Raw genomic sequence first — 144179 nt, forward strand, 5'->3', positions numbered from 1 at the left:
GATGGGTTTTTGTCCATATTTCCTCCACGAGTACTCGTCCGAAGGAATGTCTGACAACTTGAGACTAATAGCCGGGACTCTCACCGTCCTCTTCACCCTTGATTTCCTACAAACCAACGGTCAAGATTCAGCGACTCTGACTCAAAAACAAAGACAAAAAAGGATGAATTAACGAGTGGGAAATTTTTTTATAGTACCTTCGTTTGGAACAATGGCACCTCGAAGCAGATCCACTCTTAGCACAAAGATCTTCAGATTTAGAGTGGCACTTCTTCTTGGAAGAGGAAGAAGACAGAGGAGGCCTACCTGAGGCTACAGAGGAAGGGTGGTGCTTCTCTTTGGAAACGGTGGGCTCCCCACTAAAGGAGCTAGTGGTAGAGAGAGACTGTGAGTGGTGGAAGTGGTGGTGGCGGGGAGGTGGTGGTGGTGCGAGGGAGGGCGGCAGCCTGTGGATTGGCGTCGGGCAATAGACCTTTGGTGGCGGAGGTGGGGAGTCTGAGGAGGTGGGGGAGGAGTAAGAGGCGGAGGAGGGCGGAGCCCGCCGGAACCGAGCGTGGCCCGTCCGGCTCAGCAGGGAGATCACCTTCTTGAACTTAGAGACCGCTAGATCCGCCACCGCCCCGCAGTCCGATTCCATCGCAGCCGTTGGTTGCTGCGAGAAGATGCGGATCAGCTGCTCCATGCTCTCCATCCCGGCCGTCGCCGCCTCCTTAACCGCCCGCTCTTCTCTCTCGGCGGCAGCAGGGAAATTATTCTGGTAGCCCATCAGCTGGACGGCCATGTTTTCCGGCGGGTATAGAGGGAGGAAATGAGAAGTGAGAAGAGGGAGCGCCTTTATAGAAACGAAGGACGTAGTGGTTAGAGAGAGAGAGAAAGAGAACAAATTATAAGAACAAAAAAATTTAAAAAAGTGAATTCAATTGGGAAGATAAGGAAGAAGGTTGTGGACTTGTGTCTCTGCAGCTTTACGTCCATAATGACTTTTCTATCCTTTTGTTTGGCCAAATAACATCTGAGTACTTGGATGGTTTTTTATGCATGTCAAGGTCACACACGACGACACGGATACGACACTTTCTCAATAACTTTAGTTAACATTCCTGTAAAAAGTGCATTTCATGTATTGAAATATCAAAAAACGGCGCTTATATTTAATAATTAGAAAAACCGCTGTCCTCAATTTTCTTTCTCTAATTCACGAACCTGCGGATCGTACTCGCTTCTCGTGTGGGTTCGTTCTCGTGTCTTTGCGACAGAGGTTTTGACGGTAAGACCCTGGACGACCTTGTTTTGTAGAGGGACCGGTTGCTATCAAAAATAAAGTGGGGTTAAAAACGTCACAAGAAAATTGTATAAGGGCAATAAGGATATTTTGGATGCAGGATAGAGGAAATCGAGTCAAACCCGCTTTCTCGAGATACAAGACAATGGGCGACGGAGGGGTCAGCTTTCCTTCGGGTGGGGACCACAAGAAGGCGGGCCCCGCCAAACGGCTGGATCGAGGGCGCTTTAATTATGACGAGAGAGTGTCATAGTGTTGACTGTGGGCGCTCCGGTCGAGGTGGATGGTCACGGGCGACAGCCGGTGGCCAGGATGTGACGATCAATTCTGGCCGTCCGATGCGTGATTGAACCGGTACGAGGTGGGGGCTGCTTAGCTGGCGCCAGAGAGGAGGAGTTGACTTCAACGCAAACAGGGTCTTTTCTGGGCCCCACCTTTCACGTACGCGAACGGGCATCATGCACATTAAGGTCGCAGACTCACATGGGACAGACCATTGCTCTTCGGCCAATGGATTTACGTACAGGAAATATACGTATCAATTTATGGTATACCGTATCTTATCCGTATTTTTATTCTATTCACGAACACATCTGCTACAACCGATTGTGAAACTAAAAAAGAAGAAGAAAAAACCATTGAAGATATGGAAAAAGCACTCACAGGATTCAATGGACAAATGCCACCTGACACACCAGGTGGTGTTTGTCCAGGACTTGTAAAACGAGCGAGAAGCAAGCGATCACAGTTGGGGCCGCTTGGTGATACGCAGGACAGTACCCGGGCAGGGACAGGTCTGTCTGTCCAGGCTCGGGTGCATCCCGCAATTCAAACACACCCAGAATGATTGTAAAGTGACTGAAAATATAGCTTTAGATAGACATGAATAGAAGCCGAACCCATCTAGTTGGGATAAAGTTTAATGACAGTAATGATGATGGTAATATGAGTGTAAATGAGTTAGTAATGGTAATAAATACAAAATAATTGAGAGAGAAAATGAAAAACCTGTTTTAGCATCGTAGAGCAACTCAAGGCATTCGTATATACCAAATTATCATGGTTTTTCTTTTGTTAATTAATTAAAAAAAAAAAAAAGGAAAGAGCGAAATTAGAGCAGAAGTGGACGGATGTGACCTGCCTGCCATCATTAGTACGAAAGTCAAACGAGTGAGCTACTTCTTGATGAAGGCTCTTATTTTATCTTTTTATTGCTTTGTGCTCTAAACTTTTATTTTTTTGCTTTTCTCGGGTCGGCTATGGGCGAGTAATCTCTGGTTAGGCAGACCCCTACCCTACCCATTGTTGTCAGTATCGGTATCGGCTCTGAATCGTTGGGCCACCAATTCAGGTGTATCGGCCGATACTGATACTCAAGTAAATCGTTCTGTATCGGCTAGAAAAATTTTTTTATTATGTGTCAATCATATCGTGACATGTGTTAAAATCATTTAATTAATAATAAATTTTTATGTTTTGCATTTATTTAAAAAATAGCGGATTCAGGGTGAAGCCTATCGATTTTCAGACGATACGATGTGTATCGGCCGTGATACACGCACCATACTGTAACAATGCCACTACCAATTATATAACTATACTATTGCGTTTTGAACCTGCAACATCCCAACCAGGGGTGGTAACGAGTCAGGTTTGGTTCGGACCCAAACCAGACTTGGACCAGATTTTTGGGTATGGTATCCAGACTCTGGCTTAATCGGGTCTTCTATAAGAGAAACCATACCCGGATGTGATAAGAACTACATGAATCATACCTGGTAAAATTTATTTTTTATCATTTTTACATTGAAAATTTCTGTGTCTTCAATCAGAAACTATACCCGGGTTCATGTATTAACCGGACCTTCGGATCTGGACATGGGTCTTCTTATTTGTCACCATACCCGGACCCTATAGGGTTTAGTCCGGTTAAACCAGACCCGTTGACATGGTAACGTGCATTAGCTGTTCCTACCAGGCAAGCGGAACCCCCATTGGTACCCCATCTCAAACTTAACAGACCCACGAAGACCAGATCTTTTCAGATCCAAATCTGAATATGAAATGTAAAATACAAGTCCATATCTGAATATGGATTTGAATAAAATCCGATAAGGTACAGTTGAATCCGGATCAGAACCATGTGTGGTAACGCTGGATCTGGTAAAAACAATAAAAACTAAGCTCTTTACATGTAAAAGAATGAATTTGGATTGGATTGTAGTTCCGGCCAGGGACACGCATAACAATCCGGGTTTTAGAGAAAACCGAATTGGCTCTGAATCTGGTTTTTCAAAAAAACCAAAGCTTTTTTCTGCTTAAATTGTAAGCCGAGATGAGACCGGGAATGGAGCATGTAAACGTGTCGGGACCCTTGTGGGCCCGAAGCTGAGAAGGGTTCCCACGTGTACCTAGCCATCAATGCTTTCGCAACCTGACCTGACTCGGTCAGGTCTCACTCATATCACCTAAAAATTAGGTCAGGTTTGACCAGTTGAGAAGAGCCGACCTAGGTCAAGTTTGGGGTCCACCAACTCCCCATATTTCTTGTGGGTCAGGAATTTCTATGGGTTTTATAGGGCTTTATCTCTTTTGTTGCTTTGTAGGCTAGGCTCAGAGAATGGTCAACAGCATGGGCTTGTAGCTTTTGACTTTTGGTAACCTGGGTTTTGTCCTCAGCGAGACAGATCGGGCACTTGACAAAACCTTTCTTGGGCTTTGGACAAGAATCGGCGCACCCAAAGACATTTCTTTGGGGCTAAGTTTTTTCTTTTTTGTGACAAAAGAACCCAGAAAAAAAGCTCGAGTGGAGCCTCACAACCTGTGCGCACCAGCAGGGTTTGATCTCTTGCCTTCATCTCAGTGTTCTTACAATCACCCTGCTAGCCATGCAGGCGACACCGTGGTGGTACTTATGATTATGGCCCAATGTTGTCGAAATGTATCGGCTATCGAATCGTTTGACCAACTGTTAAGGTGAATCAGCCGATACCGATTCTCAAGTGAATGATTTTGAATTGGATAAAAAAAATACATTGTGTCAATCAGAACGTGGTGAGTGTTAAAACCATTAAAATAATATTAAAATATATATAATTTTAATCAGTTTTTACATTTATTATAAAACAACCAATTCAGGTTAGTATCGTATCGATTTTCTGCCAATACTATACGAATCGGTCGATTGGCACCGATACAACAATGATATGGTCCACAAGGGCGCCACTCACCTAGCTACGAGAGTCGGTTTATTGGGTTTAAATTGAAGGACATTGCCAGTTCGATACACGAGGTGGCGCGTTTCTTGCTGGACAATAAGAAACTATTATTAAGTTCTATACTATAAATACAGTGACAAGGTTACGGTCAATGTGGCACCTCTTAACCTATAATGAAACGTGTGAATCATATCGATGGTTTCTCTTTGTTATTTATAAAACTAAAGAAAAATGCTAAAATAATATATAGCATGATGAAAATTTGTTGGTTTCTATCTCATTGAATCATTGAGAAGGATCAATGGGTCTTAGGGTGGAGACAACCTTCAATAAAAAAATATTTATTTTATTATGCAATCTTTATTGGATTCAAATATCTTTTCTTTTATTGTAGATTCGGTTAGACCAGAGATGAACTCAGTACCAGCACCTTAAATTAGATTTGGGTTTGGATCCAAGTTTTGAAGTTTGAATCAGATCCAATCGGTTGACATCTCTACTTGTGGTTATGGGATCTCTTTCTCTCTCTCTCTCTCTTACAATGAGTTCAATGGGCCTTTGGTGCCCAATATTGTGATGAAGGGGGAGCAAACCAACATTGAGTGGTGAAGGTTGGACTAATCAATACGTCGTTGTCGAGTGAGTTTATGCTTTCTAGTTTCTATGTCATTAATCCAGTAAATTTTGTCTGGTTTAAAGCTCGTTGTGGCATGCCAACTAAGTCTTCCATTTGCCACTTTTAATAGCTTTAATGAGCAATTTAAATAAAATCAATCTTCTATCTTTGCGACAGAGAAAGGTGAATATGAGATTCATGGGAGCATATCCAGTAATCGAACAGAGTACTTAACAAAGCACTTGGCCTAACTCGGAGAACAGGCCTCAGGACCAGCTGACTACAGTCAGAGGGAAGAAGAGGAGATCCAGTGGTCGGGGTCCAACACTTAGCAAAGTACTCGGGTCACACAAAATCACTGTGTTTACGTGTTTTGTATAGCCTAAGTACTTTGTAAAGTAGGCACCGATCACTGGATCATGCCTCGTGGGTAGGGGTGTCAATGAGTTGGATCTAGTTCGGACCCAGGTGGGCATGAACCCAGATCTGACTAAAGGTGCAGGTACCAAGTCTAGAACAGGGTCTGCCATGTGGAAAACCATACCCAGTTCATACTCTGTAAAAATAAATTTTTTACATTTTTTATATTGAAAAATCATGGGTTTAAATCAAAATTTGGATCGAGCTCGAGTCAAGTAGGAATTTCACAAACCATTCTCACACTACAAGAAAATAGGTGATTAGCGATAGAATTATTATGCCGCTAGTTAGCGACGGATTAACGAGAGCAACACATCTGTCACTATAATCAATGAAATTTACGAAAATAGCGACGGAATATATCTCGTCGCTAATTAGCGACGGATTTGGCAAGGGAATATTTTGTCGTAATGGATACACCATTTAGCGACGTCTTTTGCGACGGAAAATATTCCGTCGCTATTTAGCGACGAAATATATTCTGTCGCCATTTTCGTGTTTTGATTTACGGTGGCTTAGCGACAGAATTAATTCATCGCTAAATGTCGCATAACCCCTAATCCCAACCCTCTTTTTCTTTTCTTCTTTCGCTGCTTCAGCTCCCGCCCGCCGCCCTCTCCCTCCCGTCAGACTCTCTCTAGCCCCCACCGTCCACCGTCGCCGGCTGACGATCCAAGTCAGCCTTCCGCCGCCGCCCGAAGACGCGCAAGTAAATTTTAAAACTCCGGCAGGGGGTCGACCCCCTGCGTGTTCCGACAGAAGGTTGACCTCCTGCTGTTCCGGCAGGGGGTCGACCCCCTGCCGGAAACGCAGGGGGTCAACCTCCTACGTTCCGGCAGGGGGGTTGACCCCCTGCGGTTTCCGACAGGGGGTCGAGCTTCTGCTGTTCCGGCAGGGGGTCGACCCCCTGCTGTTCCGACAGGGAGTCAACCCCCTGCGTTCCTGCAGGGGGTCAACCCCATGCATTTTGGTAGGTCATTGGGTGTTGGGCTTCTCAAGGATTATGCAAGATGTTTTCATTTGCCTCAGATTTTTTTTTCGGCAGGTGGTGACTTAATTTTAAAACAGTGTTTTTTGCAGATTTCTCAACGGAACCCGCTTATGCTCAGCCACCCGTGGTAAGTAAGTGACAAAAATAATACAAATCGGGTAAATACACGTGGTGAGTAAGTGATGTAATTGCATCACATGTTATTTAATTTATTAGATGTAACACTTTATTGTTCACACACTCACTTAGTTGTTGATATCTAGGGTTATTTTGTTGGAGTTCGGAGATCATGCTGAGCATGATTTTAATGTATGAGAATAGAAGTGTTCTTATTTTTGGAGTACGGATTTTATGCTAGGCATGGTAGTAGTTAGTGAAATATTGAAGTGTTTTTGCTGCAGGTACATGTTTGACATTTGTTTGATATGAATGATTTTGATGTATTGCAATGTTTGATGTAATTGTATTCATGCTTGCATGCAGTTACTTTCAATTTGATTATGGCTTCCATGTGAAATTGTATAATGAAAGCATGCTTCAAATGAATGTATCGTGTCATTAATAGTTTGCACATGAAAATATTAAGTTATCAATGCATGCATCATAATTCTTGTTATTGTATGACATCATATATTACATGATAAATTTGATATTTTCTTCATCAAAGCATTCTAATGGTTCTCTTTTAACTGGTTAGGTTATTATTCGTAACATCATACGAAAATGACTACAAATCGTGAATGTATGTAAAGTAGGATAGTGGACAATGAGTTATCGCATGAATATATGGATGATGTTGAAAGTTTTATTGAATTTGCAACGGCAAGTGTCAGTACAGTGGATCCCACAGGTCGGATTAGGTGTCCCTGCAATGAACAAGAAGATGCACAAAATCTTGCCGATGATTAGATTAATGTGTTGAATTTGTTCTTTTTTTTGTTTCGAAAATGTAATTGTTGATTTGTAAATAATTAAACTTGTTAATTTTAAAGTGGAATGATTAATTGTTTTAGTTTCTTTTTATATAAAATTTTATGTGTACTTTGTTTTTTATTTACAAGAAATATAAATTGTACAGGAAATATAAATTGTAGCGTTCTCGATATTTAATTTTTAAATAATTTTTTTTATTTATTTTCTTGTTTGCGACGGATATATCCGTCGCTATACATATAATTTAGCGACGGCTGTAATTTCATCGCCAAGCCGAGGTTGTCGCTTAGTATCGGCGGATTTGCGACGGAATCTGTCTTTCGTTATTCTGTCGCAATTAGCAACAGAACGGGCGACGAATTTATTTTGTCGCCAGTTAGCATCAATAAATTTGTGACGTAAGCTATCTGTCCCTACTTCGTCGCTAATCCATCGCTAAGCCGGTTAGCGACGGAATAGCGATGGAATGAGGTCGTCGCTAATCCATTGCTTTGTTGTAGTGTCAGCTCGCATACTAATTGGACTCTTTAGATTTGACCTGAATTTTAATTGGACCTCATTTTTTATCACCGAACCCTGACCTTATAAGGTATGTTTGATGGTTTGTCCAAGGTTAGACCAAATGAACCAAAAAGGCAAAACAAAACATTGGTTATGTTCGTTCAATAACAATTGTTCTAAGTTCAATGTTTGTTTAAACCATACTCAGAGATGACGATGTGCGAAAAACCGCCTTGAGGGTTGAGATCTAGAGGGTCGATACGGAAAAGTCTGATCGAAGGAGGAGGAGCTCCCCACCGCTCACCTTGCAATGATAGAGCTTCTCGTGCAGGTGTTGATCAACATCACCAAGGTATTGTTCGATGCCAAGGACTTCAACATCGTCAGCTCAATGCTGGCAGCTTCCAACATCATGAAGGAGTTCGAGGTCGACAAGCAAGGTGTTGGGATCACCGCCTTCCTCTCGACGGACAACGCCTTCACCTCGCTCATGGCGCAACGCTTCCAAAGCCTTGCCAGGTGGTGGTGCTCAAGTACCACATCCTTCACTCCTACTACCCGCTCGACTCGCCTAAATCGATCATCAACCTCGTGCAATCGACCCTCGCAATGGAAGAGCGTGGCACCAGAAGCTTCACCCTCAACATCACAAGTGCCAACAGATCTGTCGCCATTGACATCAAAATTGTTCTTGTGACAATCACGCAAATGGTCTTCGACCAAAATCCGGTGGTGATCTTTGACATCTCAAAGGTACTCCTCCCCGGCTCCGGGAGGATCTACCAGAGCACACCGGAGATCAGCCCCCTGATTACTTGTTGTCGTCGGAGATCCCCATCGTATTGCCAGTTTTCGGCATTTCTCCGTCGAGCATCGTGTCTGTGCCCGGGATCAATGGTGGTGGATTGAGTACAGGCGGCGGCGGCGATGGTGATGGAGGACTGTGGGGTCATGTTCTCTCTAGTGTCACTGGCCACTCAGCCTGTCAATATGGAGGCAGTTTTTTTTTAATGTCATTCTCTTCATTCCTGTTTTTTTGTAAGAGGGAGTAGGTGGATCGAAAATAACATCCAATAATGAATGTGGCGGATGTGTGGACACCAACGCATCCAATGTTTGTTAAAAAAGTTGTTCTCAATGTCTTTTTTGTCCCGTGCGACGCACTGGACAAGCCATCAAACATACTCATAGGGTCAATGGGTTAAACCTGACCCATTGACACCCTTACTCATGGGAAGGGACAGCACCCAATTGGGCTAAGTAGTTGGTCCGAGAACTAGATCTGCTTTTCAGATGAATGTATCTCTAACCTGACTTAGTGAACCTAGGTCTTGTCTCATATTCAACAATCCCATGTCCCGTGTTTGCTGAAACCTGTAGGTTTGGCATTGGGCCCACTGCAAATTAATCAGACACATCCTAACACATCAAAGTTTATTCCAATCAAAATTCCCCCAGCAATGTCGAAGCTGGGTGTACTCCCCGGTGGGCATTTGACCGGGTTTACCAACCCGAGGCCAGCCAAAGTTCCGTCGGTGATAGGGTTTTTTTCTCTTGAATTATCCAAAAAAAAATCCACAAGCAAAACCAACGAGGGCTCTGCTTATCTGGTAAGAGCCGCTAGTGCACGACACCTTTATCTTGGGACGTTGTAGGTTCAAAACCCAATGATATAGTTATTTAACTGGTAGGTGTCTGCCTAACCGCTGCTTGCTTATAAAAAAAAAATATCCTCCAGGAAGGCTCACTACGCCTCACAACAGTATGGATGCTCTCGACAAACTATAGTGGCATAGATAAAGGCCCTGCATTGTGCACATCTGTCGGATATAATATAATGCAATTCCTTAGTGGTGATCCAGTGCATATCCACTACCACTAAGGGATGGTTTTTGACCCTCATTGATTTGTCAACGACACTCATCTCTAAGCTTTCAAAACTTTACTCGAGACACTTGCAAAAGTACAATTCAACTGCTTTTGATCCTCTTTGACTTAGCGTAGTGGGTGGTGCCTTAGTTGCTAGACGGGCACTCAAGGTTCGATTTTCATGGGTGTCTCTTCTCTGCACAAGCAAACGCCCAGCAAAGGCATTGGGGATAGAGAGTCCTATGCTGGCATGACGACCGTAAGTATGGCTGGCTTAGCCAACATGACAAAGTCTTCATGTCGAATACAGTTTCTTCCGGTTATAAATTTAAAAAAAAAAAATATGTCAAGAGTAAAACTAAAGCAGCAGGTTCCCTAATAGGCAAGGGGCACGGACCAAGGGTTTGAAACTTTGTATCACTTGAGGGCTGGCCATACGACAGAGCATCTATCAAAATTAAGGGTGTCAACGGGTCGGGTTTGGTTCAGACCCAAGTGCAACGAGTGCTGGACCTGATTTTTGGGTATGGTACCAGGTTTGGATTCAGGTCTAATCTGACTCATCATAAGAGAAACCATACTGGGACCCAATAAGAATTACATGAAGCAGAAAATAATATTTGTTATCATTTTTACATTAAAATTTGTGGGTCTTAATGAGAACTTGAGTCGAGCCTGGGTCTGGTATAAAATTTCACAAACTATACCTGGCTCAATGTTTTAATCGAACCCTTTGAGTCCGGACCTGGGTCTTAATCAGGTCTTCATATTTATTACCGTACTCAGACCCTATAAGATTTGGTATGGGTCAAGTCCCGACCTGTAGTGTGGACACCCTCTCAACAAATTATATTATGCAACAATTGAGGTTCACCAACTTTCCTTTGACATGACCCCGTGGTTGGTAGGAGCTGTCAGTGCACGTCTTGTGATTGACCGTTACAGGTTCAAAATCCAGTAGTACGTTGAATAATAATTGGTGGAGGTCTGCCTAACTTGCCTTTAAAAAAGACTTCTCTTTGAAGTCAGTCTTGCAGCTTTATCTACGTTCACGTAACCTTTGACTAACAATCTTCATAATTGTAATTTAGCCAAGCGGGGTTTTCCTGTTGAATTCGGATATGCATGCATCAATACTCTCTCTCTCTCCCTCTAAAAAAAGAAATATGCAGGAATCAACGCCTTTTAGTGTGGCTCACCGTTCAAAGTGGACAGGTGGTGATGGGCCCCCACAATGTACAAATCACTTTTAGGCTTTGTTTTGATACACAGGATAATTATACGCGGCGTTTGTCTGGTACTCACCAGTTGGACCCCGACGGGAGCATCCCACGCTGATGAGTTGTAACGCTTTGTGTGGGACACCATTTGTGCTGTCCAAACAGCTGCGTGGCAGCATATCAAACGCGTATCAGCTCTCGGGCAGCGTCCCTGCCCAGTTACGTCCAGCGAGTCAAACCCCTCCTTAAGTTCAAGCTTGTATAAATTAGAGAGCCACCCACCATGTCTAATGGCTCCTACAAAATGAAAACAACAAATTTACATATTTTTCTCACACCGTTGCTAATACCATTTTATCCATTAGTTCTTCATTGAACTTTCGAGGCACTAGTTACTATGCCCATTTAGGTCTTGACCCTACCATACATTACTTAGACTAGATCTAAACCTCAATAACCGTGGAATTCTTTCTAGTTCATGCTTAATCAATCATAGTATGACCGGCTTGTCTGGCAGGAGCAGTTAGTTCATGTCACCTTGTGTTGGGATGTTGCATGTTCGAATCCCAACGGTATGGTTGTATAACTGGTAGGTGTCTAAGTAACCCCAGCTTTCTCTGTTGAAAAAAAAAAACTATAATATAACCTGCTCACAAGGTTCCCACCTTTCTGGCTATTAGGCTATAGTCTATGGGGGTGTCATCTATCATAGAACGACTATGGTTCAAAATTCAAAGAGGATCCCTTGACACAAGGTTGAAAATAGGGTGTACTCTCCGGGAGTAGGGACTACCAACATAGGGTTGGTGATGGGGCACGATATACATAAAAGGTGGTTACCTAACGTGATACCATATGGTGGTACACACTCTTGTTTATATCTAATTATATTTTCGTTAACTTTAACACATGTAAATAGTAAATTAAATATGTTAAACATGATTCAAAGGTTGATCTATGTAAATCAAGTGTGTACCACCCATGATAGAAGCACCCATATATATATAACTCATACTATAATCTATGCAGAAGAATGAAATTGATTTTAGATATGCCAAGCTACCTTATGTGCTTATTAGAAAATTAAACATCCAGGAAAATTTGCAATATTAGTGGCACCAATTCATTAGGGTTGTTAACACATACACATTGGCATTAGAAGCAAAGATTGATCAAGTTTATGGCCCAATAGATCGCGCCCCATGTAATTGGGATAAGTGACGATGACTGAATGATGGCCAAGGTAGCAAGCTCCAACATGATCTTCTAATATTGGTAGATAAAGCAGCCACCTAAATTATGAATGAATCTCCAATTAGTAGTTTAGGTAGTTCTGCTATAGAAAATGGAAGGCCCTACCAAGGGGGGGGAGTGCTCCTGTTGTCTGGCAGGAGCAGTTAGGGTATGTTTGATCCCTTGTCCAGGGTTGGACGAAATGAACAAAAAGAACGGAACAGAGCATTGGTTCTGTTCGTTCTGTTCTTTTTGTTCCAGGTTCAACAAATGACCTTTGTTTGATGGGGGAAGAATGAAGGAGAAGAAGAAACCCTAATTAGTTCCCGAGTCTTTCCTCTCAATCAACCTTTTCTGCAGTGTGTGGATGGGCGTCGCTGGTGCTTTCTCTTCCTCAATTTCATTGAATTCAGAACTGAGAGAGAAGTGTTTCATTCTTTCCTCCATCTTCTGAATCACAATGTCTCAGATGCATTGCAGCCATCAACTTCATCCATGTTTGATTCTTTTGCTTGTTCTAGCCCTGTTATTTGGAAAACAAGATCAAATTTTCATCTTTCAAAAAGTGAAAAAAGAAAATAGTTGGTAGTGCAGAATCTGCATATACTGTGAAACTTTGCAAACAACATCCTTTTGTGCATCATCCTTGTCATCATCAACGGTTGATTTTTTTTCTTTGTTCTAGCCCTGTTTATTTGGTATTTGGAAAACTGGGTGAGATTTTCATCTTTCAGAAGGGGACACAAGAAAATAGTTTGTAGAGCAGAAGCCAATGTACCTTGAGCAAAACAGCTTATTTACAAGAGTGGGGAGGACAGAGACGAAAGAGAAAGAAGAGGGAAGGCGCTATTCACTCTCTTTTCTCTCCATCATGAGTGAGAGAGAGACGACGCATCGACGGGCACGATGTGCCCCTCGATGCTTTTTTTTTTGTTCCATCCGTCCCTGTTATTTTTGTTACAGGGGAGTATGTGGAACAAAAAAGACACTGAATAATAGACGCGGGGGACGGGCGGAACACCATCCACCGCGTCCCATGTTTGTTAAAAAGTGTGATTTTTTTGTGCTTTTTGTCCCGCACATGACGCGTAAAGCGTGCTATCAAACATACCCTTAGGGCACATCACCTTGTGTTGGCACGTTGCAAGCTCGAATCCCAATGGTATGATTGTATAACGGGTAGAGAAAGGAACAACCTAGTTATTAGAGGAGTATTGATTTTTATTCGAACCCATAGGTGTAAAGGGAAACTAGTTCATGTGAACCAACTTAGTGTGATGTCCCGTATGAACTAAGAATTTCTAGCACATTTTTTGCAGATTCAACCATGTAGAAGTGTTTGGTATTGTTCATTTTGTTAACAATCGACTGTTGAATTGCATAAATAAAACAATCTTACAAACAAATATTTACAGAAATTCTGAGTTATTGATTTTCAAGCTCCCAAAAAACTGTTCACCTATCATAAGCAGACAACCCAAAGAGTCGGTCCAATCCATACACGCAGATTATAGGGCCTGAACCCTGCGAGGTAAACCCCGGTGGGGTCACAGACACCCAAACCCTAACGAAGCCCACCAGTATGATTAAACTTAAAGTTAGAAAAAAGTGTCCAAAATGTTCAGTTCACACCAAACTGATTCACATGAAACAGTATCTGTTTGTCCACAATCTCTAGTGTTCTTGGTCAATGCCTAAACCACATGCGTTGTGGGTCATATGCAGGCAAGTATATCTATCTATCGTTGTTTTTGTCTCGTAAACATAAATAATATATAATGTTTCTTCAGAAAAAAATATAATAAATCATTCATAAAAACATAAACTGTCCTGTACAAAATAAGCGAAAAAAAATCAATGTTCATGAACTGAGTAACCCAAGATCATATATATTACCCTAGCGACTTACGAAGCGGCTAATGGGTGAGCATACATCTATCAAAACCCACAACTGATGATGATTTGGCACATCATCACCATCCATCGTGGTGATGAACGGCTATTGACCTCTCTCTCACAGTGCCTTCAGTAGTGGGCATGGATCACCAAGATGAACGGTAATGATGCCACATGACCTTTAGTCGGTGATTTGGCAGATCACCTGATCTATTCTCCAAACGGGTCAAATATAGGGTGGATGATGGATGTTGTAGCCAAAATTTTGAGGGGCAGGTCCAATTCTCTGAACAATATCTGATGTAGTAAAGTTGAATTTGGATCCAAATTTTATATGGAAAATACTGGATCCAGTAAAAATTGTTGGAAACAAGGGTTTTACATGCATAAGTGAAAGTGGATTAGAACCACCGAGGTGGTATCCCATGTGATAAGTGGGGTCCTGTGTCAAGCTGAAGGCCCAGAATCGAACCCCGCTGTCACATTGGGCTGCTGTTGCTTTTACACGGTTGGGGCACGTAAGGCTAGGTGGTCGTGTCCACCACCTGGAGTTTTACCTTGCAGGGAGGTGGGCCGGTTAGTGACCTGGTTCTCGATGAGGGTTCCTTCATCATCACAAAAAAAAAGTGTATTAGATTTAAAATTATTCTGAGAAAAAATTCAATAAAAAATAATAACCTAAATAGAAAGAAAATTTCTAAAAAAATCTAATCATGTAAGTCCGGAATAAATACTTGAATTTTATTTTAAAATCCACATCTATTAAAATAATGTCCTTTGAATCACAAATACTTGGCCTAGATTTGTCGTGCTTGTTAAGGCTTTTCTCTATGTGAGGCCTGACCACATGTTAGACTACAACCAGCAATGATGAATAGTTGATTGGATCTTAGATTGGTAAATCTATATCATCAACTGAATCTGAGGGCGTGTTTTCCACCATCACACCTGAGAAAGTAGTTGAGAATTGTTTCAGGTATGTTTGGGAGGTGGCATTATAGGTACAACTTTCATATGGTTTTCTTTGCCCATGAAATGTATGCATCCTTTTGGTTATTTTGCCACAAGAAAATGAAATATACACTCCAAACTTATGACACTCACCCAGAAAAAAATGACCTGCTTTAAGTGCTTCATAGATCTGCAAAGTGCAAAGGTACCTAACTTACTTTTTACCTTTTTTGTTTGATATTTATTGAAGAAATAACTTGTTGTTTGGCTCAAAATTTATAGCTTTTTGGAAGGAACTCTTTAGCTAAATAACCCTTTATTTGCCTAGTTTGATGAGAAATAGATTTTGGAAGGAAAGTTCATTTTATGAAATATATTTAGTCATACATCCAATATTTTTTGAGAAACTCATTGGGTTTAAAATGTGTAGAGTTAACTCATAGGGCAAAGCCTTCAAGGGGCTTGTCAAATGAACTTTGGACTTAGACTGGTTCGGTTTGACTTTGACCAATCTTTTTATCGCTCTTTTGGATAATTTTGTACCTCGTAAAATCTTTAAAACTTTTAATTTTACCAAACTGTTTTGGAGGTTGATCAAAGCATTCAAAGGTCATTTTGGCCTACCTAAGGAGCTGCACCTAGTCGTAAAGGTTAGCCTCATCGTATTTGACATGTTGGGAGGCGAGTGGGTGCATGAGGCCCATTTGGGTGGCCATTTGAGTCCTTAAATGGGTATATGCTACACTTTTGATCATTAATTAGTGCATGCTACTCGTTTGGCCTTTATAGACCCATGCAAAACGGTCTTTCAAATGCTCCTGCTAAGGCCTATATAAACCCCAAGTGCCTCATGTCAAAATAGCAACAAGCTTATGTTCTTCTCATTTAATTTTCTTCTTCATGCTATCTCTTCCCACTTTCTCTATTTCTATGCATTATCTTCAAAGTTGTTCAGGGTAGACATGCCATGGTGATTTGTTTACTCAGTGCTAGGAGCGGTTGGTATTGCACATGAGGTGTAAACTTGGTTGTATCTCATAAATGAGGTTGTGTTCAATCCTACTTCACTCGAATGCAACCCTGATAGAGCAATTGTTGATTTTAAGAAAGTGTTATTGTTGTGTGCCTTCAATGTTTGATCCCACATTTAACAAGGGGATTTCTAACAAACCATGCTCAAAGAATTTACAGGGGAAGAAGAGGTTTGAAAACCACAAGAACCATAAGTTATACGAAAATTGTCCTAGGTTGTGCAAAAAAGATTTTAAGAAACAAAACATTGCATTTAATGCTTGCATAATTCTCATGCTGAAAAGGAATTTTGCATCACCTAATGCAAAACTTTTCGATTTTCACAAACCTTTCAAGATTTTTGCAAATATTTTAAAATTTTTGCAACCACAAATGTGAAACTTGATGACGTTTGCACTTTAATCATCTATATATACATGTAAATTCCCACACTAAAACTGAATCTTACATTACTTAAAGTCAACAACATACGAAAGTCTATAAATTCCACAAACTTCTCATGAATTCTACATTGAAAGTAGACTTTCGCAACAATTAACGTGAAACTCTTGACAAAATTCACACTCTAATCGTCTATATATACACGTAAATTCACATGTTAAAACAGAACTTTGCATGTGAAAGTCTGTGAATATTGCAAAAGACAAATTTTGCATTGACATACAGTCTTTCGAACCACCAACGAAAAACTCTTGACAAAATTCGCAAGGGATTTTTGCAAGAAGTATCACGCTTTTCGTACTATTTGTGTGAAATACATTATTTATGTGAAAATATTACATGAATTTTATTTTTAATGAGATTTAGCAAGATGAAGAGAGCATTGCGATGTAACACACGAAAATCGGGGACTTCCTTGAGTGCTATTGGTAAAAAAGTCTTAAAAAAGTCAAGAATCTACATAATTGGTCATAAGGCGTATTTTGGCATATTGTAAAGTTTTTTGAGAAACATGTCAAATTTGTTGTTCAATAGGTTCATTTTCCGTTCTTTAAAAAACCATTCTCTTTTCCCTTTTCCCTATTTCCTATTACCTTCTTGCTATTGTTATTTTTCTATAATTAATTTAATTTCATATTTTATAGTGCGGTCATAATATAGATTTTTTGTCCAATATCATATTTGCAGCAATTTTGTATGTAAATGAGTCGACTTAAGCTTCACTCCATATGTTTAAAGTTCAAACCCTAATATTTTCAATTTTAAAATAATGCATAGTTTCTAACGAGCCAAATCTGATTCTTGCAAGACGATGAGCTTTGCTCCGCCGTCGGCCCCATTGATCTATCGATTCATGGTCACGATCATCTTCACTGTTGTTGTCATCGCCGAATTGTCTGTGTCGGAGCAGGGCGAACATAGTGGCAGTGGGCTCATTGGGGGAAATTGAGCAACCCCAAGCTGATTGTTGCTCCCATGGTTGACAACTTTGAGCTCCAATTCTCGTTCCTCTACTGGAATTATGGAGTCGAAGCTGCCTACGCACTGATACTTACTCTGGCAAGAACCCCAATTACCTTTCCACTGGGTGTACGATATACAAAGCAAGCATCGCTGGCTCAAATCCTCCCTCCTCCTCCCTTTCCCTTCTTTTATCGAAGTATTCACTTCTAAGTTTGATGTCATAAGTTGTGTGCAAATTATGGAACTACGGACACCAGGAGAATGTTTCCATTGTAAGGATCAACATTCGAAACCCTGGGTTTGTTGATTTCTTGAAATCACAACAGTAATCAAGTTTTTTTCATTATCATGTTTTATGCACAATTATTGTTGAATTAATTTTCAATTCTGAAAATTAGATCAAATTATGTGGCAATTAATATTGAAAATCGAGTGTTAGGGTCTTTAAAACTAAGGGATGTGTATGTATGCACTCATTTGCCATGTTTTTCTAGATATGTGGGATAAACTTAGGGAATTAAGAGTAGCATAAGTTGGGAAGTTGCATTCTGGAATAAAATGTCATCTCCAAGCATTCTTTTTAATTTTCTCGATAAGTTGGTTCATCCAAACGCCCACCAATGATTTCTTTTTAACATTTAGCTTTTTCATTGTTCATGAAAAACAATTCTTTTTCTGGCCACATTAATTTACCATTTATTGAGTTGTATGATGTTGAGATGTTTTAGTTTTACTTGATGATGTTATAAACTTATAAAGCTGAGTTGCCATCCTTTAAATTTGTTGTTTGGTTCCTGAAGTTTTAGTTTTGAAGATGTGATTAAATGATTGTATTTTCTTAAATCGATATTACATGAGTTTTATCGAATTTGATGGCATATGAAGGAAGACCATCAATTATTTGTTCAGGTCTATGAAAATGGCCCTGATTTGTTATTGGAAGCGGTAAGTACTATATTCTTTACGCTAATTTCAGCTGAACTAGTGTATATTCATCAACTGCTTTCAGCCAATCTAATAATTTAGTTGAACTACTTTATACTTGTTACATGGTGATTTGAAGATATGCGAGAAGCAATTGTGAAGACATACTATTTGATTGACCTTCAACTTACAAAAATCACATACCTCTTTTTCAGTAGTTTCTTTCAATATAACATACAATTGTGAGGACATACATCGATTATTTTCATATTTGAGACCAAAATTTTCAATTCTTGTTTTTATGTTATGAAAAAACTTTGGCAATTGTACACCTTCAGGGAATGTCTCTTGCAATAAGTCGAGCAACGTATCAAATGATTTATTACTCTATTTATTAAGATATTTTATATGAAACAGGCAAACAATGAATGATAACTTTATAAATCTAGTCATTCGGGATATAGTTCTTGTTCAACATTAATTAACAAATTGAAGTATGCATCAATTTCTGAACTCTAACTTTCAATAGGCTTTTCTGTTCTATCACCATGAGAATTATGCATTCCAAATGCATCATGTATCAATTCATCCATGCCATCTACGTTATCTTTATATGCATCAACATGATGTCTTGTTGGTGGGATCACCGGTTCACCATGACAATGCCATAGTGTGTAGTTTTGGACAAAACCAAAACATACCATGTGATCAACATCTTTGACTAATTGAAATAAACAATGGTTACATCTTACGCCCGAGCACCTTATCTTTCTCTCATTAATTGCATTATTCTCTTGAACAAAGTTGATAAAGCTACAAACTCCATTCACTCAGCACTCGATCTATCAATGGGATAGGTAATCCAAATTATTTGCATGTATCATGGATCTTATTTGTTGGCATAAATAGCTATCATTTTGAATCCAACTTCTATCATCCATGGTGACTACCGGCTTCCTTATTTCAATCACTAGCTTAAAAATTATTCAAACAAAAGTCAATATCAAAGTTAATAATATCTTATTATACATATGTATACTATTAATATATTATAATATATATAATTTATATATATTATACGAAGCACCTACTTGAGAGAGTCGTTAGGCTCCCACTTTACATAAAGGGCTTATGGTGTGACTCTCCTGCTTGTTGAACAGATTAAGTACTCTAATTTGCAGCTGATTTCCTTGAATGAGTTCTTAAACCACTGATGTTAAGATGGAAAAGTGTATCATTCACTTACATTTTGTGCCACATAAATGTCGCTGCATTTTTTATGCCACATTTGCATGCACGCACGCCCATTTATGCATGTACGCCCATTTGTGCACGTCTTAAATATTTGTTCTTTTTTTTCTGCTGACAAGTTACACATGTACGCTAACCATGATGCTTGTTGTTGAAGTATTTTGAGTTCATGATGTGGAGCACAGACAATGGTGGTAGAGTGAGTGAGTTTATTCTGTTGCTTGAGTATGATTAATCTATTGATCTATCATACTGCCCTCACAAACCTTGTATACCTTACACAAACAAGCATCTAAACTCATATAATTTCCAAGTGCCAACCTCTATAAATTCAAGAATTCTTCATAAGATCTGTTTGGTTCTGAATGGCTGATAAGATTAGAACTGCTTGGACATCTGCTGTCCAAGATGCCTTACATGAGCGAGTCGTGTAGTTTTTACTCCCAGAAAAGGATTTGATTTGCTTGTATGATTTCCGGGTTAATATCTTACCACATGTTTATTGTGTGATGCCACCGGAACAACCAACCTTTGAAGGATTTGTCATTTTACTACTACAGGCCATCAACGTGCTGCTTGAAATGCAACTTATAACATGACCACAATTGGTTTTGACTCTTGCTGAGGACAAATTCAATGGTGTGTGCCATACACATTTCACCTTGTTGTATTCATTGAATTTTGAATGCCAACATTACCTGACCAATGTTAAAAGCAAAATAGTTCATGCATATAATCACAACATTTTTCTTTTCAATTTTCACCAAGCATCCATGATTGATCGCATGATTATGTAAATGTATCTCCACCTAATTATGTTGTTTAATCCTATGAACGTTGTGTTTAGTCTCAACCATCAGCACATATACACATGAGCTAGCGTGCACACACACATACACGCACACTTTAATTTAGATGTAGCAAACATAATTGAGTTAAATTCCTGAGATATTCTTGAGATGGTATTTTGAAAAATTATAGTTACTTTTAGTGTTAAAAAATTCACTTTTATTTTCAAACTATAATTAATAAACTACCCTTTTTTGGCCCCTGATGGTTTTTGGTAGTTTACATCACTTGACAGTCTCTAGGAATGTGTGTGTGTGTGTGTGTGTGTGCGCGCGCGTGCTTGCAAATAATTCACGTCTATTTACTTGTCCCACAGCGCATTGCCAGGCAACTAAGGAGCCTTCCTGATGGATTTATCAAATCCCTTGTTCAAGAATCAAAAGTTGGCATAGAATCTGCTTGTGCATGTCTCCTGCAAGATCCATATTTTTCCCGTCCTCAAGGATGTGGGAAGAAGCTGGCTACTCCCTTTGCAGTACATGTTAGAACTTAGAACCAGAGATCAGAAGGATGGAAAAACCTTTAGAGCAGGTTGGAATGCCATCAAAGCTGTTAAACATGTTTATGTGTGTCACCTGCTAATGCACATGCTTGTTTTGAGGCAATGGTGGCAAGCTCTCAGCAGAATCAGGTGAAGGTGAACTGAACCAGGCAGAGCTGGCGGTGGAGTATCTGAAGATGTGCAATAAGCATCCAGTGCCATGGCACTGATTCAGACATATGTGCGTAAAATAACTGGTCAGTGGTTCAGGAGTCATCCGGATATTCGAGAAGAGTTGAATGCACAGTCGAAGCTTACCTCTGAATTCCTATATGACATGAAGCACCTACTTGAGAGTGATGCTAGGCTCCCACTTTAGGTTAAGGGTTATGGTTGGATTCCTGCTTGTTGAACTTGTTGAACAGGTTAAGTACTCTAATTTGCAGCTAATTTCCTTGAACGAGTTCTTTTACCTTTTACCCTTTGAAGTTAAGATGAAAAAGTGTATGATTCGCTTACATTACGCAGTGCATAAATGTTCTGCATCTTAAATGCCACATTTGCATGCATGCCCATTTGTGCGTATGTTTTAGTTGTTTGTTCTTGCTTGTGTTGGTAAGTTACAGATGCACGCTAACCATGATGCTTGTTGTTGAAGCACTTTGAGTTCATGATGTGGAGCACAAGCAATGGTGGTAAAGTGATTTTATTCTGTTGCTTGAGTAGCTTTCTGCTTATGATGAACACGTTGTGTTTAAGATGGTTGTCTTGTGTCATTGCTGTGCACATGGGACGTGCATGGGAATCTTGTTGGCTAATGGTCGAACACTATTTCTCGTCCTCAATGTGATTCACAAGTTTTTTTATGAAGGAAAACTCTCATCGAGAACCGGGTCACTTAATGAGCTCACCTCCCTCCAAGGCAAAACTTGGGATTAAGGACAGGACCAACCCAGCCTTACAGCCCTAACCATGATAAGGCAACGGCAGTATGTTAAAATAGATTTCTAGAATTTAGGGTTATTATTAGGGGTGTCAACGGTTCGGGTTTACCCGGACTCGATCTGAACCAAACCCTATAGGGTTCAGGTATGGTGATAAATAATAAGACCCGGGTCTGGACCCAAAGGTCTGATTAATACATGGACCTGGGTATTGTTTGTGAAATTTTATACCAGACCCAGACCCGACCCAAGTTCTGATTAAGACCCACAATTTGTCAATGTAAAAATGATAAAAAATATGGTTTTGCCAGGTCTGGTTAATGTAGTTTTTTTGTATATGTTTTTCATATAATGGGTCTGATTAAACCTGGATCCAGACCCAATACCATACCCAAAAACTGAGTCCAAGTCTGATACCACCTGGGTCCGAACCAAACCCAACCCGTTGACACCCTTAGTTATTATGCTACTTTTTTTTATATTTATATATATGGAGAAACCATCCCAAGTTCAGAGACCGTCTCTGTCCAGACATTAAAAGTCTGTGTAGATTCAAATTTGGGCATTTGAGAAAGGTATAATATGGAATTCAGACAATTTAGTGATAAAATTGGCACTTTGCGATGCAGACTCTTTATAGCAGACCAAATCCAATGATAGGTTAGTTGAAATCTTCAAACCTCTCATGCGATTGGAGCACCATGGCATTTACCTTTCTTGCAATTTTAAGTAGGCAAACAACTAGAGATCCTGTGATCCGAGGAATTGGTTCCTCCTACCATCCATACGGTGTAGACAGTGTTTATTTTCAATGTTCTAAGGCACATTTTGCAAATCAAACCTCATAGATGTGTTCAGCATATTTTATTTGCTAGGAATCAATTTTGTATCACTTTTTTTTTATAAAAAAAAACTATTATTTTATAAAATTTAAAATTTAAGAAAATTTTTTATTTTTGATTTTAAACCTTATAAAAATTTGCTCACTTATTCAGATGATCCAAAAGCTGATTCCTAACAAACAAACCATGTAGATTACATCCGCATGGTTAGATTAAAAAAAAAAGAACAAAAAAAGGGAAAGGAACATCAAAACCGTTCACTCCTCCCTTCTACCCAAGTAGGAGGAACCAATCACTCCCCCTGTGATTTTATGTGAACTTAAGTGGTGGCTTAGGCTCTTGTCCATCTTAGAAAACTTGAATAGCAACGCTACCATTTTGCTGAACGAGCCGCATCCTATGCTTGACCTACAATTGAAGCAAAGTTTTAATGATTTTCACTTGTTCAAAAGAGCACAATTATTATTGTTTGTTGTGGATGTTCACAGGAAACCACCGCTTACGAATGATGACCTACAATTGAAGCCTCTCTCTCTCTCTCTCTCTCTCTCTCTCTCTCTCTCTCTCTCTCTCTCTCTCTCTATATATATATATATATATATATATATATATATATATATATATATATATATATATATATATATATATATATATATATATATATATATATATATCAACCCAATAATTGCATAATACTTTTTTGCCACTTTGTCACGAAATTCTCCAATACAAGGCAAGCATTTTCTCTTCTTAAGAACCAACAAGAACATATGCCACGGCGGGGATTTTTTCAACTGCTATTACCATGTCCTTCAAAATTTCATGATCTTTTATGCATAGAGAACTTAGTTGAAAGGCTACAAGCTGAATATATTCCCCTTTCTTTAAATTTTTATACAAGTAATCATCAAAAAACCTTTCTTTGTGTTAAACGGAAACTTCTTAGGCCTCTATAGATCACAGTTAACATTTACCTTATTAACATTAAAGAAACTTCTATCCGAAATACATTTACACCTTTATTTAGCAGCAGTACGTAGTCTTATAGTGAGCCTGTTTCCACAGACTTAGCAATAAGCAAATGGCCCCACATGCAAATACTATTTCTCTTGGTTGTCCTTCTTCAAAGTTCAAGTTGTTCCCTCCCTTTGTCTATTTATGGCATACATTAGTAAAAGGGCTTTGTATGAACTTACTCTAGAAAATCCATGTAACTAGAGGGGAAAAAATGGATAAGCATATAAAAAAGAAAAAGAAAAAATAAAGAGCGATGAAAGAATGAGACTTCATTAACTTGCCACATAGTAACAAATCTCAATTTCGGGATTTTCTCGGCCAAGGGATAAACTCATGATCTTTCGAATTTTTTTCTGAGTTAAACAGTGGCATTTTTAAAATTTTAAAATATATAAAATTGACTGAAAAGACATTAAAAACAAAAATATATGAAAATATTAATATACGTTATAAAGTCATGGCATTTCCAAAATGGGTAGAAAATATCACGAACTTATCGGAATTATAGCAGGTTTTGAAAAAATCGCGATAAAATCGCCGATATTTGTTGCTATGATTTATCTAAGCCATATAAACATGCCTGTTTAGTCATATATATAGCAGCACCGCCGGCTCCCTGAGTTCTGCTGCATGTCGAGTAACTCTCCTTTACCACATTAGAAAAGCAAATATCCAAATTGGATTTCCCCCTCTCCTCCCTTGCTTTTTCTCCTAAAAATCTTTCGACGATACCATCGTATAACCATCTATGCCTCTCTGTTGTGGAACCTAGAAACAGTATATCTCTTATGTGGTACTCCGGAGGCCTATTCAGACTAGGAGTTCCATAATCTCTCCATCTCTCTCTGCCTCGTTTTGAAGGCACCCACCTTCCTGTTTTTCTTCGTATGGGTATTCCTCGTGCATGGTTGGCGCATTTGTGAAGATGGCGGGATTCAACATCAAGAAAGCCATGACTTCTCTGTTTGGCACGGAAGCACGGAAGTTCCTCAAAAGAAAAGATAGCGATGCCGGAGAGACCGGTATGGCTTCGATTTCTCGGTGCCCGAGCATTCTGTGGTGTTTCTTTTCTTTGGCATTGTTTGTTTACTCGAGTTTTTTTGTTTGTGTTTCGGTATTTGGTTTGGTTGGTATTCCGCATCTTCCCATTGTTTCCCGAGTTTTTCTGTTTGTGTTTTGTTTTTGCTTTGGTTGGTATTCCACATTTCCCCCTTTTCAATTAAACGAAACCTGGATAGTTTCATGGATATGTTTTTGCCTGTGAAGGAGTGAAGCATATGAGGTATTTGTGAGAAAAAAAATTGTTTGTTGGTATTGGATATCTCAAGAGAAAATCTGTTTCTAGCGAATGCCATGCAATTATTCACCTGTGATTCTGTGGAGTCTGCATATGCCTTGTTGAGGTGAAACCCGTTTGTTGGTATTGTAGAATCTCACGCATTTTCTTGTTTATACTGGTGAATGAGTTAATGTATGCGTGACTGTGCCCAAAACATTTTCACAAAAAATGGGAAAAAAATTGCGTACTGAAGGGTAGAGGATCTTTTAAGAGAGTTCTTGTGTAATTCTCATTTGCAATTGTGAAGGACTGCACTGATTCATTGCCCACTGAACCGCACCTCACAATGTCGATCAGTTGGAATTTGTTATTTGAGATTTTGAAGGCAAAAACGTAATGGCGTTGCATATATTTAGAATTTTTCGATGGCTAATTCGATTTTATTGACGCCTTAGAAAGAGTGTCAGTAGTACTTGGTTCACAGGTTCATGTATATGATTGGGATTTTGATATTTAATCATTGATTAGGTCGTGCATTGGAGGAGATTCGGGCGTCTATGTTTAATGAACTTCGAACTTCAGAAGGAGCTAGGCGTCAGCAGCAACGATTCTGTGGTCCTTTTGTGGCCATGACATTTAATTTTTTGGTGGGAGTTAGCATCATCATGGTGAATAAATTGGTGGGTCTGTGTTCATCTGTTGAATAACAAAGAGTTCAGATGTTGGATTGATATCAGATATTTGGTTTGTTTGTTTGATTCTTTAAAATAGTTTTTCTTTTTCTGGTTTGATCATGGAACTGAGTTTTGTTGTCGATTCAGGTCTTGGGGGAAGTCGGATTTAACTTCCCCATTTTCCTCACATTTATTCATTATTTAGTGGCCTGGTTATTACTCGTTCTCTTTAGAGTAACGTCGTTGCTGCCTGTCTCTCCTCCATCAAAATCGACTCCGTTCTCTTCCTTGTTTGCTCTGGGTACAGTGATGGCTCTTTCTAATGGTCTCGCTAATGTCAGCTTAAAATACAACAGGTGAGGCTCTGTCTGTTTTTCAAGTCATAAGCTGTAGGACTTCATGCTTAATGCAGTCTCTCAATGGGATTAATTGATTGAGTAGACTGACAAAGCCTTCTTTACTATCTTTTCTTATTTTTCAAATGCAGTGTTGGGTTTTATCAAATGGCCAAAATTGCTGTCACACCAACCATAGTTCTAGCAGAATTCATATTGTTAGGGAAGACAGTTACTTTGAATAAGGTATGCTTGTTGGCAATATTCAATTACCTCTCAATGGAATGTTTCTTCTTGATATCCTAAAAAAAAATCATTTTGGGAATCACTTTGTTTGGAATTTAAATCAATTATGACCTTTCATTCACGAAATGTTAAAAGAGAATTTGGTTCTATTGTGACATAGATTACTGTCTTTCCTTCATGAAGCACGAGAAGAGTCTTTTTTCCCATACTGTTAACTACACAATTGTGGACTCAATGGAGATAACTAGTGCTACTCTATATGATTGTACAGGTGTTGGCATTAACTGTGGTATCCTTAGGTGTTGCTGTGGCAACAGTTACAGATTTGCAATTTAACTATTTTGGTGCTCTTGTGGCGTTAACATGGATAATTCCCAGTGCTGTCAACAAAATTCTATGGTCGAATTTGCAACAGAAGGAGAACTGGACGGCACTTGCGTAAGTGTGTGTGTGTTCTTAAACAGATGACTGTTTTTATGTCTTCAAACTTGTATTTGAATCTGTGAACCCTTTATTTCCATCACGTGATCCTCTAATTGTCTTCTATATGACCTTTTCTTGAGCAGCTTGATGTGGAAGACCACTCCCGTGACCCTTCTCTTTTTAGCTGCTTTGATGCCATGGTTAGATCCTCCTGGTGTATTATTATTCGATTGGAATTTACACAACACCATCGCTGTACTTATTTCAGCAGCTCTTGGTTTTCTACTCCAGTTGTCAGGGGCATTGGCACTTGGGTGAGAATTTGATCAAATTTATTTAACCATCAATTTTCAGATTTTGGTTTCAAAGACATTAGCCTGTATTTATCATCTCCAGGGCAACTTCTGCTACTAGCCATGTTATTCTAGGACAGTTCAAGACGTGCGTGATTGTACTGGGAGGTTCTATGTATTTCCACACTAATCCAGGATTAGTTAGCACATGTGGGGCAGCTGTAGCTTTGTGTGCAATGTCTGTCTACACCTCCCTTAGCTTGAGACAGGCTGAGTCAGAGAATAAGCAACCTCCAAAGTCTGCCCCTCTCCCTCCAAAGCCCAGAACAAAAGAAGAAACAATCATCAATTCCAAAGATGTAAATATCACAGTGGAGTCTGTTTGAGAAGATAAAGAAGAGACTTCAAAGGCATTGCATTAACCTATTCTTTTTATAGTTGTCTATTAATAACTGAGGGTAATAATTCACCCTTGAGTTCTCCCCTCATGATTTTTCAACTAGAGTACAGAAATTGACAATGGAAGTTTTAAATCTGACTGCTATGGTGTGAGTTATTTGATTTTATAAGCCCGTTGTTGATACCTAACTGATGAGTTTCTTGATTCTGATCCTTTGTGCACCCATAATGTTTAGTTCCTTCATAATTTTGGCACCATATACATGTGGCAGTGCCTGACAAATCTGGTCTGGTAATTCCCATTTGACTCAAACGACAAGCTCTGAAGCTGCCTTTCTTTCTGTGGCATGCTTAGAACTGTTGAAAAGAAAATCATGACTCGTGTTCTTAATGCTTTACTATCCACTTCAGTTAGCAAATTAACTGACGACAGGTCAAGGTTGAAGCTGCAGTTTACATTTCATGAACAGTGGATCCAAAGACAGAACTGTATGTATTGTACATCAGAACTAATAAGATGGTTCCTGCTGGTAAATAAGATTACAATTGCTTGGAAGGTAATCTTAATCATACTTACTAGTGTAAGAAGCAAGTGCAAGCAGTGATGTCGAAGCGTGAAGCAAGAAGCGAGTGCTTAAAAATGCTTAATGCATGAAATGTGAAGTGTTTAAAAAGCATATGGGAAAGCAAATAAGAAGTTAAGTGTGCAGAACATGTGCTTCGACGCATCTTTTATTATTTTTTTCCTAGAAATGCCACCACATAGTAAGTTTTTAATGAAAGCATAACTTTTGTGAAAAAAAAAGTACAATTCTGTTGACATAAAAGCCACAGTTCTAGCATCAACGAATTTTGATTATACATCAGGAAAAGCAGTCTCTCTATGGTCTACGTTTAAAAATGAGCTTCTCATAAAGTCTTAGAAGCAAGAAAGAAATGTGTGGTTTCATGCTATGGAAGCGAGCTGCTGAAAAGTGAATTCCCGAGGATGTAGCAAGATTCGTGACTGTGCTCTGAATTCTTTCATTTGGGCCTGACCTGAGGGGAAAGAGACTTGAACGATGAAAGGCGAAGAGAAAACACTGTTACGCAACATTTCTATGGAAAGCCAGTTTGCTGAACTGAAGTGATGACACTGAAAATACTAGAACACAGAGGTTCAGCATAGTAATTCTGCAAAAATATGCTTCTCTGGTTCAAATCTATCCATTTATTAATATAACTTCATGACAAAAGCTGCCATTTTTTGAACTTGAGTCTAGGCCAATGAGAAAATGATTTTGGTAACAAACCATCTTTTCCTAGAAAAGCCACTAAAATTCTAGCTTGCTAACACCTTTCATGGTCTAGATTGTAGAAGAATCAAATCGATCAAGGGTAGCAAAAAGAGGAGAAAATTATAGCAGAAGCCGTTGAAGTAACAACACCATTTAGGCACGCACTTGAAAGATGCAAAGAACCAAGTTAACATACATAAACACATGGTCGCAATATGAAACCAACAAATGAATTGGTTTTCAATAGCGGCATATGCGAGCAGTGGGATTGGTTACACAAACTTGAGCATACAGCTTCTTAGCCTCAGGGCTCCCCCTCTTGGGCTCTCCTTCTGCTGCGTTTGCCTCTCTGGTTGCCGGCACCGCTGACCAGAACACGGCAGCCATGGCAGCACCGAACACGACATCCCTCCTGCTGCTGCTGCTCTTCTTTTCCACTTCCCCTGCTTGTGCCCTAACCACCACCACTCCTTCCTTGGGCTGCTGGCTCAAGGCCAACCCCACTCTCTGTGCTGCTCCTGTTGTAGACTTGGACAGCTTTGCACCTCCAAAGGTCGATGCTGGGCATGAGGCAGTCACTGTTACTGACGCCATTTCTGAGTCTCACAAACCCTTTGAAGAATCTCTCTCTCTCTCTCTCTCTCTCTCTCTCTCTCTCTCTCTCTCTCTCTTCACTGTGTGTATCTTGGTGTCTCTAAGTAGGGGTAGGGGTGCTGGTTTATGTGGAAATGTTTTTTCTCATCCTTGTGTTTCTCTCGAGGCTTGTGATCCTTGTTGTTCCATTGCATTATCCTGATGCGAATATAGCCAATAGACTGCGTCCACGTGTCATGTTATCTAATTTGAGTACTGCTGGTGTGGCACGTCCTTGTGTAAGCACTCGTGTTGTGGAATCTTTTCTGTGGCAGTTGTTAACTTGGCTCTATTTTGGTGGTAATGTGCTGGAATCAGTATTGTACTATGAAGCTGAAGGTGCTACAGTATAGTAGCTGAACATATAGGAAATAACAGAATCTGGGTCTGATCAGTTCTTAGCATAAACGGATTTGGACTTGATTTACTTGGAGATCAGTAAACAGAACCAAATATGATTGTCTTCTATCTTTAAGAAATCTAAAATGTGTAGTACAACGACCACTGGATTTGGACATCTCAGATTTATAATTATTTTGGGATTTTTTGTTGAATTTGGATCTGAATGAATACCTGATAGTGAACTGAGCCATTTATCTAAGTGGGTTTGGAAGGTCTAACCAACTATCTGAAGAAATGGTTTTGTACCCAAACCCATGGCAATCACATCCCTGAACTAAGGGAGCCATCAAATTCACAACATGCATGATATTGAATTGAATGGACTGAGTTTCATTACAGTCTGTGTCATGCTTATGTGACCTTGTGACGGATCGAGCATCTAGAATCATCAGTCGTTTCATGTGATCGCAGCTTGATGTTTATCTGTCACGATTATCCTCTGATATAACTATTTTTCTATTTTTTATTATTGATTTTTTTTCCCATGTAATACCTATTATTGATTTCCGTATTCAATTCATGTTCAGAGTAAAAACATATAACCTAAAACACAAACGCTATGTTAACTAAGATTTAACCCCATATGATATATCAGTTACTGTTAGAATGATTTTATTTTGATAAGCAAGCTAGGGATAAGTTAAAGGCTGTCAACAGGTTACGTATCCGGTCCATCAGAGTTCACCCAAACCCGCCGAAATAGCAACCAGTTGGGATTGGTTTATGTCAGAAAATAGAATCCCAAACCAATGTTGTCACTATCGGTATCGCCCCTGAACCGTTTGGCCAACCATTCGGGTGAATTGGCCGATACCGATTCTCAAGTGAATCGTTCTGAATCAGCTAAAAAATAATTAAAAAATATTGTGTGACAATCAAAACATGACACGTGTTCAAATCATTACAATATATTAAAACAATATTAAAATTTATTTTTAAGCAATTTTAACATTTATTAAAAATAGCCAATTCAGGTTAGTATGGTATCGATTTTCTACTACTGCCAACATTGTCCCAAACCCTACTCTTATAGTTTTAAGGTTATTTTATATCATATATTTACAGTTAAAAAAATCCATACATAATACTCGGGTCAGCCAGGTCTAATTCAATATCTAACAAAAATCATATCCCAAATCCTCGGCTCAACCCGAATAATAGTTGAGTCAGCATTTTTCATTTCCACACCTCGATATTCTGATTTCAGACCATTAACAGTCTTTGGCCTTGTGGGATTAGAACCTAAGACCCCTTAGTTATGATAGTGCAACTTGACTATTTAGTCGTCCAATTTGACTCTATACTGCTAGAATGCTAGCACCTGCCAAATATTAATTTTCAGGTGCTGCTGCTCCAACTTGAAAGCATTATCATTAGGGATGGCAGGGGACCGGGGGCGGGGGACAAGGTCTCCACCTCCGCCCCGTCTCAAATTTTTGCCCTCCAGCCTCGCCTTCATCCCGACACAGGTTTTGATTTTAACCTTCATCCTTAGTTCATTCTCCGTTTCATGTTCTCCAACATCGATCCAAAGGGGGCGAGGTGGGGTAGGGCCCCGTCTCTCCAGTCCTTCCACTGTTAGAGGAAGGAGAGGAAGAAGAAGAGAGAAATAAGAGCTTGCGTAGCTCGTTAGAGGAAGTTGAAAGGAGAGATTCAAGAAAGAGTTTTATGATAGGGTTAGGTATATATATATATAGGATTTTATAATATGTATAAGGGTATACTAGTATTTTTTAACGAGGCTCGAGGATGGGGTAGGGAAAAAAGTCCATCCCCACCTCCATCCTCGCACGGGTTTTGATTTTAACCTCCATCCCTGGTACATTCTCCATTTCATGTCTTCCATCTCCAATCCAAACGGCGAGGTAGGGGCCCATTTCCCCGGTCCACTGCATCCCTAATTATCATGCTAGATTTTAACGAGATGACATTAGGTCAGTGTGTATTCCGTCATAGCACTTTTGGACACCGTAAATCTCAAGATGAATGCCATATAAAACTTGTATGAATGATATGCCCATTACTTGGATGGGATGTTCCGGATGCATGGCATTGAAATGATCTAGAATGAACGGCTCACAATGAACTTATTCACTATTTTGATTTGATGAGTGTTGTTCATTTTCAAGATGAACGCCATCTAAAACTTGTACAAATGATATGCCCATCACTTGAAAGGGATGTTCCGAATGCATGGCATCGAAATGATCTAGAATGAACGGCTCACAATGAGCTTATTCACTATTTTGATTTGATGAGTGTCTTTCATTTTTAAGATGAACGCCATCCAATTCAAGGCGTCTTTGACATGATCCTCTTTTGATTTTAACCTATGTCATAGGGACACGTGGAAATGGTCGGGTATCATGCATGACACAAGATATGACACGGTTATCTCTACCACACGTTATGGACATGCGGTTGATCGAATCAAACGCGGTCAACTGTGTAACATGGATTTTAAAGTTATTTTCGTCCCAAAGTTATTTTCATCCCATTTTTAACCTAATGTATATGAAAAAAAATTTGTTAAGGGTTTCAAACAAAACCCTCGAGCCCCCATCCCTTTGGAACCCTTTATTTTCACTGCCAAGGTGCCAACACCTTTGCTCCGCCTTTTTGAGCTTGATCGGTCTCTCTCTCTCTTTCTTGCACACCGAAAGACTAAGAAGAGGTACATACCCACTTCTCTCGTCTAGTCTATTCTTCTTTTGTTTTTCTCCTTTCTCTTCTTCTTCCCTTCTTCGTTCTTATTTTTCTTATTCTTCAGCTTCTTCTTCTTCCATCCTTCTTTTTTTTTTTTCCTTCTTCTTAATAACTACATTTTTTGCAATTAATTTATTGTCTATAAAAATTATATATGTCAATTTTGTTAGTTTGTTTATATAAAAATCATATATGTAAATTGTTACTTTAAGTTTGTATAATTATTTGCAGATATGCATATGATTATGTAAGATCATGGAAATTAAAAATAATTTCTTTGTTAAATGAAAATATTTGTTTTTTGTTTGTGAGACTAAGTGTAGATATGGATTATTAAGTGTGATTTAAGTAGTTTGATAGAGCTAGCTTTTCAAACAAACATGCATAAAAAATCAACTTACTTCTTGTTTAGAACTTTAGATGAATTTGTGTGCATTATATGATTATGTTGAGCAATTTGATTGTTACTTGTTTTGTTAAATTTTCATTGAATGTTCATATTTTATTTGTTAGATACTTAGATAGATCAAGTTGTTGTGTTAATGTTACTTTCATTGTTTTATTCTCATATTTTTTTATTTATTTGATATTTTTTATTTTATATTGGTTGCTGCTTCATAAAGAAAATATTTTTATTTATTTGTATTTTTAGATATTTTTTTAACTTTTAAAAATACTTTTTTAGGCTTATGCTTTACACCTTGAGGCTTTTGTCTTCACTATGCCTCCACGCTTTTCACAGCCGTGATATATATATATATATATATATATATATATATATATATATATATAGAGAGAGAGAGAGAGAGAGAGAGAGAGAGAGAGAGAGAGATCATATTAGGTCCCATTTATTGTTTTACTCCATTTTGCCCTGTAGTTTTAGAGTATTTTATGAAAGATCTAAACTGTTAGATGTGTTTAGCATGTTTGATTTAGTGGGAATCGACTCATTGTACTTGAGGATATCTCCTAGACGTAAATTTGACCATCATAATAACATTAAACTAAATTTTATCTTTCTTTTCCTTAAATCATCAACTGTTTAAACCAGATAAATGGGACAAGAAACAAAATCTAAAACTAATTTCATTGATTTGTTCTTAGATCATGTTTTTTTAATGAAAAAACATGCCTTTATGAGTCAGGGAAAACTAGTACCTTCATAGCCATTGATTTTGGATCACCAGAAAAACCTATATACAGGTCAAATTCCGATGATCCAAAAGTCGGTTCCCACTAAATAAAACTTATGGATCACATCTATGGTGTTAGATGTGAGAAAAATGCCACAAATGATGCTTTTTGAGGGGGCAGAACGAGAAGGTGGGCAAAAGGATCACATTACTATATATATAGTCCCTGAAATATGAAAGCTAGAAATATGAGCATTTTCAACACTTTTTTGCAAATCCAACGGTGTGGATCACTGGATGTACTTGGCATGGTGAATTTTATAAGAATCAACCATTGGATCTTGTATTTTCAATGAAAAATGTGATTTTTGAATGCTTGAATATTTACGAAGATTATGAACCATGATTATAAAGCCCTAAAAAAATATCATTTATGCATCAAAATCGGATGATTCAAGAGCGGATTCTTATAAAACTAAGACTATAGGTCACATCCACACAATTACATTTAAGAGAAATGAAAAAAAAATCATGAAAAATGCGATTCATACATTAGTTTTCATATTTTCAGTTTTCATATTCTAGTGATTATATATATATATATATCAAAAGAGGTATTATCGAACCCTCTTTCATTGGGTGCAAGTGTTTTAAATTAACCGTAGCTAAAAACAGCTTTTTACAAAAAAAAATTGTGCCACTTAAATTCATCCTATTTACGCCGGACTTTTGGGTGTTGGATGATAAACCCTGCTCATTATATATATATACAGAGAGAGAGAGAGAGAGAGAGAGAGAGAGAGAGAGAGAGAGAGCTGCCTATGTAGTAAAAGCGCCGATTACGCATTTAGCCGGTCTAGTCGAATGGAAAACTAAGATTTTTTTTTTAACGACTACGCGGGGCGGGGGTTTATAAACCTAGGGCCGAGGGTGCATAAACCCTCTCTCTCTCACAGGCTCCATCGAGGCTCATCGCAACCCTCCGAGGCTCCGCCTTTGCGCCCGCCGCCTTGACGCCGTCGTTCCAGCCAGCCTCCAGGTACGCCTCCGATTCTTCTTCTTCTTCTTCTCCTCCTCCTCTCTCCCATCCTCTGCCTCTTCTTCTTCTTCTCCCCCCCTTCGTCGGCCTCTTCTTCTTCTTCTCCCCCCCTTCGTCGGCCTCTTCTTCTTCTCTCCCCCTTCGTCGGCCTCTTCTTCTTCTTCTCTCCCCCTTCGTCGGCCTCTTCTTCTTCTTTCGTCTGTCTGTTAGTCTTTCTCTGTCTCGGATCACCTCCTCCTCTTCTTCTTTTTCTTCTCCTCAGCCCTCTTCTTGCCCCTTGCTATTTCTAATGTTTTGAAGTTCCTCATTTGATTGCAGAAATGTGCATCTTCATCTCCACTTTCTGCTTTTACCAATAATACGAACATGCACATTTTCTTAGTTTCTTCTGATTTCTTTGAGGATGCTAATTGGATTTTTGTCCAACACTTAACTCTATTAGTAGTTGTTTAAGTTCTTTATTTGATTTTGAAAATTATAATATTGTTGTTCTTATCATCTGCTGTTGCCGACTTATGATTTTGAGAAGTTCTAATTTGGATTTGTCAACAAATCCTTTTAATTTGCTGTAATTCTTTCATTAGAATAAAAAGTTCCTTGAAATATATTAGCCTCATTGGGTAGATCTCATGGCAAAATATTTCCATTTCCATTTTCATCTGATATAACTATAAGATCTTTTGTACTCTGAAGTTGATGAAATATATATATATATATATATATATATATATATATATATATATGAATTTTCTGTTTTTTTTTAATCATGTTTCTCTAAATCTGAATGCATGTTTCAGTAAAATTGTAAAAGCATGAATCTGTTAAGGCATTTTATGAATTTTGTGTAAGCATGTCTATATTCTGATTTTTTTTTTATATATCATGTTTCTCTGAGTACATGTTTCATTAAAAGCATGATTCTAGATTGCGATCAAGGCATGAATTTGTTTGTCAATACATTATACATAATATGCTAATACATTATATACATTTTATTCTTTTGTTCATTTATTTATATACATTTGATTGCTTTTTATTCTTTGGTTCATTTTAAAATTTGATTTTTTGTGTGATAAAATAACCAATGGAGGAGGGGCCATCTTCAGCTAGTGCAAGTGCTTCTATTTGCATATTTTTTTATATATTTTATTTTTTTAATTAAGCTACCGACTAGTCTGCTGACTAGGCACCACCCAGCGCTTTTGACTACATAGGTCACTGCTTACGGGGCTTTTGAAGGGTCCATTTCCATGTTTTTCTTGAATATGACCCTACAGATGCGTTCTGCCCTTTTGATTTTATAAGAATGGACTCTTGCATCATTTGATTTCGATGCACAGGGTTTTTTTTTAAAAGGTTTGAAAATCAATAGTGTAAAATTTTTATACAACAACAACAACTACGCCTTCATCCCAAAACAATTGGGGTCGGCGATATGAACCAACAAAGAAAATCATTCTGGGTCTTCCACATGAATCCTTCTCCTCCAATCATTTCTATCCAATGCCATGTCCTCGGTGAGGTTCAAAGCATGCATATCCTTTCCTATCATCTCCATCAAAGTCTTCCTAGGCCTACCCCGACCTCTTTTAACTAATATATTTTTTCATTTCTCCATCCTTCTAACTGGAGCATCATTAGGCCTTCGCCGAATATGTCCAAACCGTCGTAAACGATTCTCTTTCATCTTATTTTCAATGGGTGCAACACCTACCTTCTTACGTATCTCCTCGTTCCGAATCTTATCTTTTATGGTATTCCCACACATCCATCTAAGCATACACATCTCAACTACACTCATTTTTTGAATATGATGTCTCTTGGCAGCCCAACATTCCGTACCATATAGTAAAGCCGGCCTAATAGTCGTCCTATAAAACTTTCCCTTCAACCGCAATGACATTCTACGATCGCACAACACTCAAGTTGCACTTTTCCATTTTATCCACCCAACTTTTATCCTATGATTTACATCTCCATCAATTTCTCCATACTTTTGAATGATAGATCCCAAATATTTGAAACAATCATCCATCGGTATTTCTTGCTCACCAAGCTTCACTACACTCCCATCACTACTTCATTGCTTACTAAACCGACATTCCATATATTCTGTCTTACTCTTACTCAACTTAAAACCTCTTGCTTCCAATGTCTGTCTCCATAATTCTAACTTAGCATTAACCCCAACTTTAGACTCATCAATCAAAACAATATCATCAACAAACAACATACACCACGACAAATTTTCTTGAATTGATCTCGTAAGCTCATCCATCACTATAGCAAATAGGAAATGGCTTAAAGCAGATCCTTGATGTAACCCAACCGTTATAGGAAAATTGGTTGTCACCCCTCCACACGTGCGGACATTGGTTACTACTCCTTCATACATATCCTTAATTATACTAATGTACTTAAGAGAAACACCTTTCTTCATCATTGTCCACCAGAGAACGTCTCTAGGTACTCTATCATATGCCTTCTCCAAATCAATAAAAACCATATGCAAATATTTGTTCCTCTCTCTATTTCTCTCAATAAGTTGTCTAAGAAGATGTATAGCTTCCATAGTTGATCTTCCAGGAATAAAACCAAATTGATTCTCCGATATCATGACAATCTTCCTCAACCTAGACTCAATCACCCTCTCCCAAAGTTTCATAGTATGACTCATGAGTTTTATACCACGATAGTTTGTGCAATCTTGTATATCACCCTTATTCTTATATAGAGGCACCAAAGTACTATTCCTCCACTCATTAGGCATCTTATTTGTCCGCCAAATCTTGTTAAAAAAATTTGTCAACCATTCTAAACCTTTCTCTCCCAAACCTCGATAGGTATACCATCTGAGCCAACTGCCCTTCTTGATTTCATTTTCTTCAAAGCCTCTGCAATTTCTTTCTTTTGAATCTTGCGTATGAAGTCACGATTCATCTCATGAAAAGGAATGGACAAGTCTGCAAGATCCTGAGCATGACTTCCATTAAATAACTTATCAAAATAATCTTTCCATCTCTCCTTAATCTCCTCATCTTTGACTAAAACCCTTTGTGTTTCATCTTTGATATATCTAACCATACCCAGATCCTTCGATTTTCTATCTCTCCTCTTTGCAAGCCTATAAATATCCTTCTCACTCTCTTTGGTATCCAACTTGTCATAAACCTCCTTATATACCTTATCCCTTGCGTTTCAAACTACTTTTTTAGCTTTCTTCTTTGCTATCATATACTTCTCCAAAATTTCATTATCACGACTCTTACTTAGATTTTTATAACACTCTCTTCTAACCTTAATAGCTAATTTGACATCCTCGTTCCACCATGATGTATCCTTACCTAGCGGTGCACCGCCTTTATACTCACCCAATACCTCCTTAGCCACCTTTCTCATACCACCCGCTATCTTATTCCACATCGATTCTGAATCCTCCTCGAGACACCAATCAACTTCCTTAATTACCTGCTCTACAAACATTTCTTGTTTAGCCCCTTTCAGTGCCCACTACTTAATTCTAGGATCTATCCTATGTCTATCCCTTTTGCGACATTGTCTAATTCTAAGATCTAAAATTAAGAGTTTATGTTGTGTAGCTACACTTTCTCCCGGTATAACCTTACAATCGATGCAACAACCCCTATCTCTCTTTCTAAGTAGGAAAAAATCTATCTGACTCGTATTAACCCCACTTTTAAATGTTACTAGGTGAGACTCCCTCTTCCTAAACCAAGTGTTTGGTAAGATCATATCATAGGACAAATCAAAATCTAAAATCCTTTCTGCACTTTCGTTTCTTTCTCCTATATCATAGGCTCCATGGATACTCTCAAATCCATCCCTACTAATGTCTACATGTCCATTAAGGTCACCGCCGATGAAAAGCTTTTCTCCATAAGATATCCTTTGTACTACTCCATCTAAATCTTCTCAAAATTGACGCTTAATGGAATCATCTAAACCTACTTGAGGTGCGTAAACACTAATAATATTAATAATATCCGTACCTAATACTAATTTAATAAGTAAAATCCTATCACCCTTCCTATGAACCTCAACTACATTATCTATAAACTCACGACTCATAACAATCCCTACTCCATTCCTATTTCTATTTATTCCTGTATACCAAATCTTATATCCCCAAGGTTCTATCACTTTTGCCTTCTCACCTATCCATTTGGTCTCTTGTAGACATAACATATTAATCTTTCTCCTACACATAACATCTACTAACTCTACCAACTTACCAGTTAAAGACCCTATGTTCCAAGTGGCTAACCTAATTTTATGGTCTTGGACTAACTTCTTTACCCCCACCCGTCCAACAAAGTGAGGGAACCCTTGCCTATTTGACACCACACCCGGGCGCCGGTGTGACGTGTTGCTTCCGGGCGACGACCTAGCAACCCTTGCCCATTTATCACTGCCTCCGGGCCTATAGAGTACAGTGCGTCGCTCAGTAGGGAACGCCCCAACGAAATTCTCATATTGGTTCATATTCATAGGGTATGACTAAGTTTTTATGCTGGCTATCACTGGCCTACCGCAACCCTCCTCCTTTATCCGGGCTTGGGACCGACAGTGTATAACTAAACAGTAAAATTTTTATAAATATCATAAATATTGAAGGCTTAAAAAAATCATGTTTTTTTATATAAAAAAACATTATCCAAGTGTCTTTTCCTAACAAATCGACCATGTCGAATGCATCTGCATGGTCAGATTTTTGAAAAAGTTAAACAACTCAGACCCCCTCTTCGCTTGTGGTAGGCTGTCGTAGGCAACTGCTCCCTTCTCTCTCTCTCTATATATATATGCATGTCCTCGTGTCTTGTTTTTAAAAAGTTTCTCAAATCCATGTCACGTGTCCAAACCATGCATGTGTATCCTCTCGTGTCTTTGTGACAGATTTTAACCTTGCTAACATGACCATAGTGGTCCCCAAGGGGTTTGGCGTAGTGGTAAGTGACCTTGGCGCTAGACGGGCAGTCAAGGTTCAAATCCCACGGGCGTCAACCCCTTGCGCAAGCCAAAGCAAGGCGACTACCTGGGGGATGAAGAATGCACTAAGAGTTTTACGCTACCAGGATGACGACCATAAGTACGGCAGGCTAAACCAATGCGACTAGGTCTCCTATCCAAGGGCAGTTTCTCCGTGTCATTTAAGAAACAAAAATAATCATAGTACCAGGCAATAAAAATATTCAATGCTCATCATTATATCCATATGATTTGGCTAAAGTTTTAGGGCTGTTTGTCACTGTCATCAACCTTCCTCTTTTATTTAAACTTGGGACCTATGTAACACGGACTCTTCTAATAGGGCACCGCATCTGCGTCGCACCCGCACCCATGCGGGTGTGACACTTGGACATGGATTCCTTTGTGTCAGGTAAGGTCAACCACACTGAGGTCCATTTCTGTCCAAAAGTAGATTCGGTTAACCCTAACCAAGTCCAGTTTTATCTATATTATATATAAATACATAAATGCACACACATACACATAGTGTTAACTTAAAACTGTTAAAAATTATATATATATATATATATATATATATATATATATATATATATATATATATATATATATATATATATATATATATATATACCATCCCTGCACCCACACCTATGTGACATAGCTTGGGACTTAATAACTTGACTTTTGCCAAGATGAAGAACATAACAAAATGCAATTCTTGGTGTGAAGGTATTCAATTCTAAGACTTGAAAAAATTAAGATTGTTCAGCCCCGTTCATCTTAGGCACACTAAACTAATTCACCTTAGTGTATGATTCAAACACCAAATTGATTTGAGTAGTGTCCAGATTAAAGCACCAAAATGATTTTTTATTATAGTTGATGCAACTCGTAGTGTTTGTAAATGAACTGAGCACGGGCTGTTCATGCTTGGCCCATAAAGATTGAACCTTACCTTGAGGTCATGGTGAACCAAGCTCACACTGCCTCATTCATGCATGCATACACACACACACACAAAGATATGGATGGTATAAAAATCATTTTTAATTATGATATCGTTTTAACTATTTATTTTGTTTAAAATAAGTAGGGGTGCTAAATTTGATGTTCTGCCCAGCTTGTGGTGTTAACTGGGTCAGTCCCAGCCAGTGAAATGATCACGGTCTGGATAATCAGCCTGAACTGGTCAGCCTGGTCAAACATAGTCAAAGGCAATTTGCGAACTGCTTGTGGCCGTCCGTGTGAGCCGGGCACGGACCAGGATTGTCCAGCCAAATGTATGCATTTGAGAGAGAGAGAGAGAGAGAGAGAGAGAGAGAGAGAGAGAGAGAGAGAGAGAGAGAGAGAGAGAGAGAGAGAGAGAGAGAGAGTTTCGATGGATTGGGTCCAAATTTAAAATCATTCACAATATGGGCCACTTCTTTAGGCCTAAAACCGTTTGTACTGGACTCCTTTAGATCCAAAACCATTTCAACGGGTCAGACTTCTACAAGAAGTCAGTGGATTTATTCGGATCCAATTAGAAGGTGCTGGTTTTAAATCTGAATCAAGATTTGACTGGATCTACCATAAGAAAGGCCATACTCCAGTCCAATGAGGATTACATAAAGCATACCCAATTCATACTTTGTAAAATAATATTTTTATGTTTTTTTACATTTAAAAATACAAATCTTAATAGTAACTCTGGTCTGACCTGGGTTTGGTATGAAATTTCATGAACTACACCTGTATGCTAATCGGATGTGTCAGGTGTAACCTAGATAGTTAATAGGACCCCTTCCTTTGTTACCAAACCGTGACCTTATTGATCCGGTATGGGTTAGGATCAAGTCATACCTGACCATCTGACACCCCTAATTGCAATTAGTGCTGGAAAATGAGCTGAACGAGCCAAACAGGTCATGTTTGGGCTCAACTCATTTACCAGTGGATTGAGCTCGTGGCTCGGCTGTGCTCATGTTTAACCGAGTTGGGCTCGAGCTTGACTCATCCTTGCATGACACGAGCTGAACACAAGCTGGCTCATATAAAAACATTCCATGTTATTTACATATGAAATATATATTTTTTATATATTACACTTAATATACATATATATATATATATTACACTTAATACTTCATATTTTATGTATATATTTTCATTTATCCTTCTCTTTGTCTATATATTTTATGCATTTTTTTCATATATTACACTTAGAAAATATATATTTTATCTAAATTACCTCACTTGAGTAGAGTCAAGCCGAACACACCCTGTGTTTGAGCTCGATTCATTTAAGCTAAATGATCTGCTCATGGCTTGTTAGCACCAATCGTGAACATGAACAAGTTTGTGTTGAACCCTAACACTACCATTGCATACCCTTGATCCAGTGGCCGCCTCTCGCTTCTTTGGCACCTGAAGAAAAAGGAACTCTCTCTATCTCTCATCATGATCATCTGGAGTTGGATTCGGTTCTTTGTGATTTTTTCATTGATCTTAGGGTTTCATTTCAACTATTTGTAGCACGTTTCTCTTTGATGTTTGGCATTTACAGAGTTTGTCAAATTTCATCTATCTGGTTGAACATAAGTCGAGTAAACCATCTCGAGTTAAGTATGTTAGTTTGTGCTTGAATTGGATGAATCCCCATCAGTTTTACTTGTGACTTTTTTCTTGATGTTCTCTTATTCACAATTTTAGTTTGGTTTCGTTGTGATATGAGATATATCAGAGAACCCTAAACATACAAGAAATGGAAGGAAGAAGAGGAATAAGGAAAGCTTCATCCTTTAGCTATCAAAGAAATAATACATGATATATGGGGGTTGACCCCTCAAAGCACAAAAAGACTAAAAATGTTGACTCTCTACAAGGACAAAAGTACTCGTATAAATAAAGGCATGTACATAAGAGAGGGGTAGACCAAGAATAAAAATAAAAACTCATATAACGTAATACATCTCAACACTCCCCCTCAAACTTGAGATGATGCCAACAAAATCATTCAAAGTTTGGAAAGAAAAGTTCTAAAGTGTATTGGAGGAAGACTTATTGTGAATACATCGTCTATTTGATCCTTGGATCCCACATGCATGAGAGAGATAATTCCATCTTCATAAGCTCGTTTTGTGAAGTGACAATCAATCTCAATATGCTTCGTTTTCTCATGAAATTCAGGATTCTTTACAATGTGAATTGCACTCAATTATCACAGAAAAGAAGGGTTCGATCTTGAATAAGTACACCAAGATATTTTAGCAACCATCGAATCCATATGAGTTCAGCTGTAACTTGAGCCATAGCCTTGTACTCCGCCTTTACTGTGGATAGTGCTACTCATTGTTTCTTGCTCTTCCACGAAATCAATGAGCTCCCAAGGAACACACAAAATCCGGTATTTGACAATCAATCTCTTGTAGAGCCTCCAAAATCTGCATCACAATAAGTTCACAATAGGTTCTAAGGTCACACAAGGTGAATGAGGAGAAGAACATCTCATACTTCATGGTATTTCTAACATATTTAATTATTCTCGGTACAACTTAGTGCACTCATAAATTGACTAACTGCATGAACAACATGGAAAATATCCGGCTTGGATATAGTTAAGTATTTCAAGCTTCCAACTAGTTGCTTGTATAAAACAGGGTCATCTAACTCTTCCTTCTCCATCCATAGCTCTTAACTTTGCATTCGCTTCCATATGTGAGTCCACCTTCTTAGTATCATCCACCAATCTTTCTTTTGATACTAGTTCAATAGCATATTTGTGTTGTGCCAAATAGATTCCTCGTGTTGAATACGCCACCTCAAGACCCAGGAAATACTTTAGAATTCTTAGCCAGATGGATCCACACATAAATGTTTAGCAGTTCTTGATGTATCAAGTTTTTTGTCTTCCATCATCTTATGCTTACCCTAAGATGTCAAAGCATGAACACCATTTGCCGTCATGGGTGAGCAAATGAAAAAAAATGATTTGACCACTTCTCCTATGGCTCAGTCTAGATTTCCTTTCTCTAGATAATAACTATATTGGTTTAAGAACACCATTTTTGTTACTGTTAAATCTTCTCAGACCCAATAGGTTGCACTTCAAAGATTTCACAACTTAACAAGGGGAATTTGAATTTTGTAACAGTAATGAAAGATAATAAGTTATAAATATCAAATTTGAATCACAAGTATCTGTATGTTTACTCCTTATCTGTATATATAACCATTAAATTGAAGGTGTAATGGCAGTATAAGCATATGTATCATATTGTTTTTGTAAGAAAACATGATCCTCCAAATTGTATTCACCAAAACAACAAGGTGGACACTCAAAGAGTTTCACCAAAACACCAAAAGAACATTCACAAGCCACAAAATAGGCTCACACACAAACACCCACTAAAGGGGCAAACACAAGGAATAAAAATAATATTTTATTGATCAAGACCATGCAAGAAAGATACATTTGAGGGGGGGTTTCAACCCTATTTATACACACAAGAGGAGTCTCCTTAGAGAGATGTTGGGAAGATCCCAACGGCTCCAATAGAGCCGTTGGGCTCTCTATCCAAGGCTCTCTAGCTACAAAGTAGCTGAAAAAGTAAACAAAAAGTAAAAATAAAAAGTAAAAAGAAACTAACCTAGTTAGGCACTAACCTAGTTACTATTTACTAGTTAGGTACTAACCTAACATGTATATATATACATATATATGTATATACACAAATTTGTATATGTACACATACATTGTATATACATTTACATTTTTAACACTCCCACTCAAACTTACGATGAATAATTGAAAGTTTGTCCAAGAGAAAGTAAAATCTAGGAGCAACGAGAGGTTTGGTAAAGAAGTCCACCAATTGATATTTTAAAGTAATGTAGGGAAGATCAATAGTGCTATGTAGATATTCCTCTCGTATATAGTGACAGTCCATCTCAATGTGTTTGGTTCGTTTGTGAAATGCCCGGTTGTTGGCAAGGTAGATGAAACTTTTGTTGTCACAACACAATTGTGATGCTCTTGTACTTGAAACACTCATGTCCTTAGCCAAACCACCTCCATGGTGGTTGTAGCCATGGTTCGATATTCTGCTTCGGTTGAGGAGAAAAAAGCTTTTTGCTCCTTTTTGCACCTTCATGTGATCAACGAGTCACTTAAAAACACAAAAAAATCAGTGGTTAAATGTCAGTTATTTGGATCACCTTCCTATTCGGCATCAATATAAGCAACTAAATCTAAAGAGGAAGACAAACAAGAAAAGTCCTCGAAAAATAGAAGTTTTGATATATTTAATGATACGCAAAACTGCTCTCATATGAACAATGATGGGAGCATGCTGAAACTAGCTTGCTGTGTGAACTGCGTGTGCAATACCAAGTCTCGTAATTAAGAGATATGACAAAGCCCCGACAAGTTGTTTATATGGTGTTGGATTTTCTAGTGGTTTTTCATCATCAATCTTCATTTGAACATTTACAACTTCGGGAGTGTCAATCTTCTTATCATCCGAAATACCTAACTTGACAACAATATCTAAAGCAAATTTAGAATGAGTTAGTAAATAACCTCTAAAGAAATAAGCAACTTCTATACCAAGAAAATTCTTTAAAAACCCCAAACCAGTCATTTCAAAATGTGTTTTGAAAAGTCTTTTAATGTTTTCAACTCACATTTTGTCACCTCTTGTGATGATCATATCTTTCAAATAAATAAGAAGAATAATAATACCTGCATCAGAAATCTTAACAAACAAAGTTGTGTCAGTTAAACAAAATTGAAATCCAACATCAAATATAACTTGACTAAACCTATCATACCAAGCCTTTGGAGCTTGCTTAAGGCCAAGCCTTATCTAAACGAAGAGTCTTTCTTTTAGGAATAATTATACCAGGCGGTGCTTTCATATAAACTTCTTCAACCAATTTACCATTAAGAAATACATTCTTAACATCCATTTGGTATATAAGTCATTTCTTCACAGAGGCAAGGGCTACTACAATTCTAACTATGGTCATCCTAGCAAAAAGTGCAAATGTTTCTTTATAATCTATTTCATATTCTTGGGAGTATCTGATGCAGAGCAAGATAAACCCGGGTCCATACAACGTGACCCAAGCAGGGGCCCGAATTTACACTCTAGGGATCAGACCCAGGCAACGGATCCAACCCAGATATTGGTTCCCAGACATGGGGAAGAGGTCTCACTGCGTACCAATTTTAGACAAGCACAGAGGGTACGTGACAGACGACTCCAGATCCAGCATCACACCGGAGGGGTATCGGGTCTGGGGCCGGACCTGATACCCGAATCCAGCCAAAGCCTTTAAAAACCCCTGTAGGGTTGATAGAAAAATCGCATCAGCTTTGCCTTTCATTGTTTTCTCTTTTGTTCCTTTTCCAGTAGACTTTTGCCTTTGATTATTCCTTTTTTTTCTGTTGCTTTCGTTGTTGCTTTTCACGCCCTGTCAGATCTTGCATTTCCAATTATTCATCGTTGTTTAGTGGAAGTTCCATTGAAAATAAAAAAGAAACAATACAACACCACGTTTTGGGTGGCTGTTTTCCTCTTATCACTGCATATCATACGTTCGTGAGCAGCGTGCCAACCATCTCAGCAAACAGGAGCATTGCAACCGACTTTCCACACGACATTAGTTGGTAGGTCTGCCCATTGACAGCCCCTTAACATGGTTGTTTGGGGATTCTCACGTGACAACAAAGAGCAACCACATCAGATTCAAAATACCGTGAAGGCTTCATCGTGCCCTCCCTGCATCAAATGGTATCAGAGCCCCAAGCATCCTCCACCGCCGATAGCATGCCACCAAACGTGAGGAACGATCCGACGAAGGGAAGGGAGCAGGAGGACACCGACAGCCAAATGTCATGTATGATGGAAATGATGACTCGAATGGACGAAAATCTGTTGCGTGTCAGCTGGGACGTGGACAACATGTCGAAACGACTCGATGGGGTCGAAAATTAGATCGCGGTCATCGAGTCGCGGATAAAGCCGCACACGGTGACTACATGTCAAAGGGGTTTGGGAGTGGCCGACGATGCTGTTGTCCTCAATGAAGCTGCGGCAGTCGACCCAGATCAACTGATGCACGTTCAGCCTGTACAATACAAAGGTCCGAATTCGGCTCTCCCTCCCCAATCCGATCTACCTCCTCCGCTCCAGACGAACCAGAGGATCCACGCAGGTATGCCGCCCCCCTCGGGTTTACCCCTTTCACTGCAGCAAGCTCCTGCGGCTGCACCGCTGGCCGGACCTGCTCTACAGGACCCCAGCTTCATGCTGGGTCCTGCCGAGGGTCCAGGCTCGTGGCCGCGAGCCGCTAGGATGACACCTCTGATTGGGTCGTGCCAACAGCAGGGTCCCAGCATCACGTTGGGTCGGGCTGCTGATCCAGGGGTGTCGACCCGACTTGGGAAGGCGATTGTTTTTTATGATTCCGTGCGTGGGAGCAAGAAAGCAACAAATCAATAGCCGGGTCCGGACCCGAGAGGGTCTAGACCCGAGTTCGCGAATACCGGGGCCCGGGTTTCGGGGACCACCTTTTGGGTCCCCGTGAGCGGGTCCGAGTGTCAAAACCTCTAACCCGACTTACCCAGTTGGGTTTGGTTCGCGGGTTGCCCCAAACCTAACCCAACCCATTAATTTTGAACCTCAAAATGGACCCTTTACCGACCCAAACCCATATCGGGCCCGGAAAGAGCTCCAGTTTGGATTTGAGTCGGGTCAGGACCAGACCCATACTCATCTAGATTGTGGATTGCATTCAAACTAGGCTTTAACCATCACAACTCGATCCCCGATCCGACCTATCCATATCTGGGTCCGACGCGTAGCTTAGGATTAGACCCGATCCAGATCCAATCGGGTAATTCATCCCAGTACTACACTACCCAAACCCAATACCCTTACCAGGCCCAAGCCTTTGACCCAACCCAGATCCAGAATCCCGTACCAAACCCAATCCACTGCTTCTACCCTAATCCAACCCATAACCCAGACCTGTACCATCCTGTTCCTACCCACCTAGAGCCCGAGACCCGACAACCCCATCCCCCTTACTTTGGACCTCCTGTCATACCGGTGCTACAACGCCGACCACAGATGGCTCCCGCCCACGGGCCTGCCAGATCGAGGCAGATTCAGCAGGGACCGACGCGACCATAGCGGCGACAACAGGTCGTCAGAATTCGTCAACCTCAGCAGCTAGGCGAACAGGACCACAGAGATGAAACAATGTGGGATGATGACACCTTCTGGAACGAGCATCCTGCAGGAATGGTGGAGGCCCGACAACAGAGAGCACCAGAGTGCCCCTCTACGTATGGGGTGAAGTTGGAGCTTTTAGAGTTCGCAGGTTGGTTTGATGCGGAGCAGTTCTTCGATTGGTCATATGCTGTGCAGTTCTTCTTCGACTACCACGATGTCGCTGAGCACCGCCGTGTCTCTCTAGCCTCTACTCGATTGAGAGGCCTAGCACAGACATGGTGGGTTGAGCTACAGATGTCGAGAGAGCGGCAGGGATTAGTGCGCGTACAAATTTGGGAAGAGATGCAGCGGTTGATGCAGTTTAAGTTCGTGCCGTCAGATCACGCCGAGAGAGCCTACAAGGAGTACCTGACCTTGCGTCAAGGCACCAATACTGTGGTAGATTACACTGCTGAGTTCCATCGTCTTTCCCTACGAGTGCAGATCGAGGAGACCGCCCGCCAGCAGGTCACGAGGTATATTTCTGGTCTTCGTCTTACTATTTCTGACGACTTCAGTTGTATCACAATTGAGTCATTGGATCAGACAAGTAGTTATGCTATGAATGTGGAGGAGAAACTGAAAAGGAGGTAGGAACATAGGACATCCCGTAGTGATCAGTCCAGTCAACCCAAGTCTAGTTTCCCAACCAGGGGAGTGAGCTCCCCTAGAAAAGAGGACTCAAAGTCCATCCTTGGAGTCGACCCTAACAAACCCAATCAGTCTGGACCCGCGTACCATACCAGATCCAAAGGTAAGCCCAGTGAGTCCACCGTTCGATGTTTTAGGTGTCAAGAGTTAGGTCATATTGTGTTCAAGTGTCCCACCATGAGTAAGAACACCCATCTCGCAGATGTCATTGTTGAGTCTGCGTCCGATAGTGATAACGAGGGTGAGTCGCCTGTTGAGGGAAACAAAGAGATGAAAGTCATAGAGTTCGATGACAGCCTTGAAAAATTGTTAACCATCCGTCATGTTTTGACCACATCCCGAGAGTCGATCCCGACAAAATGATTGCGGAATAATATTTTTAGAACCCGGTGCAACTGTGAAGGGCGCATACCGAAGCATGTGAGAATATGGTGTCAGAGAGTATCGTGTCCACCTCGAACTTGAAAATGAAAAAATTGTCCCAACCCTATAAAATGGCATGGTTCAAGAAAGGGAACGAGGTACCTATCACCTTGCGTTGCCTAGTTCGATTCTCCATGGGGGAGCATTACCACGATGAAGTGTGGTGTGATGTGGCCCCTATGAGTGCGTGTCACATCCTTTTGGGACGCCTTTGGCAGTTTGACTGTAAGACGGTCCATGATGGCCGTAGGAACACGTACACATTTGTCTTTGAGGGTCATAAGATAGTTCTTTTTCCCACCAAGGAGACCGAGTTTCCCCGACTCACGGGTCTAGTAGACCAATCTTTCCTCGTTGAGCTGCCCGAAAATTGGCACCTTTCTCCGACATTTAATGTGTATGATCTAAATGTTTATTGTGAGGATAACAAGTCGTCAGAGTCGACTTCTTCCCAACCAGGGGAGAATGATGCAGAGCAAGATGAACCCGGGTCCATACAACGTGACCCAAGCAGGGGCCCAGATTTACACTCTGGGGATCGGACCCAGACAGCGGATCCAACCCAGATATTGGTTCCCAGACTTGGGGAAGAGGTCTCGCTGCGTACCAATTCTAGACGAGCATAGAGGGTATGGGACGGACGACTCCAGATCCAGCAACACACCGGAGGGGTATCGGGTTCGGGGCCGAACTCGATACTTGGATTCAGCTAAAGCCTTTAAAAACCCCTCTAGGGTTGCGTGCGCAGGAGATAGAAAAATCGCAGCAACTTTGCTTTTCGTTGTTTTCTCTTTTGTTCCTTTTTCAGTAGACTTTTGCCTTTGACTATTCCTTTTTTTTTTCTGTTGCTTTCGTTGTTGCTTTTCACGCCCTGTCAGTTCTTGCATTTCCAATTATTCATTGTTGTTTAGTGGAAGTTCCATTGAAAATAAAAAAAGAAACAATATAGCACCACATTTTGGGTGGTTGTTTTCCTCTTATCACTGCACATCGTACGTTCGTGAGCAACGTGCCAACCATCTCAGCAAACAGGAGCATTGCAACCGACCTTCCACACGACATCAGTTGGTAGGTCTGCCCAGTGACAGTCCCGTAACGTGTCTGTTTAGGGATTCTCACGTGACAGCAAAGAGCAGCCACATCAGATTCAAAATACCGTGAAGGCTTCATCGTGCCCTCCCTACATCAGTATCCCTTGGCATCTAACCTAGCTTTGTGCCTTTTAAGGGTTTTCATCACTCTTGGTTTTTATCTTGTAAACTTTTCGACAACCTATGGGTTTCTTTCCTAAGGGAATATCTTGGATAGTCCAAGTATTCACCTTTTCTAAAACATCGAATTCTACCCTCATGGCTTCTATCCATTCTGAGTGTTTTTTTGCTTCAACATAATTGAAGGGTTCTACGTAGGAATCTATCAATGCAATATAAGCTTGATACTTCGGTGAAAAGGACTCATAGGATACACATTTTTCAGGGAGTTTTGATATGCCTGTAATATTGAATACAGTTCTGATTTTGAGATTATTCTTCACTTATCTCATTGTCAAGAGATTGTTCTTCACTCACCATATCATTTCTGATATCCTGATCTTCATCAAGATCAACATCACAATTACCAAACTTTAGAATTAGATCCAACAGGAAAGAGTACTCAGTTATGTTCTTAGGATTCTCAAATTCATTTTTTTTTCTAAGAAAGACACATTTCTTGCAACATATAGTTTCTTATTTTTAAAATCAAAGCATCTATATCCTTTTTGGTTACTTGCATACCCCCAAAAGGCATAAGGAATAACACTTGGAGAAAGTTTATCATTTTTATCATTGAATACAAAACATTTGCATCCAAAAACCCTTAGTCTAGAATAATTAGGAGTAGGTTTAAATATTTTTTCAACTGGTGATATATTTTTTAAGATAAGTGATGACATTCTGTTAGTAAGATAAACTGCGGTCAAAGTGGCTTTGGCCCAAAATTCTTTAAGTACTTGATTTGAGATAAGCAAAGTTCTTGTGGTTTCTATGATGTGCTTATGTTTTCTTTCAGCTAAGTCATTTTGTTATGCAATATAGTGACAAAATTTTTGCTCTGTAATACCATTTGATTCTAGGTAATCTTTAAAATTTTTTGATAAAAATTCTTCTCCTGAATCAGTGCGAAAGATAGAGACATGCTTTTGAAATTTATTTTTGACCAAATTGTGAAATATTTGAAAATATGAAAAAACTTTAGATTTATTTTTGAGAAAATAAATCCATGTGTGTCTAGTAAAATCAACAAAGATTATATAATATGCAAACCCACCTTTAGATATAACAGGTGTTGGGACCTAAACACCCGAATGCACTAACTCAAGTGGTCGTTTAGAGACAAAAGTTCTTTCTTGGAATGAAAATCTTTTCATCTTGCCAAAAATACAAGCTTCACATGTAAATTTTTTAAAATTGTAGCTTTGAGCTCACTTGACTCTTGTGCAACCGATGATACCTTCTTCTCATAGGGTCTCTTTAATATAGGACAATATCTCTTGACATGTCTCGGTTTACGATAATAATAACAAATAATTTTTTTCTTCTCAAACTCGTTACCTTGGTTTTCATAGTTGTCATTGTTTGGTCTCCCATAATATGGTGGTTTGTAAGCATGAACATGGTTTCTCGGTCTAGACACGGTTAGGACCGAATCATCATCTTCTTTAGATGTCTTCTTTTTTAGTCTATTTTCCTCCATACTTAGCTCTTCAATAGTATATTTAATAGAAAGAACTTTTTCTTTGTGAAGAAGAACCGATTTGGTAGACTCAAACTCCGGTCTTAGACCATTGATGAATTAATAGAAATGCTCTACATCAATTTGTCTTTGACGGAGTTCTATGTCTTTTAGATAATAACATTGTGGCTCAAGAAGAACCAATTCATTTTTAAGGTAAGACAACTCACCAAAGTATTCTCTAATACTTTTTCTCTTTGAGTCATGGTGCATACTTTGTCTTGTAAGTTGCAAATTTGAGCAATATCTTTAAGAGAATACATTCTCTTGAGATATTCTCATACTTTATTTGCATATTTAAACTTAGCTAGACTCGAGCACTTCTTGATATCAACACTACTAATGAGTCAAGACATAATCTTGACATCCTTCGTTATCCATTATTTCCATTTTTTCTCATGCGTGGCCATAGCCTTGGTTTTTTTCGCCTCCGTAAGAGGTACCATTTTTTCTCCTTCTATCTTGGTAAGAATTAGTTTGGGTTCCAAATCCGACCCATCTACAAATCCCCACAACCTTTTTCCTCATATGAAGTGCTTCATGATTGAAGTCCATGTTACAAAGTTTGTATCATTGAGTTTGATGGGTCTTAAGGTGACATTATCATTGTCATCCATGTTTACAAGGGCTAAGAAAAAGTAGATAGAGAGGTGGAAGACTGAGAAGAGATAAACAAAAGTATCACGAGTATTCTACCACCAAGAGATAATCTCCAATGAAGAACACGAGCACAGGAGCACTCTACCACCAAGAGAGCACTACGAACACACGAGTACTTGAGTAACTTTTGCAAAAGAGACATTATCTCTTCAAAATCTTGAGTGGCACACTTTCCAATGCACCAAAAAATCAGCATGATCATTCAAATTGTATCCACCAAAACAACAAGGCGGACACTAAAGAGTTCCACCAAAATACCAAAAAAATATTCACAAGTTACAAAATAGGCTCACACACAAACACCCACTAAAGAGGCAATGATCAAGACCATGCAAGAAAGATACATTTGAGGGGGGTTTCACCCCCTATTTATACACACAAGCGGGGTCTCCTTAGAGAGATGTTGGGAGAGATCCCAATGTCTCCAATAGAGCCGTTGGGCTCTCTATCCAAGGCTCTCTAGCCACAAAGTAGCTGAAAAAGTAAACAAAAAGTAAAAATAAAAAGTAAAAAGAAACTAACCTAGTTAGACACTAACCTAGTTACTATTTACTAGTTAGGTACTAACCTAACATGTATATATATACATATGTGTATATACACAAATATGTATATGTATATGTACATTGTATATACATTTACATTTTTAACAGTTTTGGTATCTTGAGCCAGTATAAAATATCACCTTCTCTCTCTCTACACATACAGACAAATGCATATAGGTGATGACTGTGTGAGCACATAGAAAGTTCTCATTTTTCTCATGTTCTAGCATTGTCTTTCTAACAAGAAATAATTTGTGGTTTGATATTTATTAGTTGAGCTTATTATTCTTAAGATTTATGTTTTTCTCATTTGTGCACATTATCAGATCTTAAGTGATTATTTCTAAATGATATCTAATGATTTTGACAGGCCAAAGTTATTTAGCCATGTATCTTCAATTTTATATAAATGAGAATGGTGACAAAGTTTACACAGTCAAGGTACTAATTTCATTCTTGCATAAGCAATTTGTTGTTGTGGAAACTGATAATATTACATCATATTGGCATCCTGTTTTCTTAAAATTATGTTCATCTGCCAAATATAAGACTGGATGTTTTCCCTAATTATTTTCATTTCTAGATATTTCTTATATTCAGTTGAAAACGTTTAGAACTTTGTCCTTTATAGATTTTGAAAGATAATTCAAGTATTATTGTCCTTTTGCTCTTTTTTAAGCAATACCTTATATTAATCAAGAACCATTGATGCAATAATGAAAAGAAATGGAAACTGCAATAATCAAGAGGTGACATTCTCCAGATTCGAGATCAAGGCCCATTCCTGGCTGGAAGCAGATCAGGTCATGCTGAACATGAGCGTCTTTTGCTCATGCCGACATTGTGTCCGTCTGTTTGCATTTTGGATGAATGCCACGTGGTTTTGTTGACTTTTGAGCTTTTTAAAATGCAAATCGGATGGCCACGATGTCAGCATGAGAAAAAACGCTCATGTTCAGCATGACCTGATCTGCTTCCCTGGAAGATCCATAAATTGAGCATTCCTGGAGATCTTTCTCAGTGAGGTTGCAGTTGGTTTGAATCAAAGCCTTGATCCAGGAAGGCTTGCTTTGTTGGATGCATTTCTAATCAAGAATAAAGGTTTATTTAATTGGAATTGGGAAAAAGGGGTCTTAAATTCTTAATAAAATTTTAAACCCTTTTTACAACGTTTATCACTTTCCAAGACCTCCTTTTTTGAATATTTATTTTAAAGTAACCTGAAAACTTTTTTCAAGACCTAGTCTTCATAACTTAATAGTTGCTGTTTAGGATTCATCCAAATGGCTCCCAACACTCATACATTTGTGTAAATTCAAAATTTGTAAAAATAATTATGTCATAGTAGGGTAATCCTACGTTAAAATTAAAATCAAATTAAGTAAACAACTTTTTTGGTGTTTCAACAACTAGAAGTAGATTGCAAGGAAAAACAAACTTAAGAATGATTTGTATTCTAGAACATGCACCTGTTAAGTCACAGTTTTACATCAAAGTCTCTAAAAGCACTTTCAAGACCTGCAGAACTTAGTGGAAGCAACCTTTCTTGCCATTTAAAGTTGCAATAAGCTAGGTTTGGCCCACATATATCTATGTATATATATAATGTGTGTGTGCAACTTTGTTCTGGAAGCAATTGGGATGTCTTAGAATTAGCTATCCAATCATTACTAACCATGGTTTGGATTTGCAAGACTATTAACAAAAGGACAGAAATTAGTATGCAAGGTTATTAATAAAAAACAGGAAAAAAATTATTTGCTTTCATCCAAAGCCATGTTGAAGATATAGTCTCTTCTGTTATATCTTATTGGGGCATGTTCAAAATGTAAACCATGATTTTCTCCTTTGGTCTACAGAAAGAATCACCTTTGGGAAAGGCGACAGAGTCTGCTCATCCAGGTAGAGCGCATTTTCATCGTTTCAGATTGTCATTTTAGAGAGGAACCGTGTGTGTGTGTGTTCAATTCCCACTGCCCGTTCGATATGTGGCCGTGTGCCCTTTGTAATGGTACTAAACTGCAATATTTTATTGTGGTGTACTTTTGGTCTGCATAGATACCAATCATCAAAAGCTAGAACTAATTTTTTGATGTGACATTAATGGTTGTTTATGAATTTCATATGCTAAGGCTATATCCTATGTTACCTAGACATGAAAATAGGTATGAGACACAAAACAGACACACCTGGTATGACATGAGCTGTGTACAACTGTGTGTTGCAACTGTACCTGCAAGAAAAAAATAAAGAAAGAGTAGAAGGGAAGAATGAACAACAGATGAAGAGGGAAGAAAAACACGATAAATAGAGGGAAGAAGTTGGGTTATGCTAGTTAACCGTCCATTTTATTCATAATGCACATTAGGGAACAAGGGAACATTTAAAACCTATGTCACATGGGTGGGGGGGTGAGGCACTTTCAAAAAACTTGGGTGCAGGGGTGCGGCAAAAAAAAAAAATATATCATTTTTAAGTTTTAACAGTTAACAACATTAACACTAATGAAATAAAAAAACAATTATCACAATATCATCAAATCAATTCATCATCATGCATGCAATAAATGTTAACAATCTACAATTCTATTCTACATCATAAAAACCAACACCACAATTATAAAAACAATCAAACAAGTAAAGCAGAAAAGAAGTAAATTATATAGTATACTAACAAAAGAAACAAAAAATGCATAGTTACATACCAAAAATATATTATCCTATACAACGTATATGACGAAGCGATAATGAATCATAATAATTTTCTTCTTCATCATCAAATGTATCATAAGAAGAAAGACTGAGCTCAGATAAATCCATGTTTATAATGTTGAAATCATGCTCTCCCTCTAAGTTACACTCTTTTGGGTTTACATCTCAAAATTTGGATGATCCTTGTCTGCATTACAAACTCAATTTGAAAATGTTAAATACAAGTATATTTAAATGAAAAAACTAAGAAATAGTTAAATAACTAAGAGAGCAAATTAGTACCGGTATTCATCATTGGTTCTCAAAATTAGTCGAAGATTTGAATGAACATATACTAAATCCTCTGCACGCTTGTTGATGAGTTTGTTTCTCTTCATGTTGTGGATTTGAGAATATGTGCTCCAATTTCTTTCACAACATGATGAACTAGCAGTATGAGATAACAATCTCAATGCAAGACGTTGGAGAAGAGGTGTTTCTGATTCAAATGTTGACCACCATGTAATAGGATCTATATTATCTTCCTCTCTTGCGTGCTTGTTCATATAATCTCGAAGATGCAAAATTTTCAAACTCTTGTGTGACTTGATTTAGGCTATGTGATTATGGATAAAGTCTTGTCATACACATATTTCTATGCATTGATAGCTCTGGGTCTAAATTTGGAGGGACACGACCAATACCACCTTCCTGCCACTTTTTTGCATAATATTTTGGATTAAGAGAATGTGCCGTCAATACAAGTGAGTGTTGCTCTTATTCCATCTTGTGGCTAAAACTGAATGAATATGGTTAAAAAATTCTGAATCAGCCTATATTTTTTCAATCATATTATCCCACATTTCATAAACTTTGTGAAGCATGAGTTCAACCTTATCAACTTCTATCAACATTTCCCAAATAGGTTGAGTAAATTGAAGAAAATATATGACCCTGTCCCAAAACTCATCATCAACACGATAGAATGTCCAATTCTCACCAGTCACCATGCTAACAAAAGCATTCTTCACTTCCTTAATCCTCTTCATCATCACAATGATGGACGCAAAACGTGTTTCAGCGATCTTCAACAATTTCAGGTCAGAATGTCTATTAAATATAGCATTAGCATGATGATGGTTGACAACAAAATTATTAATGCTTTTGACATTTTTTTCTAATTCTTCAATCCATGAACATAAAGCATATGTTGGTGAATTTTCTTCTTCTTTGGGGTTGTAGATACTCTTGAGGGCCAAATTCAAGATGTGTGCTACAGAGGGAGTCTAAAAAATATGAGGATACTCACTCTCCAAACTCAATGCTGCACTTTTACAAACTTGAGCATTGTCTGTGATGATTTGTATTACTTTTTGATCACTCATTTTTTTTATTACTTCTATAAAAATCCCTTCAAATACTCATCATTTTTATATTTTTCCGATGCATCAACTACCTTGAAGAATACTGGGCCACTAAGCGAAGAAACAATGAAATTGATTAGTGGACGCCTTTGAATATCTGTCCACCCATCAGAAATAATGGAAACTCTATTTTGCTCCCATTAATATTTTTTAATTTCTAGCAATCTCTCAATATTTGCCCTCTCTTCTGTAAGAAGTGTGGTTCATATTTTTTCTGAGCTTGGATGTACATAGCCACTCAAATTACAATTTGCCAAAGAAGTAACTAAATCCTTCCAATAAGGATTTTTAGCTATATTAAATGAGAGTGAATTAAAATAAAAATAGCTCGTTACTTTTCTATCTATCTCCTCCCTTCCATATGTATTGAATAATGTTTGTATTGTTCATCTTCCTCTACTTTCTACATTCACTTTTCTTTTTTTTTAGCATCTTCTTGGTGGCTTAAAAATGACACACTAATTGCACAAGAATCACTCATTGTCTTCCTTTTATCATATTCTTTTTGTATTTTCTTGTATTGTTTTCGTATTGCCTCATCAAATCTTCTGCATCCTGAAATGCCATGTCGTGGTATCTTCAACAAATGAGCCTTAACTCTTGTGTAAGACCCAATAAAATCTTTTTCACATAGCTTGCATCGAAATCTCTTGTTTCCACCACCTCTTCCTCTAATTTTTGCAAGCTTATCTACATGTACCCATAGTGGCCTCGCATCATCACTCCCACTACAACTATCAACAACACTAGCAACAAAACTCACATGTGGGCATGGGGATGATGAAAGTCCTTTCCCTTTATCCATCATTTTTGTCCTAAAAACACAAAAAAAATATAATCCGTTGTTCGGTGAAAGCAACGGCGAAACTAGTGACAAAAGAAATATAATTAATTTTTTCGAAGGAGGTGGTGGCTTCGGTGCCAAACCCGAAATGAGGTTGGGTCGACGAGATCAAGTTGGGCTTGGCTTGGCCGAGCCGTGCTAAGCTCGATTGAGTTGAATCGAGCTGGGATCAGTTAGGAATGAAGTGAGCCAAGCTTGGTAAGAATGAAACGAGCTGTGCTCAGTTAGGCTTAACCGAGTTGGGCTTGGCTCGATTGAACCGAGCTGGGCTCGACTCAACTGAACCAAGCTAAGCTCGATTGGGTTAATCGAGTTGAGCTCTACTCGACTGAACCGAGCTGCACTCGGCCAGGGTTTAATCGAGTCAAGCTCAGCTTGACTGAACCAAGCTGGCTTGATTAGAGTCTTAACCAAGCCGGGCTCAGCTTGATTGAACCAAGCTGGCTTAGTTGGCGTCTTAACCAAGCTAGGCTTGTCTCGACTGAACTGAGACTGACTCAGTTGAGTTGAAACCCACAAAGAATGGCGAGCAACAAAGCTGTTAGTGGCTCGCCGAAAGGAAGTAGAAGGCGGGCCTCCAACCTGCCCTGTTTTCAAAAAAATGTGCAAAGAGAGAGTGGGGGTGTCAGTGGTTGGAGGGCTCGACTAAGTTGAGCTTAGTCCCAGTCGAACCGGGGGCACCTTGGGCATAGGGTGGCCTTCGACAATGCGTACAAGACACAGAGACACAATGAGGTTGGTGGCGGGTTGTGAGAAAGAGAGCGACTGAGAGTGAGAGAGAGACAGAGAGAGAGAGAGAGAGAGAGAGAGAGAGAGAGAGAGAGAGAGAGAGAGAGAGAGAGAGAGAGAGACCTGATAACTGAGGAGCGGCCGGAAGGAATCGGCGAAGGCGGGGCCTCGGCTAGAGGAAGCAAACTCGGGAGGATTAGGGCAAAAAAAATTTGCCCTAATCCTCCTCCCCTCAGGCCTTCTCATCGGGCATATTTTTTGGTCCAAAAATTGGACTGCACTGTGTGCCGCACTCGCGTTGCGTCACGTCGACGCGGGTACGACACCCGGTTGGCCGAATCCATGTGACTTAGTTTAAAACTGTCACCTGGGTGTGGGTGTGGCACAACAATTCAAAAAAATGTGGGTACGGGGACACGACTATATATATATATATATAAAATCACATAAATACAAAATAAATTCAAACTAAACTGAATATAATCTAAATATATATGCTATATCTAAAATATATATTACATACTGAAAATATAAAGTTATAAACTGAAAATATAATTATAAATTGAATAAAAACTTGTATGTATGGAGGGTAAAATGGCATGTCCAGGTGTCGACGCGTGGTAACATGGGTACGGAGGGCAAAATGAAGTGTTCGTTTGACATAGATTTAAAAGAAAAAAAAACTTACAAATTATAGTATGAATGCCCTATAGGTTTTGGACCAGTCAATCTCATGTTACCTGGTCAAACCGAGATTGGCCAAAAATTTACTTGCAACTCATGACTATATATATAATTATGTACATTCAAAATTCTTGATCTAAAGCAGAAAAACATATCTTATGCACAAATTCTTTGAAATGATTCAAGATTTATTTTATAAACATTGAATAAAAATTTCATATTTCAAATTGAAGTGTAATGTAACCAATGACAAATCTTTCTATAAGAAGAAATATATGAAGTTAGGTACACAATGTTGAATGTGATACAAGTTTCGTTGTATCCATGAAGTATGTGTCTAGTGTTGATCTAGTGTCTTGTCATGTCGACACGGTGTGCAAAAGTGAAAAGTGTGTGCAACATAGATTTTATCCAGATAAAATTTTGCCAATTTATTGGCCAAGGGAATCCTACTCTTTTTAAAGCTGATATTATAACTTCTTAGCTATGGCTGAAAGTAGGGAATTAATAGACACTGCCAAGCATATCTGAAAGACTAGATATATAATTTTTGATGATTGTCTCTACTGCAAGTTGGAAGTTGTCTTAGTTTGGTACCATGATAGATCTCATGTAGTCAAAGTAATAGTGGATGGGGGATTGGAAGCTAAAATCCCTTAGGTAACATGAGCAGTGTTCTGACACATTTCTTGGTCCAGTAGCCAGCATGCTTGAGCTGGTGATCGTAAGCTACACTTGAGCTTTTATGCTTCTGAAGCGGGTGGTGAAATCCGGAGCATTATTGGTGTACTTGGGGGCTTGATATAGCATTGAGTCAGGCCAATTTCATTATTATCGTTATTTTTTTTAAAACATTTTGGGTTCTTTGATTTTTCTTTTTAATAGAGTGGATGATTAACATTAGTCCTTCCCCTGTTTCAGCTCGTTTCTCCCCTGATGATAAATATTCGAGGCAGAGAATCATGTTGAAGAAGCGGTTTCATTTGCTTCCAACCCAGCATCCTCCACCAAAGTACTGAGAAGATATCTTCGTGAACTAGCGCATCGTCCTTTTTCTAGTATATACTTCCAAGATATGCTGGTTGGATGTGATATCATACTGCTATTTTTTAACCCTATGATGACCTCAGAAACAAGGACGGGACGTTTGGTTAATGAATGGAAGTAATCCTTATGTTTGCTTATTACTAGTTTGTAATTGTATCGAGGCGTTGCTCATCTGGCGCTCTGGTTCAATGGCTGTTTGGTTAAAAAGATGGTGGAAACTTCTCTGAGTTCAATGGCTGTTTGGTTAAAAAATCCAACATTGTTGGATCGGCTGAAACAATGCAGCATGCTTGATGTGGTGAGGTTTGAGGGCTTTGCTTCTGGCGATTCCGATTTTCACTGCATTGTTCCAGCCCTTGCCTAGCTGTAACGCTGTTCTGCCCGCCAACCCAGCCAACCAAACCAAACCCACCACACAACCCTAATCCCTCAACACACAAAAAGTGAAAAAAAGAATATTAATCCTGTAAATCTCAGGATCAAAGTTGCGTTGAGCCTTCTATCAGTTTGCTCGTCAAAACCATTTCGAGTCCATATTGTACAGTGGTTTCTAGTTGAATTGAGGGTTAAACTTAAAGTGCAATTTGTGCATGCAAGGGATTTCTGTCAGACTTTGGGAAAAGGAAGTGCGTAAAATACCATGATTTTGTTTTAGGGGGGGGGGGGGGAATGTTTGCTACCCTCACGGGTAAGAAACCCTCTACGTAAAAACTGTTTTTCTTTTTGGGTACGCCTGATTCTCCAGATGTGACTTATATGTTCGGTTTATTAGAAACCGGCGCTTGGATAATGTTTTTCTGACTTGTATATTAGATATTTTTTGAAGGCTGAATTAATACCTTACAATTTACCAAATTCTCAACCTTCAAAAAATTCTATTTTTACGTTGAACAGATACGAACGAAGTGCGATTCCTACTATTTTGACCATGCTAAACACATTCATGAGGCCAAAATTGGTCAAAAACCTCCACCTATAAGTTCCTTACCCAAGAGGGTAGCAAATACTTTCCCATATTTTCGCAGGTCAATTTGGCCTTTCCTGCGATTGATGAGGAAAATAGTCAAGTGAAAAATATCTTTTAAAGATTTCAATGTAGATTGAAGCCCAATGTACAAGAGGGTAGCAAATACTTTCCCATATTTTCGCAGGTCAATTTGGCCTTTCCTATGATTAAAGAGGAAAATAGTCAAATAACGTTCCTTTGGAAAATCTTTTAAAGAAAGACTGACGCTCAATGTACAAGAGACACCAAAAAACAAGCACTGATGTTATGGTCCGATGTATACAACAGCAACAAGGTACAACATTCCTAACCTCTACCTTCACCTTTGGGAAGAACTGCCCAATACGAGGGCCACTTATTCATCTAGGCCTACACCTACCCACCCTGAGAGAGCACCATCCATTTCTCAAAGAGCTGCAGCAGCAGCACCAGCATAATTTGCGTTTACAAAGGAATTACCACATACAATCTCAGTCCTCCATCACAAAGTGTGTAAGAACCTTACTGACTAGATGCTCCCCATACATGCCAGGCTCAAATTTTGAAACGCCCCCAATATTTTCTTTGCAGAAGTCAAAAGGCTCCACAATAGTGTCAAAGTTTGGCTGAACATGCAAACGAGAAAAACAAATTTCAAAGCTCATGAGCAAATAAGAACATCTACTAATAACAGAGAACCCTTCCAAAAATGTAAGAATGAACCAACCCTACGGCTTGAATAAGACGGGTTTAGCTCCATGTTTCTATGGGAAGTTCACCTACTTCGCAAGGCCTAATTCAGAATACTGGGGATTTTTTACTTGATAGGCAAGTTCTAGTTTTATCAATGCGACACATTGGACAGAAACTGCTGAAGATTGAATAGACACACATAGTACTGACCTCGTAAAAAAATGGTATGGAAACCCGGTATTTAGAGTTATTAATCACCCTATGTAACGTAGTCTCGTACAAACCATTTGAATAAACCTGCACAGCAAAAGAGTTTCGGATAAACAAGAAGCCAGGACAAGTGCATTACTAAATGATTGAGCAGGTAGACCGAGGCAAACCTTTAGCATGTCTCCTATATTGCAGACAAATGTTCCAGGGATTGGAACAGCCCATATCCATTCACCAGATCTGTTCCTTACCTACAAGGGCAGAGAATCCCACCACAAATTTGAAATATCACTTCTCCAGAACTAGAGCAGTACAAGACAAGAGTGATTCATGGACAATTTCAATACATTGGGTTGAACTTTTCTTCTCTTTAAAGTTTAATTCTAGGCTTCTAGCTTTATATGTGGGGTCACACCAAAACACTGTAATCTTCCTCTAAATATGCAGTAGAAGAAAAAGAAAAAGATATAAAGACCTTTGCTTTAATAATTTTGCAACCGTAACCTCCCACTAATATACATCTTTTGTTTCATTGATAACAAATCCTTTCAGAAGTATTGTTTTCATTTCAGATTCCATGGAAAGGGATCACTTGAAGGGCTGAAGTTTATCTTTCAAATCAATATATTAAATTTTAACCTCCTACAGAGTGGACGATCCTGTAGCATAGCAGTAGATATCCATATCTAATAGATGCAATGATTCCTTATGAATAACCGAAACTACTAGTTGTCAGAAATGTCTTCAAAATCAAGCTATGGAATTTACCTGGAGTGCAGTTATATCATCATCTTGATTTACCAAAGTCAATAGACCTGATATCCATAAAGATGATTTGATAAGTACATTCTTTGCACTATACATGAAAAGCAAATTTATTATTAGCAATTAAGGAAAATAAAATCTGTCCAATTTGATGAAACAAGGATAACTACCATAGTCAGTGTGTTCTCCGCTGAATTCAGTGAAAGAGCAAAACAGAACATTAGTCAGAATGAAAAACTTGAAATAGTAGTCCAAAACCAAAACATGTATACACGATAAATCTTTAACAGATTACCATCCAACAGTGTCATCTTGCACTTCATGGAGTCTGGTTTCAGCAGAGCCAGGATAACCAATTAGACGCATTGCCCAAAAAGTGTCTCCAGCTCTTTCACCTTCAAATTCATACGGTGATCCACCCAACGCCAAAGCTATCCCCCGAAGAACATTTTTGGAAAGTTCTATATGTCGCAGAGAATAGAAAATGTTACATAGTAAAAGGACTCCAAAAATCTAAAGAAGTTACAAAGCAGATCACTTCAGTGACCCTACACAACATGAATCTACTAAATATAGAAAGCTTGCCTTTTACGGCACTAATATAATCTTCAATCAATGGTGTGAAGTTTGAAGGGCTCTCAGGCCTGCAAGCAAAGCTCATAAGGCATGAAGGTCTCCAAAGTTCATTATCATATAAAACATTCCCATGCATGAAACATTCCTAAGCTGGATTTGGATAAAGTTGCCCCTGGATCCAGATCCAGATCTGACATACAAGAAATACTCTGACAATAGAAGGAATGAAACGTCGTTGCCAGAGGAGGAAGCACACATGGGACCAATTTGATACTGATAGCAGGAAGTAAGGGTGTCAACAGGTCGGGTTTACCCACACCCAACCTGAACCAAACCCTATAGGGTCCGGGTATGGTGATAAATAATAAGACCCAGGTCCGGACCCAAAGGTCTGATTAATACATGGATCCGGGTATAGTTTGTAAAATTTTATACCAGACCCGGGCCCGACCCGAGTTCCGATTAAGACATGCAATTTTTCAATGTAAAAATGATAAAAAATGTTATTTTACCGGGTATGGTTCATGTCGTTCTTATCGGATCCGGGTATGGTTTCTGTTGTATTAGACCAGATTAGACCCAGGTACGGACCTGATCCCATACCCAGAAATCTGGTCCAAGTCTGGTTGCACCTGGGTCTGCACCAAACCTGACCAGTTGACACCCCTACTGATAAGCAGCATTAAAAAGCATCTAGGACATCAGAATGGATTAATTTAGCAGCATTTGCATGGCACAGGTGTCTTTTCTGAAAAAGGGACACATTTTTTGTGCGGCTAGTGGAACATTTGCATGCTCAGTGCAAACAATTTCCAACCACCACCACCATAACATAAGATCCATGCCATTCGTTTCAGCAAAAGCAAAATTCAAGTAAAGAGTATCACAGACACGTTTTCATAGAAAGAACCTGATAGATAATGATGGCCACAGCACACAAATTCTCCAAAACATCAATGAATCAAAATGAAAGTAGGACCAATACCCTACTATGATTTCGTATAGCAACCTGTTGGCTAATAAAAAAACATTTAAAGGTAGATCAATGACCATAACAATGATGAGAAGACAAGATAGTTTTGCACCCCATTGAGGATGAGCAAGATTCATAATAACCATATCAACTTGTCAATTTTTAATACTGATAATCTATAGAATTACTACCATAGATTTGTCCCTGCTAAGACAGCACCAAGAGCTCCATAAGTACCAGGTTCAACAACCTTGTAATACTGTTAAAATGAAACATGTCAGCAGAGAGATTTCTGCCAATTATGAGTTTAATGGTTTCTAGTAGCTAGAACAGGAAAAAAGTTGACTACATACATCAATAGCTTCTTGCATATCAGGCTTTCCCTGTGTTATGTTTTCCCCAAATCTCTGATATCCTCTGCTCCAAGGGGAAAAGAAAAACACAAAGTAAAAATATTGTTCTCATTACTAGAATGGAAAAGAACTTTGAAACATTTTAATCCAAATCATGCCAAACTTCAACAATGAACTTTGCAAATATAACAAGATGCAAGAAATCATAACCTAAATCCAGTTGAAGATGACATTTTGATCTTAAGTTTCTCTTCATAAGGAAGCTCAAAGAACCTTCGTGTTACATCTCTAACCCCTTCGCAGATGGATTCCGGAATGCCATGACCTTTCTAGACAGGAAGAATCACAAAGCTCAGAACTAAAAATGATTTCTGCATAAAATTACTGGCATGAAGGTCTGAAATTCTTCCATTGTACTTGTTAAAATATGTAATCTCATATAATATCTCATATGTAATCTCATAGACATGTAATGTTTTATCTCCTTTCTAGTTAGGATTTTTCGTTTAATTAATTCTAATTAAAATACAACTAGAATTAGCCAAACCAGTCCATCATTGGACTGATTTGGCCTTTACCTTTTTGACTAGTCAAAAAGGTAAATCCAAAAAGAGCTGTTGGACTCCCCAACAGATCTATTAGAGCCTGTGGAGAGTCCAACAACTCTCTTAAGGATTCTCTCTACCTCTCTATAAATATGGGGCTATTCCCCTTGTAAATACTTACTCTTGTTTTGGGTTTTTATCTCAAATCAATAAAATTGTTTATTTTTCATTTTTATACCCGTTTCGGGTTGTGTGTATTCTTAAGTTCTCTTTGTGAACCTTTGTGGTTCTTATGATGTATTTGTGAGAACTTGTTGAGAGACATTTGTTGTAGCGTATTTTTCACTTTCTTACATGGTATCAAAGCAAGGTCGGTGGACGTGTATTGGGAAGCGTGCCATGCAACTACTCTTCAAGAAAGTGAAGTCTCTTTGAAGGAGTGCTCGTGTGTAGCCTTGAAGGGCGTGGAAGGCTACTTATTTTCGATCTTTGTGGTTAAAATATTCCTCTTCCCACTTGCTTTTCTTCTTCCCCTCTCATTCCCAAGCTTGTAAAATGGATGATAATGATAATGTCACCATTAAGTCCATAAAACTCAACGATTCAAACTATGTAACATGGGCTTCAATCATGAAGCATCTTATTTGGGGAAAGGGTCTATGGGGCTTAGTTGATGGAACCGATAAGGAACCTAAACTAACGCTCACTAAAGAAGAAGGTGGAAGAGAAGTACCTCTTTCGGAGGTGGAAAAAACTAAGATCATCTCCACATATGAAAAGGAATGGAAAGAATGGAGAATGGGTCACGCCAAGATCATGTCTTGGCTAATTTCTAGTGTAGACATAAAGAAGTGTTCAAGTCTCGCAAAATTTGAACATGCTAATGATGCGTGGGAATATCTTAAGAGAATGTATTCTCTTAAAGATATTGCTCATATATGTAACTTACAAGAAAAGGTTCGGAATATGGTTCAAGGAGAGAAAAGTATTAGAGAATACTGAAAAGAAGTCATCATTATGTATCTGCAGGACCCGACCCGCTTTATATATTGGATCGGGTCCAGACCCAATCTATGTATAATGTAAATCAGCATGTCATTAAGGGGTATTTCTGTACCCTAGTAATTTTATACTCAACATATTAAATAGAATGAAAGGCGCAGCCACAAGGGGTCTGACGCACTTTTTCTGGAATCTCTCTCTCTCTCTCTTTTCTTTTGGGTGATAGATCTGGGTAGAAAGCTGCTCCTTTCTCACATGGTATCAGAGCAGTGACGTATCTGAGAGTAAGAAAGTTGCTCCATCTGCAAAAGCTGTACCCAACCAGTCTGCAAAAGCAGGTCTCGTGAACAGTATCCTGCCAGTCTGCAAAAGCTGCTCCAACAGTCTGCAAAAGCTGCTCCATCAGGTCTTGTGCTGAAGCTGTACCCTGCCAGTCTGCAAACTCTGTCATGCTCCATCTGCAAAAGTTGCTCCAACAGTCTGCAAAAGCTGCTCCATCAGGTCTTGTGTTGAAGCTGCTCCATCAGGTCTTGTGCGAAGAACCCTTTTCTTCTATTCCTTCTTGTCGCACGCAATATAAATCCCTTTTCTTCCATTTACCGAACCCCTATCATTTGTTCAGCCACAAGGGATATAAATTCCTTTATTTCATTTACTGAACCCCGAGATTCCTTTCTTTATTTCATCCTACAAAACCCTTTTCTTCTATTCCTTATTGTCGCACGCAATATAAGTCCCTTCTCTTCACATTTACCGAACCCCTATCATTTGTTCAGCCACAAGGGATATAAATTCAACTTCTACATCTCTTCTCTTCACATTTACCGAACCCCTATCATTTGTTCAGCCACAAGGGATATAAATTCAATTTCTACCGTAAGGTTGTTTTCTAGCATAAATATGCAAATGGATAATACTCATGCGCAGTCATGCTTGTCCTCAAGCTTTCTCGGTCAATTAGTCTCTGAAAAACTGAATAACTCAAATTTCTTAACCTGGAAAAGACAGATCATCCCATTTATAAAGAGTCAAGACCTCTCTGGTTATCTGGATGGATCGGTTCTTCCGCCTCTAGAATTCATTTCGCAAGAAAAAGCGGACGATAAAGGAGAACAGTCTATTGTTCTTCACAAGAATCCAGAATATGTTGCTTGGATGAAGAGGGATCAATCGCTAGTGGCATACATCACTTCAACTCTCTCACAGGAGGTCTTTGTTGCACTTCCTGATGATTGTTCGGCTAAGGAACTGTGGGATAAGTTGGTTCAGACATATTCGCAGATCTCTGAGACGAGAATCATGTTTCTCAAGCGAGAATTTCAAATGCTGAAGAAAGATTTCATGTCTATTATGGAATACCTGAACAAAATGAAAGGCATCACAGACCAGCTGGCTCTTGTTGGGTGTCTTGTGTGAAAAAGATAAGGTGCAACAAACCTTGAGCGGATTGGGGCCAGAATATCATGTTATGACGACAACCTTACTATGTTTACCAGAACTTCCAAAGTTTGAAGATCTTCGTGCAAAATTACTGCAATATGAAATGACTCTGAAAGGATCTACTGAAGATTTTCATGGACATTCAGGAACTCAAGATGTTCTAGCTACAGGAATGAGTTATGGTCGAGGACGAGGAAGTTCTTTTCGAGGAAAAGGAGGTCAAGGAAGAAATACCTATGGAGGTCATGGTATACTTCCAACACCCAATATACAAGGACAGAGACCCATCCCCACCTGTTTTCTATGCAACAAGAAAGGGCACATTAAAGCAAATTGTTGGTTTAATCCTCAAAACAAAGGGAAAGCCCCACAAGCAAAGGCTAGGAATGATGGGGAAGTAAAGGACTTGTTGTTGGCAGCCTTGGCAGGATTGAATATGAAGCAAAATGACAAAAGCATTTGATATGTTGACTCCGGAGCAGCTGCTCATGTCACGGGTGATGCAGGTAAACTCTTGACTCTTACCCCTTATGTTGGTAAAAATAGCATAGTCACAGGAGATGGATCTCATCACTCAATCTCACATACTGGAAATGCCATTATACCCATGTCAAAGTCCTCTCTTAAACTTCCAAGTGTCATTCATGTACCTAATATTCAAAAGAACATTGTTTCTGTCTCAAAACTCGTTGATGATGCTAATGCTTCAGTTGAATTTACTCCCTCTTCTGTTTATGTCAAGGATCTTCGCACGAGGAAGACATTAGCTGAAGGAAAACGATGGGGCAACATGTACATCTTTCAAGAAGATCCTTCCTCCATTCATTCCGATTATTCATCCTTGAAGCCTCACCAACGTCAATTTTTTGATCCTGATTTTATATTTACTATTTCTGAATGTAATAAGCCAAGACTTTGGCATAGTCGTCTTGACCATTGTGGTCACCATTTTATTGAAAAACTTGTCTTGAATAATCTCATTCCTAAGTCCAGTCTGAGTTCAGAGGTCGTTGATACTAAGTGTTCTAGTTGTCATTTATGTAAGAGTCATGTTTTACCATTCGCTTCCATTAATAAAAGAGCTTCAAGGCCATTTGATGTCATTTGTTCGGATGTCTGGGGTCCTGCCCCAATTACTTCTCTTTCTGGTAGTAAATACTATCTTATTCTCATCGATAGTTACTCGCGCTATACTTGGATATTTTTTATGAAGCATAAATCAGAAGTCTTTGGATTGTTCCAGAGATTTCATTCTTTTGTTCAAAATCATTTCTCTACCAAGATTCTCAATTTCCAATGTGATGGAGGAGGTGAATTCTCCTCAAGTGACTTTGTTAGTTTCCTTCAACACAATGGGATTAAGAGAAGAGTGTCTTGCCCGCATACACCTCAACAAAATGGGATTGCTGAGAGGAAGCATCGACATATTGTTGAGACTGCAATGAGCATGATGCACGAGAGCAATCTCCCTGTATCATTATGGATTGAAGCTTTTCACTCTACAGTTCATGTGATAAATCGACTACCCATGAGTATCTTAGAGAATAAGTCACCATATTTTTCTCTATTCGGCACACAACCTGATTATCATGAATTACGTGTGTTTGGGTCTGTTTGCTATGTTCACATTGACAACTCACTAAGGCACAAGTTCCAAGATAAAGCCTTAAAATGCAGGTTTATAGGATATGCAGAAGACTACAAAGGTTATAGGTGCTATGATCCCCTGAGTAAGCGTGTCAAAATATCAAGGAATGTAGTTTTCGATGAAATGAATTTTGATGATCAGAGTGCTAGTTCAACTCTTCATGCTGACAACTCAAGCCCCACCATTGAGATATACTACCCATGGTTAAATTCAGAACTCTTTTCCAATGGTAAAGTAGACTGTCCAGCAAATTGCAATCAGAAGGAGACACATGAGGCATCAACCAATGAAACTCAAACGGAAGAGACTATTACACATGACTTGGAGCCAACAAGGTATAAGGGTGTTGTGTACACCCGGCGAGAGAAAGAGCCTTCATCCATTTCTTGTACAAGTACGGAACCATCTGATCCCACTTCACAGATGATGGATATCAGACGATCCTCACGGATTCGACATCCGCTTGATAGGTGAGTAAGTTATAAAAAAATTTCAATGGATTTTCAGTTGTTCTTGACATCCATAAGTAAAGAGGATGAGCCTCTCATGTTCTATCAAGCTGCGAGTTCTAGAAGATGGGTAGAAGCAATGAATAAAGAAATGGAAGCCTTATATGAATGTGGGACATGGGAGATTGTACCTAGACCACTAAACAGAAATGTTGTTGGGTCAAAATGGGTGTACAAGATAAAGTATAAGCCAGATGGGAGCATCGAAAGGTACAAGGCTAGACTTGTAGCCAAGGGATTCACACAAGAGGAAGGACAAGACTTCGATGAAACCTTTAGTCCTGTAGTTAAAATGGGGACTATTCGCATTGTGTTGAGTCTAGCCATTGAACATGGATGGACATTGAGCCAGCTGGATGTAAAAAATGCATTTCTACACGGGGATTTAAAAGAGGAGGTCTACATGGAACAACCCACTGGATATGCAGAACGAGACACCAAAAAATATGTATGTAAGTTAAAGAGAGCACTCTATGGTTTGAAACAAGCCTCTCGTTCCTGGTTCGACAACTTTTCTCTAGAGATACAAAGGCATGGCTTCTCTCGGTCCCTTCTAGATCACTCATTATTTATTCACAATGAACAAGGTGTCACTACTCTCTTTTGATATATGTAGATGACATCATCATCACAGGGAACTGTAAAAGTCACATTGAGCGGGTGAAGAAGTTATTAAATCAGAGATTTAAGATGAAAGATTTGGGAGAGTTGCGATATTTTCTTGGGGTAGAAGTTGATAAAAGAAGTGATTCACTCACCCTTACTCAACACAAATACACGTTGGACATTCTCAGCAGAGCGAGCATGACAGATTGTAAGCCGTTAACAACTCCAAGTGTCATCCATCAGAAACTGAGTTCAAAGGAAGGAGATATATATGGAGATCCCACTAAGTATCGCAACTTAGTTGGCATGTTACAATACCTGACTTTTACTAGACCTGATATAGTATACTCGGTTAATCAAATATCTCAGTTTATGCATGAACCTCGTATGTCACATATGGAGGCAGTCAAACGTATACTTCGTTACCTGAAGGGTACAGTTGGTGATGGGTTGGTATACAAGAAAAGAGAATTAGATCCAGGCGGGGGCCATGAGATCGTCATTTATGCTGATGCTGATTGGGCAGGTGATCCAGATGAACGACGATCAGTATCCGGTTATTGCAATTTCATTGGACCAAACTTGGTATCTTGGACCAGTAGAAAGCAAAAGGCGGTTGCTAGGTCAAGCATTGAGGCTGAATACAGATCGATGGCTGCTGCTACGACTGAGGCTACATGGATAAGACATCTCCTGACAGAAATGGGAGAACCGATTGCTCGGTCATTAATACTGTGTGACAATCAAAGTGCCATCAACATGTCCTTCAATCCCATCCACCATAGTCGAGCAAAGCATATTGAAATAGATCAACATTTTATTAGGAAAAAGGTTGAAGATAAAGAGATTGAGCCCATGTATGTGCCGACTGAAGAACAAGTTGCTGACATTCTTACTAAAGGGTTGACAAAGGACAGATTTTGGTTTCTGAAAGGCAAGTTGTGCATGGTTCAGGACCATGCACAACTTGAGGGAGGCTGAAAAGAAGTCATCATTATGTATATGCAGGACCCGACCCGCTTTATATATTGGATCGGGTCCAGACCCAATCTATGTATAATGTAAATCAGCATGTCATTAAGGGGTATTTCTGTACCCTAGTAATTTTATACTCAACATATTAAATAGAATGAAAGGCACAGCCACAAGGGGTCTGACGCACTTTTTCTGGAATCTCTCTCTCTCTCTCTCTCTCTTTTCTTCTGGGTGATAGATCTGGGTAGAAAGCTGTTCCTTTCTCACAAATACTACAATAGCTTATCCGAACTATGGGAAGAGTTGGCTCTTCTTGAACCAAAGTGGCATTGTCCACAAGACATTGAGCTTCGCCAAAATCAAGTAAATGCGGAGCATTTTTTTCAATTTATAAATGGGTTGAGATCCGAATTTGAATCAACCAAGTCCGCTCTTCTACATCGGGGAAATGTTCCCTCTATTGAAGATACCATTGAAGAGCTAAGCATGGAAGAAAATAGACTCAAGAAACAAGTCGACAAAAGCGATGATGATACAGTTTTAGCTGTATCTAGACCAGGTAATCACATTCGCACATACAAACCTCCACATATTGGGAGAATAAACAATGAAAAGCAAGGAGGCGATTTTGAAAGGAGAAAAGTTATTTGTTATTACTGTCATGAACCCGGACATGTTAAAACTTACTGTCCAAAGTTGAAAAAATCTTATGAGAAGAAGGTAGCTGTTGTTGAATCAAAAGAATCAAATTAGACATCCATTGGAAACATGTCCCTGTCTCAGCTGGTGGAGGCACTACAACCTCTTCTTAAAGGAACTTCTCCCTCAGCTGGAGTTGCGATCTCTTCTGTTGGCACCTCCGATCCAGGTAAACCCCTATGGCTTCTTGACTCTGGTGCTTCTTTTCACATGACACCAAATTTAAAATTATTGTCGCATTGTTATGACTCAAGTGGATCGAGTGTTTTTACTGCGGATGAAACATCCCTTGAGATAAAAGGAATAAGAAATTTCGAAAATAACTCTCAAAACTCAAAAGGATTTTGTGTTCCAAAGATTAGATATATCCCCAAACTTAATCTAAATCTATTATCTGTTTCTCAATTAACTGATCATGGGTGTAATGTTTCCTTCTCTTCTCATGATTGTCAAGTACAGGATCACCAGTCAGGGAAGCTGATTGGGGAAGGCCATAGAGAAGGAGGCTTATATTACATGGATTTTTTGGAATTACCCAAGAAAACATTATGCTGCAATGTTCAAAAAGTAGGCTTGGATCTTTTACACCAAAGATTTGGTCACCCTTGTATATCCAAGCTTCAGTACTTTCCAAACATGGAAAAAATTTGTAATTTTGAAACTTTCACTTGTGAAAAATGTATTCTTGGAAAAATGAAACGACTAGCATTTCAAGAAAGAACTTTTGTCTCCACTCGACCACTTGAATTAATTCACTCTGATGTTTGGGGTCCTGCACCAGTTACGTCAAAATGTGGGTTTTTATACAATGTAATTTTCGTGGATGACTTTACACGATATACCTGGATTTACTTTCTCAAACACAAATTTGAAGTGTTCTTTTTTTTTCAAATATTTCATAATATGGTCAAAAATCAATTTAAGAATGATATTTCAATATTTCGCACTGATTCAGGGGGAGAATTTTTATCAACTGAATTTAAAGAATATTTGAACTCACATGAAATTTCACACCAAAAATCTTGTCCCTATACCCCTCAACAAAATGGGTTAGCTGAGAGAAAACACAGACACATTATATAAACAACTAGAACACTACTTATCACACATCAAGTTCCTAAAGTTTTTTGGGCCGAAGCTATTTTAACTGTTGTGTATCTTATTAATAGGATGCCCTCATCCTCAATAAAGAATATTTCTCCTACTGAAAAGTTTTATAAACAAAAACCTTATTATTCTAGACTGAAGGTGTTTGGGTGCAAGTGCTTTGTTTTTACAGATAAGAATGATAAATTCTCTCCCCGTGCTATACCCTGTACTTTTTTAGGATATGCAAATAATAAAAAAGGATACAGATGTTTTGACCCTAAAAACAAGTTATACGTTTCAAGGAATGTATCCTTTCTAGAAAATGAAAGTTTTTTTGAAAACAAAAATTCTACTGAAATAGATGAGTATTTCTTCTTGTTGGATCTAGTTCCAAAGGATAGTGAAAGAGAAATTGATCTAGATGATCAGATGGATGTGATTGATTCTGATCCTCATAGAAATAGTCAAGATTGTATTCAATACTCTAGACGAGGAAATTTAGAAAGACAATGTGCTTTGGATAAATACACAAGGGAACATGAATCTGCCTCTTCATCTAGAAAATCCACTAGGATCTCGAGGGTTCCTGCAAAGTTTGTGTCATATCAGTCTTTTTTACCAAAACATCAAGCCTTTATTGCTCTAATTCATTCCTATGAAGAACCTCCCAGTTATGATATAGCCAAGGATCAACCAGAATGGGTCAAGGCTATGAAAGACGAATTAGAAGCCTTAGAAAAAGCAAATACTTGGACCATTCAAGACCACCCTCCAAACAACAAGAAACCTATTGGTTGTCGCTGGGTGTACAAGGTGAAAACCAAGAGTGATGGCACTCTTGAAAGATTCAAGGCCCGGTTGGTGACAAAAGACTATTCTCAAGAATATGGAATAGACTATGAAGAGACCTTTGCCCCAGTAGCTAGAATGACCACTGTTAGAATCCTAATAGCTCTTGCATCAATAAAGAGATGCCATATCTTTCAAATGGATGTTAAAAATGTTTTTCTAAATGGAACTTTAGCTGAAGAAGTATACATGGACCCACCACCAGGAATGAATATACCTAAAGGGAAAACACTTCGCCTAAACAAGGCTTTATATGATCTCAAGCAAGCTCCAAAAGCTTACTATGATAAGTTTAGTAAGGTTATGCTTGATTTTGGTTTTCGATTTTGTCTTACTGACACAACTTTGTTTGTTAAGAATTCTGATACAGGTATTATCATCCTTCTACTCTATGTTGACGACATGATCATCACTGGAAGTGATAAACAAGGAGTTTATGATATTAAAAAATTTCTCAAAACACATTTTGAAATGAGTGATTTGGGTTTTTTGAAATATTTTCTTGGTATAGAAGTTGCCTACTCACCTGGAGGTTACTTGCTAACTCAATCTAAGTTTGCATTAGATATTGTTGCCAGGTCAGGTATTTCAGATGAAAGACATGTTGATACTCATGAGATTGTGAATGTCAAAATGAAGATTGATGATGGAGAGTCACTCGAGAATCCGACTCCGTATAGGCAACTTGTTGGGGCTCTATCGTATCTATCTATCACAAGACCTGACATTACACATGCGGTCCATACAACCAGTCAATTTCAACATGCTCCAACTTCTGTTCATATGGGAGCAGTTTTGCGTATTATTAGATATATCAAAAATTCTATTTCTCGAGGATTATTTCTATCCGCTTCCTCTAACTTAGAATTGCTTGCTTATACTGATGCAGATTGGGGTGGTGATCCAAATGACCGCCACTCAACTACAGGTTTTTGTGTCTTTTTAGGAGAATCCTTGGTGTCTTGGCGATGTAAGAAGCAACAAAAGGTCTCTCTCTCATCAACTGAAGCTGAATATAGGGCAATGGCTACAACTACTATGGAATTAGTCTGACTTCGACGTCTACTTTCCGATATGGGAGTTGAAAGTCCAAAAGCATCAAATCTGTGTTGTGACAACAAGAGCTCTATCTATATTGCAAGCAATCAGACATTTCATGAACGCACCAAGCATATAGAAATGGATTGCCATTATGTTCGAGAGGAATTTTTGCATGGCACCATCAATCTTCCCTATGTTGCTTCAGAATATCAGCTGGTCGATTTCTTCACCAAGCCTCTCGCAGCTCCTAGGTTTCACTTTCTCTTAGGCAAACTTTCGGTTATCCAACCGTAAGTTTGAGGGGGAGTGTTAAAATATGTAATCTTATATAATATCTCATATGTAATCTCATAGACATGTAATGTTTTATCTCCTTTCTAGTTAGGATTTTTCGTTTAATTAATTCTAGTTAAAATACAACTAGAATTAGCCAAACCAGTCCATCAATGGACTGATTTGGCCTTTACCTTTTTGACTAGTCAAAAAGGTAAATCCAAAAAGAGCTGTTGGACTCCCCAACAGCTCTATTAGAGCCGTTGGAGAGTCCAACAGCTCTCTTAAGGCTTCTCTCTACCTCTCTATAAATATGGGGCTATTCCCCTTGTAAATACTTACTCTTGTTTTGGGTTTTTATCTTAAATCAAAAAAATTGTTTATTTTTCATTTTTATACCCGTTTCGGGTTGTGTGTATTCTTAAGTTCTCTTTGTGAACCTTTGTGGTTCTTATGATGTATTTGTGAGAACTTGTTGAGAGACATTTGTTGTAGCGTATTTTTCACTTTCTTACAGTACTCACAGTTTCAACATGGTATTGGAGCCAAGGCTCTGGGATTGATTGGAAAGAAACATAGAAACTAGAAAGTGAAATGATGACAGTGATGGCTCACACCCTCCCATACACAGAAGCAGCTTAAGATGGTCAACAATCAATAGAGCATGTTGAACAGGGATTTCAAAAGGTTTATGTGGATCTTCTTTAAGCCATCATGTGGTAATCATGGGAGAGGAATCAAGGTTTCACAAAAGTAAGTTCTTGAGCATACTAGGTTCCCCAGGAAATTGTTGGAGTTTATAGATAAGGCAAAACAAAAACACTCCCAAGGACTTGTTGATGGTTGATTTGAGAATTTGATAGTGTCCTTTTATGGACCTTGGAAGTGGGAATCAGAAGTCTACAGGTGGCAGTAAACAGTTGTGTTTTTTCTGCCTTCTGTAAAATTGGTAAGTCAAGTGATTTCCAGCTAGTAATAAGCTTTATATGGTCATTATGGATGTGCTGCAATGGAAAGGTCTTGAGCATAAATGCATGAGTAATGAAAATATATGTATGCAGTCTTATGATGTAAAATGTATGTGTTGATGTATGTATGCAGCCTTATGATGTGGTCTTCACATGTCCACAGCATTTCGTAGAGTTTAATATTGGTAAAAACATTGTATTCAATAAAAATTTGAGGAATGTGTATGCCTTAGTGGCGTAAATAACATCTCAAAAATTCCTCTCTTTTTGAAATGGACAAAAGGCAATCTTGGAGGTTCAGTTCCTGGCTGCCAATGGCTTATGTTCCGAAAAGCTGTTGTACTGAAAAGGACAGTAATTGCAGCAGCTGTTTTCTTTATAAACTTGAATTTAGCTCTCTGAGTCTATCCAAATATCATTTTTCCTTATCACATGGACTTATCCTGCTATAGTTATTGATTACATCCTTTAGTTGTGGCACAGATAATCATCATGGTGTCTACTCATTTAATTTTTGTTCGATACACACACACAGCATATGTGCTGGTACAGGCAACATGCATATACATGAGTTTTTTTAAGTCCACAGCATTTAGTAAATATTGACAATTCCCCCAATAATTCTTCAAATACATGGTCATACTTCATTAATTGTAATCAGCAGAGTGCTTTAGGCCGAGTTTGGAAGATAGTAATTGAGCAAATTTGATGGAATGAGTTAGGGGGAAATGGTTAGAAATGGACATGAAAAGATTTATTTAGAGGAATCCATCTAGTTTGGTAGAACATTCAATTCTTTTAAGGATTCAGGCTACACAATTCTCTATGGTTCTCTATCTTGTTTTAGGCATCTCTTCGTTCATGTAGAACGAGGAAGAATATATATATATATATATATATATATATATATATATATATATATATATATATATAAAGGTAAAATGAGAGTTGATAAATAACAAGATTTACCATCCTTATTTACTGACCAGAAGTTTCCCAATTCGAACAGAATCCTTCTGGGAGAAAGATCTGGCAAGTACCTCCTCTTTGAGGAGGAAACCAAAATAGACAAAAAAGAGGAAATGGCTGACATGGAATGCCCGCACTATTTTCATGAATCTACTAGGTCTACATTCCTAAACAGGTTAGATGGCAGTCCACGTCAGTCATTTCTCTCCGGTGGGTATCATTTCTCTCCCATTACCACTTTCCAAACAGACCCTTAGCATTTTAACAAAAAAAAATGCAAGCTGCATTAGTAAGCTGCACTTTAAAAAATTGAAACATAACATATGAGAGAGAGAGAGAGACATCTGCATGCACACCTGCTTGCAAACAACAAATATACTTCCCTTCCTCAACTGAAGGAGATTTTGTATTTCCAAAAAGATATAACTGGTTCCTATTTGACAAAGACAATATAATAACTGACTAAGAGAATTACCACATAGAAGAATCCAGCCTCCTTACAAGCCCTGTCTAGTTGCCTAACAACTTCTAAGACACCAGCATCTTCAGCCATATTTGGATCATCACATTTCTCCAATAGGGGGCCAACATCTGAAAAAAAAAATGAAAAACAAATAAATGTAAAAAATGGACACCCATATAGCATATACATATAATTGCAATAAGAAAATGAACTTCATCTCCAAACACAAACAGGAAAAGGACCACCAAGCCAACAAAATGGAAGTATTCAGGCCAAAACTATTAACATAAATGATCTCAAAGCATCCATCACAACTGCTAAGAGTGAGAGTACATTTTCAAATCCATGCAATATGGCTTATGACCCACCATTCCCTTGTTAGAAGAAGACATAAAACTAGATGCCCTCCATCATGACTTGTCAGTCAACCACGAGTTGCCACATTGCAAAAGCCAGTGCATATTTCTCACTTACAGCTCTGATAATGCAAGTATCAGATAGGAAGTAAGCATAAAATTTACCTGTTATATGTGAATCTTTTATTATCATGATAGCATGTTATTTCAGCACCCCATATCGGTAGGAAAGGTCAAGCTTTTTCAGTAAATTTAACAATAGTGTCACCAGAATGTTTTCCCCGAAAATAAAATTCTTTGCAACCTTTTCACCAAGAACTATCACAACTAAGGCTTTCTTGATATCCAAAGAATGCCAAACTATTATTGAATGACTGCGAGAGTGGGATATCCATTTATTTCCTTTGGAAACAAAGATCAGTAGAAATGGCACCGTCTTATGAACTTAATTGTGGGAACACCACTAGAAACAAAGTGTCTTGTGAGTCTAATTCAATTTGCTAGGTAATATTATACTGAAGAGTGTGTGTGCTTTCTAGAAGAGACAATGTCAGCTATCTAGTACATATACTAAGTCCATTATCATGGAAAATGTTCACTTCTATATCAGAATTCACTAGAAGCTTGGGTGGAAGGACATGCTTTTAAAATTGCATGAGAAATAGAAAACTGGAAGATGTATAAACCATTTCAAACTAATGAGAAGAAGATTAGGTAGTAAACATCCTCCTTTATTCTCCTCAACGAACTAAGATAAATTAAGACAAACAGATGGAGAAGCTATCGCCCATACTCTCCCAATGTTCACATGGCTACTCATACATAAATTTGTCCAAGTATTAACCAAAGATGTCCTATATCAGTCCTCTCTTTGTGCCATAGCTCCCCTGCATCAATCTAGTTTGCGTTTGAAACCAAATTGTATGTTGATCTCTCAACTGTGCCATTGTCACAGCTGTCACAATAATTTGAACATATCATGATATCATTGTTATAAGATCAAAAACTTATTTAAAAGGTAAAAATATTCTGATATTTTTCAACAACAACAACAACAACTACGCCTTCATCCAAAAACAATTGGGGTCAATATTTTTCAAAATATAAAAAATTTAAAAATTTGCTATAGTGATGGATGAGCTTACGAGATCAATTCAAGAAAATGTGCCGTGGTGTATGTTGTTTGCTGATGATATTGTTTTGATTGATGAGTCTAGAGCTGGGGTTAATGCTAAGTTAGAATTATGGACACATACATTGGAAGCAAGAGGTTTTAAGTTGAGTAAGAGTAAGACAGAATACATGGAATGTCGATTTAGTAAGCAACGAAGTAGTGATGGGAGTGTAGTGAAGCTTGGTGAGCACGAAATACCGGTGGATGATTCTTTCAAATATTTGGGATCTATCATTCAAAAGTATGGAGAAATTGATGGAGATGTAAATCATAGAATAAAGGTTGGGTGGATGAAATGGAAGAGTGCAACTGGAGTGTTGTGCGATCGTAGAATGCCATTGCGGTTGAAGGGAAAGTTTTATAGGACGACTATTAGGCCCGCTTTACTATATAGTACGGAATGTTGGGCTGCCAAGAGACATCATATTCAAAAAATGAGTGTAGCTGAGATGCGTATGCTGAGATGGATGTGTGGAAATACAATAAAAGATAAGATTCGGAACGAGGAGATACGTAAGAAGGTAGGTGTTGCACCCATTGAAAATAAGATGAGAGAGAATCGTTTACGGTGGTTTGGACATATTCGACGTAGGCCTAATGATGCTCTAGTTAGAAGGATGGAGAAATGGGAAAATATATTAGTTAAAAGAGGTCGGGGTAGGCCTAGGAAGACATGGATGGAGGTGATAAGAAAGGATATGAATGCTTTGAACCTCACCGAGGACATGGCATTGGATAGAAATGAATGGAGGAGAAGGATTCATGTGGAAGACCCATAATGATTTTCTTTGTTGGTTCATATCGCCGACCCCAATTGTTTTGGGATGAAGGCGTAGTTGTTGTTGTAAAAAATTTAAAAATATGGTGATAATATCACATTATTACTGCATTTGCAATCTTTTGTGTTTTTCTTGTTGTTTCTATGTTTTGAATATGGTTTCTAATCTTTAGGATTCTATATTTTAGGAACTATTTTACCTTACTTTATAGTTTGCCAAAAATGTTATCAAAACCTATTCTTATTTTCTGTATTTTTTTTAATATCATTCACTTTTCAAATGCCAACATTTTCTCAAGATTTCCTAAAATTTTCGAGAAAACCTATAATATCCCAAAAAGTTGCCTTGCCAAGATTTAGACAAGTTTGATGTATGCGACTATGGTTTGCATAAAAAAAATAACAAAAAAGATCAAATCTTTCAAAGAAACAATGGAAGGGACCAGTACTATTTCCTAGCACGTGATGAATGTACAAAGTAAGGTTCCAAAGAAAACAGTTTTTGAAAGATATAAACCAGTGCCTATAGTAGGAGCTCTTTGAGAAAAAAGAAGAAAAAACACTGTTTTAGGTATATGTCTCCAAAATGCAAAGCCATAGTTGTTTCTTCAATACTGTAACAGTGCAGGTAATTTAACAAACAGATATGTATCAAATTCAACACACTAATTTACTTGCACAAAGCAAAAGTTACTGAAGTGGAATTTATCTGTAAGCAAACAAAATTGAAAGAACAAAGAAAGAAACAGGGAAAAGAAACAACCATACAAATTGAAGTAGAATAAAACAGCAAAAATACTATGTCACATAGGTGTGGGTGTGTGTACGGGTGCGGATGCGGCACTTTAAAAAACTTGGGTGCGGGTGTGAGCGGAGGGTATATATATATATATATATAGTTTTTAACAGTTTTAAGTTAACACTACGTGTATGTGTGCATTTATGTATTCATATATATAATATAGACAAACAATGGACTTGATTAGGGTTAACTGAATCTACTTTTGGATAGAAATGGACCTCAGTGTGGTTGACTTCACCTAACACAAAGGAAGTTGTGTCCAAGTGTCGCACCCTCCTGAGTGCGGGTGCGGTGCCCTGTTAGAACAGTCCATGTTACATAGCAAAAATATTTCAATTTTCGTAAAAACACTGAAGGTTTATCAGCTTATTGCCATGAGGGAAACATGCAGAACTCCATGTTCATCAAGTGTACAGATATAGGGGAGTGTTACTTGGTTTCAGCATATCAGCTTGTTCAGTTTTCAGGATTGGTGTTAATATCTGCTTCAGAAGTTGAAAAAAAACTACTAAAGCATGAAGGAAGAAACTAGTAGTCAATCACAATTTCTGGTGATAATTAGAATATAAAGCAACACATGAATCAACATGTAGAAATTGTAAAGAGGGCAGCAGCTGGTTCACTAACTGAGTGATATGCACACAAAAACCTGAAGCAAGCGCATAATACAAGAATGATTCAGCTGCTCTTAAATATTTTGCACATGCACACCAAAAGACTAATTTTGCTACACACCAAAAGGGATGGTAATTAAAGAAAGGTTCAGCTACATACCCTAGGTTCCCTTTTGTCCTATTCATGTCGTAATCTATGTTTTTTGCTTTTTCATTTTTTCCAATGCAATACTTATTCTCATCTATTATATGTGATAATCCAGCACATCCCCAGAATTTGCTCAATTTGTTCTTTATAATCATATTTTCTCTATAAATAAGAATGACAATGATATGAAACTCCCAGCAACTAATTGCTGCATGCATTAATTTCCATCTTCTTTCAAGACAAATGATCGTGGTCATTGAGTTACAAAAGAACCTATTCATGAGAGAATTCAAAGCCTAGAGAAGTTCATTTATGCTATCATACTACTTTTTGACTCCATTCGGCTCAATGATGAAAACTATCTGTATCTATAATCTTAACAAACACCCACGATACATTGAAGCTGCTAATCACAATTTCAATCATCAATTCCACGGGTCTTCAAAATTTTCACTTCATTGCCATTTGTTTAAATCACATCGCATTGCACTACACTTTCTATATAAATGTCTCGTAGTACTAAGACCATCATAACGTGCGTAATTTTCCAGTTTAAACCTTAAAAAAAAAAGAAAAAGAAAAAAGAAACTTAGCATCGCTTCTTCGTCCTCGGAACCCATCACACGCCGGTACAAGATTCCGAGAAACACTACGTGGATCCTCTATACGCCAATCCACAACTCAAGATTCTCTCGAATTGACGTATTCCAAACAGAAATTCCAAATGGGTTTCACTAAAAATTGAAAAAATGCACTTTTTTTTTTTGCTTAATTATTCCCAAACAATCGAAGACGTTTCACAAGGGATCGCCATATCAACGTCTCATGAGCAGACATCTGATAGAAAGAAACTCATATTGCCCTTAATTCCATATGGGCAACCGTGATTCACGTAGTATCCTTCCAAAACTACAAAAAGAAGTGCATAAGCAACGATCAACTGTCCATACTCGCGTGCATTAGTTCTTCAAGAGAGACCTTGGGGCATTCTTTTTCAGCACAAAAAGAAGAGAGCGAGGGAAATCGAACAAGATTAAAAAAGAATTGAAGAGAGAGGGAATTCGAACAAGATTAAAAAAGAATTGCACATGGTTACCAATTCGGTCACAATAGAGATTCTTCCTTCCTAAATCAACCGAGAGACAATTCCATAAAGATGGTGACTAGAAATAGAAACCCAAAAACGAGAACATGTGATTCCTTTAGAGAGAGAAAGAGAGAGAGAGAGTACCAATTACTGGGATTGATTTGAAATCAGTAGCCATATATAGTGAGATGAGACTACGGGGAGATCTTTATCACGCCGACGCGTCCCCTCTCTCCGATTCTCCTCAAACAATGGAAGGAAGGCAGCTTTGCGATGTGAAAAACACAGCAATAATGGAACAGACTAAATTTTATTTAGGTCAAGTTTTCCCCTTAATTCAAAATATGGACCTCACTTTTCTGAAATTCTTGATATTGGCTAAATATTTCCTCAAAATTGTTGAATGGGAATCTCAGGTTAACATAAATCGTTTCGGTTTCTGTATTGTCTTTCCAAATTGAAAAATACGCGTTCATCCTCGTAAGAAAGAAAACGGCGAATATTTTGAACATTTGATTATGAAAGTAATTGTTGTGTTTTGACTTATAATTTAGTATACATTAATAGATCATACTAAAGATAATAATTTATTTGGCAGTTTTCAGGAAAACAAAAGCTCATATTAAAAATAGGAAGCTATTTTTAGAATTAGGGAAAATGGTTGCCCTTAAATGAAAATTTTCTTTTACTTTATTTTACAATTTATAAAAGCAAAAATGGAGGTTGTGCATGCAAAATATTTTTAAAACGGGTAATGTTTGCTACTCTGTAAGGAATCTCCTAGTGAAAAAACTGTAATTTTTTTTTGTATTTTTTCACATCTGAAGGAACAGATGTGATCAACATGCTTGGTTTAATAGAAACTCGCCCTCAGATCATGTTTTTTTTTTCTGATATAAATGATTTTCGAAAGTTGAAAGATACAATGACTTGCCATGTATAGAATTTTCAACTTTCAAAAAAACATATTCAAAATAATATGATCATGTGGTTTAGACGATTGTCTCATGTAACATGGCACTAATTTTCTGTAGAGTTTGTAGAGTTGCTTTAGGGCACGTTTGGAAGGGAGAAAAACTCTCATAGGAAAAGCAAGTTTTGCCTATGAGAATTTTTGATACGAGAGCTTTTTCAAAAGAAAGTTTTTGGCTTGTTTGTGTAGTATGAGAAAAACAGAATGAGAAAATGTGAAAAAATGAGAAAGATAAGGAGGAGGGTGGTGGTGAGATGGGTGGTGGGGAGTGTAAAAATAAATTTTCTCTTGGTAGGAAACATTCCTCCACCTCCCCCCAGGGAGAAATGTTATTTATCAAAAAATATACTTTTTAGAAAAACTCTCAGTGGAAAACTCTCTTTCATTTGGAAGGGTCGAAAAATCCATACAGATTTTTCATTTTGTATAACTTTTCCTACACCTTTCTCCCGTGCAAACGTACCCTACATCATTTTCTCTTAGAACGACTTAATATCCATGATACATGGAAATTAACATTGAGAGAGAGAGCCTATAAAAAAAAAGTTGAGAGAGAGAGTTTTACTTCATTGCATTGGTCGTGGAAGATTTGTCCTAGTCCTAGTAGGAAGACCTTGCGCCAACCAACGGGGGGGGGGGGGGGGGGGGGGGGGTCTCCACTTATCTGGTAGGAACTGCTAGTGAACGTCACCTTGTGTTCAAAACCCAATGGTATAGTTGTATAACCTGTAGGGGTCTGCCTAAGCCCAACTTGGCCTTAAAAAAAAAAGACCTTGAACCAACACAGACATGCATAATTAGTTTCATGTTTGATGGAAATATTGTATAAGGGGAAAAACTAATGATCATATCTCAAGGGAAAACAAAAAGGAATCAATGCCACAGAATTGCATAAAAATAAGAATAGCAGGAAATTTTCATTAAACAACTTGAATTCAAAAAATTGAAGAGCCACAATAGCCACATCGTCATATGGAAATTAGAATTACATAGAAACTATGTCACATGGGTGCGGGTGTGGGTGCGGGTGCGGCACTTTCAAAAACCTTGGGTGCGGGGGTGTGGCAAAAAAAATTATATATATATATTATAATTTTTAAGTTTTATCGGTTAACAACGTTAACACTAATGAAATAAAAAATAATTATCACAATATTATCAAATCAATCCATCATGCATGCAATAAATTAAATTAACAATATATAATTCTATTCTACAAGTCTATTAAATCTAGCTTTACTACGGTTATCCGAGTAGCAGGTACCATCAAACAAACTATAACTGATTTAATGAGTCATTCGCAGTTTCACAGTCTGAATTAGTTCATACTTACACATGCATGTCTTAATCTTTGAGACAAGCATATGACTAAACCAGGTAGCATCCCTCGTAAACATCGCAGCACTGGCCCGAAGGTCGCGCAACTGCAAAGCATCATCCGTCGATTCCGACATTGAAAATATCAGTGCAGGAAAGAGAGTTGTTTCGACTCCCCACCTAAGCCAACACATACTGAACATCCGAAAGCCCAGATAGCAGCAAGGGGAGGGGCCAAGCCACATCCCTGCGCTCCCTGTTGGCAGGGGAGGGGCCGAGCCCCCTCCCTGCGCCCTCTTTGTGTAGAGGAGGGGCCGAGCCCCTTCCCTATCCTCCCCAGGGGAGGAGTCGAAGAGGAGAGCAGAGGAAGTCAGAGAGGAGAGCAGAGGGAGTCAGAGAGGAGAGAGCGTACCTGAAGAGGAGCGGTCGACGGCAACGTCGGGGTTCGGCGGAGCGGTCGGTGACAGTGTTGGGGTCTGACGGAGGCTTCAGGAGGTGAGGTCGAGAAGAGAGGAAGGGAGGACTCGCCTCAGCAGCACATTTATCGGGCGATTTTTTTTAAAGTTAAAAAAATGACACAAATGACCCTGGATGCATTGACCGCACCAAGGGTAGGGTTGACCACACCCGCATGCACACCCGCGTCACATAGATGCAGGTGTGGCACCCATTTTGCCAAGTCTATGTGATAGCATAGAGAGGAAGAGGCCTCCAGGATATGTCACAGCGACACATCACTTGGAGTTCTTCTCTTGGGGGATACGTACGGCCGGGCATGCTATGACATGAGCTTAGAAGTATGGCCATCATTTTATTATTTTTTTAACATTTTTTTAAACATTTTTGTAATGTTTCAATAAAACTTATTTTCACTTATTTGATAATCTCTCCTACTGCTTGAAAGAAAAACAAGCAACATTAGGAATGATGGTGACATTTCTGCCTAAAGCAACTTTGGAGACCATAGGCAATGGAAGGACAATATGCTTGTTGCCTTTTTCTTGTCCTATATTCAATTCTTCAATTCCCACACGCTTTCTTCTTTTCTTGATGCACCTTTTTCTTTTGTAAAGTTCCCTCTCAGGATTGGTCCCCTAGCAGTGACTGCAGAAGTTCACCCTCTTTAAGCCAATCCACCCTCTTACAAACTGTAAACTCTGTGCCATCAGAAGACACAATTTAGTAAAAGTGTTTGGCAAGTTAAACTATTATGCTGTTGAAAGAAGAAGCTTTACGAGGCCTCAAACTAAAATATAGCTCAATACCAGCCAAGAGAAACATGCTAATAAAACAGAGCTGTATTTTATCAAAAGATTGTACAAGAAAAAGAAAATACTGAATTCCGAAAAAAGTTGGGCCTGATTGAAACCCATTTGTAGGTCATTTTTTAATAAAATTAATATATTAATTCTTAGAATACCAAAAAAATGAATTAAATGGAAAAACATAAAATCAATAACTAGTAATAGTTACCCAATCTTAAAATTAACAAAAAATGAATTAAATGTAATAGTTAATTTATAAAAAATTTATATTATTAAAAAATTTAATAAATAACTCAGTCCCATCGAGCCGGGTCGGCTTGGCCCATCGGGCTGCCGGGCCTGTTGCCAACCCCTACCCTACATCTAAGCAACATTGACATCTATTTCTTTCTCTGTATGTTTGTTGCTGGCTCATGATAGCTCGCCCTTTGGCTACTTCCCCCTAGAAGGCCACAGCAGTGTCTACTAAAGGACATAAATGCAGTCCAGTTTCATTTTCTTCACATATTTTGCAGTGAAATTTCATTTATTTTTATTGGTTGTATGGTGAAACAACAATTGGTAAATTTGGTGGTTTGTCATTTTGGCTGCATTAGGCCTCTTTGTGCATCCAAATCAGAGATATCAAAGGGATATCTTGGGCCCTACCACTTACATCTTTGAGCTTGACAAGTTGTAAAGGCTCAAGAGACCTCATTGGGAAACCCAATTAGGCCCTACTTGGGAAGCAACCACTGAGGGAACTTGAAGCAATCAGGTCTTAAAATACAATGAAACCATAAATATTTCTGTATAGGGAAGATCAGCTGGTTCCTTTCTCGGTAAAGTAAAAAAAAAAAAGGAACTTTAAGGTGCATTTGAATACCTGCCTTGGTAGAACCGGGGTATTCTTTAACACCCACTTGGGTTTCTCTTGAAAGGCAAGCTGGAGTTAGGCAGACCCCCATCAGTTATTTTTCAACGTAGCACTGGGGTTTGAATCTACAACGTCCCACCGCAAGCAGAAGTGCACTGACAGCTCCTACCAACCAGCCCCCCCCTGGTTTAACACTCACCTAGGTTGACTATATATATATATATATATATACACATTCAAAATTCTTGATCTAAAGCAGCAAAGCATATCTTAGGCACAAATTCTTTGAAATGATTCAAGATTTATTTTATAAACATTGAATAATAATTTCATATTTCAAATTGAGGTGTAATGTAACCAATGACAAATCTTTTTATAAGAAGAAATATATGAAGTTAGGTACACAATGTTGAATGTGATACAAGTTTCGTTGTATCCATGAAGTATGTGTCTAGTGTCGACCCAGTGTCTTGTCATGTCGACACAGGGTGTACAAAAGTGAAAAGTGTGTGGGCAACATAGATTGTATCCAGATAAAATCTTGCCAATTTATTGGGCAAGGGAATCTTACTCTTTTTAAAGCTGATATTATAACTTCTTAGCTATGGCTGAGAATAGGGAATTAATAGACCCTGCCAAGCATATCTGAAAGACTAGATATATAATTTTTGATGATTGTATCTACTGCAAATTGGAAGTTGTCTTAGTTTTGGTACCATGATAGATCTCATGTAGTCAAAGGAGTAGTGGATGGGGGATTGGAAGCTAAAATCCCTTAGGTAACATGGGCAGCGTTCTGACACATCCTTTGGTCCAGTAGCCAGCATGCTTGAGCTGGTGATCGTAAGCTACACTTGAGCTTTTATGCTTCTGAAGCGGGTGGTGAAATCCGGAGCATTGTTGGTGTACTTGGGGGCTTGATATAGCATTGAGTCAGGCCAATTTCATTATTATCGTTAGTTTTTTTAGAACATTTTGGGTTCTTTGATTTTTCTTTTTAATAGAGTGGATGAATAACATTAGTCTTTCCCCTGTTTCAGCTCGTTTCTCCCCTGATGATAAATATTCGAGGCAGAGAATCATGCTGAAGAAGCGGTTTCATTTGCTTCCAACCCAGCATCCTCTACCAAAGAATTGAGAAGATATCTTCATGAACTAGAGCATCATCCTTTTTCTAGTATATACTTCCAAGATATTCTGGTTGGATGTGATATCATACTGCTTCTTTTTAACCCTATGATGACATCAGAAACAAGGACGGGACGTTTGGTTAATGAATGGAAGTAATCCTTATGTTTGCTTATTACTAGTCTGTAATTGTATCGAGGCTTTGCTCATCTGGCGCTCTGGTCCAATGGCTCTTTGGTTAAAAAATCCAACGTTGTTGGATCGGCTGAAACAATGCGGCATGCTTGATCTGGTCCGATGTACAAGAGACACCAAAAAACAAGCACTGATATTATGGTCCGATGCATATAACAGCAACAAGGTACAACATTCCTAACCTCTACCTTCACCTTTGGGAAGAAGAACTGCCCAATACGAGGGCCACTTATTCATCTAGGCCTACACCTACCCACCCTGAGAGAGCACCATCCATTTCTCAAAGAGCTGCAGCAGCAGCACCAGCATAATTTACGTTTACAAAGGAATTACCACATACAATCTCAGTCCTCCATCACAAAGTTTGTAAGAACCTTACGGACTAGATGCTCCCCATACATGCCAGGCTCAAATTTTGAAACGCCCCCAATATTTTCTTTGCAGAAGTCAAAAGGCTCCACAACAGTGTCAAAGTTTGGCTGAACATGCAAACGAGAAAAACAAATTTCAAAGCTCATGAGCAAATAAGAACATCTACTAATAACAGAGAACCCTTCCAAAAATGTAAGAATGAACCAACCCTACGGCTTGAATAAGACTGGTTTAGCTCCATGTTTCTATGGGAAGTTCACCTACTTCGCAAGGCCTAATTCAGAATACTGGGGATTTTTTACTTGATAGTTGATAGGCAAGTTCTAGTTTTATCAATGTGACACATTGGGCAGAAACTGCTGAAGGTTGAATAGACACACATAGCACTGACCTCGTAAAAAAATGGTATGGAAACCCGGTATTTAGAGTTATTAATCACCCTATGTAACGTAGTCTCGTACAAACCATTTGAATAAACCTGCACAGCAAAAGAGTTTCCGATAAACAAGAAGCCAGGACAAGTGCATTACTAAATGATTGAGCAGGTAGACCGAGGCAAACCTTTAGCATGTCTCCTATGTTGCAGACAAATGTTCCAGGGATTGGAACAGCCCATATCCATTCACCAGATCTGTTCCTTACCTACAAGGGCAGAGAATCCCACCACAAATTTGAAAAATCACTTTTCCAGAACTAGAGCAGTACAAGACAAGAGTGATTCATGGACAATTTCAATACATTGGGTTGAACTTTTCTTCTCTTTAAAGTTTAATTCTAGGCTTCTAGCTTTATATGTGGGGTCACACCAAAACACTGTAATCTTCCTCTAAATATGCAGTAGAAGAAAAAGAAAAAGAGATAAAGACCTTTGCTTTAATAATTTTGCAACCGTAACCTCCCACTAATATACATCTTTTGTTTCATTGATAACAAATCCTTTCAGAAGTGTTGTTTTCATTTCAGATTCCATGGAAAGGGATAACTTGAAGGGCTGAAGTTTATCTTTCAAATCAATATATTAAATTTTAACCTCCTACAGAGTGGACGATCCTGTAGCATAGCAGTAGATATCCATATCTAATAGATGCAATGATTCCTTATGAATAAGCGAAACTACTAGTTGTCAGAAATGTCTTCAGAATCAAGCTATGGAATTTACCTGGAGTGCAGTGATATCATCATCTTGATTTACCAAAGTCAATAGACCTGATATCCATAAAGATGATTCCATAAGTACATTCTTTGCACTATACATGAAAAGCAAATTTATTATTAGCAATTAAGGAAAATAAAATATCTGTCCAATTTGATGAAACAAGGATAACTACCATAGTCAGTGTGTGCTCCGCTGAATTCATTGAAAGAGAAAAACAGAACATTAGTCAGAATGAAGAACTTGGAATAGTAGTCCAAAACCAAAACATGTATACACGATAAATCTTTAACAAATTACCATCCAACAGTGTCATCTTGCACTTCATGGAGTCTGGTTTCAGCAGAGCGAGGACAACCAATTAGACGCATTGCCCAAAAAGTGTCTCCAGCTCTTTTACCTTCAAATTCATATGGTGATCCACCTAACGCCAAAGCTATCCCCCGAAGAACATTTTTGGAAAGTTCTATATGTCGCAGAGCATAGAAAATGTTATTTAGTAAAAGGACTCCAAAAATCTAAAGAAGTTACAAAGCAGATCACTTCTGTGACCCTACAGAACATGAATCTACTAAATATAGAAAGCTTGCCTTTTACGGCACTAATATACTCTTCAATCAATGGTGTGAAATTTGAAGGGTTCTCGGGCCTGCAAGCAAAGCTCATAAGGCATGAAGGTCTCCAAAGTTCATTTTCATATAAAACATTCCCATGCATGAAAAAGATGAAAAAAAAACTCAGAGAATGAATCTAGGATTATAGGGTTGTAGATAGACTGCATCGAGAGCTGGAAGCAACTCAAGTTATAAGATTATATGGAACTGAATGGATCTAGGAGTGGATTAGGATTCTCTCTAGTTGGTAACCATGTCCAACCAGCAATTGGATCCAACAATATTTTCCATCCAAGATTTGTAAGGGAAGAAAAAAGGATGCTTTACTAGATTTTGACTGGATTTGGATAAAGTTTCCCCTGGATCAAGATCCAGATCTGACAATAGAAGGAATGAAACACCATTGCCAGAGGAGGAAGCACACATGTGACCAATTTGATACTGATAGCAGGAAGTAAGGGTGTCAACAGGTCGGGTTTACCCGGACCCAACCTGAACCAAACCCTATAGGATCCGGGTATGGTGATAAATAATAAGACCCGGGTCCAGACCCAAAGGTCCGATTAATAAATGAATCCAGGTATAGTTTGTAAAATTTTATACCAGACCCGGGCCCGACCCGAGTTCCGATTAAGACCCACAAATTTTCAATGTAAAAATGCTAAAAAATATTATTTTACCGGGTATGGTTCATGTAGTTCTTATTGGATCTGAGTATGGCTTCTCTTATATTAGACCCGATTAGACCCGGATCCGGACCGAATCCCATACCCGAAAATCTGGTCTAAGTCTGGTTGCACCTGGGTCCGAACCAAACCCGACCAGTTGACACCCCTACTGATAAACAGCATTAAAAAGCATTTAGGACATCAGAATGGATTAATTTAGCAGCATTTACATGGCACAGGTGTCTTTTATGACAAAGGGACACCTTTTTTGTGGGGCTAGCGGAACGTTTGCATGCTCATTGCAAACAATTTCCAACCACCACCACCATAACATAAGATCCATGCCATTCTTTTCAGCAAAAGCAAAATTCAAGTAAAGAGTATCCCAGACACGTTTTCATGGAAAGGACCTGATAGATAATGATGGGCACACAAATTCTCCTTTAAAGAAAATAAAGGGAAGAATAAAGCACAATTCATAATCACGTAGATCGTCCAATTACTTCACTCAAAAAGCAAAGCATTTAGACATGATGACAATATGCAACTTTCAAACATCAAGAGGGAACCATTCTTCCATTTCTGACAAATGTTACTCCAATCACCACAATTCATCACTCCCAGCTTTGAATGTCATGTCTCCAACAACAATATTAGTGCTCGCTATGAATAGCAAGCATGCTTCCAAAAAGATTCCCCATTTCAAGGAAGCAAATGGTTCCCCGCATCCAAAGCAAGCTTCCCACTATAAGGTAGAGCCTTAAGTATGGTACTAAGTGCAAAACAGGTGTAGACCCAAATCCATCTATATCTCAGCCATTTAAATCCCTGAAGAAACCTCGATTAACTTTAATGAATATTATGCAGACATATATGCTCTTAGTATGGGTCAATTCCTAACAGAGAGAGACTGAATTGAGAGAATTTATAAAGGTAATGAAGAAAAAAAGAATGAATTTAGTGCATTATGCAACTCCATGCTGCCAACTAAATTAATATCGTGCTCACATGGTTCAATGTAATACAAGTTACAGTCTCCAAAACATCAATGAATCAAAATGATAGTCGGACCAATACTCTACTATGATTTCGTATAGCAACCTGTTAGCTAATAAAAAAACATTTAAAGGTAGATCAATGACCATAACAATGATGAGAAGACAAGATAGTTTTGCTCCCCATTTAGGATGAGCAAGATTCATAATAACCATATCAACTTGTCAATTTGTAATACTGATAATCTGTAGAATTACTACCATAGATTTGGCCCTGCTAAGACCGCACCAAGAGCTCCATAAGTACCAGGTTCAACAACCTTGTAACACTGTTAAAATGAAACATGTCAGCAGAGAGATTTTCTGCTAATTATGAGTTTAATGGTTTCCAGTAGCTAGAACAGGAAAAAAGTTGACTACACACTACATACATCAATAGCTTCATGCATATCAGGCTTTCCCTGTGTTATGTTTTCCCCAAGTCTCTGATATCCTCTGCTCCAAGGGGAAAAGAAAAACACAAAGTAAAAATATTGTTCTCATTACTAGAATGGAAAAGAACTTTGTGACATTTTAATCCAAATCATGCCAAACTTCAACAATGAACTTTGCAAATATAACAAGATGCAAGAAATCATACCTAAATCCAGTTGAAGATGACATTTTGATCTTAAGTTTCTCTTCAATAGGAAGCTCAAAGAACCTTCGTGTCACATCTCTAACCCCTTCGCAGATGGATTCCGGAATGCCATGACCTTTCTAGACAGGAAGAATCACAAAGCTCAGAACTAAAAATGATTTCTGCATATATTTCCTGCCATGAAGGTCTGAAATTCTTCCATTCTTCCTCTCTCTATTTGTTGTACTCACAGTTTCAACATGGTATTGGAGCCAAGGCTCTGGAACTGATTGGAAAGAAACATAGAAACTAGAAAGTGAAATGATGACAGTGATGGTTCACACCCTCCCATACACAGAAACAGCTTAAGATGGTCAACAATCAATAGAGCATCTTGAACAGGGATTTCAAAAGGTTTATGTGGGTCTTCTTTAAGCCATCATGCGGTAATCATGGGAGAGGAATCAAGGTTTCACAAAAGTAAGTTCGTGAGCATACTAGGTTCCTCAGGAAATTGTTGGAGTTTATAGATAGAGCAAAACAAAAACACTCCCAAGGACTTGTTGATGGTTAATTTGAGAATTTGATAGTGTCCTTTTTGTGGACTTTGGAAGTGGGAATCAGAAGTCTGCAGGTGGCAGTAAACAAATATGTTTTTTCTGCCTTCTGTGAAATTGCTAAGTCAAGTGATTTCCAGCTAGTAATAAGCTTTATATGGTCATTATGGATGTGCTGCAATGGAAATGCCTTGAGCATAAATGCATGAGTAATGAAAATATATGTATGCAGTCTTATGATGTAAAATGTATGTGCTGGGATGGAAATGTATGTATGCAGTCTTATGATGTGATCTTCACATGTCCACAGCATTTTGAAGAGTTTATTATTGGTATAAACATTGTATTCAATAAAAATTTGAGGAATGTGTATGCCTTAGTGGTGTAAAATTGTAAATAACATCTCAAAAATTCCTCTCTTTTTGAAATGGGCAATAGACAATCTTGGAGGTTCAGTTCCTGGCTTCCAATGGCTTACGTTCTGAAAAGCTGTTGTACTGAAAAGGACAGTAATTGCAGCAGCTGTTTTCTTTATAAACTTGAATTTAGCTCTCTGAGTCTATCCAAATATCATTTTTCCTTATCGCATGGACTTATCCTGCTATAGTTGTTGATTACATTTACATCCTTTAGTTGTGGCACAGATAATCATCATGGTGTCTACTCATTTAGTTTTTGTTCGGTACACACACAGCATATGTGCTGGTACAGGCAACATGAATATGTTAGAACGTCACATATATACATATATACTTGAATATATATATAACTCATGAGTCATACTATGAAACTCTGGGAGAGGGTGATTGAGCATAGGTTGAGGAAGGTTGTCATGATATCGGAGAATCAATTTGGTTTTATTCCTGGAAGATCAACTATGGAAGCTATACATCTTAGACAAATTATTGAGAGATATAAAGAGAGGAACAAAGATTTGCATGTGGTTTTTATTGATTTAGAGAAGGCATACGATAGAGTACCTAGGGATGTTCTCTGGTGGACAATGATGAAGAAAGGTGTTTCTCTCAAGTACATTAGTATAATTAAAGATATGTACGAAGGAGTGGTAACCAATGTCAGCACTTGTGGATGGGTGACAAACAATTTTCCTATAAGAGTTAGGTTACATCAAAGATCTACATTAAGCCCTTTCCTATTTGCTATAGTGATGGATGAGCTTATGAAATCAATTCAAGAAAATGTGCCGTGGTGTATGTTGTTTGCTGATGATATTGTTTTGATTGATGAGTCTAGAGCTGGGGTTAATGCTAAGTTAAAATTATGGAGACAAACATTGGAAGCAAGAGGTTTTACGTTGAGTAAGAGTAAGACAAAATATATGGAATGTCGGTTTAGTAAGCAACGCAGTAGTGATGAGAGTGTAGTGAAGCTTGGCGAGCAAGAAATATCGGTGGATGACTGTTTCAAATATTTGGGATCTATCATTCGAAATGATGGAGAAATTGATGGAGATGTAAACCATAGGATAAAGGTTGGGTGGATGAAATGGAAAAGTGCAACTGGAGTGTTGTGCGATCGTAGAATTCCATTGCGGTTGAAGGAAAAGTTTTATAGGACGACAATTAGGCCTGCTTTATTATATGGTACAAAATGCTGGGCGGCCAAGAGACATCATATTCAAAAAATGAGTGTAACTGAGATGCGTATGCTTCGATGGATGTGTGAAAATACAATAAAAGATAAGATTCGAAACGAGGAGATACGTAAGAAGGTAGGCGTTGCATCCATTGAAAATAAAATAAGAGAAAATCGTTTACGGTGGTTTGGACATATTCGGTGAAGGCCTAATGATGCTCCAGTTAGAAGGATGGACAAATGGAAAAATATATTAGTCAAAAGAAGTCAAGGTAGGCCTAAGAAGACTTGGATGAAGATGATAGAAAAGGATATGAATGCTTTGAACCTCACCGAGGACATGACATTGGATAAAAATGATTGGAGGAGAAGGATTCATGTGGAGGACCCAGAATGATTTTCTTTTTTGGTTCATATCGCCGACCCCAATTGTTTTGGGATGAAGGCGTAGTTGTTGTTGTATTGTATGGACTCAAACAAATACCTAAAGCTTGGTTTGAGACATTTAACAATGTTATTACAAGATATGGTTTCAAACCATATTATACTTATAAAAATATCTTTAAAGATGTGCACTACAAGCACAAGCTCCACAAAGGGATACGTGTACAAAGACACACCAAGAACACTTGAACAAAAAGTACACAAAGGTACAAAGAGAACACTTGAAATGCAAAAGATTGAATCTATTGAGCAAAGGTGAGCACAAGAATGAGTTACAATAGTGGGGATACACCCCTATTTATAATACAAGAGGAGACCAAAAGAAGGGGCTCCTACTAGACGTTGGAGCCCCTCCAATGGTTAGAAATCTAACTGTTGGAGGGGGGTCCAACGTCTCCCCCTCCTTTGACTTTTAGTCAAAAAGGTAAAAGGAAAAAGAAAAGGAAAAAAGGAAGAAAGAAAAGAAAAGAGAAAAAGAAAAAGGAAAAGAGAAAAGAAGAAAAAGAAAAAAAAGGAAGAAAAGTTACATGCACATTCACAAGTGTGAATATGCGTAAAATGGAAAATGACAAAAATGCCCCTGGGCTACATAAGAAAATATATATATGCATATGTATCCCTCTATATATAAAAATATATGTATACATGAGTTGATACAATTTAACACCCCACTTCAAACTTAGGGCGAGATGACCGAAAGTTTGCCAAGAAGAAAATTAAATATGGAGGAACATAGCGCCTTTGTGAAAAAGTTTGTCAATTGGTATTCTGAAGTCACATAAGGAAGGTCTATGATTTTCTGTAAGTAGGCTTCTCTGATATAGTGACAGTCCATCTCAATGTGCTTGGTACGCTCATGAAAGGTATGATTTTTAACAATATAGATTGCACTTTTATTATCACAATACAATCTTGTAGGTTCTTGGATCAACACTCTGATGAATCCACACAATCTCCATAGTCGTGGAGGCCATGACTGGATATTCTGCTTCTGTTGATGAAAGAGACACTTTCTATTGTTTCTTGCATCTCCATGAGATCAGTGATTCACCTAGAAAAATACAAAAACCAGTGGTGGAGTGACGGTTATTTAGGTCACTTCCCCAATCAGAGTCAGTATATGCAATCAATTCTAAATTAGAAGACGAGGAAAGAAATACTCCCTTGTTTATTATGCCCTTTATGTATTTGACAATACGAAGTACAACACTCATATGAACTAAAGTGGGGGCATGCTGAATTTGACTTACAATATGCACGACATGAGATATGTCTGGCCGTGTGATACTAAGATACATAAGTGATCCCACAAGCTGCCGATAGGGAGTAAGGTTTTCCAAAGAAATCCCATCATCATCCTTCATTTTTGAGCCCACAACTTCAGAGGTCTCGCAAATTTTTTCATCTGTAATGCCGGACCTGTCAAGAATCTCTATGTCATTTAGTTTGAGACAAAAAATAACCTCTATGAGAGTAAGCAACCTCAATACCCCAAAAATATGTCAGATATCCTAAGTCTGACATTTAAAACCTTTCTTTTAGAGTGGATTTGATATTTCTGATTCCCTTAATATCACTGCCTGTTATTAGCATATCATCAACATATAACAACAAAATTATAATTCCTGCATCAAACTTTTTGACAAAGAGAGCAATGTCAGTATAACAAGAATTGAATCCAGTTTCAACCATTACTTCATTAAATCGATCGTACCAAGCCTTTGGGGCTTGTTTTAAACCATACAAAGCTTTTCTAAGCCGAAGAACTTTACCCTTTGGTATATCCATGTCAGGGGGCCCTCCATGTAGACTTCTTCGTTTAGGTCCCCATTCAGAAAGACATTTTTAACGTCCATTTGATATATGTTCCATTTTTTAATTGATACAGTAGTGAATAAACATCTCACAATGACCATTCTTGCCACAGGAGCAAAGGTTTCTTCGTAATCAATACCATATTCCTGGCTATAACCTTTTGCTACTAGCCGGGCCTTATATCTCTCAAGAGTCCTATCACTCTTGGTCTTAACCTTAAAGACTCATCGAATTTCAAAGTCTTTCCTTCTGAAAGACTTTGAAATTCTCAAGTTTTGGCTCTATTAAGGGTACTAAGTTCATTATCCATTGCATCTCTCCATTCTAATCTTTCTTTAGCTTCTTCAAAGTTTCTGGGTTCTTCATACGAGTGAATTGCACTAAGGCAAGCCCTATATTTTGGGGAAAATGATTCATAGGATATAAATCTGGAAGGGTTTCTCCTAGGTCTTTCAGTTCTTCGTAAGTTGCTATCTTGAGAGGACTCACTAAGATCACTATATATTTCCATCGCACTTCTAAACGTATTTATATCTCTATGTGAATATGTAATTGGTTCATTTACTGCTTCTTCTACCGGTTGAACAGACAGGGGAGCTTCATTATCAATCTTCTCATTATTTGTCTCATCATCACTAAAGAAATCTTCATTCCTATTTAATAATTCAAATAAAAAGGAATAATCAGCATGATCGGGGAGGGTTGTGACCTTCTCAAAGCCACTTTCATTTTGCAAAAAAGTGACATTTCTTGAGACGTATAGTTTATCATTTTGAAGGTCATAACACCTAAAACCTTTTTGTGTTTCTGAATAACCAAGAAAAGCACAGGAAATGGCATTAGGAGATAACTTATCATTTTTATCAGTGAGAACAAAACATTTGCAACCAAAAAATTGTAATCTATTATAATCGGGTTCTTTTTGATATAAAACTTCAAAAGAAGATATTTGGCTTAAATTTTTAGATGGAAGACGATTTATTAGATAGACAAAGACCAGAGCAGCTTCGACCCAAAATCTTTTTGGAATCTTTTGAGAAATAAGTAGTCCTTGTAGTTTCAATAATATGTCTGTGTTTTTGTTCAGCTAAGCCGTTTTGTTGAGGAGTTTTAGGACAAGAGCTTTGATGAATGACCCCATTACTCTCTATATAGCTTTTAAAATCATTTGAGGGAAATTCACCCCCTGAATCTGTTCTAAAGATTTGTAACTTTCTATTGAATTGGGTTTCTATCATTACATGAAAATTCTTAAAATCGAAAAAGACTTCATGCTTATGCTTTAGAAAGTATATCCAACTTTATCTCGAATAGTCATCAACATAAATAACATAATATGAAAAATCTCCCTTAGATACTACAGGTGCGGGTCCCCATACATCCAAATGCACAATTTCAAAAGGCTTAGTTGAAAAGATAGATCTTGAACCAAAAGGTAAGCTTTTCATTTTTCTCAGAATACAATCATTACAACTGAATTTTTTTTACATAATGTTTTAGCAAAATGAATATGAGAAAGGTTGTCAATATTTGGATGCCCAAGGCGTTTATGCCAAACATATACATCTTTATATTGGGCAATGTTACAAAAGGAGGTTTTTGGAATTTGAAGAGACTCCATGAAATAGAGGTCACCCTTCCTAGAGCCTTCCCCAATCAACTTCCTGGACCGACGATCCTGTATCCAACATTTATGTGATGAAAATTTTATATCACATCCATGATCCGAAAGTTGAGAGACGGAAAGCAAGTTCAAATTTAATTTTGGAATAAATCTAACTTTAGGAACAAAAAAATCTTGTTTTTCAAAGTCTCCAATTCCTTTAATTTCAAGATAAGCCCCATCCGCAGTAGAAACAAAGGATGGTGAGAGGTTTTTAGAATAATTGGTCAATGTAAAAGCATTTGGAGTCATATGAAAGGATGCACCCGAGTCTAATAGCCAAAGAATTTTACCTAGAAGAGAGAAAGAGGACGCAGCGGCTCCAGAGATTGATCCCTTGAAGAGTGGTTGAAGAGCTTCAATAATTTGATTTAGAGATAGATTGGCATTATTGGAGGTAGACGGCGTCTCCTCTTGAAAGGTTGTCGACATTGCCACCATCTTTTTCTATTTGGGACACACGGATTTTATGTGCCATGGTTCTTTACAAAAATGACACACGATTTTACTGTAGTCTCTTCTTCCATATTGTCTGTTATTTTCTCTTCCTCCTTGATTCTTGTTGAAGTGGGGAGGTTTATAAGATTTGACATTGCTCCCCGGTCTAAATACAGCGTAAGCTCCCTCATCCTCGTTTTTAGAGGGGACGACCAACACATTTTGATTGGTTTTATTCATTCCCAATCTAGTTTCTTCTCTACTTAATTTGGTAAGAACATCTAAAGGTGGAGAAGAAAAAGAAGATAAAAGAGAAGATCTAGACTCTTCGAACTCGGGTCTAAGCCCATTTAAGAAATTAAAAAAGTGATCCTCTTCAAGTTGTTTTTGCCTCAATTTGATTGCCTCTCCACTCCATTTAGGTTCAAGGAGAGCAAGTTCATCCCAAATAGCCGATAATTCAGCAAAATATTCTCTAACCGACATCTCTTCTTGATGAAGAGTTAAAGCCTTCTTTTGAAGGTAATATTTATGGGACAAGTCTCTTGACGTATACATTCATTCAAGATACACCCATACTTGATATGCTTTCTTAAATTTCAATATATTGGCATTAATCTTTGTTTCCACCGAAGAGAAAAACCACGAAAGGATTTTGTAGTTTTTCATCTCCCACTCTTCATGCCTTTTATTATATTCCTCAAAGCCTTTTTCTCTTTCTTCTCCGTCAAGAACCTTAATCTCCCCTTTCTCAAAGATAGTGATTTTAGGTTCGGGTTCGAGAATAGTTCCTTGAACATATCCCCAAAGACCCTTACCTTTAATATGGGCCTCCATATTCCCGGCCCATATATGATAATTAGATCCATTTATTTTGAAGCCAACAGAGAAGTGAGTCCTTTTCGCCCATTAGAGAGAAGAAAAAAGAGAAGAGATGCATACTATAAGGAGATATAAGGTCCTATTTGATGTAGGATGCTCTAAAATATTGAATGAAGAAACTAGTCTTTACCTCGATCACCAAAACTTGATGGCACATTTTTCAAGGCACCCAATAGAGAGAACAAAATACACGATCTTCTTTTCTCCCAACCTTGCTTTGATACCATGTAAAAATATCTTCAAAGATGTGCATTACAAGCACAAGCTCCACAAAGGGATACGTGTACAAAGACACACCAAGAACACTTGAACAAAAAGTACAGAAAGGTACAAAGAGAACTCTTGAAATGCAAAAAATTGAATCTATTGAGCAAAGGTGAGCACAAAGGTGAGCACAAGAATGAGTTACAATAGTGGGGATACACCCCTATTTATAATACAAGATGAGACCAAAAGGAGGGGCTCCTACTAGACGTTGGAGGGGGGTCCAACGTCTCCCCCTCCTTTGACTTTTAGTCAAAAAGGTAAAAGGAAAAAGAAAAGGAAAAAAGGAAGAAAGAAAAAAAAAGAGAAAAAGAAAAAGAGAAAAAAAAAGGAAGAAAAGTTACATGCATATTCACAAGTGTGAATATGCATAAAATGGGAAATGACAAAAATGCTCGTGGGGCTACATAAGGAAAATATATATATATATATATATATATATATATATATATATAATAGTAGATACATATGCATATATATATATATATAAATATATGTATACATGAGTTGATACAATTTAACAATACTAACATAGCGTTATTTATCAAGAACTCTTCTGCAAGAATAATAATTTTACTTTTATATGTTGATGACATGTTGATTACAAGAAGTGACAAAGAAAGAATTAAAAAAGTAAAACAATTTTTGAAAAACTCCTTTGAAATGACTGATCTTGGGTTCCTAACATACTTTCTTGGGACAGAAGTATCATATTCTAACAAAGGATATATATTGTCACAAACAAAATTTGCTTTAGATATCATTAACAGGTTAGGATTATCAAATGACAAAATTATTGACACTCCATAAATTGTTGGAATAAAGATGCAGGCTGATGATTGAGTTCCTTTGGACAATCCAACTCCCTTCAGACAGCTCGTAGGATCTCTTATGTATCTAAGTATTACAAGACTTGACATAACTCATGATGTACATATAGCTAGTCAATTTCAGCATGCTCCAACATCAGCTCATATGGGTGCAGTCATGAGAATTATCAAATACATCAGAGGCACAATAAATAAGGGAGTCTTTTTATCCTCTTCTTCCTTATTAGATCTTATTGCATACTCAGATGCTGATTGCGGAGGGAATCCAAATAACAGGCGCTCAATAACTGGTTTTTGTGTGTTTTTAGGTGAATCCTTGATTTCATGAAAGTGCAAGAAACAACAAAAAGTGTCACTATCATCTACGAAAGCTGAGTATAGAGCAATGACAACTACTACCATGGAAATCATGTGGCTCAAACAACTAATTTCAGATATGGGAGTTCATCTTCAGAATCCTACAAGATTATGCTGTGACAACAAGAGCTCTATATACATTGCTCGAAATCATACGTTTTATGAAAGGACTGAGCATATAGAAATGGACTGTCACTTTGTTCATGAAGAATACGTAAAGAAGACTATTGATCTTTCCTATGTGACATCGAAATATCAACTTGCTGAGTTTTTCACCAAGGCACTGTGCTCACCAAGATTCAATTTTCAACTTGACAAACTTTCGGTGATTGCACCGTAAGTTTGAGGGGGACTGTTAGAACATCACATATATACGTATATACTTGAATATATATATATATATATATATATTTAAAGTATATACGTATGTAATACAATTTTGTAATAAGTCTTTTTGTATTTTATATTTTATATTTTTGTATTTTTTGTTTTTTAGCTAAGTCAATAGTCAATAGTTGACTATTTGACCAGCCGTTGGGCTCTTCCCATATGCTCTAATTATAGCCGTTGGGAAGTAGCCCAATGGCTATTGTTCCTTTTTCAAATCTATAAATAAGGGTCCTTGACCCCATTGTAAATTGTAATTCTAGTGAGTTTTTTCTCAATAATCTTTGGTATTTCATATGTGTATTGTGCCTTAGTGCACTTTGTGATATTTGTGCCTTAGTGCACTTTGTGGCATTTGTGCCTTAGTGTATTCAATGAGTGAATGTTCTTGTCAAGTTTTATAAACTTGATTATTTGTGAGATTCTTTACAGCATATACATGAGTTTTTTTTAAGTCCACAGCCTTTAGTAAATATTGACAATTCCCCCAACAATTCTTGAAATACATGGTCATACTTCATTATTTGTAATCAGAGAGTGCTTTAGGCCAAGTTTAGAAGATAGTAATTGAGCAAATTTTATGGAATGAATTAGGGGGAAATGGTTAGAAATGGACAGGAAAAGATTTATTTAGAGGAATCCATGTAGTTTGGTAGAACATTCAATTCTTTTAAAAATTCAGGCTACACAATTCTCTTTGGTTCTCTATCTTGTTTTAGGCATCCCTTCGTTCATGTAGAACGAGGAAGAATATATGTGTGTGTGTGTGTGTGTGTGTGTGTGTGTGTGTGTGTGTGTCAAATAAGGTAAAATGAGAGTTGATAAATAACAAGATTTACCATCCTTATTTACTGACCAGAAGTTTCCCAATTCGAACAGAATCCTTCTGGGAGAAAGATCTGGCAAGTACCCCCTCTTTGAGGAGGAAACCAAAATAGAGAAAAAAGAGGAAATGGTTGACATGGACTGCCCCCCTATTTTCATGAATCTACTAGGTCTACATTCCTAAACAGGTTAGATGGCAGTCCACGTCAGCCATTTCTCTCCGGTGGGTATCATTTCTCTCCCATTACCACTTTCCAAACAGACCTTTAGCATTTTAACAAAAAAAAATGCAAGCTGCATTTAAAAAATTGAAACATAACATATGAGAGAGAGAGAGAGACATCTGCATGCACACCTGCTTGTAAACAACAAATATACTTCCCTTCCTCAACTGAGAGAGATTTTGTATTTCCAAAAGATATAACCGGTTCCGATTTGACAAAGACAATATAATAACTGACTAAAGAGAATTACCACATAGAAGAATCCAGCCTCCTTACAAGCCCTGTCTAGTTGCCTAACAACTTCTAAGACACCAGCATCTTCAGCCATATTTGGATCATCACATTTCTCCAATAGGGGGCCAACATCTGGAAAAGAAAAAAATGAAAAACAAATAAATGTAAAAAACGGACACCTATATAGCATATACATATAATTGCAATAAGAAAATGAACTTCATCTCCAAACACAAACAGGAAAAGGACCACCAAGACAACAAAGTGGAAGTATTCAGGCCAAATTTATTAACATAAATGATCTCAAAGCATCCATCACAACTGCTAAGAGTAAGAGTACATTTTTAAATCCATGCAATATGACTTATGACCCATCATTCCCTTGTTAGAAGAAGACATAAAACTAGATGCCCATCATCATGACTTGTCAGTCAACCACGAGTTGCCACATTGCAAAAGCCAGTGCATATTTCTCACTTACAGCTCTGATAATGCAAGTATCAGACAGAAAGTAAGCGTAAAATTTACCTGTTATATGTGAATCTTTTATTATCATGATATCATGTTATTTCAGCACCCCATATCCGTAGGAAAGGTCAAGCTTTTTCAGTAAATTTAACAATAGTGTCACCAGAATATTTTCCCCTAAAATAAAATTCTTTGCAACCTTTTCACCAACAACTATCACAACTAAGCCTTTCTTAATATCCAAAGAATGCCAAACTATTATTGAATGACTGCGAGAGTGGGATATCCATTTATTTCCTTTGGAAACAAAGATCAGTAGAAATGGCACCGTCTTATGAACTTAATTGTGGGAACACCACTAGAAACAAAGTGTCTTGTGAGTCTAATTCAATTTGCTAGGTAATATTATACAGAAGAGCGTGTGTGCTTTCTAGAAGAGACAATGTCAGCTATCACGTACATGTACAAATAGTAAGTTACTAAGTCCATTATCATGGAAAATGTTCACTTCTATAACAGAATTCACTAGACGCTCGGGTGGAAGGACATGATTTTATAATTGCATGAGAAATAGAAATCTGGAAGATGTATAAACCATTTCAATCCAATGAGAAGAAGATTAGGTAGTAAACATCCTCCTTTATTCTCCTCAACGAACTAAGATAAATTAAGACAAACAGATAGAGAAGCTATCGCCCATACTCTCCCAATGTTCACATGTCTACTCATACATAAATTTGTCCAAGTATTAACCAAAGATGTCCTATATCAGTCCTTTCTTTGAGCCATAGCTCCCCTGCATCGATCTAGTTTGCATATGAAACCAAATTGTATGTTGATCTCTCAACTGTGCCATTGTCACAGCTGTCACAATATTTTGAAAATATCATGATATCATTGTTATAAGATCAAAAGCTTATTTAAAAGGTAAAAATATTCTGATATTTTTCAAAATATCAAAAATTTAAAAATATGGGGATAATATCACATTATTACTGCATTTGCAATCTTTTGTGTTTTTCTTGTTGTTTCTATATTTTGAATATGGTTTCTAATCTTTAGGATTCTATATTTTAGGAACTATTTTACCTTTATAGTTTTCCAAAAATGTTACCAAAACATATTCTTATTTTCTGTATTTTTTTTAATATTATTCACTTTTCAAATGCCAACTTTTTCTCAAGATTTCCGATTTTTTTTTTTAAATCCTCTAATATCCCCAAAAGTTGCCTTGCCAAGATTTAGCCAAGTTTGATGTATGCGACTATGGTTTGCATAAAAAAAACAACAAAAAAGATCAACTCTTTCAAAGAAACAATGGAAGGGGCCAGTACTATTTCCTAGCACGTGATGAATGTACAAAGTAAGGTTCCAAAGAAAACAGTATTTGAAAGATGTAAACCAGTGCCTATAGTAGGAGCTCTTTGAAAAGAAGAAGAAGAAAAAACACTGTTTTAGGTATTCGTCTCCAAAATGCAAAACAATAGTTGTTCTTCAATACTGTAACAGTGCAGGTAATTTAACAAACAGATATGTATCAAATTCAACACAAACAGCTCTGCACTAATTTACTTGCACAATGCAAAGGTTACTAAAGTAGAATTTATCTGTAAGCACACAAAAATGAAAGAACAAAGAAAGAAACAGGGAAAAGAAACAACCATACAAATTGAAGTAGAATAAAACAGCAAAAATACTATGTCACATAGGTGCGGGTGCGGGTGCGGATGCGGGTACGGGTGCGGCACTTTAAAAAACTTGGGTGCGGGGAGGGTATAAATATATTTTAACCATTTTAAGTTAACACTACGTGTATGTGTGCATTTATGTATTTATATATATATATATATATAATATAGATAAAAATGGACTTGATTAGGGTTAACTGAATCTACATTTGGATAAAAAAGGACCTCAGTGTGGTTGACTTCACCTTACACAAAGGAAGTTGTGTCCAAGTGTCGCACCCCGGCTGAGTGCGGGTGCGGTTCCTGTTAGAAGAGTCAGTGTTACATAGCAAAAATATTTCAATTTTCGTAAAAACACTGAAGGTTTATCGGCTTATTCCCATGAGGGAAACATGCAGGACTCCATGTTCATCAAGTGTACAGATATAGGGCAGTGTTACTTGGTTTCAGCATATCAGCTTGTTAAGTTTTCAGGATTGGTGTTAATATCTGCTTCAGAAGTTGAAAAAAAGTTACTACGAAAGCATGAAGGAAGAAACTAGTAGTCAATCACAATTTCTGATGATAATTAGAATATAAAGCAACACATGAATCAACATGTAGAAATTTTAAAGAGGGCAGCAGCTGGTTCACTAACTGAGTGATATGCACACAAAAACCTGAAGCAAGCGCACAATACAAGAATGATTCAGCTGCTCTTAAATATTTTGCACATGCACACCAAAAGACTAATTTTGCTACACACCAAAAGGGATGGTAATTAAAGAGAGGTTCAGCTACATACCCTAGGTTCCCTTTTTTCCTATTCATGTCGTAATCTATGTTTTTTCTTTTTCATTTTTTCCAAAGCAATACTTATTCTCATCTATTATATGCGATAATCCAGCACATCCCCAGAATTTGCTCAATTTGTTCTTTATAATCATATTTTCTCTATAAATAAGAATGACAATGATATGAAACTCCCAACTAATTGATGCATGCACTAATTTCCATCTTCTTTCAAGACAAATGATCGTGGTCATTGAGTTACAAAAGAACCTATTCATGAGAGAATTCAAAGCCTAGAGAAGTCCATTTATGCTATCATACTACTTTTGACTCCATTCTGCTCAATGATGAAAACTATCTGTATCTATAATCTTAACAAACACCCACGATACATTGAAGCTGCGAATCACAATTTCAATCATCAATTCGGCGGGTCATCAAATTTTTCACTTCATTGTCATTTGTTTAAATCACATCGCATTGCATTACACTTTCTATATAAATGTCTCATAGTACTAAGACCATCATAACGTGCTTAATTTTCCAGTTTAAACCTTAAAAAAAGAAACTTAGCATCGCTTCTTCGTCCTCGGAACCCATCACACGCCGGTACAAGATTCCGAGAAACACTACGTGGATCCTCTATACGCCAATCCACAACTCAAGATTCTCTCGAATTGACGTATTCCAAACAGAAATTCCAAATGGGTTTCACTAAAAATTGAAAAAAAATGAACATTTTTTTTGCTTAATTATTCCCAAACAATCGAAGACGTTTCACAATGGATCGCCATATCAACGTCTCATGAGCAGACATCTGATAGAAATAAACCCATATTGCCCTTAATTCCATATGGGCAACCGTGATTCACGTAGTATCCTTCCAAAACTACAAAAAGAAGTGCATAAGCAACGATCAACTGTCCATACTCGCGTGCATTAGTTCTTCAAGAGAGACCTTGGGGCATTCTTTTTCCGCACAAAAAGAAGATCGCGAGGGTAATCGAACAAGATTAAAAAAGAATTGAAGAGAGAGGGAATTCGAACAAGATTAGAAAAGAATTGCACATGGTTACCAATTCGGTCACAATAGAGATTCTTCCTTCCTGAATCAACCGAGAGACAATTCCATAAAGATGGTGACTAGAAATAGAAACCCAAAAACGAGAACATGTGATTCCTTTAGAGAGAGAAAGAGAGAGAGAGAGTACCAATTACTGGGATTGATTTGAAGTCAGTAGCCATATATAGTGAGATGAGACTACGGGGAGATCTTTATCACGCCGACGCGTCCCCTCTCTCCGATTCTCCTCAAACAATGGAAGGAAGGCAGCTTTGCGATGTGAAAAACACTTGCTTCGGCTTATGCAAGCAGATAACGTTCATGGGAATCGAACCTTGACTGTCCGTGTGACAGGGCATGTTGGAACTTGGCTCATTTACCAATGGATTGAGCTCATGGCTTTGATTGTGTCTAGCTGGGAGCTTTTGCGCTGCTGATCCCTAAATGAGACTAGTCGAACACCAGCTGGCTCTTGTAAAAACATTACCTTGTTATTTATACACCAGCTGACCCCTTTCAGAAAACAACCTCCCCGTGTGGCAGAGGGATTCGATCCTGGGCCTACAGCTTGACACAAGACCCCGCTTACAACATGGGATACCACCTCAGTGGTGCATCCCTCATAAACGTAATAATACCATATACTAACCTAGGTTTAAATCAAATGCCCCAATTTTTTTGCTATTTTTTCAAAATTAGGGTTAATTTTTTTATTAACAAGAAGGATGGGATCATTTCTTGGGAAAAGCTTTCATTACAATAAACCTGGCTGCAATAAACTTGATGCACATTTTTTTTATACCTATGATTAAAAAAAAAAGAGAGCAGATCAGCTCAAGGTTACATGCACCTTCTACCTTCTAGGGTCTACCAGAATGATTACTTATGTCCTAAAGTCATTCAAGCTTTAAGTAGCGCACAAGGACTCCGCACATCGCGTCAGGTGCATCGGCTTAAGACATTCAAGTTAAAGGATGTCACGAATTCGATAATCGGGGTGCATATCGCTTGCCTTAAGGCTAAAGCAGCAGGCTCCCTGGTGAGCAAGAGGGGTAGCCGAGGAGTTTTGACCACCTTGAGGTGTGTCATATTATAGAGCATCAATTTCTCCCAAGCTAGGGAAACACATTGCACCCGATCTTCTTACCTACCAGGTTCTATAAGGCCATGTGGTCATAAGGTGACCGTTCACAATATTCAAATGCAAGAGAAGTATTTTTTGAGGGATGCAAGGATTTTCTCCAAGGATGTATCCCAAAACTTGAACTCTTCACTAACTAACTAACTAACTAACTAACTAACTATATATATATATATATATATATATATATATATATATAAAATGAAAAATGTATGATTCAAGAATAGTAAGAAAATACAAAAAATCATACTAAGCATTTACAATTAGTAACAATTACAGTTACTAAAGGCATTCAAACTTGTGAATGAGTTGAGAGTTTGGACTCCCTGGTGATTTCGAGCGTAACGACGACATCTTCATCCCACTGCAAATTTTGCATCTGTGTATCTGGTTCTTACATTGGTATCAAAGCGGGTTCGACAGATCCCTGAAGGTACCGAAAGCAGCCTGTGCATGCAGGCGTGTTGACTCAAAAATCAAACACCGGTAATGGCAACGACTCATCGCCAGAAAAAGTGCATAAAAGAAAAATAAATAAATAAATAAATCAAAACAAGAGGTCAATGCTTATTTTCTAATTTAGGCAAATTGGTGAACCAAGCGTTCCCGATTTGCGTAAAATCAAGAAAAAAAAAACAGGAAGAAGGTTTGGCCCTCTTCGAGTTTTGATTTTTTCCAAGTAGAGGAAAGGAAAACCACCACCGGTGGTGATCAGACACCTATGGTGGCCCGGTCATTCTAACCCTCACTCTCTGTGCACCGGACCACCAGATTTCTCGATGGTCTCAGTGCTGAAAAAAAAGAAGATGGTTCAGTCCCCTCTTTCTTCTTTCTCTTTTCTGAGAGGGTTCAGTCCCCTCTTTCTTCTCTCTTTTTTCTGAGAGGGTTTGAACTGAACGAGGGTTCGGTCCCCTCTTTCTTCTTTCTCTTTTTTAGGGGCTCGTACCGAACAAAAAATGTCTGCAGAGGCGTCGGTTGAACCCATTGAAATAAAAAAAAATCTCTCACATTTTTTATCGGAGGCTGGACTAGCCGCCGGGGGTACCGTTGGATCGCCGTTGACAGAAGGTGCCAGTGAACCGGCCGCCTGCAGCGGCAGACAAAGGCTGTATTTTCGCCAGCCTTCAAACCCTCAGCGGTGGATGCCTTTAGAGGTTGTGCGATGATCGCCGGTCACCCAATCTGGTGCGGCATTCTGCCATCGGCTGGTAGCCTGGTGCAATGTGCAGCCGCAGAATTGACGTTGGACTTCCGCCTGCAACGACAGACAGACAACAAAATGAAAAAAAGTAGGAAGAAGAAAGGGGTAAAGGTGTTGCTTACCAGGGCAGACCAGAGAGGGTCGTCGAAAGGACCCTTGCCGAAAACCCGGCATCGCTCCAGTAGCAGGTTTCCTCTTTTCTCAAAATAAAAGAAAAAGAAAAGGAGAACCCTAATCGGGTTCCCTCCTTCGTTTTGACGTATAAACCCTTTTTATATAACAAAAATATATTTCAATTTAAACTTGGAATTTCCTGAAAATTCAAGAAAAGGTTGGTTTTTCTGAAAAATAGAAAATAGCACATCGACTTTTCTAAAATTATAGAAAAGTGGTTCCATCCTTTTCTGTTTAACTTAGAAAACTTTTCTTTTGAGGTTTTTGTTTCTGTTTTTGCTTAGAAAGGGTTCTATCTTTCTGAAAATTATAGAAAAGTAATTTATCTTTTTTGATAAACTCCGAAATTTCTAAAAGTGTTCTGCTTTATTGAGTTTTTGCAAAACATGGTCTCTAAACTTTTTTGATATTACAGAAAAAGAGTCAGAACTTTCTGTTTAACTCAAAAAGTTGCAGAATCAGGTTTCTGTGATTTTTTATTACACAGAACCTCTCGTATTACTTTTTGAAATTACATAAAAGTGGTTCTAAGTTTCTGAAAGCCACCTGCTACTTATTTTTGTCAAATAGTGCTTAAATTTAGTATTTTTTTGTGAATTTCTTGCATACTTAAAAACCATATTGCATGCTAAACTGACTTAGGATGATCAAAACTAGTTACATTTATAAATATTAGTTGAAAAATTCTTTATTAATTCTAATATTTATTTATAATTAGGAATATGGAAAATCAAATAGTCATGACTGAGTTATCCAAAATAAAAAAACTCTATGGGATGAATTTTGGAATGTGGAGAAGAAAAATGGAATATCTATTGACATATGACAAGACCTTATACGTATTGAACAATGTAAAATCTTCACTAACTGATAAATCGACTGAAGAAGAGAAGAAAGCTCATAAAGAGTTTATTGAATATGATCAACTTGCTCGAACAACTCTTCTAACATTTATGCAAGATGACCTCATCTGAGTGTTTGAAGACTTTGACATTGCAAAGAGAATGATGGAAGAAGTCAGAAAGAAGTATGATATGACTTCAGAGACTCACATTCAACTTCTTTTGGAGTAGTACAACTCTTGCAGGATGAAAGAGTTAGACAACATGATCGATCATGTGAATCAAATGTTGGTAATGGCTAAGGACTTAGACATAACAGAAAATAATATTCCTGAGTGCATGCAAATCTCCATCATATTAAACAACCTTCCTCTAATGTGAAAAATGGTGTCGATTTCCATGAGATTAAATCAGAAAAGCCTTACTCTAACTGAGTTCCCTCTATAATTAGCTCTTGAGCAAGAGCACATGTCAAAAGACAAAAAGAGAGAAGTTATGAATACCCAAAAATCCTTCCCGGCAACCTCTTATAAGTTCAAGCCTAAAGGCACATTTTTTAAGAAATTTAAGAAGAATAAATTCAACAAGAAACGTCTAGTATAAACCAAAAACTCTAGGACTACAACCAGAAGAGCATGTTTCTCTTATAGAAAAGTTGAGTATTTTAAGAATAATTATCCAGATAGAACCAAGAAAGAGAATCCAGGAAAGCAAGTAAATGGAGAACGACAATTAGTATGCACTATGTCTGAATCATTGATCACATATAGTGATCTCCTAGGGTGGTGGATTGATTCTGGGGCAACGCGACTTGTGTCTAAGACAAAGGAATGACTTGTCGAGATAAAGAAGTTGAAGCCTAGAAATCATAAGGTGTATATGAGAAATAACACCTATAGTGATGTGGTCGGGTTAGAGACCTATAGGCTTCAGGTAGAAGGGGCAAGTCTCCTATTAACAAATATACTTTATGTACCTTTCATGAGAATGAATCTTTAGCAATAAGAGATTTTGCTAAAAAGGGCTTCATCTTAGAGGTCGCTATTGGGAAAGATGGAAAAGTGAATCTCAGGGGTCGCTATGATGCTGACCATGATCTTTTTCATCTTAATGTAACTCATTCTATAAATAATACAATGAATATTTCTGGTTATATTAATTGTGCGTTTAATGTCAATGAATATTTATGACATTTAAGGTTAGGGCATGTAAATGTCAATAAAAAGAAAAAAATAATGCGCATGAGATTGTTACATTCTCTTAAAATGTAAAATTTAAAAAATGTATATCAGGTAAAATGACTAAATAACCTTTTCTTAAAGGAAGTAGGTCATGTGACTTTCTAGTTTTAGAATACACATATATTTGTGGACCTTTAACCATAGAAACACATGAAACGAAATCATATTTCATCACATTTATAGATGATTACTCAATGTATGAATACATATACCTAATATTTAAGAAATCTGAAGCTCTAAAAAAGTTTAAGGCATATAAACATGAAGTTGAAGGATTACTAAGAAGAAAAATCAAAGTTATTAGACTTGATAGAAGAGGTGAATATAACTCTGATGAGTTTAAGACCTTCTGCATTGATAATAATATAACTTCTCATACAACTATGCCTTATACACCACAACAGAATGATGTAGCAGAATGAAAGAATAAAACCTTAATGGATATGACAAGATCCATGTTGGCACATGTAAATCTTTCCAAGAAATTCTGGAGAGAAGCAATTTGCATTGCCATATATATCCTAAATAAGGTTTCTTCTAAAGCTGTAGAGCTTACACTCCATGAATTATAGACTGGTAGAAAGCCAAACTTGAGTCATTTAAGAAAGTGGGGGTCACCTGCTCATGTGTTGATTCATAGTCAAATGAGAGACAAGTTAGACAGTAAAACTATCAAATACATCTTCATGGGATACCTAAAAGGATCAAAGGAATATCGTCTATATAATCCTAAAAAAGAATTTATAGAGAATAGAGAAGTAGAATTTTTGTAAACTCAAGAAAACAATTTTGATCCTGAAGATGGTGGTGTCTTTTTTTATATCATAAATGATCCTAGGGTACCAAGTCAAAAGATAGAGCATAACGATACAATTGTGAATAATGAGCAAAATTCACAACTAGTAATTGGACAAAAAAAAACAAGAACTCCTCCATCCTATTTAAATAATTATTGCATATTCTTGAGTGGAGAATTATGCTATTCTATAGATTTAGATGAAACTCTTGACAACTTGAGTTTTAAAGATGCAATTGCTTCTAATGAGTCTGAACTATGAAATGAAGCAATAAAAGATGAGTTGGACTCTATAGAAAAGAATGGAGTTTGAGAGCTAGTTACTTTTCCTAATAGATATAAATCGATTGGTAGTAAGTGGGTTCTAAAAAAAAATACAAGGCAGATGAATCTATTGATAGATTCAAGGCAAGATTAGTATCAAAAGGTTATTGTCAACGAGAAGGAATTGATTATGAAAAAATTTACTTTCCAATAGCCAAGCTAGCATCTATTCATATTATATTGGCATTGGTAGCTTATTTTGATCTTGACCTATATCAAATGGATGTGAAAGTCACCTTCTTAAATGGTGAATTAAATGAGATTATTTTCATGCAGCAACCAGAAGGTTTTGAAATTAAAGGTCAAGAGGATAAAATATATAAGTTAAATAAATCCTTGTATGAACTTAAGCAGTTACCAAGATAGTGGTATTTGACTTTTCATAATGATATAACCAAATTGGGTTATGAGGCAAATAGTCTGGACCACTGTGTATATGCCAAGAATAGTGTGAGTAAGTTTACAGTATTATCCCTCTATGTTGATGATATATTAATTACAGAAAATGACATATACATGATAAATATGACTAAATCATGATTAAGTTCTCGATTTGAAATGAAAGATATGGGTGAAGCTTCATATATCCTTAAAATTAAATCTAGAGAGATAAAAAATCGAGATTGCTATATCTAAGTCAAGAAAAATATCTTGACCACATTCTAAAAAAAATTAGAATGAAAAATACCAAGGCAAAGGGTACTACTGTAGTAAAAGACCAAAAGCTAAGTAAGAATGATTGTCCAAAAGATGGACAAAAAAAGTTGAATGTTCTTTATGCTCAGGTAATTGAAAGTCTGATGTATGCAATGCTTTATACTAGACCTGATTTAAGTTTTGTTATAAGTCTAGTAAGTAGATATCAAAGTAATCCTAGGCTCTCTCACTGAAAAACAATAAAAAAAAATTCGATATCTAAAAAAAATTAAGGAACTTAAGTTATGCTATTAGTTAGATAGTTTAAAGCTTGTAGGCTACTCAGATGCTGACTTTGATGGTGATAGAGATGAAACAAAGTCTACATTTGGTTATGTATTTATGTTAGGAAGTGGGGCAATTGCATGGTCATACAAGAAACAAGGGTGTGTGGCACAACATATTCAGGAAGCTAAGTATATTGTCTGTAATATGACAGCCATATTTAGTGTGTGGATAAATCATTTCCTAAATAAGTTAAAATTGGACATTCCAAAAGATCCAGTTCAACTTTATTGTGATAATAAAGCAGCTATAAAACTAATAAAAACAGAAGCTGATAACTCTAAAAGTAAGCATATTAAAGTTAAATATCAATATATTCATGATATGCTTATGAAAAATGAAATAGTAGTGGATTATATTCCTTCAAGTGACATGGTAGCAGATCCGCTAACTAAGGATGTTTTCACTAGACATGTGTGTCAGATGAGACTTAAATACATCTAAGTGGCGAGTGAGTAAAGATTAGTATGAAAGTGTGTATGCAAGGTTTTAATTGAGAACAAGCATATCAACACAAAGTGAGTAAAGATTACTTGAAAAGTGTGTATGCAAGGTTCCAGTTGAGAACAAGCATATAAACACAAGAAATCCCTTATGGCCAAGTGGAAGATGCAAGGCCATGTAGCCACAAGGTGACTGTTGAGGGCCATTCAAACAATCACAATATTCAAATGCAAGAGACGTGTCTCTTGAGGAATGAAGAGATTTCTCCCAGGGTTGTGTCTCAAAACTTGAACTCTTCACTAACTATATATATAGTAAAAAGGGTATGGTTCAAGAATAGTAAGAAAATATAAGGAATCATACAAGCATTCACAGTTAGTAACAGTACTAAAGGCATTCAGACTTGTGAACGAGTTGTGAGTGTGGACTCCTTGGCGATTTCGAGCGTAAGATCAACATCTTCATCCCGCTGCAAATTCTGCATCCGTGTATCTAGTTCTTACATGTCCCACCACCTGAAGTGTGGTTTCTTCTTGATAAATATCAAAAAAATAAAAATCATGTTATAGATAAAGGGCATCTAGATCACATTGATTATACAGTTGAGACTAAAGCTATCAATCTACGGTGGTTGGGTGTCCTTCATTGACCCTTGATAGTAGGCAGGCAAAGAAGAGATTCAAGAATCGATCTGAATACCTTGCAAGGTACTCAGACCACTCATTGTAGAACACATCAAGTCGTGGATATGCAAAGGAGAGAAAGCAATGCATCATTTTTATCTTAGCAAGGTACTCAACCCACTCATTCCATGGCACACATCAAATCACTAGCAGAAGGGGAGGATAAGGATAGAAAGCAAGGCATCATTGTTATCTTTGCAAGGTACACTATCGATTATTAGATCTCACTTGATGGTAGGGTAACTTCAAGTATAATTTTTTTGAAAAAAAGACAGATTACCTTAGGGGTGATGCTAACGGTATCCTCTGTTGAATTCACATGATCAACGACATCTAACCACCATGGATGGATTGCTTTGCTATCAGTTATTCATTAGGTATGCTATGAATGTTGTTCATCTAGACCATCAACAACTTCAAAATAAGTTTTGGGGTCCTAGCAAAAAGGCAAACCATCTGTCCATGATGAGTCAGGGCCCGTAGATACTTCAATTTTGACTAAATAGTTTTTTAGAAAAATATTTCTTTTATAATAAGGTATTTTCGGTTATTTTTATTCAAAATTAAGTTCAAATGCACTTTTGGCTCTCAAATGGCATCTTTAATATTTTATCAAAAAGAAAATTTAAACTAAAGAGTCTTAACTTTCAAATGAGACAAAAATTAGGTCGATCTGACATCGGAGTAAAGAGTGTGACATCTCTGACCAAAATTCTGTTTTCAGGTATGCTCCATTTTGAGTGTATTTTCTTATGATAAAAAATATAAAATTTGATTTTTTATGTAGAAAATAAAAAAATAGAAGATGTTAGTTTTTCAACGCATTAAACTGTGTCTCAATCTGACATTCGAATAGAGAGTTATAATCAAAACGATTTAGCTTGTCATAAAGGATCCGAAGTGCGACCTGATTTAAAATATGGATATATGAAATTCCTATATCCAGTTTTTAGGATACTTTTGGAAGCCACATTAATCACATTCTTAGATTCTAATCTTTTTAGAAAACCCTAGAAGCTTTCTCATTTCTCTTAAATATAAGTTCCTAATATCTTGTGGATTGTTCTCACCTTGGATTCATTGAACTTAGCAATAGCCCCTAAGTTAGTTAATTTCAACCAATAAGATTTAACCTAGTGGCAAGAACCAATAAAAAAGAGACCTTAAAACTTTCAACCAATAAGATTGTGTCACATTATCAAAAGCTGAATTTGAATCTTTAGACCCAAAATTTGTAGGATCAAAGTATAAATCCATTTCAAAATCTATAAATAGATATTTACTCTAGTCCAGCTATGTAGAACCAGAGTAAGAAAGCTCTCTCACATTGAGAGTCTAACCTAACCTAATCATTCTGACTTTGTCGAATCTATCTATCAAATCTAGGTTTAGATCACCTATCTTAAGATCTATATTCTGCTGGATCCAAACCTTTTTGAGCTCGTGCCCTATAGAGGTGTTGTCTAATTCATTTTTCGTCGGAGTTAATGTCTTAAGAGAACTACCTAAGCTCGTGGTGAGTTAACTTTTATCTTAGTTTTATTTTATTCAATTTATTTATAGTATTTTTATCTCTAATTTTCATACATTTGCTTTTGTTCATGTTTTTTTGAGTGTTGGTCAATCAACTTCATTTTTTTTAGCACCCACGTACGAGCCACTAGTCACTTACAAGCTAAAACCCACAAGTTGCAGATTCTGAAGTTTTTGTCCCTGCTCATCAGAGGAGAAAAGATGCACTATTTGACTCCACATTCTCTTGTGTCTTCTAAAATTCAGATATGTTTTTAAATTCAAAACTCATCTTCAAAATTATCCTTATTTTTCTTGAAAATTTTGGGAATTCACACGCGCTTGACGGTAATACCCATGACCCAATCTCCTTTCTTTTTTAAGTAGTAACGTACCGACTCCAAAGAGTATGCAAACACCGACAGAACAAATTCTGATGTTTAAATAGATAGCCAGAGAGCTGGTAGGACATTTAAAAGAAAAACAGAGTGAAGTGACTTCTAAAACAAATGCAATACAACTTTGAGATGACACGAGATTTAAAGTTACTCTTTCTTTTCTTCTTTTTTTCCAAGTGACAATCACTTTCCTTCTTTGTCTTCTGCTGATTGAAGCCAAAAGGGAGATGCTCTTCAAGATACAGAACTGTTGGCCAACTTCTTAATTGTACAACCTAAGGCGATTGGCCTAAACAATCCTATTGCTTTATTCATAAAACTGTAGCAAACAAAAAAATTCAATCACGTTTACACTTTGAAAGGTCCAACTTGAAACCAGCCCGATAAGACTAAGGCTCGGCCGGAACCTGATTTAGGTGAAAGGCTTTGGCGTGCCTGGCCATGGTGTGGATCAAGCTGGTCAGGCCAAAATACCTGACCGAATTAACAACATTCATCTCTGAATCTTTAGAAACAAGATCCCATGCATCATTATGACAAAGTGCAAGAAGTTCTTTCTTTTAATAGGCCGTAGCCTTGCAAGTCGGTAAGCCGTGCAATGAACATAACAATTTTCAATGAGATATCTAACATATTGACCTTCACATCACCTGCTCATAGTACAATAACTTCAGTGAGACATCTTTCTCAGTCATAAAGAAATAGACCACCATTTATGTTAGTGGACCTGAAATAGGCCCATCATCATAAAGCTTTCCCAACTTCACAAAATAGGCACTCTTCCTAAAACTTTGCAACTTTGCTGGCCAAGTTAACTGCTGTCTCTTTATATATATATATATATATATATTTACACAGAGAAACCGCCCCCAGGAACAGAGACCTAGCGGCGCTAGCTCTGCCTGCCATACAAAATATATGGTCACTGTCTTGTTTAATGTTTTTCTGTGAATCCAAAATATATATGATAGGGTTTTTGAAGTTGGATGCGTTTAGTGACCTTAACTTTACATGAATATCCCAAGATAATCTTGGCATTTGGGCCAACATTAATCCCATGTATTTGGTTATCTGTCTCGTGACAAAAATGGAAACTACTAAAAGTTGCACCTCATGAGATTTACTAAAAGTTGAAACCAAATCATGTTTTTATTATTCGTAATGGTGAAATGATGCTGTAAAGTGAAATTTGCAGTGAAGCATTTTACATTTTATTGTCATTATGGAGAGTTTCATGGCCTGAATTATTGTTCATACTATGCAGAAAGCATGCACATGTGTTTGTGCTTGTGTACTTGTCTGTGTGATCATGTGGTTTAGACTTGTCTCATATAACATGGCAGTAATTTGCTGTAGAGTTGCTTTAGGGCACGTTTGGAAGAGAGAAAAACTTTCATAGGAAAATAAAGTTTTGCCCATGAGAAGTTTTCCAAAAAAAAGTTTTTCACTTGATTGTATAGCACGAGAAAAAGAGAGTGAGAAAATGTGAAAAGCTGAGAGAGATAAGGAGGAGGGTGGGGGTGATTGTAGTGGGTGGTGGTGAGATGGATGGTGGTGGTGAGATGATTGGTGGAGAGTGTAAAAATAAATTTTCTATTGATAGGAAACATTCCTCCACCTCCCTCATGGCGGAATGTTTCCTATCAAAAAGTGTACTTTTTAGAAAAACTCACTGAATGAAAAACTCTCTCCTTTGGAAGGGTAAGAAAATTTGTATGGGTTTTTCATTTTGTATCACTTTTCCTACATATTTTTCCCTTCCAAACGTGCCCTTAGAATGACTTTGTATCCAAGATACACAGAAATTAACATTGAGAGAGAGCCTTTCAAAAAAAAATGAGAGAGAGAGAGAGAGAGAGAGAGAGAGAGAGAGAGAGAGAGAGTTTTACTTCATTGCATTGATCGCAGTTTAGTTGGCAATTAAGATTTGTCCATAGTCCTAGTAGCAAGACCTTGCGCCAACCAACGGGGGCTCCACTTGTCTGGTAGGAGCAGCTAGTGAACGTCACCTTGTGTTGGGACGTTGTAGGTTCAAAACTCAATGGTATAGTTGTATAACCGGAAGGGGTCTGCCTAACCCCAGCTCACCTTTCAGAAAAAAAAAACCTTGCACCAACACACACATGCATAATTAGTTTCATGCTTGATGTAAATATTGTTTAAGGGAAAAAACTAATGATCATATCTCAAGGGAAAACAAAAAGGAATCAATGCCACAGAATTGCATGAAAATAAGAATAGCAGGAAATTTCCATTAAACAACTTGAATTCAAAAAATTGAAGAGCCACAATAGCCACATCGTCATATGGAAATTAGAATTACATAGAGAGGAAGAGGCCTCCAGGATATGTCACAGCGACACATCACTTGGAGTTCTTCTCTTGGGGGATACGTACGGCCGGGCATGCTATGACATGAGCTTAGAAGTATGGCCATCATTTTATTATTTTTTTAACATTTTTTTAAACATTTTTTGTAATGTTTCAATAAAACTTATTTTCACTTATTTGATAATCTCTCCTACTGCTTGAAAGAAAAACAAGCAACATTAGGAATGATGGTGACATTTCTGCCTAAAGCAACTTTGGAGACCATAGGCAATGGAAGGACAATATGCTTGTTGCCTTTTTCTTGTCCTATATTCAATTCTTCAATTCCCACACGCTTTCTTCTTTTCTTGATGCACCTTTTTCTTTTGTAAAGTTCCCTCTCAGGATTGGTCCCCTAGCAGTGACTGCAGAAGTTCACCCTCTTTAAGCCAATCCACTCTCTTACAAACTGTAAACTCTGTGCCATCAGACGACACAATTTAGTAAAAGTGTTTGGCAAGTTAAACTAATATGCTGTTGAAAGAGAAGCTTTACGAGGCCTCAAACTAAAATATAGCTCAATACCAGCCAAGAGAAACATGCTAATAAAACAGAGCTGTATTTTATCAAAAGATTGTACAAGAAAAAGAAAATACTGAATGCATAAAGCAGTTGATAGGTGGGAAATAGCAGTTTGGCTATGTTAATCGTTGACAGCAATCTAAAATGAGGAAGACAATTTGGTGAAAGTGAATAATGAGTTATCTATTCACATAGGAACTCCACCTTATAAAGAGGTTACAACATAAGAGGTTACAATTAATATGATGAAATAAAATAACAACAGCCGACTTTCCACCTAATGTGGAACTAAAGCTGGTTGACATACCCGACTTTGAGATATCGACCTCATCAGGATGATCAGGCTACTCTAACAACAACATGATAAATTAACCATTTTACATGACCATTTTACTGTACACGTTACCATTGTACAGAACACATCAAAATTATCATAGTAATTCAACACTCCCCCTCAAGTTGAAGAGTGCACATCTATTACGCCCAACTTACTCTTTAATCGTGTAAATTGCTCAAGTCACAATTCCTTAGTAAATATGTTTGTACATTGTAATGAAGTGTTCAAAACTTAGTTTGGATCAATCCACTTTGAACCTTCTCACCAACAAAATCACTTTTGATGTGTTTGGTTAGTTCATGGAACATAGAATTTGATGCAATGTGGCGAGCTCCCTGATTGTCAACTAACAAAATCATAGGTTGAGTATGGTGTATACCTAGATCAATCAACAGGTGCTTCGCCCATGTGAGTTCACAACTTGCTGCAGCCATGGATGCTTTTGCTAAGGATCTAGATATTGTAGTATGCTTCTTGGTTTTTCATGATATAGGGCTTTGACCTATCATTGTGTAGTATCCCGAAGTTGATCTTCTAGTCATTGAGCAAGATGCCCAATCTGAATCACAATACCTGATTATTTGTAATTCACTGCTTGAAGATAACAAAACACCTTGTTCGGATGTAGCTTTTAGATAATGCAGTAGCCCTAAAGCTACTTCCAAATGAGGCTTACGAGGTATATTCATAAATTGGCTTAGAATATGCAGAGGTAAGACTATATCTAATTTTGTAATGGTAAAGTAGATGAGTCTTTTAATTAGGCGCTGGTAACCATGATCGTGGAGTTCCCCATCTTCATTTGTGAGTTTCAAATTCTGATCCATAGGTAAATCGGCTGGTTTGACTCCAAGATATCCCATGTCTTATATAATATCTAAGGCATACTTTCGGTGTGAAAGAAAATTTTCTTTCTTGGATCTGGCTACTTCAATTCCAAGAAAGTACTTTAGATGCCTCAAATCTTTAAGGCAGAACTTGTTGATATGATCTTTCAACAAGTGTATTTTGTGGAGATTGTCCCCGCCAATAATGATGTCATCTATGTAAACAAGAGCAAATATTTTATGATAGTCCACACCTTCAAGTTGAGTAATACCTTAGGCAACCAAATGTGCCTTGTATCTCTCTATGGATCTGTCATATTTGAATTTGATTTTGTAGATCCACTTGCAGTCGATATGGTGCTTTCCTGGGGGTAAACTGGTCAATGTCCAGGTGTTGTTTGCTTTTAGGGCCTTAATTTTTATAATTATAGCGTCCTGCCGATGTGTGGTTCATGGATTGGGAAAAGCTTATGGGTTCTAGGTGTTGTGTTATAGTGGCAAGGAAGGCTTTGTGGCAAGTAGAAAAATGTTCATAACTAAGATATTGCGAAAAAGTATATTTGGTACCTCGAGGGAGCTCGCTTACAGTGTTTGATTGAAGAATGGGAGCAACAATATAACATTTATAATCTTTGAGCTGTTTAGGTGGGGATTGATGCCTTGTGGTGCGCCTTACTGGAATTTCGGTTTGATCTTAGGGCATGGTATTTGATGTTGGTGTTGTGTTTGGGACTGCATCTTGGACAAAATGGGTTGACTGCAAGTTTGGATCTAAATTGGTGTTGGTGGTTTGGTAATGAGAGTTGGTTTCACCAATGTCAGGAATGGATAAAGGCAACACCAAAACAGAGTCTTTGTTTGATTTTCTCAATTTTTGAAATGAAAACTCATTTTCATAAAACTTTATATCTCTAGAAGTGAATATGTTTTGACTCTCAAGATCATAAACTTTGTATCCAACTTGGCCATGAGAATATCCAATAAACACACATTGTTTGGTTTTGGAGTCAAATTTATGGCTATGATGGATGTTGTAAGCATAAAACAAACAACCAAAAACTCTCAATTGATTATAGCGTGGATTTTTGCCAAAAAAAATTCATATGAAGTTTTGTCAAGTAATGGATGTAAGGGAACTTTGTTGATTGTTGATTAGATACGCTGAAGTTAAAATACATTCTCCCAAAATTTTCAAAGGTAAATGGGCTTGAAATTTAAGAGCACGTGCTATGTTGAGAAGATCTTGATGTTTGCACTCAACAACTCTATTTTATTGGGGTGTCGAAACACAACTATGTTGGTGATCAATTCCTTTTTTCTTTAAATGTGCTTGCATATTATTGAAAAAGAATTTGGTTCCATTATTGATACATATGCCTTTAGTTTTACTATTAAATTTATTTTTTTACCATGGATACAAAGTTTCAAAAAAGACTATAAGTTTCTTATTTATATCACATCAAATAAACTCAGGTACTTTGACTAAAATCATCAACAATAGTTAAAAAATAATGAGTACCAGACAATGACAGGGTTTGGTTTCCTCTCCATCTATCAATATGAATCAATTGAAAAATGACATTAGAAGATATGGAATTTATGGAAAATGACATTTTAGATTGTTTTGCAATATGACAAATAGAACAATGATCAACAATAATCATCAAACTTATTGAATTTAAATAAAGTTTTCAATCTGTCATTAGATAAATATCCAAGTCAATTATTCCAAAGTTTAGAAGAGGGTAAAGAAGCATTCAAAGCAAAATCACTACTATTCATGAAGCCTACCCGCTTCGATCGCCTGCATCGAGAGAGAGTCCTGAAATAAATAAGAGTCATCTTTGAATATGACATGACATTTTAAATCTTGAATGATTTTGCTCAAAGATATAAGATTAAATCGAATGTTGGGTACACAAAACATTTTTTAAAACTGAATGAGGTGATAAGGTAACATTTTTATGGTTGGCTGTCTTATCAAGAAGGCTGATCAGATGGCATAAGGCCTTTTAAGGTTTTGATATATAAGAAAGAGAGTGGGTCATGTGATAAGTAGCTCATGTGTATATGATTCATAATTGAGATACAGAAAGAAAGCATAGGGGTTTAAAATATTACCTGCGAGATTTGTTTGAGGTCCTTGGTTACCTGTACAAATCCTTTGATAGTCTGATGAGATGATGGGTTTTGGGTTGATTCTTGTGATCTTTGGACAACACTGACATTAACTTTGACATCATTGGAGCACGTAGAAGAATACACTGTCGTATAGATGAAAGCATTTGGCCATGATGTAATCAAGTTTGCCATAGTGCTCGCACTTAGGCCGAGTACGACCTTGGCAGAATTTAAGAACAACCATAGTGTTGCCAAATGCGGCTACGGGAGTCCCTTTTGTAGATCAAGGCTGAACTAGGTATCGACGAGTGCAATGTTAATCGCTGAGAACACCAAATATAGCTGGGCACTCACCGAGAATAAAAGTACCGACGAGTGCAATGTTGTGGGCAACGTGGGTGTTGTGATTACAACTACTCTGCTACCATGTTAATCGCTGACAACAATCTAAAATGGAATATAATGACTACTGTCAAGCAAAAGTAGTTTTCCACACATTCAGATGAAATTACAAAGTAGGTTTCATTTTTCCAAGTTAATGGGAATGAAATGACTGATTTCTCCTTGTTGGTTTACTATAATTTGCATATTTTGGTCATAAAGTCTTCATTTTTCTTGTTGCTTGTGTTGAGTTGGTTAACACTTTATTGTGGTTTACAAATCTGTTAGAAATTCTTGTTTGATGATTGTTGGTGAGCAATTTTTTTGTTTCAGTTAATGCATAAATTTTCTTCCTCCTCTCTACCACAGACATGCTTAACATAAAATGCAATTCCATGAACTATTATGCATGCATTGATAATTCACTATTTTCATGTGTAACACCATCACATTATATTTACACACATCACAAAAATATTTAGAAAGATGAAATCATATTCACAAACACGATACATTCATTTTAGGCATATTTTCATGATACAATTTCACATGGAATGCATAATCAAATCGAAAATAACTTCATGCAAGCATGGATAGTCATGTCAAACATTGCAATACATTTAATCATTCATATCACAAAAAATGTCAAACATGTACCTACAACAAACACACTTTAATATCCCGCTAACTACAACCATGACTAGCATGAAATCCGAACTACAAAAATAAGAGCACTTTTATTCTCATACATTCAAATCATGCTCAGCATGATCTTCAAACACCAGCAAAACAGTCTTAGATATCCACAACTAAGTAAGTGTGTGAGCAAGAAAGTGTTGCATCTAAGAAAGTAAATAACATGTGATGCACTCGTATCGCTTACTCACCATAGGTATTCACCCGATTTGCATGCTTTTGCATTTGCATTTTTCTTGTTTCTTTTCGCATGGCATTTTAAGTCGCATGTAATACTTAGCATTAAGCATCGCGTATTTTGCTCTGCTACGCACCTGCAATGCACATTTATATAGGCAATATAATACAATTTCTAACATTTAGATTCCTATCATACAACATGAATAACATTCTAAAAATATACCCAAATCCAAAGGCTGTGGTGGAATCGGCAACCAGGTTGAGCTCGATCTGAGCCTGACCCTGCCAAAGGGAGGGGTGGGAGAAAAGGGAGGCCGAAGGGCCAATGCCCTCCGGTCGGTACCAAAAGAAAGGGAAAACAGGGAGGGGGGCTAGCCTCTCCCCTGTCAAACAAAAAGAGAGCAAAAGCGAGGGGGTGGGCTTGCCTGAGTCCGACCAAGAGCAAGCAAGGGGCCCCAGAGCTGGGGTGGGCTCGACAACCTGGCCAAGCCCAACCTGAACCTGACCCTACCAAACGGGGGGGGGGGGGGGGGGGGAGAGAAAAGGGAGGTGGTGCCAAAAGAGAGGGAAAACAGAAAGGGGGCTAAGCCCCTCCCCTATCAAACGAGAAGAGGTAGAAAGCGAGGCTGTGGGCTTGCCTGAGCATGACCTAGAGCAAGCGAGGGGGCCCGAAGCCGGAGTGGGCTCAACAACCTGGTTAAGCCCAACCTGAGCTTGACCCTGCCAAATGGGGGAAGAAAAGAGAGGTTGGAGTGCCAATGCCCTCCGGTTGGTGCCAAAGGAGAGGGAAAACAGGGAGAGGCCGAGCCCCTCCCTTGTCAAACAAGAAGAGAGAGAAAGCGAGGGGGTGGGCAGCGGCGCCCTCCCCTTTGCCGCAAATGATCGGAGAAGGAGAAGAGAGACGAGAAGAAAAAAGAAGAAAGAAGATGAAGAAGAAGACAACGAAGAGGGGGGAAGAGTTCACCTGAGAGGGTCAGACGCGGAGTGGGGGTTGCCTGCGTTGGGTGGCTAAAATACGATGAGCGAGAGAGAGAGGGCTCACCCGAGGGAAAGGGGCGGCAGAGGGGGAATGAGTGAGGATGGAGAACGAGAGGTGGACAACAAGGTCTTCGGAGGAAGCTGTCGGATGGTGGGTCATCAGAGAGGGGGGGGGGGGGCAGAAAAGGCGAGCAGCGCAGGGGTGATCAGTGGAAGAGGGGAGAGAGAGAGCAGGGGGAGGAGAGAATTTTGCACCCTAGATGGGCCATTTTATATCAAAAATTAGCGACGGGTTAGCGATGAAAATATTTCATCTCAAATGTCGATGCAAATTAGCGACAGAAAAATTATATCGCTCATCTATCGTAAAATTGCGATGGAGTTTGAGACGAAATATTTTCATCGCTAATTAGCGACGAATGTTGAAACCGATTTTTTCTATCGCTAATTCTGCCACTAATTCCAATTTTAGGGACGACTAGTTTTCTCTAGCTAATCCGTCACAAATTTGTGACTTATTATTTCTATCACAATTTGTTGTCGCTAATTAACGTTTTTCTTGTAATGTGCACAAATTAAAAAATAAACTCTTGTAGCAGCTGTATGAAGATCCACAAGAATAAAGAAATCTGCTATTCATCCAGATTATGTGGTGTATTTATAAGAACCCAATGATTTCATAGATATTGATGATGATCCCATTATATTTATGAAAACTGTAGAAAGCAAGCAATCGACGGCTTGGATAAATGTCATAAAAGAAAAGCTAAACTCTATGGCAAAGAATAAAGTGTGGAACCTTGTTCCTTTACCTAAAGAAGTCAAACCTATTGGTTCAAAATGGGTTTTCAAAACTAAAAGAGACTCCAAAAGCCAAATTGATAGGTATAAGGCAAGGTTGGTTGCAAAAGGATTCACTCAATTGGAGGGCATTGACTATAATGAAACACACTCTCTCATTTCGTCTAAAGAGTCAATGGGAATTATCTTGGCCCTAGTAGCTTATTTTGATTTAGAGTTGCATCAAATGGATATAAAAACATATTTTCTAAATGGAGATCTTGATAAAGAGGTTTATATAGAACAACCTCAAGGTTTTTCTGAAGGTAACTCAAATAAATTAGTGTGCAAGTTGAATAAATTCATTTATGGACTAAAGCAAGATTCCCAACAATAGTATATCAAATTTATCAAAGTCATATTGACTTTTGGGTTTACAAAAATTATCATTGATCGATGCATATACCTCAAGATTAGTAGGAGCAAGTTCATAATGTTAATGTTGTTGATGACATTCTACTTGCGACAAATGATATCGTGTTACTAACAGAAACAAAAGATTTTCTTTCCTAACACTTTGAAATGAAAGACATGGGAGATGCCACTTATGTTCTCAACATTGAGATTATACAAGATAGAGCAAAAAGAATCTTGGGACTCTCTTAAAGAGCTTATATTAATAAAATTCTCAAAAGATATGGAATGGAGAATTGTTCTCCTAGATCTGCACCGATAGTAAAAGGGGACAAATTAAGTTTGAAAGATTGCCCACAAAATGATATTGAGAAGGCACAAATAATCAACATTCCATATGCATCGATAGTTGGCAGCTTGCAATATGCACAAACTTGTACTAGGCCCAACATTTCTTTTATTGTTGGCATACTTGGAAGATTTTAATCCAATCGAGGCATCACTCATTGGAAAGCTACAAAGAAAGTCATATGTTATTTACAAGAGACAAAAGATTATAGGTTGACATATCAAAAAGTAGATCACCTAGAAGTCGTTAGATATTTAGATACTGATTTAGGAGGATGTCTTGATAGTAAAAAATCTACTACGGGATATATTTTCCTATTAGCAGGTGGTATCATATCATGAAAAAGTAGAAAATAGTCTACAACTGTAGCTCATACCATGGAGGAAGAATTTATTGCTTTATACGAGATATCTGCATACGTTATATGGTTAAGAAACTTCATTTATGGTCTTAAGGTGGTAGAATCTATTGAGAGACCACTTAAGATTTATTGTGATAATGAAGTAACAATGTCTTTTTCTAGCAATAACAAAAGTACTACTTCATGCAAGCATATAGAATTAAAGTACTTTGTTGTTAAGGAAATGATTGAGAATCATTTAGTGTATATTGATAATATTGGTACAAGAGAAATGATTGCAGATCCTCTTACTAAAGGGCGAGCACCAAGATTGTATTTCAAACATGTAATGAGGATGGGATTATTGAATTCTCTCGAATGAATACACTACTTTTATGTGATGACATTAAGTAGTTTTTTCTTGATTCTCTGTATATGTTGTGCATTTCACATAGTGTTATAACTCATTTATGAAGATAAGAGTTATGTGAAACAACGATTTTTTTTAGACCAATGAAATAGATTCAAAGGCCAATCTATCCATAATGAGATTTGTCTTATGTCATATTTTTTCAGACTTCATGATATTGGGCCAAGTGGGAGAATGTTGAAACGATGTGGCCCTTCACATCATGAAGGGTGAACCATTGCCTCTCATGCAAAAAGTCGCAATGATTCACCATCTATGACTATATATATGCATGATGCGTATGATAAGGGTGCATCACTTGCATTGCATTTATCAAACTTTAATTCATCTAGAATCGGTCACTGCCCACCATTGTCGAGTGCCTATGCTCATCAATTGGCTACAATCTGCTGAGGAGAGAGACTCGGTCGACAAACTCCGGCATCAATGGCGGCTTCAGGTACGATAATCCGCTTTCTTTTGTGTTCTTGTGGCAACTCCCAAACATCAACCACTCATGCACTTGGTAGAAGTACAAGACGAGCCAAGAGAAAAGGAAAGAACCCTTTCTAGAAACTGACAAGAAAGTTGTGATTATAAATCACAACCCCTTATCCTTTCATTGGCACTTCCACTCGTTTATTCATTCAAATATTTAAAATTATACAAAGTGACGTGCCCACTCGAACTATGTATTTTATTATAAACACTGGAAAAATAAAGCCATTGATTAAAGACGCACATTTTTTGTTTTAAAAGGCAAGCTGGGGTTAGGCAGACCCCCAACCAGTTAAACAACATATCATTGGGTTTTGAACTTGCAACATCCCTACACATGGTGACCTGCAGTAACAGCTCCAAACAATCAAGCAGAGCCCCTGTTGATATTAAAAGCACATTACCTACACGGGCTCGACACACTTGGCTAGGTGTGTCAGCTTAAAGAGTTCAAGTTGAAGGACGTTACGACCTCCATACACGAGGCATGCATCCCTTGCTGCAAGATCAAAACCAACTGAAAACTGTCCCCGGTAAGCAGGGAAAGAATTCTGATGTTTTACACCACACCACACTATAACGGGACCATAGTTAGTGTGAGACCTCTAGATTTGTTACGAGACTTTTAAACCATAACACTGCTTTATCCTTGCTATCAAAAAATAATAATAACAATAAATAAAATAAAGAATCACATTGTTCACATTATGGAAAACAGTACAATGCATACTAAGGCCTCTTTGTTTCATTCCCACGTAAAGAAAAGGTTTACATGGGAATTGGCGTAGATTTTTACAACTCCTGCTAGCTCGACAGCTTTCATAAGGAAAGTCTAAATGGATTTACGCATAAAAATTGGTAGGTTGTGAGAAAAACTGAGGCCCACTTATGCCGGCATGCTACTTTTCTACCGTGATGATTTGATGCAGTGTTGTGAGTACCTGAAGCGTAAGCCTCAGAGGCGAGGCGCACGCTAAAGGTACTGAGGCGTTGCTGTGATGCGCCCCTTATCAACCTCCGACCAGTTGTGACCACCCACCACCGGAGTTGCTGTGCTGCAGCTGCTGCTCAGTCTTCTCTGACCACCGGACGACCGGCATATCCCTCGCTTCCGTACCAGCTGGGCGCGTGGTCCTTCTCTTACTGCCTCCCCTCCCACTGCTTCACTTCCATACCAGTTGTGAGAGGCGTACTCCTCATCGCATTTAACAACCTTGATTTGATGTTTGTTTTTGTTTATGATAAAAAAAGATTACATGAGGATTGTCAACTCAGCACTTTCCCATGCAAGTTGCATGAAACAAACAAGGCCTAAGTGTTTGAAATATCATGCAACGCCAAACTACATTTCAGTGCTCTCAATAAAGTTTCCCATCCAATTTTAGAGCTAAAACAATCCGAGTACCATACAGTAGCTAATGTTTGATTTCTAAATGTGTAAATATTGACCCAAGGAAGATATTGAGTAGCAATCTTGGGGTCCATGATTTTTTAATTATTAAAAGTAAGTTCACGTGACATGATAGCACTTGAAGCCTGCCTTTTTCCTGAGTTGTCATATCTCCATTTTCACCATACATGCATGGCTGGCTTTATTCATCATGAAGTGATAGTCAAAATGAGCCCCTTTAGCATATAATGTCCCACTTGCAAAAAATAAAGATCAAGCAGATTTGGTTGAATGACAAATGGGTAGTGGCGAGTGCATTATTGATCCCACGAGACCTGTGACCACCATGTTTTATCCATCTTTACCCAGGCATCGGGCCGGCCCGACTGGACCAGCCTGGCCCGTTTACTAACAACCCGGGGTTTGGCCTGGTTTTTAATGGGCTCGGGTTTGAAGAGAAGCCGGTGGCATGGCCCATTAGCCCAACGGGCCAATGTGAAGCGGGTCGGGTCTGGCCCAGCTCAATTCAAACTCATTTGTAAGTTATTTTTTAATAAAATTAATATATTAATTCTTAGAATACCAAAAAATTGAATTAAATGAAAAAACATAAAATTAATAACTAATACTAGTTACCCATACTTAAAATTAACAAAAAATAAATTAAATATAATAATTAATTTATAAAAATTTATATTATTAAAAAAATTATGTCTTCAAGAGACCAAATGGGTAGGTGAGAAAGCTAAAGTGATAGAACCTTGGGGATATAAGATTTGGTATACAGGAATAAATAGGAATAGGAATGGAGTAGGGATTGTTATGAGTCGTCAGTTTATAGATAATGTAGTTGAGGTCCGTAGGAAGGGTGATAGAATTTTACTTATTAAATTAGTATTAGGTACGGATATTATTAATATTATTAGTGTTTATGCACCTCAAGTAGGTTTAGATGATTCCATTAAGCATCAATTTTGGGAAGATTTAGATGGAGTAGTACAAGAGACATCTTATGGAGAAAAGCTTTTCATCGGCGGTGACCTTAATGGACATGTAGGCATTAGTAGGGATGGATTTGAGAATATCCATGGAGGCTATGGTATAGGAGAAAGAAATGAAAGTGGAGAAAGGATTTTAGATTTTTGTTTGTCCTATGATATGATCTTAGCAAACACTTGGTTTAGGAAGAGGGAGTCTCACCTAGTAACATTTAAAAGTGGGGTTAATACGAGTCAGATAGATTTTTTCCTACTTAGAAAGAGAGATAGGGGTTGTTGCATCGATTGTAAGGTTATACCAGGAGAAAGTGTAGCTACACAACATAGAGTCTTAATTTTAGATCTTAGAATTAGACAATGCCGCAAAAGGGATAGACATAGGATAGATCCTAGAATTAAGTGGTGGGCACTGAAAGGAGCTAAACAAGGAATGTTTGTAGAGCAGGTAGTTAAGGAAGTTGATTGGTGTCTCGAGGAGGATTCAGAATCAATGTGGAATAAGATAGCGGGTGGTATGAGAAAAGTAGCTAAGGAGGTATTGGGTGAGTCTAAAGGCGGTGCACCACTAGGTAAGGATACATCATGGTGGAACGAGGATGTCAAATTAGCTATTAAGGTTAAAAGAGAGTGTTATAGAAATCTAAGTAAGAGTCGTGATAATGAGAATTTGGAGAAGTATATGATAGCAAAGAAGGAAGCTAAAAAAGTTGTTCGAAACGCGAGGGCTAAGGTATATAAGGAGGTTTATGACAAGTTGGATACCAAAGAAGGCGAGAAGGATATTTATAGGCTTGCAAAGATGAGAGATAGGAAATCGAAGGATTTGGGTATGGTTAGATGTATCAAAGATGAAACGCAAAGGGTTTTAGTCAAAGATGAGGAGATTAAGGAGAGATGGAAAGATTATTTTGATAAGCTATTTAATGATAGTCATGCTCAAGATCTTGGAGACTTCTCCATTCCTTTTCATGAGATAAATCGTGACTTCATGCGCAAGATTCAAAATAAAGAAATTGCAGAGGCTTTGAAGAAAATGAAATCAAGAAGGGCAGTTGGCCCAGATGGTATACCTATCGAGGCTTGGAAATGCTTGGGAGAGAAAGGTTTAGAATGGTTGACAAATCTTTTTAACTTGATTTGGCGAACAAATAAGATGCCTAATGAGTGGAGGAAGAGTACTTTGGTGCCTTTATATAAGAATAAGGGTGATATACAAGATTGCACAAACTATCGTGGTATAAAACTCATGAGTCATACTATGAAACTTTGGGAGAGGGTGATTGAGTCTAGGTTGAGGAAGGTTGTCATGATATCGGAGAATCAATTTGGTTTTATGCCTGGAAGATCAACTATGGAAGCTATACATCTTCTTAGACAACTTATTGAAAGATATAGAGAGAGGAACAAAGATTTGCATATGGTTTTTATTGATTTAGAGAAGGCATACGATAGAGTACCTAGGGACGTTCTCTGGTGGACAATGATGAAGAAAGGTGTTTCTCTCAAGTACATTAGTATAATTAAAGATATGTATGAAGGAGTAGTAACCAATGTCCGCACTTGTGGAGGGGTGACAACCAATTTTCCGATAACGGTTGGGTTACATCAAGGATCTGCTTTAAGCCCTTTCCTATTTGCGATAGTGATGGATGAGCTTACGAGATCAATTCAAGAAAATGTACCGTGGTGTATGTTGTTTGCTGATGATATTGTTGTGATTGATGAGTCTAGAGCTGGGGTTAATGCTAAGTTAGAATTATGGAGACAGACATTGGAAGCTAGAGGTTTTAAGTTGAGTAAGAGTAAGACTGAATATATGGAATGTCGGTTTAGTAAGCAACGAAGTAGTGATGGGAGTGTAGTGAAGCTTGGTGAGCAAGATATACCGGTGAATGATTATTTCAAATATTTGGGATCCATCATTCAAAAGTATGGAGAAATTGATGGAGATGTAAATCATAGGATAAAGGTTGGGTGGATGAAATGGAAAAGTGCTACTGGAGTGCTGTGCGATCGTAGAATGCCATTGCGGTTGAAGGGAAAGTTTTATAGGACGACTATTAGACCCGCTTTACTATATGGTACGGAATGTTGGGCTGCCAAGAGACATCATATTCAAAAAGTGAGTGTAGCTGAGATGCGGATGCTTAGATGGATGTGTGGAAATACAATAAAAGATAAGATTCGGAACGAAGAGATACGTAAGAAGGTAGGTGTTGCACCCATTGAGAATAAGATGCGAGAGAATCGTTTACGGTGGTTTGGACATATTCGGCGAAGGCCTAATGATGCTCCAGTTAGAAGGTTGGAGAAATGGGAAAATATATTAGTTAAAAGAGGTAGGGGTAGGCCTAGGAAGACTTGGATGGAGATGATAGGAAAGGATATGAATGCTTTGAACCTCACCGAGGACATGGCGTTGGATAGAAATGATTGGAGGAAAAGGATTCATGTGGAAGACCCAAAATGAATTTCTTTTTTGGTTCATATCGCTGACCCCAATTGTTTTGGGATGAAGGCGTAGTTGTTGTTGTTGTTGTATTATTAAAAAATTTAATAAATAACTCATTCTTGTCGAGCCAGCCGATAGCCTGTGGGCCAGCCGGGCCCAACCTACTTATACTACAAGAAATCTGTGGATTAGCGACGGTCGTAATCCGTCGCTAATCCATTGAAAATCCCTCGCTGAATAGTTTAGCGATGGATAACTTTCATCACAATTTTTTAGTCGCTAATTAGCGACAGAACATATATATCGCTACTTTCGTCCCTAATTTATGATGGATTAGTGAATGTCATGATTCATCACGAGGCCGTCATTAATCCGCAGTGATTTGGTTTTGCAACAGATACACATCCGTCGCTATTGTAGCGACAGAATTGCGATGGTTTACAATCCGTCGCAAAACATCGATCAATTCAATTTTGTGACAGATAAATATCCGTCCCTAATTCGTCGCTAAATTAGAGGATGATACTAATTAGCGATGGATATTATCTGACGCTAATCCACCACAAAAAATAAAATAAAAATAAATAAAAAAATTATTTGAAATATAAATATTGAGAAAAATTTTCTCGTTATACAATTTATATATCCTATGTATAAAAAATAAAGTACACATAAAAAATACATATGCAAAGCAGGTGAAACAAATTTAACACAAGATACAAGGTGAAAATTTTTATCGATCCACTATAATCGTCGCCAAGTTCTAATTATTTACAAGTGAACATATACAAAGAGTTTCTTTTGAAACAAAAAGAAGGTGCAACAAATTCAACACATGAATCTAATCATCGCCAAGATTCTGATCATCATCCTCTTCATTGTCTCGATTTGCCCCTTCATTCATGCCTCCATCAGCTCCTCTACGTTGATTATCTCCAGCATCCTACAAGAGAACCAAAAAGTTAGTTTTGATAAACAAAATATAATGAAATAAATTATATGCAATGCACCCAATCTAAGGCAATCAAAGTAACATGAATGAATTACACATAGACTAGCTAGCAATAAAGTGAATGATATTAACTGAATTCAGATATGTGCTCTAAGGCTGACAAAAAAAATCATAGTGATTCAATCATGCAGATATGTGATCTAAGGTTGTCAAAAAATGTCATAGTGATTCAAGCATACATATATGGTTTATAAGGTTGTCAATTAATAAATATGTTATGTATCACAATCATGCATATATGTGTTATAAGGCAGTAAAAAAATTTATAGTGATTCAATCATGCAGATATGTGTTCTAAGGTTGTCAAAAAACTTTCATAGTGATTTGATCATGCATATATGTGTTATAAGGCAATCAAAAAATCGGTGCAGTGTTCATATTACTCTCAAATCCAAACACACGACCCTTTTTTGGTTCACCGGTTGCAGTCACCCATGCTGCAGGATCAAAAGGCGGATGCTGAGTGGAGTCATCGTCATATCGCTCTACCATTTGTTGCTCGTATGACTTCTACAAAATAATGATTACAGTATGGATTAATAATTAAAAATTACAATGTTCATGATAACTTATCTATTACAATGTTTATTAATACAATAAATACATATCGTTGTCGCTCTCGCCTTCTCTGATACAAACTCTTCCGTGCTCTTATATTTATGTGTTTCAACAAACACATATTTGTAAGGCACAATGTCTCATTTTTTTGCTTTCTGCGAGGTTAAATGATAAAAAAATCAATTAAAAATCATGCAACAATACTTATAAATTTGACAATATATATTGATGAGTTACCATTTTTTTCAGGTGGCTCCCAAAAGTCCTAGATCCACCTGTGTGTAGATGGAGATCGGACATCTTTGCTCGGTTTTGTACAACCTTTGCTAAGCGGTTTCGAAATTCATGGCCCGCCCACTTGTCGCATATTACATCTCAATAATCTGACCTGATAGTAGAAGGGCCATGGCCCTTCCAATATAGTTGATCATCTATCCTACCAGATGTTTTTATTATTGTAGTATTAATATTATGCAGCATATTTGCAAATCGACTAACAGCCACCTTCTGCCATACCCGCCTCACGTCCTGCTCCTTATTCGCAGTCGCGAAGCAATTCGAAGCCTATAAATAATTTCAAAAAGTTAGTACATATGACTATAACAAAAAATTAAATATGAAATATATTAGCTATGATAAACGATTGTATACCATGAATGAGGACCATAATCTGTCCAACACCTCCTTCAGGTACTCTTTTCATTGAGCGATCGGTCTTGAAAGATGCTGAACTAGTGATTGCCTAATTTCTTGTATTACTTCTTGTGGCTCGAACCTCGCGTTGCACATGAATTGGTACACATTAACAATCGACTATCGATATATACTATTTGAATGAGTCATCGTGTGTCAGACTAAGAAGACCCTGTATCCGGCGTTGTCTCGTGACCTGTATGAATAGCTGGTGTAGGCGGGTCATGTGCAGGCGAAACATCATCTATAGAAAAATGAGTTAGAAATTCACACAATGCACATTTAAACTAATCAAGTATATAATTAGTTAAATGATATACCTATCAAAGCAGCTCGTGAAGATGAAGGTTGAGACTGTCTACCACTGAGTGCTCGACCACTATGACCTCCACAAACCATATTCTAACAAATAAAAATTTTATTTGGATCAGTTATACAACTCTATATCTTCATGGATACATAATCAAATCGAAAATAACTTTATGCAAGTATGCATAAAGTCACATTGCAATACATTCAAATCATTCATATCAAAACAATGTCAAACATGTATCTACAACAAACACACTCCAATATCCCGCTAACTATAACCATAAATAGCATGGTCTCCAAAATACAAACATAAGAGCATATGAGAAAGTGATGTGGTATGTATTACAAGATGTATTTCACTAGCTCGAATATGCTTTCTTATCACTTGTTTGACTTTCATATTCTTATTCTTCCTCCCCCCTCCTCTTCGTCCTCTTCGTCTTTTTCTTCATTGGGCGTCCATCCACTTGATATATCATTTGGATTACATTATTTCATATGTGTGTCATCGAACAATGGAGATATGACATGCATACCATGTGTGACATCGTGACCATAAGAGAAGTCATACATATCATCTGATTGATAGTAATCACCCTCTTCAGCAATCTTGTGCAGGCGAAACATCATCTATAGCAAAATGAGTTAGAAATTCACACAATGCACATTTAAACTAATCAAGTATATAATTAGTTAAATGATATACCTATCAAAGCAGCCCGTGAAGATGAAGGTTGAGACTGTCTACCACTGGGTGCTCGACCACTACGGCCTCCACAAACCATATTCTAACAAATAAAAATTTTATTTGGATCAGTTATACAACTCTATATCTTCATGGATACATAATCAAATCGAAAATAACTTTATGCAAGTATGCATAAAGTCACATTGCAATACATTCAAATCATTCATATCAAAACAATGTCAAACATGTATCTACAACAAACACACTCCAATATCCCGCTAACTACAACCATAAATAGCATGGTCTCCAAAATACAAACATAAGAGCATATGAGAAAGTGATGTGGTATGTATTACAAGATGTATTTCACTAGCTCGAATATGCTTTCTTATCACTTGTTTGACTTTCATATTCTTATTCTTTCTCCCCCCTCCTCTTCGTCCTCTTCGTCTTTTTCTTCATTGGGCGTCCATTCACTTGATATATCATTTGGATCACATTATTTCATATGTGTGTCATTGAACAATGGAGATATGACATGCATACCATGTGTGACATCATGACCATAAGAGAAGTCATACATATCATCTGATTGATAGTAATCACCCTCTTCAGCAATCTTGTCTTCCTGTAATTGATCATACTCGAGGTATAATTTAGACTTTACCTTGCAAACTGCCCACCATTAATTTTTATCTGACTTCCTTGTATTCAGATATGAAGTATAGTAAACTTGTTGAGCTTGCGAGGCTAATATGAATGGTTCATATGTTCGAAACCTTGATTTATGATTTACCTTCACAATGCCTGAGGCTTTGTCAACTCTTGTTGTTGTGGGATCAAACCAATGACACTTGAATAAAGTTACCTGTTATATATGCCTAAGTAAGTCAACTCCATTATTTCTTCTATAACACCATAGTAGTCATGTTCATTTTCACCATAGCTGCTACTTTTGACACACACGCCACTATTCACTGTTGACTTGTTTACAATGTAGTCTTTTTTATTGAATCGATAACCATTTACGATATACCCATTGTAACATTGCACAACTTTGGTCGAACCTTTTTGTAAATCACATATTCCTTGGTCATTAACATCACCATGGCTGACCTACAAGCATAAGCAATGATTGTGATCACTACCAATTAAGTAACTTATTATTGTTTATACGGAAAAAATGTATGGCATCGTCCTTATCAAATCTTTCAACCATGCCACAAACTTATTTTCACATTGTTTTTGTACTTCTGAATCAGTGAGATATGGAAGTTCTCTTTGCAACTGCAGATCAATTCGTCTACACTTAACAAATAATTATATTACCGAACCATGTACGTACGTAGAGAACTTAGTGTAACATATTAAGTATACTTACTCGATGTAGGGGTTGATCGCTGAGTAATTAAAAAGGATATAGATTTGTGTTGCGTCTTGCTCTCGATCTTCAAAGTGTCTTGACCAGCAACTGTCAAAGGCGTGCCCAAGTGGTTAAAATATCGATAGTTTGTCAACCACAATAACTTGTTCTCCATCATAATTATGAGGTGGGCAAGTGTAACGTGTTAGAATGTGAGGTTCATCATTGTCATCAGAACAGATGGCCGCTGGGTAGAAATCGATGGTGACAATCAAACCAGCACAACTTTCTTTCATGCGTCAATTTAAAAGATTTTGTATCATCTATGCAGTACGAATATGCTAACCTCTAATGTGTGCTTCAACTAGATAACATATCATATGCAGAAAAGTCATTGATTGTCCATAGAACAACAACCTTCATATTGAAGTTTTGTTTTTTGTGGGCATCGTACTTGAGAACATCGTCATCCTACAATATTTTCAGTTCATCAATCAACGGCCTTAAAAATACATCAAGATTTTGGCACAGAGAGGTCAGACTAGGGACCAATAGAGACAAGAAAAGATTTTGATGCTTCATACACAAGCATAGAGGAAGGTTGTATGGGGTGACAAATACTGGCCAACACGAGTATGAAGTTGATCTACCCCCAAATGGATTAAATCCATTTGTACATAAATCGAGCCTAACATTTCTCACTTCCATTGTGAAGGTCTGATGAGTACGATCAAAGTGCTTCCAAGCTTTCGTGTCAACGGGATGCGTGATCTTGTCTTCATCATGTCGAACTTTATTTGCATGTCATCTCATGTGTTTAGCTGTCCTCGAAGACATATGCAATCATTGCAATCTAGGGGTGAGAGAGTAGCGATGTGACTTGTATGACACTTCTTTTGACCTCATGCTACCATTGTCTCTTGTCTTTGGCTTGAATCGAGGATGCCCACATGACGGACATGATCTGTTATTTTCTAGATGTTTGAAATACAACATCAGTGATTTAGACAAGCATCTATCTTTTGATACCTTATACCTAGAGCATTGACCATAACCTTCGCACGATAGAAATTTTGGGGTAATTTCTCATCTTTGAGCAACATACTCTTCACAATAGAGCACATACAGTCAAAACATGATTGACTCAAGTTATACTCAGACTTCAAATTCAGTAGATGAAGAACTGCAGACAAGATAGTGTGACTATTGCAACCATTCCAAAGTGGCTCATCAGCATCTCTAAGTAAGTCATAAAATCTACTAGCTGCATCATTTGTTGATTCTTCCTCTACCCAAGTTGGTACATCACTAGGACCCATAGCAGAACCTAGTTCTGGTCCTGCGACATCACATATCAAATACATATATGGATTATCGTGGACCACATCCACCCGTGCATAAAAATTGTTACACAATTCTTCACCATGAAGCATCCAAATCTGATAATCACTCACAAAATTCTTCTTGTATAGGTGATGTCTAACACCATGAGGTTCTACAAATCGATTGTTCTTACACATCGTGCAGGGGCACTTGATCTGACCAGTGGGATCCACTGTACTGACACTTGCAGTTGCAAATTCAATAAAACTGTCAACACCATCCATATATTTAAGCGATACCCTATTGTCAACTATCCTATAGTGCATTTATTCACAGTTTGCAGGCATTTTGTCTTATGATCTTACAGATATTATCCTAACCAGTTAAAAGAGAATCATAAGAATGCTATGATAAAGAAAATATCTAATTTATCATGCATTGATGGTGGATGTAATGATTCAATATATATATATATATATATATATATATATATATATATATATATATATATATATATATATATATATATAATGTCTCTTAATCACAAGAACTATGATGCAAACGTTGATAACTTAATATTTTCACGTGCAAAACTATCACATCATAGTTACACTCATCACAAGGATATTTAGAATGATGAAATCACATTCATCATCATGATATATTCATTTGAAGCATGTTTTCATGATACAATTTCACATGGAAGGCATAATCAAATTAAAAATAATTTCATGCAAGTATGGATATAGTCACATCAAACATTGTAATACATTCAAATCATTCATATCAAAAAGATGTCAAACATGTACCTGCTGTAAACATACTCCAATATCTCGCTAACTACTACCATGACTAGCATTGAATTCAAACTCTAAAAATAAGAGCACTTCTATTTTCATACATTCAAATCATGCTCAGCATGATCTCCGAACTCCATCAAAGCAGTCCTAAATATCCACAACTAAGTGAGTGTATGAGCAAGAAAGTGTTGTATCAAAGAAAGTAAATAACATGTGATGCGCCTGCATCACTTACTCACCACGAGTATTTACCCGATTTGCATGCTTTTGCCTTTGCATTTTTCTTATTTCTTTTTGCATGGCATTTTTAGCCGTATGTGATGCTTAGCACTAAGCATCGCACAATTAGCTCAGCTACGCACCTGCAAAGCATAAATATATAAACAGAGGATTGGTCTGCGGTGCCTTTTTTATAGGTGTGTCGTCGGCTAAAATGTTGGCTCATGGCATGATACGGTGAGGCAAGCGGGGGATTACCATAGCCGTGCACTCTATGTGCGGTGGATTGCCGCAGCTCGCATGAAGCGTCAGAAGTTTGCTGAAACTCTAAAAATAATTACTCGTCTCAGCTTAGCGACTCCAGGTCAGGTGAGGCCACCCGCTGAGTTTAAGCATATCAATAAGCGGAGGAAAAAAACTTACAAGGATTCCCCTAGTAACGGCGAGTGAACCGGGAATAGCTCAACTTGAGAATCAGTAGGCTTTGCCTACCAAATTGTAGTCTATAGAAGCGTCTTCACTGACGGACTGCACCCAAGTCCCCTGGAAGGGGGCGCCGGAGAGGGTGAGAGCCCAGTCGTGTTCGGACCCTGTCGCACCATGAGGCGCTGTCAACGAATCGGGTTGTTTGGGGGGTCGTCGGGTCATCGGCACACGACACATGGCGACGTCGGTGCTCGGGGGTCGGCGACGGCGACACACGGCACACTGCGACGGCGGTGCTCGGGGGTCGGCGGCGGCAACACACGACGCTGAAGAGGGTGAGAGCTCAGTCGTGTACGAACCCTGTTGCGCCATGAGGCACTATAAAAGAATCAAATTGTTTGGGGGTCATCGTGTCGTCGGCACACGGCGGCGTCGGTGCTCGGGGGTTGGCGGCGGCGGCACACGACAGTGAGAGATAGACTGAGGGAAGAAGGAGGAGGTGAAGGAGAGGGTGACGGCCGATGGGCGGCGAACGATGGACGACAAGCGATAGAATGAAACAGAAAGAGAAAATAAATGGGCTCGCATTAGGGTTTTATGAGTTATTTAGCAACGAAAAAAGTCTGTCACAAACGCCGTCGCAAATTTGTGATGAAGTAGCGACAAAAAAATGGTGTCGCTCATCCGTCGCGAAGTTGCAACGGAGTGTGAGACAGAATTTATCCGTCGCTAATCCATCGCAAATTAGCGACAACATTGGTGATGAAATTTTTTCGGTGCAAATTCCGTAACTAATTCAAATTTTAGGGATGGATAGTTTTTTCTCGTTAATCCGTCGCAATGTTGCGACGGATTATTTTCATCGCAAATTTCTTTCGCTAAATAACGTTTTTCTTGTAGTGTTATATAATCGGCTGGGTTTTGGCCAGGTACCTTACGGGCCCGAGCCTAAAATCATGACCCAAACCCAGCCCATGACAAGTCGGGTCGGCTTGGCGCATCGAACCGCCGGGCTGGTTGCTGACCCCTACCATACATCTAAGCAACATTGACATCTATTTCTTTCTCTGTGTGTTTGATGATAGCTCGCCCTTTGGCTACTTCCCCTTAGAAGGCCATAGCAGTGTCTACGAAAGGACAAATGCAGTCCAGTCTCATTTTGTTCACATATTTTGCAGTGAAATTTCATTCATTTTTATTGGTTGTATGGTGAAACAACAATTGGTAAATTTGGTGGTTTGTCATTTTGGCTGCATTAGGCCTCTTTGTGCATCCAAATCAGAGATATCAAAGGGGATATCTTGGGCCCAACCACTTACATCTTTGATCTCGACAAGTTGTTGTTAAGGCTCAAGAGACCTTATTGGGAAACCAAATTAGGCCCTACTTGGGAAACAAGCACTGAGGGAACTTGAAACAATTAGATCTTAAAATAAAATGAAACCATAAATATTTGTGTGTAGGGAAGATCAGCTGGTTTCCTTTCTCGGTAAAGTTCAAAAAAAGGGACATTAGGGTGCATTTGAATACCTCCCTTGGTAGAACAGTGGTATTCTTTGACACCCACTTGGGTTTTTTTTTTGAAAGGTAAGCTGGAGTTAGGCAGACCCCATCAGTTATTATTCAAGGTACCACTGGGGTTTGAACCTGCAACGTCCTACCACAAGTGGACGTGCACTGACAGTAACACTCACTTAGGTTGATGTCATTAATCATGCCAACCTTGGTATGGAAGTTTGTTTTTTCTAAGAAGTTGATTGAATATATAGATATGGCCTTTATGGTACTCTTCCCACTTGGGCCCCTTTTCTCCTTGGTTCATAGAAACAAAATGTGAGACTCCTGTCATGGAGAAAAACTGTTTCACCCGCATTTTTTTCCACCAAGACTCAAGCGCTTATGAAGAGAAAACCTCCTATATGCTTCTAGAGGGGATTGGCAACTTACCTACTTGGTGAATTGGCACTGGGCATTCCCAAAATGAGCCCTTTCAAGGCTTGGGATCCATGCCAGATCCAACCTTGAACATTGGGTCCGAGACATTCAAATGGCCTCTAAGGTGTGTTTGACTCGTGGGACACACCTGGGTGGCGACAAACCGGTCCCTGTCCAGGCGCTGTCCCGTATTTGATACATTGCAACTTAGCAGTTTCAGACAGCACACATGGCATCCCACGCAACGCGTCTCACCAGTCACACCCCTGGGGGGTGCAACTGGTGAGTACTAGACAAACGTCGCTTGTTCTGCCCAAGTGGCGTTTGTCCGGTGTATCAAACACCGCCCTAAAGAATGTTTGATTGCCTGAGATTTCAGATCCAAAGGTCTGATCTAGCATGGGCCGTGCGCTAAATCCCTGGTTTTGCAAACAGAGGGTCTCAGATCCTGTCTAACTATACTGATTGTTGACCCCATGGTTGGGCTAGAGATCACTGTATTAGAATTCCTAGGATCCCATATCACCTCGGATCTGATATCGAAGATAATCAAACGCATCCTAAGTCACCTTCTCAACCAATGCCTAAATGCTTCCCCACTTCTTACTCCCAAACAAGAGCAAATGATGTCTAGAACTGCCTCACCTCATTTTCCCAATCAGGCCAAATCCCATCAAAGCAAAAGGAAGTGGTAGTTTAATTTAGTCTTCTTCTCGGAAAGTTACCACAGCTATAGTAAGAATATTCTAGTTTACTTGGGTTTGTGATTGGATGCTGCCAAAGATCAAGAAACCATCTAGGTTTTGGGGTTCCTAAAATCACTCAAAAGCATGATTGCATGCTGCCAAAGATCAAGAAACCTTCTACACTTTTGGTGTTCTTAAAATCAGTAAGGACTCCAAAGTCAAGGGGAAATATAGATTTTTGACAGTTATAAATGGGAAAACATGCAAGCATTAATAGCTCATAATGGCAACTTAATGTGAATTCAACGACTCAATAGGCACTTTGGAATAGAAAAAAAAGTAAGAAAAAAATGCTGAAAGATAATTGCATATGGGAAAAGTGAAAAATTATAAGTTTCCGGATAAATACAAGAAGAAAGGAATTTAACCACAAGACAATCCCATGTGAAGGTAGATTCTCAAGGGCATGTTATTTTCCAAAGCAAACACTGTTGCAACTTTCTGCAGTAGCTGCATCATTCATTTTGCTTCATGGATTCGTTGTAGATCACGAGTCTGGACAAGCCCACCGTATGGGTGGCCAACTTAGCCATTACCGGACCCGTTGAGTCCTTTTCCAAACCCCTACTGCTAAATTAGCTGCAAGTGGGTCGGACTTGGGTTGGATCCAAAAAAGCTCGAACACGACTTAATCAAGCCTAG

At 38.0% G+C, this 144179-nt stretch overlaps 6 protein-coding genes across 8 annotated transcripts in view; 2 read left to right on the forward strand and 4 right to left on the reverse strand.

Moving 5' to 3' along the window:
• Positions 1–846, reverse strand: part of LOC149847719 (putative WRKY transcription factor 7) — a 1324-nt gene extending 478 nt beyond the window's left edge. Inside the window, exons 1-2 of the mRNA XM_089996703.1 lie at positions 198–846; positions 1–106 (exon numbers count right to left, since the gene is read on the reverse strand). The exon at positions 1–106 is cut by the window's left edge and continues 20 nt beyond it. Of these exons, the coding sequence (XP_089852829.1) occupies positions 1–106; positions 198–781 (690 nt within the window). The 5' untranslated portion in view covers positions 782–846. The remainder of the gene's footprint in view (positions 107–197) is intronic.
• Positions 847–24838: 23992 nt separating this feature from the next.
• Positions 24839–27510, forward strand: LOC149847720 (nucleotide-sugar uncharacterized transporter 2-like). Its single transcript, XM_090002031.1, has 7 exons — positions 24839–24896; positions 25682–25833; positions 25975–26183; positions 26315–26408; positions 26680–26846; positions 26975–27145; positions 27228–27510. Exons 2-7 carry the CDS (start codon positions 25711–25713, stop codon positions 27508–27510), a joined length of 1047 nt encoding a protein of 348 aa, XP_089858157.1. The 5' UTR covers positions 24839–24896; positions 25682–25710.
• A 1425-nt stretch (positions 27511–28935) lies between these two features.
• On the reverse strand, positions 28936–29500 carry LOC149847721 (photosystem II 5 kDa protein, chloroplastic-like). Its single transcript, XM_089997151.1, has one exon. The coding sequence runs from the start codon at positions 29392–29394 to the stop codon at positions 29041–29043; it is 354 nt and encodes a 117-aa protein (XP_089853277.1). The 5' UTR covers positions 29395–29500; the 3' UTR covers positions 28936–29040.
• Positions 29501–34576: 5076 nt separating this feature from the next.
• Positions 34577–60569, forward strand: LOC149847722 (H/ACA ribonucleoprotein complex subunit 3-like protein). Its single transcript, XM_089997243.1, has 4 exons — positions 34577–34713; positions 53385–53455; positions 54874–54916; positions 60307–60569. The coding sequence occupies exons 2-4, from the start codon at positions 53402–53404 to the stop codon at positions 60402–60404; spliced, it is 195 nt and encodes a 64-aa protein (XP_089853369.1). The 5' UTR covers positions 34577–34713; positions 53385–53401; the 3' UTR covers positions 60405–60569.
• A 1066-nt stretch (positions 60570–61635) lies between these two features.
• On the reverse strand, positions 61636–83330 carry LOC149847723 (homoarginine-6-hydroxylase 2-ODD-C23-like). 3 transcript variants are annotated; one of them, XM_089997423.1, is made up of 12 exons: positions 83167–83330; positions 78076–78191; positions 65198–65316; positions 64988–65051; positions 64826–64893; positions 63671–63729; positions 63381–63546; positions 63256–63275; positions 63089–63135; positions 62491–62571; positions 62321–62407; positions 61636–62043 (listed from the first exon to the last, which is right to left on the reverse strand). In XM_089997423.1, exons 1-12 carry the CDS (start codon positions 83198–83200, stop codon positions 61909–61911), a joined length of 996 nt encoding a protein of 331 aa, XP_089853549.1. In that variant the 5' UTR covers positions 83201–83330; the 3' UTR covers positions 61636–61908. The 3 variants fall into 3 exon arrangements, with proteins under 3 accessions (XP_089853549.1, XP_089853481.1, XP_089853627.1); XM_089997355.1 differs by lacking the exon at positions 63256–63275 and having other exon boundaries at positions 63089–63176; XM_089997501.1 differs by lacking the exons at positions 63256–63275; positions 83167–83330 and adding an exon at positions 83032–83150 and having other exon boundaries at positions 63089–63176.
• Positions 83331–88861: 5531 nt separating this feature from the next.
• Positions 88862–107980, reverse strand: LOC149847724 (homoarginine-6-hydroxylase 2-ODD-C23-like). Its single transcript, XM_089997612.1, has 12 exons — positions 107832–107980; positions 103710–103825; positions 93199–93317; positions 92990–93053; positions 92820–92887; positions 90872–90930; positions 90582–90747; positions 90457–90476; positions 90288–90334; positions 89690–89770; positions 89520–89606; positions 88862–89235 (listed from the first exon to the last, which is right to left on the reverse strand). The coding sequence occupies exons 1-12, from the start codon at positions 107863–107865 to the stop codon at positions 89101–89103; spliced, it is 996 nt and encodes a 331-aa protein (XP_089853738.1). The 5' UTR covers positions 107866–107980; the 3' UTR covers positions 88862–89100.
• Between the last annotated feature and the right edge of the window lie 36199 nt (positions 107981–144179).

Source organism: Nuphar pumila, chromosome 1 (genome assembly GCF_984573655.1).
Source record: "Nuphar pumila chromosome 1, dmNupPumi1.hap1.1, whole genome shotgun sequence".
In the NCBI taxonomy this organism is placed as follows: Eukaryota; Viridiplantae; Streptophyta; class Magnoliopsida; order Nymphaeales; family Nymphaeaceae; genus Nuphar; species Nuphar pumila.

Coding starts and splice junctions, on each gene's coding strand:
- LOC149847721 (XM_089997151.1), bottom strand. CDS start 29,394: ATGGCGTCAGTAACAGTGACTGCCTCATGCCCAGCATCGACCTTTGGA.
- LOC149847722 (XM_089997243.1), top strand. CDS start 53,402: ATGTATCTTCAATTTTATATAAATGAGAATGGTGACAAAGTTTACACA. Junction 53,456..54,873: donor ACAAAGTTTACACAGTCAAG/GTACTAATTTCA, acceptor TTTGGTCTACAG/AAAGAATCACCTTTGGGAAA. Junction 54,917..60,306: donor GACAGAGTCTGCTCATCCAG/GTAGAGCGCATT, acceptor CCCCTGTTTCAG/CTCGTTTCTCCCCTGATGAT.
- LOC149847724 (XM_089997612.1), bottom strand. CDS start 107,865: ATGGCTACTGACTTCAAATCAATCCCAGTAATTG. Junction 90,335..90,456: donor CGGAGCACACACTGACTATG/GTAGTTATCCTT, acceptor TATGGATATCAG/GTCTATTGACTTTGGTAAAT. Junction 89,771..90,287: donor ATGATATCACTGCACTCCAG/GTAAATTCCATA, acceptor CTGCCCTTGTAG/GTAAGGAACAGATCTGGTGA.
- LOC149847720 (XM_090002031.1), top strand. CDS start 25,711: ATGTTTAATGAACTTCGAACTTCAGAAGGAGCTAGGCGTCAGCAGCAA. Junction 25,834..25,974: donor TCATCATGGTGAATAAATTG/GTGGGTCTGTGT, acceptor TTGTCGATTCAG/GTCTTGGGGGAAGTCGGATT. Junction 26,409..26,679: donor AGACAGTTACTTTGAATAAG/GTATGCTTGTTG, acceptor ATGATTGTACAG/GTGTTGGCATTAACTGTGGT.
- LOC149847723 (XM_089997355.1), bottom strand. CDS start 83,200: ATGGCTACTGATTTCAAATCAATCCCAGTAATTG. Junction 62,572..63,088: donor ATGATATAACTGCACTCCAG/GTAAATTCCATA, acceptor CTGCCCTTGTAG/GTAAGGAACAGATCTGGTGA. Junction 62,044..62,320: donor CCATACCATTTTTTTACGAG/GTCAGTACTATG, acceptor TTGCATGTTCAG/CCAAACTTTGACACTATTGT.